General features: G+C 42.7%; 2 protein-coding genes and 1 long non-coding RNA gene across 11 annotated transcripts in view; 1 reads left to right on the top strand and 2 right to left on the bottom strand.

Moving 5' to 3' along the window:
• Positions 1–4,932, top strand: part of osa (trithorax group protein osa) — a 521,098-nt gene extending 516,166 nt beyond the window's left edge. For all 8 annotated transcript variants that reach the window (XM_070096962.1, XM_053791422.2, XM_053791420.2 and 5 more), the window contains 2 exons: positions 1,657–1,876; positions 2,086–4,932. In XM_070096962.1, coding sequence (XP_069953063.1) covers positions 1,657–1,876; positions 2,086–4,539 — 2,674 coding nt within the window. In that variant the 3' untranslated portion in view covers positions 4,540–4,932. The remainder of the gene's footprint in view (positions 1–1,656; positions 1,877–2,085) is intronic.
• Positions 4,933–31,712: 26,780 nt separating this feature from the next.
• LOC128698962 (uncharacterized) lies at positions 31,713–102,141 on the bottom strand. Its single transcript, XM_053791419.2, has 11 exons — positions 102,013–102,141; positions 101,521–101,613; positions 96,688–96,859; positions 91,641–91,835; positions 90,719–90,833; positions 69,883–69,952; positions 68,262–68,385; positions 67,501–67,627; positions 66,772–66,900; positions 64,949–65,100; positions 31,713–32,205 (listed from the first exon to the last, which is right to left on the bottom strand). The coding sequence occupies exons 2-11, from the start codon at positions 101,603–101,605 to the stop codon at positions 32,043–32,045; spliced, it is 1,332 nt and encodes a 443-aa protein (XP_053647394.1). The 5' UTR covers positions 101,606–101,613; positions 102,013–102,141; the 3' UTR covers positions 31,713–32,042.
• A 13,081-nt stretch (positions 102,142–115,222) lies between these two features.
• The window catches only part of LOC128698961 (uncharacterized), a 54,305-nt gene continuing 25,348 nt past the window's right edge, over positions 115,223–144,179 (bottom strand). For both annotated transcript variants that reach the window (XR_011393549.1, XR_008408527.2), the window contains 2 exons: positions 118,693–118,876; positions 115,223–118,523 (listed from right to left, as the gene is read on the bottom strand). This is a non-coding gene — a long non-coding RNA (uncharacterized lncRNA). The remainder of the gene's footprint in view (positions 118,524–118,692; positions 118,877–144,179) is intronic.

The raw sequence follows: 144,179 nt of genomic DNA, 5'->3' as shown, positions 1-144,179 counted from the left end.
ACAGGAGTGACACTGGTCTATAGTTGCTGATTTATGCTCTGCTCCTCTTTTTGTGAACCAGGGCTGCATTTGCCACTTTCCACAGAGAAGGCCATTTACACTGTTCTAAACAGTGCTGATGTGAGTTAGCACGACTCGAAATCGTAATGACACGATTGCAAACAAACCATACCACGGGTGGGGTTAGAACCCGCGATCAGAGAGTCTCAAAACTTCATCATGGCCACGCTAGCTGGGGATTCGTCTATAAAAACTTGCATTTGTTGTCACAGTGATGCCTGTGCTAACCTTTATGGTGTATAAATATACCTAGTTGTATGAATCTCATTGTGGCTAGCTGGCCCAGTGGCTAATGCGACGGTCTGGAGTTTTGAGACTCTCTGATAGCAGGTTCTAACCCCGCCTGTGGTATGGTTTATGTGAGTTAGAGGTGATGCTAGCTTGTTTGCACATGTACTCAGCAATCTTGGGCTCACCTTATCTGGACCCACAGCCTTTTCTTGGTACAGGTCCTGTCTATGATATTGCAATCCATCCAGCCCTCTTTCTGCTGTTTCTTGTTCATTACTTTGTCATAGAATTCCAAAAGGTTGGTAAGCCCTCGCTGGTTGTTGTTTATGAAGCCTTCTCTCTCCAGGTGCTCTACCACTCTCCTGACTATCTTCATTACCTAGCGTGGTATACATGTCAGCAAAACTGGCCAATAGTTCAGTGCCTTTTACTCATCTTTCATAAATATAAGTACTACTTATTGTCTTACATTTACACTTGCACACCAACCTACCTACCTACCTACGTACTTCAGTATATGTACTATATGATTACAGGGTTCGAGTCTTGGCTCCTGGCCCCACCTCTCTGCTTGCTGCTTGCCAGATTCACTCCTAGCCTCTTGATCCCTATCATACATATTATTAAAACTATGTATGGAGTCTGCCTCCACTTCTTCATTGAGGTCATTCCACTTCATGTGCACCCTAAGACTGAAGAAATACTTACTGACATCCCTGTGACTTAGCTGTGTCCCTTGTACCTGTTTCCTGCCTCTCAAACAGCCTGTCCATGTCTGCCCTATCAATATCTCTTAGTATTTTGTATGTTGTCATGTGTGTGCGTGTGCAGTAAGCTTTCCATACAACAGACCAAGTTTGATTCATTGATATTAGTAGTGTGTGCGCCTGGCAGGCTCTCTGAACGGACCATGTCTGTTGCATTGGGCATTTTGAAACAACGAGTTTGTTTGATCAAAGGACACCTCCCTTCTATCAGTACATTATACCAAGGTTTCACTGTACTGTATATTGAAATAATAGAAAAGAAAGAATCTTGTTAAATTAATATGGTACAGCTTGACTCGTGATAGATCAAAAGCTTAAAATTAGCTTGCCTGTTATGTTGTTTCAGATTCAGGGTCATTAGGATATTTGATATTATTGCACTGGGTTGTGGGAAAAAGTTAGGACAACACTGCTCTAAGGCACATTTACATACTCATTTTCATCTATAAAGGAGTATTGCACAATCTCCAAATAACAGTCTCCGAACATGCTGTTACACGTAATCAAATCAGTATCCTAATTTTGTTGCTTTAATCTTAGGTATACTATATAGGTTGTCAGTGCAATGTCAAATATAACCTGTGTCACATATTTCCAGGTGTGGTTTAGCAGCAGAAGTAACGTGGGCCCTAGATGTATTAAATATACTGCTCTTTGATGATCAAACGGTCGTTTACTTTGGCCTGCATCATATGCCAGGTCTACTCGAAGCACTAATTGAGCATCTAAGACGTGGTCTCATCAATATGTTCGATATTTGCTCAGAACTTGAGTTAGGTCGGGATGATGAAGCCACTGGAGCTAACAAGAGGGTCAAGGTATGGCAGTGTTTATAACATTACATTTTGTATATATTGAATATGTATTCTGTTAAGTGATTAAATGCTAATTTATGTTCAATTATTGTCCTTTGTAAAGAGCCTCTCAAAATATTGTTAATCACCTTGAAATGTGGCTCACTCTGTTTATATTGTTTCTTTGAGATATGATAGTTAATACTAATCTTCATGTGGTGTTGGGTTTTCAGGCAGAACAGCATGATGACACTGATAGACCATGGTATCTCCGGCCTCCGCCATCGCCTACCCTCGAGTTGGACCTAGGAAAATTAGAAGAGGATGATCCTAATAACAAAGAAGAGGTTTTAAAAGGGTCAGAAGATTTTACTCTTGTCACTAAAACTGGCAAGATTGTGAAATTTGTTAAAAGAGATGGAGAGCTGTTTATGAGGGAGGGAATTCGGGAGTGGGATAAGTGGGAGGGATTCAGTTCTGGAGTTGATACGTGGTCTGTAGGTGGAGGTGAGTGTACAGCCCACATAATCTGTAATATGCAGAGCTCTGTACCTCCCCTGCTGTTTACACGGTTACTACCGGGAAAGGACGGAAAAATTACTGAAGTTAAAGTAGAGGAAGTGAAGGAAATCAAAGAGGAAATAATAGAAGAAAAAAAGGTGGAAGTGGTGCAAATAAAAGAGGAACCAGTTAAGGACAAAGTAATTGACTTATTGGCTGAAATGCAGGAAAAAAAGGTGGAAAAGATGGAAGACCTTATTTCTAGGGAAAAGTGTGACAACTCCAAAGATAATGAGTCAACAGACAAACTTTTTAGTCAAAGGGTGAATAGAGTAAATAATTCAAGGAAGAGTAAACTAGATGAAATATTTAAGAAATTAAAGAAGGAACCTATTGAAGATAACAGTGACAATAAGAAAAGTGTAAAAGAGGTTTGTGTTTTGAAAAAAGAAACTGAAGTGCACCAAGACTTTAGTAGTGTGGTAGTGAAACAGGAACCAACTAGTGATAAGGTACCTGAGGTAAAACAAGAGGAAGTATCTCTCAATAAGCAGGACACTAAAGAAAAGTTAGAAAGGCGAGAAAGCAATGGGTCTAGAAGGGAGAGTGGTGGGTTTAAGAGACCGCATGAAGATCTAGAAGAGGAGTCATGGAGTCCAGATGAAGCATCGCTAAGCACAACAACGGAAGGTCAAGACTGGCTAGCTCGTAGGGTCATGTGTGTTGGTACAGTAATCAGGAACCTATCCTTCATTCCAGGAAATGAAGACATAATGAGTAAGTCTGCATCTTTGCTAGCCTTACTGGGCAAGACAATCTTGTTGCACCATGAACATCCTCAACGCACTCCTTCCACAGCACATTATGACCGTGATGAGGAAGCAGACTTGAGTGATTGGTGCAGCTCTCTCGCTCCTGATACACATTGGTGGTGGCCCTATCTTCATCATGTTCATGAGAATACATTGGTCACTTTAGCAAATATGGCAGGCAACCTTGACTTGTCTGTTTACCCTGAAGAGATCTCACGACCCCTGTTAAATGGCCTTCTACACTGGGCAACGTGTCCTGCTTCATATGGGCAAGATCCATTCCCAGGTGGTGGAAGTTCTATACAATCAGCGTTATCACCTCAGCGTCTTGCTCTGGAGGCTCTGGTTAAGCTTTGTGTGCTTGATCAGAATACAGACTTGGTTTTGGCAACACCTCCATTTACTCGTTTGGATAACCTGTGTGGCCAGCTGACTCGCTTTATGTGTCGTGGGGAAGATCAAGTGTTACGAGAGTTCTCTATAAACCTCCTTCATTACTTCTCTGCAGCAGATTCAGGTGTTGCCAGAGTCATAGCCATGCAAAATGGATGTGTTTCTCTTCTTGTTGCTTTCATTGAAGAAGCAGAAGCAGCAGCAATGAATGTAGCAAATGTTCAAGGTGTTAGTGCTCTAAAAGAAAACCCAGAACTAATGGGAACAAGTTTAGATATGGTGCGACGGTCAGCTAACACTTTGGTACACCTCTCACGAGTACCGGCCAATGCTCATGTGTTATCCAATACTGAGAACAGACTATTAACTTTGGTCATGAGCCAGATATTGGACACTTATGTTGCATCTCAATTGTCACAGGTGTTATTTAATGTAGCCCAGGTGCAAGTTGACCTTTCCCAATATTCACCTTGCCCCTCCCCACCATCCTCACCACCTACTACAGCACAAGCTTCTGAGTCAACTAAAACTCCAGATGCCCCCATGGATGTGAAGTCACCATCAGATGTACCCAACATTCAATCTGCCTCAGTTGCCACAGCCATCAGCTTGGCAGTTAATCATGACTCAACATCCAACGAGTACGATAAACCTAATTCATCCCCTAATCCTGCTTCTGCCATGGCTACCGCTTCAACCCCTTTCTCACTTCCCACCACAACCACCACTGTAACCCCTTCCCCGGTCCCTGCTGCTGCACCAAGCCTAGGTAAAGTTCCCACACCTAATTTAACCCCTGCACCAATCACAGCAAATACTCCTATATTTACCCCACAATTAACCCTGTCAGTTAAGCCAACAAATACCCCTACAATTGCCCCCACCCAAACCACAAACTCTGAGTCAACCTCAATGTGCGAGTCCTTGGCGGCAACTACTCCAGTCCCCATGGAAGCACCAGCAGCCAATCCCTCGTCTTAGTAGCGGGTGGGTAAACCCAGTGAGCGTGTAGGCCTCTCTCAGCCATGTGTGGTACAAACTGTGTGGTGGGGGGTGACACTATGCCCCCCTAGGGTCCCCCCTGGTCCCAGGGCCCCCTAGTGTCTCAGCTGGGCCCTTGCAAGGACCACCTCAGTGATATTGAGTCCTACCAGGCATTAGGACTCTCAGTGTTGTGTACAGTAATTAAAGTAAGATGATGTGTGTCCTGCTGTAAGCAGTGTCTGTGAATTATTCTAAAGTGCGAGTGTAGCCAGCAAACAAGTCTGTGAAAGTCTGTGTATTTGTACTTTTCAATGTACAGAAGTCTGTACTCATCTCAGCTGTATTTCTTGGATTTAAAGAAAGTTGTAGAAAGAAAAGTATTCAGAGAAACAGTCTTTCCTTATCCTGTTTCTTTATCTTATGAATTTGTTTAAAGATCTTTAGTAATGTGAAGAGATTGGGTGTGTATGTGTGTGTGTGGTTATTGATGTTATATGTTGCTCTTCAAAGTTGTCCTCATTTAATTTTGAATACCTGAAAAAATGAGTTTGATTATGGTGTCATTAAACATATTTACTAAATGTTGTGTGAAGATTTTTCATAATGATTTTTTTATATATTTATTGAATTTACCATATGCAATATATACATATTTAGCTAAATGTTCAGTAATTTATCAGCACCTCAGCCAAGTCTGAATATATTCAGTAGGCTTACAGTGTAGTATATTAAAGTGGAGGAAAGTGGTTATAGAAATTATACTCTGATTTGAAGGATGAAAATAAGGATGACCTTTTTTTTTTTCTCTCTCTCAAAATTTTAATGTCAGTATGTAAACCAGATGAGACTATTGCTCCAAACATAGACAGCTAGTTTCAGTAGTTTCTATTTTGTGAATTTTTGTGGCAACTCGATATAATGAATGCACAGCCGGATTACCTTGAAAGATAACTGCGACTCTGAATATCTTCCCAGATATAAGTAGATCACATCACACCTGAATTAGATTTTTCCTACTCCAAGCATGGGGAAACCATACCACATGCTCAGACTAGATTATTATTATAATCAAAAAGAAGCGCTAAGCCACAAGGGCTATACAGCATGCTCAGACTAGAGTTTTTCAGTTTTCTGAGCATTGGGGAATTACACTGCATATCCATACCAGATATTTTTCCCACCTTGTAAGTTTGGGGATGGGAATCATATTACACACCTAAACTAGGTCTTCATACTTCCCAAGTTTCTTAAATTCCAACACAATAAGAATGGATCAATTAAGTTTTGATTATATCTCTTGATACTGTATCCAGCATAGATCAGTTGTACTTATGCTTGATCCTTATTAGTGTATGGTAGTGTACTTTCTAATAGAACATTTTCTGTACGTTCATAAACCTTTGGTTCTTTTTTATTCATTGCTCAGTAAATTTATGTTCATTATAGATACTTATGACAATCATATTTTCTGCAGTCTTGAAAGATTCCAGCGTTAATGTGCACTGTACTCTTTGGCCGAATCCAAATATAAGTTTGAGGCCTGGTTATCATTGTTGTATTACCATTAAATTTTATTACATTTTTATGGTGGTTTGCCAAGGCAGTGTGTGCGCTTTGTTAAAAACAGGAATGACCTTTACAGGCAAGAAAGCAAGGTGCCAGGAGGTATAGATCTGATGTTTAATAATTTACCAATAATAATTTTAGTCTCCAGAAATATCGTTTACCTTTTGTCATAGTCTATATTTTTAATAATTTTGCAAGTTAAACATGAAAATTTAGTGCCAACATCTTTATTAATTGTTAATTATATCACATGCAAGCAGCAGCACAGAGTATTTGAAATGTTGTGTGGATGGACTAGCTACATGTATTAGATTTTGGCATCATTGGCAACTAGATTCTTTTTTTACACTGATAGTTTTTACATGTACTTTGTTTCTTATGGAATGCAATAGCACATTTCCTTATGTCCTACTTTCCCTCATTATTGTTTAGTATATACCATACTGATAATGACTATTTTAATGCATAGTTAATAGTCATAAGAATTTGTTGCACTTTTGTGAAACAAATCTTCAGAATCATATAAATGCTTATTCATTGCTGTTAAGTCTTTGGGTACTTGTAATGTTGTAGAGACATAAAAATGCAATCACCAGGAAATGTTTATTGGAATCAAGTCAGTCCTGGGACCTTGGTCATTCCAAGAACCTTATAGTGATCAAGATCCCAGGACTGAAACAATTCCAGTAAATATTTCTTAGTGATTGCATTGTGTGTCTTTATTCACTACTTGTCGGTATTATATACCCTTGTATCCATACTTGGAATGTGAAATTAGTCAACTACTTCTTGTGATATGCAGCAAGTACAGGATGAACCAGAATTAGGGTAAAAAAGAAACATCTTGTAAGTGAAAGAAAATTTAGTTTTTCTTTTTTTTTTTTTTTTTTTTTTTTCTTTTTGAGACAATTTAGATGGCCCATTGTCTATAGTGACTGGAAGTAATAATAACATGTATTGTTAAAGATGTTGCAGCTTCTAATTTAGTACTTAAGGTGGTGTGTTCTAACATGTGCATACAAGAACCAAATTATACACATTCTCTTTAGTTTTCATTGTTACAATTTTGGTTTTGCGTATGTTGTATTTTTGTTTTTTGGGGAGAAAACAACATACAAAAGTTTAGGAAATTATAGTTATATATATACAATGTTTATACATACATGTATATGTATGTTTATATATGGGACGAAATATCTGGCAGTGCAGTGTATCGGCAAACCCAGACATAGTTAACTCTTTCTCTGTCCTGACTCCGGAAATTAATATGGCTCTCAGTGTACACTTCTTTTTTAAGTTACTTTTTCTTCTGAAATGGTAGACAGTCTATTTCTGAAGGTAATGACAAAAAGTAGAAAATTCGATGAAAACCTTAATCGGGTCACACAGGCACAAAGTTAGCAGTCTGGGCGCAATTTATGTGCCAATTCCAATTCTCCCTTCGACCAAATTCTTAATTATTTCACAAGAAACCACCCATTCAACTATCAGAACTACCCTATAAATTTATTATTATTATAATCAAAAAGAAGCGCTAAGCCACAAGGGCTATACAGCACTACCCTATAAAGCATGCTAGACACTTCAGGCACTAAGACAACATTTTCTCTCTTCATTATTCATGTCCTTAGGCCTCCTTTATGACCCTTGTAGGTTTAGCACTTCATTTTATATTATAATAATAGGCCTCTCCTATTATTACACTTGCCTTAGTTTGAATTCATCGCACAAAAATCAAAGATTTACCTTATTTCTCCTCTTCAAGGGGGGCTCCTTGGCGTGGTGAAGAGGCTCTTGGTCTGAGGAATTAGACCTATCGGTCTTCTTCCTCAGACCGAACCTAATTACCCCCCAATCTCCCCTCCCCTATCCCATCCTCCCCATCCTCCCCTTTTTCCTTTCCTCCTCCTCCTCCCCACTCCTCCCTTTTGCCCTTCCTCTTTTTGTCCTTTGGGATTTCTCCCACAGGCACGCTAGTTCCTAGGTAGAGGAAAGGACACCGGGGTCGATCCCATTCCGTTGAGGTTTCTTGGCGGTGGCGTAGTTTGCCGTGGAATCTGGATTGCCTAGGGATGTCCCGATCCCTCTCCGGTATCCCGGAGTAGCTTTGGGTGTCTTTTGGGCGACGGGTGTATCTCTGGAAGCCACCTTTCGGATTCCGGGGGTGGTGGCTGAAGGAGGTATGCTTTGTGGCGGATATCCGGCCGCCCTCTCTTTTGTCCACCGAGGTAGCTCGGCAGATGTGAGGTTGCTATCCCAGATTGCTGGTTTACTGGCATGAAGGGTAGGGTATGGCACGGGTTCCATGCTGCATCTGCGCTACTAGCGGTGTCGAGTCCTCTTGGGCGCGGAGGGAGATTTCTGGCCCTTTCATTCCTCCTAGGAACTATCCCTCCCCGGTCCCCCCTTTTTTTTTCTTTTTTTTATTTTTATTTTCTTTTCTTCTTTCTTTTTTTTTCTTAAAAACAAAAAGAAAGAAGTAACCTAACCATGGCAGCCCTAGTCCATGAACCTGGTACCCCCGGGCCCCTTCTTGATACCGCACCCCGTTCTGACCCCGCCTCGTCTTTGGACCACTCTTCAGACATTCCTCATGCCTCTGTACCTATTGCCGGTGCTGTTTCCTCACCTGCTTCAGGTACTGAGGCCTCGACTGACTCCTTCGATTTACCAGACCTTCGCTCTCCTCTGACTATGCTTCCGGCCTCTCCCTCTACGGTGCGGCAATTTTCAAATCGCCGACCCGTTCCACGTCGGACCAACTCTGGTCCCACGCCTAAACGTCAACGACAATTACCTGCTGATGATACTTCTCCACCTTCACTTTCTCGTTCTTCTCAGAAAAGATCGACACGTCCTTCACTACCTTTCCACGCTCAGTTTCAGACTGAACAGTGGACTAAATTCTTCACTTTACGACCAACTTCCTCTACTGCCTATCTTTCTGACCATAGTATTGGCAAGGCACTCCTACGCCATGTTGGTAAAGATATTTCTTTTCATGCTCTTAAGAGCGGTACGCGCATCATTACCGTACAGAATGCTACCCAGGCTCGTGAGCTCTCTCGTCTTTCCCATATAGATACTGTTCCTGTCACCCTTGAAAAACATCATTCCCTCAATTCTTGTAGTGGTACCGTTATTCTGCCCCATACCATAGTTCAACAAAATTTCCAGACATGTGGCACCGACATTCTAGAACAGCTGGAACTCCAAGATCTCCCAATCCTCAAGGTAGACACTTACGTTCTTCCTGCCCGTGGGCGGAGACGATACCCTAGCAATGTGGCTCGTTTAACTTTTGACAGCCGAGAACTCCCATCCTCAGTTTATATAGCAGGACATCGGTTACAAGTTCGAAAGGTGATCCCTACACCACAACAGTGTAGAAATTGCTGGCGATTTGGCCATCCAGCGAAATATTGCAGATCTATCGCCGAATGCCCAGTCTGTGGTGCCGATGACCATTCTAATACGTCTTGCAATCGATCTCCCTCTTGCCTTAACTGTCATGAGGCTCACCCTTCGTACTCTCGCCGTTGTCAGGTCTATTTAAACGAGCGGGAAATCCGTTACCTCAAAGAGACAGAAGGTCTCCCTTATGCCATGGCAATTTCTCATCTCCGCCTCCAAGGGAGACTCCCACGTGTTTCTTATTCCCGTGTTTCAAAACGTCCCCCCACTTCTGGTATCCCATCTTCTACACCCACCTCTGTGGTTACCTCTCCCATAATCACTCCTGTATCTAATCCTTTTGCTGTCCTCGGCTCAGACGTCCCTACTTCAACGCCTCAGTCTAATCTCGCTTCTTCGAGTTCTCTCTTACAAGCCTCAGTATCGACGAGACCTCGTACGACACCTCTTCCCAATCGTCCCTCTACTTCTCAAAAGTCAAAAAAAGGTCCGGTAACACCTCCTACCCATCTTCCACCTCCTCATTTTACCCTCCCTGTCTCTGTCCCTAGTTCTTCCCCTCTCACTGGCTCAGTTACAAGTGCAGAGGTTCACCCTCCTCCTCGTAAAGTACCTTCCTCCCCTGTTCCCTCCCAAGTTTCTTCCTCTTCTGCTACCTCCCAGGTTCCTGTCTCTTCTGTCCCCTGCCACGCTTCTCCAGTTCCCTCCACCCTTTCGCCCCCCCCTACCTTGGTACAGTCCAATACAGTTCCAATCTTTACTCATCCTCCCCCTACCATTCCCAATATTGTCTCCCATACAACATCTCTGAATTCTGAAACACTTGAAGCAATCTCTGAATATATTGCAGAGACCAAACCATCAATGGACACTGATCCACCTTCCGCTCTTTCTCTCTCCTCTGCTCCATCTGCGCAACTCCTTTCTTCACAGCGCACCGTTCCTTCGCTGCTTGAACATTTTCCACTGCCTCCGCATGTGGACTTTTCTAACCCTCCTAGTCCGTAGGAACCCTTACCTGCGGATTTCAAGTATCTTTATCATTGCCATTCATGGCCTTTTTACAGTGGAATATACGTGGCCTCAGGGGTAATCGGGGTGAGCTTCAGATGTTACTCTCCCAGTTTGCCCCTGTTGGTGTTTGCTTACAGGAACCAAAATTACACTCTGCTGTTATTTCTCACATCTCAGGCTATAATTTATTGTATTCTTCAGATCCTTTTCCTGATGGGACCTTTAATGAAAGTGCCCTTCTTCTCCGCACTGATATTCCGTACCATCAGCTATTTGTTCATACTTCGCTGCATTACACAGCAGCCCGTATCCACTTACATAGGTGGTATACGCTCTGTTCTTTATATCTCTCTCCTTCTCGGGCATTATCTATTCCGGATTTTGCCTTCCTTGTTTCGTCATTACCGCCACCAATTCTGTTACTTGGTGATTTTAATGCCCACCATTTCCTCTGGGGATGGTCTCACTGTGATTCCCGTGGAATTCAGTTAGAGGCTTTTCTTGCCACCCACCCCCTCCATGTTTTAAATACAGGTACTCACACCCATTTTGATCCTCGGACTCATACTCTCTCTTGCATCGATCTCTCAGTTTGCTCTTCCTCCGCCGCATTAGACTTTACTTGGTCTGTTCTCCCGGACTTACATGACAGTGATCATTTCCCAATCATTCTTACTTCCCCTTCATATTCGCCACCTCTTCGCACCCCACGCTGGCAATTTAATCGGGCAAATTGGAACCTTTACTCACACCTGACTGTTTTTAAAGAGGTTCCTTCTTCGTCCTCCATCGATGAGCTTTTACACCTCTTCTCATCCTCCGTTTTCACCGCAGCTTCTCATTCTATACCCCAAACTTCGAGCAGGCATTCTCAGAAATGCGTGCCTTGGTGGTCTCCTGCTTGTGCTCGTGCAGTACGTTTGAAACGCGCTGCATGGGGCAGGTACCGGTACAATAGAACCACAGAGCGACTCCTTGATTTTAAACAGAAGCGTGCGATCGCTCGCCGTGTCATCCGTGACGCTAAACGCACTTGCTGGCGAGATTATGTCTCCACCATCACCTCTGCTTCCTCTATGAGTGCAGTCTGGAAAAAAGTACGAAAACTGAGTGGTAAATATTCTCCTGACCCGGCTCCTGTTCTGCGGGTTGCCGGTGTTGATATAGCAAACCCACTAGATGTTGCCAATGAAATTGGCAATCATCTGGTCCGTATTTCTCAGGGACTCCATCTATGCCCCTCATTTCTTTCCTCAAAGTCTGCCAGAGAGTTAGCACCCTTGGACTTTTCTTCTCTCAGAGAAGAACAGTATAATGTGCCTTTTACACTTCAAGAACTGGAGGCAACACTCTCAGCTTGTCGATCATCGGCAGCTGGGCCCGACGACATTCATATTCGTATGCTACAACATTTACATCAGTCAGCCCTTGCAGTCCTATTACGCCTTTACAATCTTATTTGGTCACAAGGAGTTCTTCCACAGCTGTGGAAATCCACCATTGTTCTCCCTTTCCGCAAACCAGGCACTACGGGACATGAAACCTCCCACTATCGTCCCATTGCTCTTACCAGTGCAGTTTGCAAAGTAATGGAACGTCTAGTAAATAGACGTTTAGTGTGGTATTTAGAGACACACAACAGTCTCTCCACTCGTCAATATGGCTTTCGTAAGGGACGTTCTACCATAGACCCCTTACTGCGCTTGGATACGTATGTTCGTAATGCCTTTGCGAATAACCACTCAGTTATTGCCATATTTTTTGATCTTGAGAAGGCATATGACACAACTTGGAGGTATAATATTTTAGCCCAAGCCCACTCCTTAGGCCTTCGAGGCAATCTACCATCCTTCCTTAAGAACTTTTTAACTGACAGGCATTTCCGTGTTCGGGTTAATAATGTGCTCTCCCCGGACTTTATCCAAGCTGAAGGTGTCCCCCAGGGATGTGTTCTGAGCACAACACTTTTTCTCCTTGCTATTAATGATTTGGCCTCTAGTCTTCCATCAAATATTTGGTCATCACTCTATGTTGATGACTTCGCTATTGCCTGTGCAGGCGCTGACTGTCACCTCCTTACAGTTTCTCTCCAGCATGCAGTCGACCGTGTTTCCAATTGGGCCACCACACATGGGTTTAAATTTTCCAGCACTAAAACCCACCAAATCACTTTCACTAGACGCTCTGTCATCTCTGATCATCCTTTGTACCTCTATGGCTCACGTATCCCTGAACGTGATACAGTCAAGTTTCTGGGCCTCCTCTTTGATCGTAGGTTATCCTGGAAACCTCACATTACCTCTCTGAAGGCAACTTGTCACAGCCGGCTGAACCTTCTTAAAACCCTTGCTCATCTTTCGTGGGGAGCTGATCGTCGAACCCTCCTTCACCTACATTCCACCCTTATTTTATCGAAACTTGATTATGGTGACCAGATCTATTCAGCGGCATCTCCTGCTACTCTCTCTAGCCTTAACCCCATTCATCACCAAGGATTACGTTTATGCCTTGGTGCTTTTCGCTCTTCCCCTGTCGAAAGCCTCTATGCAGAAGCGAACGTTCCATCCTTATCCGATCGCCGTGATGCCCATTGCCTGCGCTACTATGTACGCTCTCATGATCTCCGCAATCCTTCCATTTATAGAATGGTCACTGATATTAGTAGACATTCTTTATTTGTTCGCCGCCCCTGCTTACTCCGTCCCTTCTCTCTTCGCCTTCATTCGCTCTTGTCTTCTCTTCAACTACCACCTTTCTATGTACATGTAGCATCACACTTTTCCCTACCCCCCTGGGAAGTTCCAGCTGTTCGAGTCTGTTCTTTCTCCCTCCCTTGCTCGAAAGCCCAACTGTCTACGGTCGCTTCCCGCTCTCTTTTTCTTGACCACTTTCACTCTCATTCTCATGCCATTGCTGTGTACACAGATGGCTCTAAGTCTTCTGACGGCGTAGGATTCGCAGCAGTGTTTCCGGACAGCGTCGTACAAGGGCATTTACTATCTTCAGCTAGTATTTTTACTGCTGAATTATATGCCATCCTTACAGCACTTATCCGTATTGCATCTATGCCTGTGTCATCATTTGTGGTTGTCTCAGACTCCCTTAGTGCTTTACAGGCTATACAAAAATTTGATACACCTCACCCCTTAGTCCTCCGTATCCAACTTTGGCTACGCCGCATCTTTACTAAGCATAAAGATATTGTTTTTTGTTGGGTCCCTGGTCATGTTGACGTACAGGGCAATGAACAGGCAGACACTGCTGCGCGGTCAGCAGTACATGACCTACCAGTTTCTTATAGAGGTATTCCATGTACGGACTATTTTGCTGTAATATCTTCCCACCTTCACACCCGTTGGCAACAACGTTGGTCTACTATGCTCGGCAACAAACTTCAGTCTATTAAACCGAGTATAGGTTACTGGCCGTCTTATCACCAGTGTCGAGGTTGGGAGACTACTCTCTCCCGTCTTCGCATTGGCCATACTCGTCTTACTCATGGATATCTCATGGAGAGGCGTCTTGCTCCTCTCTGTGAGAATTGCCAAGCTCCATTATCAGTCAGCCACATTCTGTTGGACTGCCCACTTTATCAACGAGCACGCAGAATTTACCTCTGTCGTCGTCTTCGCCCCGCTGCTCTCTCTTTACCTTCCCTTCTCGCTGATGGACCCACCTTTCATCCGGACTCTCTCATTGACTTTTTGACAACGACTGACTTACTCCACAAATTTTGATACGTTCAGCCCTTTCTACTTGTATCTCTTGCTACCCTCTACCCCCGTACTATCCCCTGCCCCGCTGTTTTCTGTAACCTGCTGATCATCCCCCCTCCCTTCTGCCATCCAATTCCCTTGCTTCCTTCCCTACCCTGCAGCGCTGTATAGCCCTTGTGGCTTAGCGCTTCTTTTTGATTATAATAATAATTACCTTATTTCTTGGAATGATTTGTCATGGTGTATGGCATCCCAGTAATTGAATCAGACTTGCAAAACAGACCTGTGGATGCAGGGGGGAGGGAGCAAACATAATATTTCCACTACTTTAAGCCCAGTTTCAAGCTACTTTTGGTCCTGAAACTACCTAGATTATTATAATCAAAGAAATTGCTAAACCCACAAGGGTCATACAGTGCTGTAAACTGCCTAGAATTATCTTTATTTCAATACTATCTCTATATCTTCCATCATGTCTAGGCTAAAATTTACTACTCTCACTATCTGAGGGAGTTCTGCTCAAAACGTAGATCTACATGATGGCCACAAAGGGATTAAAATCAACATTTTTTTTACATGATGTGTGAGGATGGGATGAATCGTCAGTCCACTATTGAAGAAAGGCCTTCCCACAAGCTCTTCCTCTCCTCTGAATTAAAAAAAAATTTTAAGCACTAAAACCATGTGGGTCATTCAGCAGAAATGTTGAAAGCTTGATCCTCCATCTGCCGAGTGCAAGACAGACGTGCTTCTTGTACTCGCCTACTGGGAAGTGTATGTTTGATAACATAGTATTAATGATTATAATAAAACAGTAGTGTAGGTTGCTCCTTCCTTCCATTTGCTGGAGCACTTGAAGATAGATAAAATTCTCATGTATGCACAGACTTGTCTTTGACAAGTCTGCAATAACAAATAAAATGCATGCAAAGGGAATAACTAGAAAATTGGCCAGATGAATTTTAATTTTCTAACGGATTTGACTCAAAGTGTAATAGTTAAAGTAAAAATCAGAGGTTGCCACAGTGAAAAACTGCTCCTCAGGGCATAACTCATGCTCCAGTTTTTTTTTCCTCATTCTCATATCTGACATAGCACAAGAAAGCAGCACTGTATTATCCATTACGGACAATACTAAAATTTCTGAGTGGCATCCACTGAGGGCTCGGCAAATTTATAAACTATGTCTTTCAGTGGCTCATAGGAAACAATGTCATGTTCAGTAAATTAAAAATTAGAATGAAGTGTAAAACACTCGAAACACACTAGAGTGTAGAATGAATATAAGGGACTCGAGCAATTATTTCAAAAGGTCTTAACACTCAAGGATCACTATTACAATTGCAATGATCCTTGTGGGTTTAGCACTTAGTTTTTATTATAATTACAGTTGCAAGAAAAAAAATAAGCCAGGTATTCAGAACCTTCAAAACAAGATGCCAAACTAGTGAGGATACTTTTTTTTTTTTTTTTTAAGTTGCTTGCTATGTCTTGATTGGAAATTGCAGGTTTGGAGTATGTACAGAGATCTTCACTACCTGTATAAATTTAGTTAAGCACCTAAATTATTTGGAAGGCCTGAACTCCCTTGACCATAGGTAAGAAAAATGCATTATAATTTATACCTGGAAAATTCTGGAGCAAGTGGACCCAAATCTATACCAAAATTACTCTGTATGAGAGCAGTGGATGTAAGGGACCCAGCAATTTTTAACACTCGTACATAAGTCAAATTAGTAACAAATACCTAGCTTATTAACCCTTTAAAAAGGGAACTTTATTAACTCTTAGTTAATTCCTTGTGGTAACATGATACCCAAAGCATTTATTTTAAAAGAATGTTTTGCTCACATGGGCTTTATCTTGTGAGCAAAATAGTTTCTTTTAAAAGTTTTACCTTTAAAGAGTGTCTGTCTTATTATAAAAAAAAAAATTTGATTACTGATCAGGTGAGCTGTGGTGCCAGTGTTGGACTGCATGCAGAAACAGCCTAATTGCTTAGGCCATCAAAGAGGCCTGGTCTGAAACCAGGCTGTGGGGGAGGTTAATCCTATGGGTTTAGCACTCCCCCTTGATTATAATAATAATGTGGGGGGAGGTGTCCCCTGGGATTACAGGTAACTGGCTGGTATGGTATTTGGGAATTATTTTATTTCAGCATGGCATTCAAAGAAAATATTAAACTTCAATGATTATGGCCCAGGAATTAAAAAAAAAAAATCCTCTTATGAAACAGTCTGCAAAATACTGTACTTGTTTTGAAAACAAGATACATTTCTGACTAGGGGCTTGGCTGGTCACTTAAAATGCAACCCACATGTACATATACCCATTACTTGCAATTCTAGGTTCAGTGAAAACTCACACACTAATTCCATCTGTACTACATGCCATTGCCTCCTTTGTACAGGCTGACACTGGCAAATTGCTTGGTTTTTGTACAACCTCTTAGAACTAAATAGTGAAAGAAATACCTTGGGGTAGGAGTCTTCCATGTACCACCAGGTTAAGTAAGGTAAGGTTCGTCAGGAAACAGGACAAGTGTTTTCCGACGCTGGTCTTGATGATAACCTGCCATTGGAGTTTTTGGTCATCTGACCGAGGCCTTCCAGTGGCTTACCGATCCATGTACCACCAAGTCCCAGGTGGTCCAAGACTTAACATAATATTAGCAAATATTAAGCATGGCATCAGAACAAAGATAGAAATTTTCAGGAAGTTGAATATCATCTTGCTACAAGAGCTTGCAGGCAGCTAGCACAAACAGCCTGGTTGACTAGGTAGTCAGGCTGGGCAGTGGGGATACGAGAACCCTTGAAAAATGACTGTGTAAGGTTCTGTGAACCACTAAGAATAGTAAAAAAATTTATTACACTAGTAATTCTGCAATCTCATTTTGCCAATTAAGTACTTGTCACCTGTGTCCCATTGTTAACTATGCAGTATACTGCACAATTAACACTAATGTACATTATAGTGATGAAGGCAGCGAGCACCATGGTTCATGGAATCTTCCACAGAAAGTAGATTTTCAAACATCAAAATCTCAAGTCTTTCATGAAATGTAAACAATCACTCCAAGAATCCTACAACCAGCACCCAGTTCAACACTGGAGGCAGTTATATATCAAAGTGGGATACTCAAAAAATGCAGCATAGGAAGCTTATAAGAAGTTTTCTAGGCAATTTGCAAAAAAAAAAAAAAAAAGTTGCTAGGAAGATTCATCAGTGAGGATGTGAGCAGAGGCAAAGCGTGTATCCTAAGTTAGAAACTGGCTTAAACACTCTCCAAGCTAGAAATATCCTGCTAATTACACACAAAAATTGGATGTAACCTAATGAGCAACTTTGTGGAGCTCGCTTGTCAAGCTTTAGAGATAACTGCTCCAGTCTGTTGGTTCACCAAACAGTTGTTTAGATATAGTTACTCCATCATTATCTGGGTATAAGCTATTGCACACCATAAGTATCACTGTCAGGATGTGATAACACCTACCTCTATACACAAGGGTGTTAAGACTAAGGGATGGACATCAATGCAAAATATGAAGCTCTACAAAATATGTTCAGTGTCACAACAATTTATTCCAAAATAGGGAACAGACCTAACAAAAATGAATGGTTTGACAAAGTGCTGAAGAGTGATTTAAAAAATGGAACCAAATGTAGAAAATGTGTGAACCCATGACTTCAGAGAGATTTAAACAAGCTAAAAATTATTATACATTGGTCAGGAAGGAAAAAGAAATAAACTTTGAAAATAGAATAGTTAACAAGGAAATGTCTGTGATACTATATATAAAATTTCAGTGTGTTTTTACAGAAAAGAATGAAATTAAGACACTGCAACATCTGGGTATCTGGAATTTGTATTGATAAAGCCACTGGATGGTGAAACGTCTACAATAAAGATCCTCTTCAAGGGGGGCTCCTTGGCGTGGTGAAGAGGCTCTTGGTCTGAGGAATTAGACCTGTCGGTCTTCTTCCTCAGACCGAACCTAATTACCCCCCAATCTCCCCTCCCCTATCCCATCCTCCCCTTTTTCCTTTCCTCCTCCTCCTCCCCACCCCTCCCTTTTGCCCTTCCTCTTTTCGGCCTTTGGGATTTCTCCCACAGGCACGCTAGTTCCTAGGTAGGGGAAAGGATACCGGGGTCCATCCCATTCCGTTGAGGTTCTTGGCAGTGGCGTAGTTTGCCGTGGAATCTGGATCGCCTGGGGATGTCCCGATCCCTCTCCGGTATCCCGGAGTAGCTTTGGGTGTCTTTCGGGCGACGGGTGTATCTCTGGAAGCCACCTTTCGGATTCTGGGGGTGGTGGCCGAAGGAGGTATGGTTTGTGGCGGATATCCGGCCACCCTCTCTTTTGTCCACCGAGGTAACTCGGCAGATGTGAGGTTGCTATCCCGGATTGTTAGTTTACTAGCATGATGGGTAGGGTATGGCACGGGTTCCATGCTGCATCTGCGCTACTTGCGGTGCTGAGGTCCTCTTGGGTGCGGAGGGAGATTTCTGGCCCTTTCATTCCTCCTAGGAACTATCCCTCCCCGGTCCCCCTTTTTTTTTTATTCTTTTTTTTTTCTTAAAAACAAAAAGAAAGAAGTAACCTAACCATGGCAGCCCTAGTCCATGAACCTCCTACCCCCGGGCCCCTTCTTGATACCGCACCCCGTTCTGACCCCGCCTCGTCTTTGGACCACTCTTCAGACACTCATGCCTCTGTACCTCTTGCCGGTGCTGTTTCCTCACCCGCTTCAGGTACTGAGGCCTCGACTGACTCCTTCGATTTATCGGACCTTCGCTCTCCTCTGACTATGCTTCCGGCCTCTCCCTCTACGGTGCGGCAATTTTCAAATCGCCGACCCGTTCCACGTCGGACCAACTCTGGTCCCACGCCTAAACGCCAACGACAATTACCTGCTGATGATACTTCTCCACCTTCTCGTTCTTCTCAGAAACGATCGACATGTCCTTCACTACCTTTCCACGCTCAGTTTCAGACTGAACAATGGACTAAATTCTTCACTTTACGACCGACTTCCTCTACTGCCTATCTTTCTGACCACAGTATTGGCAAGGCACTCCTACGCCATGTTGGTAAAGATATTTCTTTTCATGCTCTTAAGAGCGGTACGCGCATCATCACCGTACAGAATGCTACCCAGGCTCATGAGCTCTCTCGTCTTTCCCATATCGATACTGTTCCTGTCACTCTTGAAAAACATCATTCCCTCAATTCTTGTAGTGGTACCGTCATTCTGCCCCATACCATAGTTCAACAAAATTTCCAGACATGTGGTACTGACATTCTTGAACAGCTGGAACTCCAAGATCTCCCAATCCTCAAGGTAGACACTTAACGTTCTTCCTGCCCGCGGGCGGAGACGATACCCTAGCAATGTGGCTCGTTTAACTTTTGACAGCCAAGAACTCCCATCCTCAGTTTATATAGCAGGACATCGGTTACAAGTCCGAAAGGTGATCCCTATACCGCAACAGTGTAGAAATTGCTGGCGATTTGGCCATCCAGCGAAATATTGCAGATCTATCGCCGAATGCCCAGTCTGTGGTGCCGATGACCATTCTCATACGTCTTGCAATCGATCTCCCTCTTGCCTTAACTGTCATGAGGCTCACCCTTCGTACTCTCGCCGTTGTCAAGTCTATTTAAGCAAGCGGGAAATCCGTTACCTCAAAGAGACAGAAGGTCTCCCTTATGCCATGGCAGTTTCTCATTTCCGCCTCCAAGGGAGACTCCCACGTGTTTCTTATTCCCGTGTTTCAAAACGTCCCCCCACTTCTGGTATCCCATCTACACCCACCTCTGTGGTTACCTCTCCCATAGTCACTCCTGTATCTAATCCTTTTGCTGTCCTCGGCTCAGACGTCCCTACTTCAACGCCTCAGTCTGATCTCGCTTCTTCGTGTTCTCTCTCACAAGCCTCAGTAACGACGAGATATCGTATGACACCTCCTCCCAATCGTCCCTCTACTTCTCAAAAGTCAAAAAAAGGTCCGTTAACACCTCCTACCCATCTTCCACCTCCTCATTTTACCCTCCCTGTCTCTGTCCCTGGTTCTCCCCCTCTCACTGGCTCTGTTACAAGTGTAGAGGTTCACCCTCCTCGTACTGTACCTTCCTCCCCTGTTCCCTCCTAGGTTTCTTCCTCTTCTGCCACCTCCCAGGTTTCTGCCTCTTCTATCCCCTTCCACGCTTCTCCAGTTCCCTCCACCCTTTTGCCCCCCCCTACCTTGGTACATTCCAATACAGTTCCAATCTTTATTCATCCTCCCCCTACCATTTCCAATATTGTCTCCCATACGACGTCTCTGAATTCCAAAACACTTGAAGCAATCTCTGAATATATTGCAGAGACCAAACCATCAATGGACACTGATCCACCCTCTGTTCCTTCTCTCTCCTCTCCTCCATCTGCGCAACTCCTTTCTTCACAGCGCACCGTTCCTTCGCTGCTTGAACGTTTTCCACTACCTCCGCATGTGGACTTTTCTAACCCCTCTAGTCCGTAGGAACCCTTACCTGTGGATTTCAAGTATCTTTATCATTGCCAATCATGGCCTATTTACAGTGGAATATACGCGGCCTCAGGGGTAATCGGAGTGAGCTTCAGATGTTACTCTCCCAGTTTGCCCCTGTTGGTGTTTGCTTACAGGAACCAAAATTACACTCTGCTGTTATCTCTCCCATCTCAGGCTATAATTTATTGTATTCTTCAGATCCTTTTCCTGATAGGACCTTTAATGAAAGTGCCCTTCTTCTACGCACTGATATTCCGTACCATCAGCTATTTGTTCATACTTCGCTGCATTACACAGCAGCCCGTATCCACTTGCATAGGTGGTATACGCTCCGTTCTTTATATCTCTCTCCTTCTCGGGCATTATCTATTCCGGATATTGCCTTTCTTGTTTCATCATTACCGCCACCGATTCTGTTACTTGCTGATTTTAATGCCCACCATTTCCTCTGGGGGTGGTCTCACTGTGATTCCCGTGGAATTCAGTTAGAGGCTTTTCTTGCCACCCACCCCCTCCATGTTTTAAATACAGGTACGCACACCCATTTTGATCCTCGGACTCATACTCTCTCTTGCATCGATCTCTCAGTCTGCTCTTCCTCCATCGCATTAGACTTCACTTGGTCTGTTCTCCCGGACTTACATGACAGCGATCATTTCCCAATCATTCTTACTTCCCCTTCATATTCACCACTTCTTCGCATCCCACGCTGGCAATTTGATCGGGCAAATTGAAACCTTTACTCACACCTCTTCTCGTCCTCAGTTTTAACCGCAGCTTCTCATTCTATACCCCAAACTTCGGGCAGGCATTCTCAGAAATGTGTGCTTTGGTGGTCTCCTGCTTGTGCTCGTGCAGTACGTTTGAAACGCGCTGCATGGGGCAGGTACCGGTACAATAGAACCACAGAGAGACTCCTTGATTTTAAACAGAAGCATGCGATCGCTCGCCGTGTCATCCGTGACGCTAAACGCACTTGCTGGCGAGATTATGTCTCCACCATCACCTCTGCTTCCTCTATGAGTGCAGTCTGGAAAAAAGTACGAAAACTGAGTGGTAAATATTTTCCTGACCCGGCTCCTGTTCTGCGGGTTGCCGGTGTTGATATAGCAAACCCACTAGATGTTGCCAATGAAATTGGCAATCATCTGGTCCGTATTTCTCAGGGACTCCATCTATGCCCCTCATTTCTTTCCTCAAAGTCTGCCAGAGAGTTAGCACCCTTGGACTTTTCTTCTCTCAGAGAAGAACAGTATAATGTGCCTTTTACACTTCAAGAACTGGAGGCAACACTCTCAGCTTGCCGATCATCGGCAGCTGGGCCCGACGACATTCATATTCGTATGCGACAACATTTACATCAGTCAGCCCTTGCAGTCCTATTACGCCTTTACAATCTTATTTGGTCACAAGGAGTTCTTCCACGGCTGTGGAAATCCGCCATTGTTCTCCCTATCCGCAAACCAGGCACTACGGGACATGAAACCTCCCACTATCGTCCTATTGCTCTTACCAGTGCAGTTTGCAAAGTAATGGAACGCCTAGTAAATAGACGTTTAGTGTGGTATTTAGAGACACATAACAGTCTCTCCACTCGTCAATATGGCTTTCGTAAGGGACGTTCTACCATAGACCCCTTACTACGCTTGGATATGTATGTTCGTAATGCCTTTGCGAATAACCACTCAGTTATTGCCATATTTTTTGACCTTGAGAAGGCATATGACACAACTTGGAGGTATAATATTTTAGCCCAAGCCCACTCCTTAGGCCTTCGAGGCAATCTACCATCCTTCCTTAAGAACTTTTTAACTGACAGGCATTTCCGTGTTCAGGTTAATAATGTGCTCTCCCCGGACTTTATCCAAGCTGAAGGTGTCCCCCAGGGATGTGTTCTGAGCACAACACTTTTTCTCCTTGCTATTAATGATTTGGCCTCTAGTCTTCCATCAAATATTTGGTCATCACTATGTTGATGACTTCGCTATTGCCTGTGCAGGCGCTGACTGTCACCTCATTACAGTTTCTCTCCAACATGCAGTCGACCGTGTTTCCAATTGGGCCACCACACGTGGGTTTAAATTTTCCAGCACTAAAACCCACCAAATTACTTTCACTAGACGCTCTGTCATCTCTGATCATCCTTTGTACCTCTATGGCTCCCGTATCCCTGAACGTGATACAGTAAAGTTTCTGGGCCTCCTCTTTGATCGTAGGTTATCCTGGAAACCTCACATTACCTCTCTGAAGGCAACTTGTCACAGCCGGCTGAACCTTCTTAAAACCCTTGCTCATCTTTCATGGGGAGCTGATCGTCGAACCCTCCTCCGCCTACATTCCACCCTTATTTTAACGAAACTTGATTATGGTGACCAGATCTATTCAGCGGCATCTCCTGCTACTCTCTCTAGCCTTAACCCCGTTCATCACCAAGGATTACGTTTATGCCTTGGTGCTTTTCGCTCTTCCCCTGTCGAGAGCCTCTATACAGAAGTGAACGTTCCATCCTTATCCGATCGCCGTGATGCCCATTGCCTGCGCTACTATGTACGCTCTCATGATCTCCGCAATCCTTCCATTTATAGAATGGTCACCGATATTAGTAGACATTCTTTATTTGTTCGCCGCCCCTGTTTACTCCGTCCCTTCTCTCTTCGCCTTCATTCGCTCTTGTCTTCTCTTCAACTACCACCTTTCTATGTACATGTAGCATCTCACTTTTCCCTACCCCCCTGGGAAGTTCCAGCTGTTCGAGTCTGTTCTTTCTCCCTCCCTTGCTCGAAAGCCTAACTGTCTACGGTCGCTTCCCGCTCTCTTTTTCTTGACCACTTTCACTCTCATTCTCATGCCATTGCCGTGTACACAGATGGCTCTAAGTCTTCTGACGGCGTAGGATTCACAGCAGTGTTTCCGGACAGCGTCGTACAAGGGCATTTAATATCTTCGGCTAGTATTTTTACTGCTGAATTGTATGCCATCATTACAGCACTTATCCGTATTGCATCTATGCCTGTGTCATCATTTGTGGTTGCCTCAGACTCTCTTAGTGCTTTACAGGCTATACAAAAATTTGATACACCTCACCCCTTAGTCCTCCGTATCCAACTTTGGCTACGCCGCATCTTTACCAAGCATAAAGATATTGTTTTTTGTTGGGTCCCTGGTCATGTTGACGTACAGGGCAATGAACAGGCAGACACTGCTGCGCGGTGAGCAGTACATGACCTACCAGTTTCTTATAGAGGTATTCCATTTACGGACTATTTTGCTGCAATATCTTCCCACCTTCACACCCATTGGCAACAACGTTGGTCTACTATGCTCGGCAACAAACTTCAATCTATTAAACCGAGTATAGGTTACTGGCCGTCTTCTTATCACCAGTGTCGAGGTTGGGAGACTACTCTCTCCCGTCTTCGCATTGGCCATACTCGTCTTACTCATGGATATCTCATGGAGAGGCGTCCTGCTCCTCTCTGAGAATTGCCAAGCTCCATTATCAGTCAGCCACATTCTGTTGGACTGCCCACTTTATCAACGAGCACGCAGAATTTACCTCTGTCGTCGTCTTCGCTCTGCTACTCTCTCTCTACCTTCCCTTCTCGCTGATGGACCCACCTTTCATCCGGACTCTCTCATTGACTTTTTGACAACAACTGACTTACTTCACAAATTCTGATACCTTCAGCCCTTTCTACTTCAATCTCTTGCTACCCTCTACCCCCGTACTATCCCCTGCCCCGCTGTTTTCTGTAACCTGCTGATCATCCCCCCTCCCTTCTGCCATCTAATACCCTCGCTTCCTTCCCTACCCTGCAGCGCTGTATAGCCCTTGTGGCTTAGCACTTCTTTTTGATAATAATAATAATACAATAAAGATACCCAGATGTTGCACATATGTCTTAATTTCATCTTGTCGGTATTATATACCATTCTTACACACAGAAAAGAATGCCTAAAATGTAAAGATGTTAGAACACTGAGGGTGGCAGCAATTGGACCATACCAGACAAGACAGTATCATGTGCTGAAGGAATGTGCTGACAAGAATTAAAAAGCTATATCAATATTTTTACAGATGCAAAATCCTGTACAACCAATAAAAAATAACCATCTCTGCATGAAGACCTAAACAAGACAAAGCAAGATGCGTAAGATATGGACAATGGAATTTAATGTAGATAAATACTATGTAATAAAAAGGGCAAGAGTGAAAACAGGCCTCGTATAGAATTAAAACCATTAAGCAGTAAACACATCAAGCAAAGAATGGGACCTACAAGTCACAGTTAACAAAGATTGTCACTCGCAAACATAATACAGTATGGATTAACTTTAGTGTGATGCTGGCATATTTTAAAATAGTATTAACAGTGAAAGCTATCCACATCATGTCAGAACAAAAATTAGAATATACATCAGTTGTATATTGTCAGCATCTAACAAACATTTAAACTAGAAAAAATATCTAAAAACTAGCAATTAAATTGCTCCCAGATCTAAGAGTTATAAAGAAGGCTAAAAGCACTAGTAATGCCATAATCACATTTATAGTTATAAAAGGATACAAAAGAACTGACAGAAAATATCTTAGTTACATGAAGCCATATTTATAACCTAAGGAAGATGAATTGCCAAAACTACACTGTGAAGTTTTTCTCTGTAGGTGGCAGCTCAATGGAATGATCTAGAAAGGGAGGTAGTAATGCACCTTAAAAATTACTTAAAGATTGAGTAAATACTGAAGATGGACTACCTTTGCTCTGCTCCTGTAGTTACTGGCAGTTAATCATAAAAATGATGTGTTAATACTGTGCATCTTGCCCAGTAAGTCTTTTTATCCTAGTTCAGTGATGGAAGAGTATGGACTATGCTTGCTTACACCAACAAACACGAGGAATATGATTACGATGTATAGAATACAGAGGAATTGACAATGTGAATAGAAGCAGATCTTGACGATTGCCCATGTGCACCCATATGTAAATGAACCCCCATGAGGTTGCAGTCTGTATTGCAGCACACCACATAGAGCACCTGTAGCATCACGATACCTGTATGCAGTAGTGGCTGAGTGGGTTATACCAACGATCACGGCAGACCTAACATATTAAATATTGACATTCACGACAGACTTAGCAAGATGTTATATATTATATCGACGGACATACCATGATGTTCAGTTTGCAGACTCTGGTCAGACATAACCGAAACATCATGAAACCCCTGGCATAAGGAGCAATCCTGCGCTTTTGTATAACATTGTTGTTTAAGGCTGTGCACAATACACTCGACTAAATAACGATTGAGTTTGTACAGCCCATAATTTGACTTATATATGGCATTCCTATCATGTTTCAAGTGGGAGGACTCTGTTACATTTCTTGCCATGATGGAACCGTTGGGTACAATTATCTGGGTGACTGCAAGAGCATTTAACACCTGGCCTGTCCTGATTGAGTACTGGTGTTGGGATAATCTGGTTTCCAGAGGTTTACCTGTCTGACCAATGTATGAGAGTGGGCAAAGTGTGCATGGGACATTGTAGACACCACCCAAATTATTAGGCAGTTTTTAATCAATCTGTTTCACTGTCTCAGTGGTTTTGAAAGTCAAATTTATATTGAGTTTTTTAGTGCCTCATGCAGACAGACCAAATTGTCGTTGTATGGCAAGACCAATACATTTTTCCTGTCAGGCATTTCCCTAGGTTCAGTCCTGTAGAAAGTCTTCCTAGCAGACAGTAGGGCCTTCTCGACGAAATCCCTGGGATATCTCAGTTTTGTGGCTATGTTAAATCTCTTGTCGATTTCATCTAAATACTCAGGACTGCAGATATGGAAAGCTCTCAGGAACATTACCTGGAGTATACCTGTAGAGAGCTTCAGGGGAAATGCCCTTTCAGTGCGGTCTGTGACTAGGCCTCATGGTGGACCAGGGCCTGATCAACCAGGCTGTTACTGCTAGCTGCACGCAGTCCAATGTACGACCCACAGCCCGGCTGGTCAGGTACTGAATTTAGGTGCTTGTTCAGTGCCTGCTTGAAGACAGCCAGCGGTCTATTGGTAATCCCCTTTATGTGTGCTGGGAGGAAGTTGAACAGTCTTGGGCCCCTCACACTTACTGTGTTGTCTCTTATCTTGCTAGTGGCACCTCTGCTTTTCATTGGGGGGACGTTGCATCGTCTGCCGAGTCTTTTGCTTTCGTAGGAAGCGAGTTTCGTGTGCAAGTTTGGTACAAATGCCTAGGATTTTCCAAGTGTATATAATCATGCATCTCTCCCGCCTGCATTCTAGGGAGGACAGGTTTAGGAACTAAGCTTTCCAAGTAATTGAGGTGCTTTATCGCAGTTGTGTGTGCTGTGAAGGCTTTCTGTACATTTTCTAAGTCAGCAATTTCACCTGCCTTGAAAGGTGCTGTTAATGTGCAGCAATATTCCAGCCTAGATAGAACAAGCTACCTGAAGAGTATCACCATGGGCTTGGCATCCCTGGTTTTGAAGGTTCTCATTATCCATCCTGTCACTTTTGTAGATGTGATTGATACAATGTTATGGTCCTTGAAGTTGAGATCCTCTGACATGATCACTCCCAGGTCTTTGACATGAGTTTTTTTGCTCTATTGTTTGGTTGGAATTTGTTTTATACTCCGATGAAATTTTAATTTCCTCACGTTTTCCATATCGGAGTAATTGAAATTTCTCGTCATTGAACTTCATATTGTTTTCTGCAGCCCATTTAAAGATCTGGTTGATGTCTGCCCGGAGTCTTTCAGTGTCTTCAATGGAGGATACTGTCATGCAAATTCGGGTGTCATCTACAAAGGAAGACATGGCACTATGGCTTATATCCCTGTCTATGCCCGATATCAAATAGGTTTGTGTCTACCAAATTCTCATTCTCTCTCTCTTAAAAAAAATATTTCTTCGACTCTCAGTCTGGTTAGCGGCTCGCTAAAAAACGAGTCATATTGGGACTTCGAGTAGCTCACTCATTTCCTTGCTGTCATCTGTGTAGGACCCATCCCGTTTAAGTAAAGGCCCAATATTGGATGTTGTTCTCGACTTTGATTTGGCATAAGAAAAGAAATACTTTGGGTTCCTTTCAATTTCATTTATGGCTTTTAGTTCTTCTCACATTTCTTGACTCCTGTAAGATTCCTTTAGCTTTAGTTCGATCCATATTTCATTGTCCAAGTGATCCTTTATGTGGGTCTCTGTGAAAACCTCGAACATTGCATTTGACTCTAAGCAGTCCACGGATGAAAGGTATTTTGTTGTTCGTTGCTGGCTTTAGACCCTGTATATTTGCTAAGATAAATATCGTCAGATTGGTGGTATTGGGGGAATGGGAGGGATTTTTTCCTGGCACTATTATCTGTTGCGCTGGAGTGGAGGCCATCGACTGATTCCACTCCAGAAATGATTGGAGTTGGTGTACGATTTCTGTCGTTTCCTGCCAGCTCTTTTCCCTTCCTGGCGCTGAAAACCTCTTTCTCTGGAGTGGTTGTGGCTACCCAGGTTGTCCCATGGTCTGGATGCTCTGTGTCTTCTTGTACCCTTTAGGTGGTGTGCCTGACAATATAAGTTATAGTACTGTCCTTCCTGAACTGAAGAGTGACATTTCAGGGTGGAAAAGCTTGCAGGAAGTGAGGTAGCATTTTCCTGTTTTCATATGGGCACGGCATTTCCTGGGGTGGTCAAAATTACACGAGCCATCTGTTTTTCCAGATACTCCATGCCTGCAGATACAAGTGCATAGAATTTGCATAGGCCTGGACTCTGTTTGCCTTGGTTTTATGTGACTGTATTCCCTACTAGTGCGTGTTTTCCTGTCTCATTTCTGTCTTCAGCACTAGTGCTAACAGTGAAGCCTTCATCAGTTATTTTTGGTAATTTATCTTCACTATTTTTTTGGGCATCCCCTTGTGTATTGCTAATTTGTAACATTCATTTTTGCATGCCCTTGTCCTTGTCTATACCTGTTTCCCCACTAGAGCTCCTGTCCCCCTCTAGGCCACCATCATTTATTTCTCTATTCTTACATTTACTGTCTACCAAGACAGCATTTGTACCAGGGGTGATAACACCATCTGGTCCAGGTTTTTTGTTTTCTCCTCTTTTATAGAATTCTGTCATGTTTTTTATGAAGGCCATTTTGATGTTATCTTTTAATACCAATGTGGTTTTATTCTATACTTCGGTCTCATTTGGGCATAACCAAAAACACTTCCCTGGTTAAATATCTCTTGTAGATGATTCCTGAATATCTGCACAAGGTGCGTGTGTCCATTTCCCACAAATTGCATGTAATCCATGCAGTAGCCCGTTTGTTTGTTTGATCGCAGACTACACAGATTTCATGATGTAATTTTATTGGTAGTTTTATTGTATATTCTACTAATAGCTTCCTTAAAGTGGAGATCTATTTATATTGTATCTATTTTATTTGTATGTGTATGTGTTTGGGGCAATCTTACTGCTCTAGTAGTTATTGTTTGGGTGTTTGAAAAGGCCACCTAAAACCCAGTCAGTTTATGAATCCGGTCAGAGGATACCCTAGTTTTTTTTTTTTTTTTACAATGAATCTGTTTGGGTGTTAAGGGTGCCTAGAAACTGTTTTGAATGTGATCATTGGCTCGCTTATTTACAAGATGAATCCGGATAAAATCCAGTCAATGGATCACTTATTTTAATGAATCTGGTCGGGGATTTTTGGGATAGCTCATTAAAGGACCACTGAAATAATATTTAACAGATACAAAAAAAATCTAACTTGCATGTTGGAGATACCAGTGCTGGCAGCTCCTACTATGACAAACGACCGGTGACCTCTGGCATCCTTTTTTACCATCTGAAGTTTTGGGCACTTACAGATCACTGTATTTAACTTTTCTAGGCTTTTTTTCTACCTGCACCACAACAAATGCTATTTTATCACTATTGTTGACTGGTGAAGATTACTGGAGGAATATTTGCTTTTCGTTGTGTATATTGTGACCGCTGCAAACTACAAGATTTATGTATATACACAAGCTGCATACAACTTGTATTTCAAAAGGAAGAAATTTCTAATGTTGGTCACTGCAACACTGGCGAAAGATTTCTGGGGTGTCAGGGCCTTAAGCCATCCAACAACAACAAAATACATTTTATCAGTGGACTTCTAGAGGAGTCTAATGCAATGTTTGCAGCCTTCACAGAGACCCACACAAAAGATCACTTTTACAGTGAAATATGGATAAGTGGGTACAACCTTTTTAGATGCAACAGAATGAACAGGAAACAAGGGGGGGTTGGCTTGTATGTCAAAGAGTCGCTCATCTGCATGGAGTTGCTGAACACCACAAATGATGTAGTTGAAGTTCTATCAATAAAGATCAAGAACCAAAACCTAGTCATTGTGGTTGTATATAAGCCACCAGATGTAGCCTCACAACAGTTCAAGGAACAGCTACTGAAAATTGATTACTGTCTGGCAAACCTTCCAGCTCCATCCCCAAACATCTTGCTGCTTGGTGATTTCAACCTAAGGCATACAAAATGGAAGAATGTAGCAAATAATGTTATAGCTGAAACAATCCCTGGAGGTAGCGCAGATGAAAGGTCACACACATACGAGCTACCAAGTCTCTGGGATAAACACACCTTAAGCCAGCAGATAGTGGAGCCAACAAGACTAGAAAACACGCTTGACCTTATCTTCACAAATAATAAGGATCTGTATTGGAACAATACTCTTCTCCAGACTGAGGGACTGACCACCTCAAAACTTCAAGGGTGATGGACTGATTACATCGTCTTCAAGGATCTTCTGCTTTATCAACTTTTCTGTACTCTACTGAAAAAGCCTACTGTGTAGGCGAAACGTTTCGAAATAAAGATACCTAACTGTTGCATATGTGTCTTACCTAACAACCATCAGTGTACTGCAACGGCACGAGAACGAGATCCGAAGTGGTTAAGGAAGAGGAAGCGAGAAGCTACTGTAGGTATTTGGGCTTTCGTGCAAGGTAATGGGAAGAAGAGACTTATCACGGGTAGATAAAAGGCGAGAATGAAGGGGTTGAGGGAGAAACAAAACAGGCAATGTACCACTTGCGCAAATATACGGGCAGCGCCGCAGTAAGGAATATCATAGCTCACACACAGTGCGCACTCTATACTTTTTTCGAAGAGACATGATTGCAATAAAACAGCCTTGTGGGACTTTATGACCCGTACGGGTTTGGCGCATATTGTGAATATAATGATAATCGTGGCTATCTTGCTATCACTGTGGGGTCCGAATCGGACCGAAACGTCGTCGTAAGCTCCTCTCTTCTATATGCGGGCTATTTGTGTATAGCTCTAGTGGTTCATCATATATTATAGACCGGCCTCTCAGTGTGCAGAATTCGCCTTCAACATCTTGAACACCATAACGCACTTAAGATAAGATAAGATTTCGTTCGGATTTTTAACCCCGGAGGGTTAGCCACCCAGGATAACCCAAGAAAGTCAGTGCGTCATCGAGGACTGTCTAACTTATTTCCATTGGGGTCCTTAATCTTGTCCCCCAGGATGCGACCCACACCAGTCGACTAACACCCAGGTACCTATTTGCTGCTAGGTGAACAGGACAACAGGTGTAAGGAAACGTGTCGAAATGTTTCCACCCGCCGGGAATCGAACCCGGGCCCTCCGTGTGTGAAGCGGGAGCTTTAGCCACCAGGCCACCCACAACCTCCTTCCTCGCTGAAATCCATGTTTTACTTTTTTTAACTGAAGCAAACCTATGGCACCAAGTAAACATTGAGTGCACAGCCTCGCCATCCCACACCTCCATCACCCCTACCTTGATTAGCCAGTCTTATTAGTGTTGTACGTCACCCATACCTATTTACCTTGGTAAAGGAAATATTTAATATATTAACAAAATTAGTGCATTTTCATTGTAGTTTAATTTAAACTGCTCTGGATATTTTAACATTTTATAGGTGAATAAAAATCAGCTTTTTTTTTTAACAATTCGCAACCGCTAAAATTTAAAATAAAAACTGGACAAACTTTTGGACCATTTTGAATTCAGTGACAATGATTTAGGACTGACCAAAATGCTGTTCAATTTTCATTTCCAATTCGCGAGTTTTAAGTTTTACTGACGATATTTGGGATGACTTTCTAAGATAGAACAAGATGCTTGGTGCCACATAATAGCAATTAAAACAACAGTTTTCAGGACGTCTTTGTAGCTACGTCTCTACTGCATGACTCAAGGCCAGGGCGTTTCATTAAGCGCTTCCTGGAGGTACTCTTTGCCCGTTGTCTCCAAGATGTTGGCCACGTCTTCGTGTATGAGGTTGGTCACCACGTCTGCGAGGGGCTCCAAGACATAACCCAACACACCCAGGCCTTCGATATTCACATCAATCTTCCTGCAAAGATATTCATGATGCGTAGTAGGTTTGTATATGTGAGAAACAATGGTGTAATTGGTTATTATCAAGACTAAAGATGGCTAGACTGCACTAAACTCAAGTTTTTTCCCACTTATCCAACGAGTCGGAATTTGCCCCGGAATTTTACCTAACTTTCCTTGGATCGAACCTAATTGCCCCCCATTTCCCCCCCCCCTTCCCGAGTTACCCGCAGATGGAACAGTTTGAAAAGATGTCGAAACGTCGATTGTGTTTTTAAAGAAAAACATCTATACAAGTAAACATGGATTTACAGACATTTCGAATCTGTAGGTCACTCAGCACAGCCATAGAAAATATACAGCATCATAATAATAAGGATAAAATTAACAAAGGCACCTAGCATAAATACTATCATACCAAGCTGAAATAACCATCATCAGTTAAGACCTATTAAATTGTTAAAATGCTCTCCTAAAAGTTCCGCGAGATACCTAGAGGCAGCTCAGTAATTATAAAAATCATGATTAAGACAAAGATCAAAGTCGTGGGCATACTTCTTAAAATATTCTCCAGTCACTGGCACATCACAAGATACACTGAAGGGGAACAGAAGCACCTGCGAACAGGTGGCTATAGGTGAGGTGTGCGAGCTTGGGGTATATAACGGGAAGATTATTTTTTTGTCGCAGTTACTAAACATTACCAAAATAACAGAGCCTGTGGAAGTAAACCAAAATGTAGATGTTATTTGCACGGATTCTACAAAAGAATTTGACACGTGACCCTAGAGTGATGTACGGATTGGTCCCTCACTTCATGGACTAACAGAAACAGTAAGGAATTATATATTCAGATTTCTGACAGAACAGTGGTAGACAAGTCATCTCTGGGGAGTAATATATACAATATGTCAAGGCACGGTCCTAGCACCTTATTCTCACAGCAGACATATATATGTCATGCCGAATATGTAAAACTTGTGATTTTTACTTAAATAGCAACGCAATTCTTGCCGAACAAGGTAAGCAAAAAATTGTATATATAATAACTTCGCAAAAATAATACTGAGTCTAAAGAAAAATATATTTGTGTTTTTTTATTAAATTATTGTAAACTTACCTAAAATATATTTATTTGGATTAGGCTAAATTAAATTGAGCTTGTTATAATAAGGTTAGGCAAGTTTCCTAAGGTTCGTTTGGTACAAAATTATTAATTTTTACATTAACATAAATAAAAAATATCTAAATGTATAAGAGAAAATTTTAGAAATTACAATTTTAAACCATACCCCCGGCCGGGATTGAACCCGCGGTCATAGAGTCTCAAAACTCAAGTTCTTGCTAATTTACCAATTTTACCTATTCGGACGACAAACATCAGCTACAGTTTCAACTCTATCTGATGTTTATCGTGCAAACGAAAATGACGAAATGGTCAATGGTGACAAATTTTAGTTGTTTAGGTATGGGAGGAATGAAGACTTAAAAAAAGAGCAGTGAACACAGAACACTGGCTGATAATATCGGAGGACAAATAGGTAAACTTAATGCCAGATGTAATTTAGCAAAAACAGTAAAGCTAATAAAATGAATAATGAGAATTCAAAACAAAAATATCACTAGTGATTGTACTTTCACGTCTAGAATATTGATTGCATTTATAACTCCACTAAGTCAGGGCATCAACCGAAGAAAACGGTCATGACAGTCTCCCAACCAAACTATTGCACACAACCATACAATATCGTGCTTAGCACTGTCTGGGATCCTCTTCCACTACAGGATATGTATAACAGTCACGAGCAAAATTTTTCATACTTGAACCCATAATACCTAATATATCAATAACCACCACTTAGAAAAAAAATAGTCTGTCTTCCATAGGACAAGACATCTCTTTTCCCTACAATATTATTATTATTATTATTATTATTATTATTATAATCAAAGGGGAAGCGCTAAACCCGGAGGATTATACAGCGCCTGGCGGGGGGATGTGTAAGTAAGTTTATTCAGGTATACACAAATACAGTTACATAGAATTATCATACACAGCAGCATATGTGTAGAGAACCTAGGATAACCCAAAAAAAGTCAGACAGAGTGACTTATTTCCATTGGGGTGGAAGACATTCAGGCTTAATTCGGGGAACTGGAGCACAGATCCAATTCCCTAAATCAAGAGCCCCTCACCAACATCAAGGAACCTTCCTTGAGGGGTTTCCCTACAATAAAAGAGAGATGTGGATCACGTGCGACACCGACCAGGCTGAAAAAAACATCGCCACCACGTCTTGGAAACATTGTAGATGAAATAGTCTGACTTCACTCTCAACACATGAAACTGTTGTTGTCCCGCTTTAGATAGTACAAGAGACTTTTAGAATGTGTTCAGTACATCCACAAACATTCTACTACTAATGTAAAACATGTTTCCAGCCCGAGGTTAAATAAGATACCCCATCAATATAGCCAAATTAATACAATTGCCTTGTACTTCCAAACCCGTCTACATAGCAGGCCATCACTGAGAATTTAAAACTAACACCTTAACAATACTACGTATTGGTGCTATGGACACCTGGCAGACTACTGCCAATAACCAAGTACGAGTCTGCGGAGACACTGGCCATAACTTTCCTCTTGCGATCGCTCATCATCATATCTAAACTGCAGTGAAACGTGTACAGTTTTTCTCCAGAGCAACCCGACCTCCTCAACCTCTAAAACACCTCTTAACATCCTTGTATACAATCCTTAAGTCCTTGTTATACTTAAAATTCTCCTACATTTCCATTCTCTGACATTGGCACCACATCCCAGATCTCAGGTCCCAGCCGACTGGCACCACTGTCTCACCATCCCTACACTTCTTTCTCAGATGACTTCCCCGGGCTCGGGTCCATTCTATATCTAAGACTGTCACATATATGCATGCGTCCCTCACACTTTTCTTCCCTTTCTAAACAGTCAGATTTATTCTTAAAAACTTCTACCTCCCCCGATACACCAAAAATCTTATCTCGTTCTTAACCACCAATGTACCTATTCAATGCTGTGTACTTCACAATGTACCCTTACTAGCTCGATCGTTAGCGCACTCAAGCTCTCACACTCAGGCCCGGAGTTTGAATCTCCTCCGGTACGGCTGGAAAACATTAGGGACTTGTTTTCCTAAGCCATCCGCTGTCCTTGTTTACCCATCAGTAAAATGGGTACCTGGGTGTTAGTCGACTGGTGTGGGTCGCATCCTGGGACAAAACTGACCTAATTTGCCTGAAATGCTCAGCATAACAAGAGGCTTTCTGTATAGTAGTATGTCATTGATTTCAGCTAGGACTGTATACCTATTACTATCCCATCGTCTTCAGTTTATTTGAGCCAATGAGATAATTGAGACCACAACAACATACCTAGAAGAGAAGTGTCAAGAAATAGATCTTGAAGTTAACCCAAGACGAGGAAAATCCATTGAACAGTTACTTAAAAATTTAAGTGTTCAAATGTATTGTACAGCTTCGACTCCATTAAAAAAAAAAAAACTCCATTCTCCGAGTACTTACTAACTACATATTTAAAAACGCATTTCTAATGACAATGAACTGCCGCACAAATTTCTTGTTACCACTGTGCCTTTACCATCTCGTGTCAATTTCAATGACTAGTTCATAGCTACCTCTTACTTTTCCATACCACTGTATTACATATACTACCAATACAATAAGATCACAGTAAACAGGTGATATAAAAATATGCAAAACAACCACTGTGAAAGAATAGTGAAATTCCAATTCCATAGTTTCTTGATAATGAGAGAAGTCACGAAAGCGCTTGGAATTTCACTATTCTTTTACAGTGGTTGTTTTGCATATACTACCAATATTACAATGGAATATCAAGATACACAGGAGGAACCAAGGAGAGTTAATTGTCCATTTCCCGTTTTTTTTCCTGTATGTACGAGTGTGTAAGAAACAACCATGTAATAAAGTCGGACTTCCCACTCTAGGTATGTTTTATTGAAGATTTTTCGATCCTTGTCCTAAAGAATTCTACAATGAAAATTCACTTCTGGTGCGCAATATCTCGCATCCTTAACTGTCGTTCATTCCCCCCCCCCCCCCACATCACGACAAAGCATAAGTGGTACACCATCTGACTCTCTCCTTCACACCCCGTCTTATGTATCTGACTTGCAAAGCTTAATATTCTTATCTAAACCATTTCTCTTATTAGGAGATTTTAAATCTGCTCTGGGAAGGGTCTCACTGCAACTCTGAGATCAACTAGTCTTGTCTCACTTTTCCATCTCTATATAACCAATGGAGACCTTACGAGTATACATATCGATCCTTTTAGCTGCAGACTTCTAGCTGCTCATCTTCTATAAGATTAGAATTCGACTGGATCGATATAAATGATCCTCACGACAGTGATCATATCCCATTTCTCACTGCCTCTCATACACCAGTTTCCCTCGCCGATCCCAAAGGGAGTTTCAACATGCAGATTGGACACTGTACAAAACAGTGTTCTCCCTGCTTACCCTAACTGGTACAGAAGTTACTAAATCATCTTTCCAAGTCTATCAGCAGCTACGCTCCCCATCCCCCCGAGCCTTGAGTGAACATTACGAGAAATGCGTCCCCTGGTGGTCCCCAGACTGCGATCCCGCAATTAATTTCCAACTACAACCGCACATACCTGACAAAAACATTTTAAGACAATGGTGAAACAAGTAGCTAATAAACTAGTATATACAGAAGGGAGTCAGGTGAAAAGCTGTGAGAGGGTAGAAGTAGCAGTTGTACAGCTGAGGTAGGTCGGGTTTTTGAAGGACCTGTCGTCAGTGGAGTAACATTGAAGTGTTCCCTGGTGCAGACCTGGTGTTGATGACCGGTGTCATCAACACCAGGCTGGGTAGTAAGCTGTTTGCCGAAACTTTGGAGATGCTCTAGAACCTATGTCGGGGAACCGGGGTAAATTACCCCAGATGGGGTAAAACTGAAAATCTCGGATGTAATGGAAGCTTAATAAACAAATAAAATTGCACAAAAACTTGTTTGTTTTACATTTTATTATTTGGTTAATTTTGCGTCTTATTTTTGAAGTTGCTTTATCGCGTATAATACATACTTCTCAGCCTGTATGATTGTATTCTCTATACAAATGGATACAATAAACTATTTTGAATTTCAGTGGCCTTGCGTTTTCCGGATTTTATGGACTTTCAGGTCTAGTGGGTAATTTCGCAGTACACAAATTTGCTTTGGGGGTAATACCTAAAATGTTTGCCGACCTCTGCTCTAGGAACCGGATTTCTGTGGAAAGGTGGTGGTTGCTGCTTTCATGGCGGCCTCTAGACACCGTCGACGGTGTAGATAATTTTCACAATTAATTAGTCAAGCTTCTCCGAAATCCATGAGGTGGTCCTGCTTGCTTCTGTACTTCACACGTACTTTTGCGGGGGTGGGGGGGTATCGCAGTTACACATTTTTATGTCCTGGTAGGCAACGCTTTCGCCTCTCACACAGCAGTCGTGGTTCGATCCCCGGCAAGGGTAGAAACACTGGGTGTGTTCCCTTACACCTATTATCCCCATTGTCTGGGTATTAGCGTGGGGTGTTACCAAGCACCATGGCTTGTTGTAGTGTTTTAGAATCTCAGGTTAAAGTGTTAAAGAAGGAGGCTCTACTTCTTCAGGAGGAAAATAGGAGACTGAAGCTTCGCCTAGATGAGTTTGGGAGTGAGTGTGAGATACACAAATAACCCGCACATAAAAGAGAGAAGCTTACGACGACGTTTCGGTCCGCGTGCTCTCTCTGCGGCTCTACCACAGGATCTCTGTAACCTTCTCTCTACCATTGCCTTTGACACTGCTCGCCTGAATACACAAATTCATTCTTCCAAACTACAGAATAAACTTCAACGTCTCATCTCAGCTAGCCCTTGGTCTAAATTCTCCCTCACTGTTACTAACTTGTCTTCTGTCTCACTCTCTCAGTATGAGCTTGAACTTCTTGGTTTGGGCCTTTCCTTTGTCACTTCGCCTACCCCTCGCGCTGGTATTGCCCCGATTAGCTCTTTTGATTCCTTTCGTCAATCTCGCTCCCGTAATCTTCCTGACTTGTCCACTTTTCGTGGCACTCTCCTTCCTGCTCTTGTTAGTCTGTTTTCTAAGAATCACCACCTTCCACGCCGTTACCAACTTGCCCTTTCTTCTCTTAAATCCAACACTAACATTGTCATACTATCTTCTGACAAAGGTAATTCGTTTCCAACCCTCTCGATCGCATCAAGAGAACTTTCAACAAAAAACTAAGGACTCTCTCCGACCTCTGTCCTCCTGACTTTGACTTTGACCTTGTTCAACGGTTTAGTGTCATCTGTCCCTCTTCCCTATTTCTATGGCCTTCCCAAAACTCATAAACCTGATATTCCTCTCCGTCCTATCATATCCTCTAGAGCAGTGGTTCCCAAACTGGGGGTAAATTACCCCCTAGGGGTAATTTAACCATTTTTGGGGGGTAATGGAGGGGTAACAGAAAAAAAGTTATGAATTCTGAAAATCAAGAAAACAATGCGGTACCCGGTATGAGGATTATTGTTAACTTTGTCTTAGTATATAAAGTTGTAAAGTAAACCTATTATAAGTAAGTAATAAAGTTAAACCAAATAACAATAAACATCAAAAACTAATATACAGTATTAGAAAAGAAGAAATATATAGCTAAGTGTGTGGAAACCCAAAAGTATTTTGACAAGTATGCTTCAGGACAAAAGTCACTCAGTAGCCCAGATCGACCTGTCCAGTACGCGTCACTCACTTCCTGAGGCTGCCTCTATTTCACACTGTCAGTTTATCTGTGAGCATCAGCCGAGGTAGACATAAGCTGGTATGAAGCCAAGAATTCCTAAACTAGCTTCAAGTATGCAACTCCATCCATCCCACTGATGTTCTTGACATCTTTGGTAATAGTCATTAGAGATGCACAATGTTCAAATACAATAAATAAAAGAAAATCTCAAGTGTTTTAATTTAGCCATATATATCAATAACAACAACATTTTGTGAAAGGGGTAACATGCTTTATGTGGCATGTTAAATTGGGTAACAAGCTGAAAAAGTTTGGGAACCACTGCTCTAGAGGTTCTGTCTCTTATTCTCTTGCTTCTTGGCTGGCCAAAATCCTCACTCCCTTTCTTGGTACTTTTTCTCCTGCCCACCTCAGTCACTCAAGACTTCACTGAACGGGTTCACTCTCTCCCAACCTGTAAGATGCTTAGTCTTGACGTTGAGTCCCTCTTCACCAATGTCCCTCTTGATGATGTCCTTGATTTCCTTAGAGAGAAGACCCATGAAGGGTTTCTTCATCTCCCTATAACTACTTATGTCTTTCTTGATCTTATCCGCCTGTGTGTGGACTATAACTCCTTTTCCTTCCAAGGGAAATATTATTCTCAAACCTTCGGTGTCGCTATGGGCTCTCCTCTCTCTCCTGTCCTTGCTAATCTTTACATGGAATACTTCGAGACTGTTCTTCTTCCTACCCTCGATGTGCAACCTTCACTCTGGCTCCGCTATGTGGATGACATTTTTGCTCTGTGGCCTCATGACTCCAGTCTCTTCCAACCTTTTCTTGAAGCTCTTAATAATCTTGCCCCTTCCATTAAGTTTAAAGCTGAATGGGAATCTAATTCCTTGCTTCCTTTCCTTGATGTCCATGTCCACCGCTCAGATACAGGTTTTTCTTTTTCCGTTTACCGAAAACCTATGCACAGTGGCATGTACATTCACTACTTTTCCTATCATGCTTCCCCTGCCAAGAAAAGTGTTATCTCCCTCATTCTCCGTGCCCTCCGCATCTGTGATCCTCAGTTCCTTCCAGCAGAAATTTCCACTCTTCATAATTCGTTTTCCCGTCTTGGCTACCCTTCCCATTTCATAGACTCTGCCCTCTCATGTGCCAGTTTATGTTTAATATGTTTATTATGCACCCCATACCCATCCTGTGGGCGGTAGTCAAAAGATTACAGAGATACATAATTGGTCCAGGGACTGGACTCCAAAGTTTTGATAGCTGAGCAAGTTACAGAGGTAATGAACTCACAATTTACAAAGGTAATGAACTCCAGGTAGGTCTAGTCACAATCATGACAAATTACAAAGGTATTTACAGATTACAGAGGTACGTAATGGGTCCAGGGACTGGGCCCCCAAAGTTTTGATAGCTGAACTAGGTACAAAGGTAATGAACTCACAAGTTACAAAGGTAATGGATCCTGTAAGAATGGTTACTTACGTTTATACATGGCAACAATCATGAACAAATTATAGTGTAATGAGCAATTCACACTTCCACACCCGGTCACAACTGTAATGAGTTATTGGTGCAAATATTGATTGTTGAGTCACACACACACATACACACACACACACACACACACACACACACACACACACACACACACACACACACACACACACACACACAAACTCATACGCACACACATTCATACACACACACAGCGGTAGGCCTGAAGAAGTGACGTCACGACAAGTTGTGTGCCATTATACATATAAAGTGAAGTGTATATAATGTGAAGTGTATACTATCATCAGTGAAGAGTGAAATCGCGTGAGGAAGCGGAATGTATGAGAATATATGGTTATAATCATCACGGGTGAAGGATCTCCAAAATAGGGATTTAAGGCCTACGACGACGACTTCGTCATCAGCAGCTGGCAACTGTCACCGCAAGTTTATTCGCCTATTTGTGGTTTGCATGTTGACGGCCCTGGCTGGCCTTGCATACTGTTTGATACTGGTCACTCACTCCTGCAAGCTATTACCAGAATTAGAATAGAAATAGCATAGACATAGAGAATATAGTGTTGACGAGTGTGAGAAGGTAGGTGGGACAAGCTTTTAAGGGCAACATTGTAAGACGGTGCTAGGGTCAGGTCCCAGGAGGGTTGTGTAAGGTCACAAGAAGTTGCAGCCAGTCATTACACCGCACAAGACTCACACACACACACACACACACACACACACACACGCAGTGTTACTACCGGTAGTTATTAGCAGTAAGAATACTTAGGAAGCTAGGAAGTCCTCTCTCAATGTGAACAAGGAAAATGATAACCAGCAACAATTAATACGTAGATCCAGAAAGGGTAATAAGTGGAGAGAGTAGGTAATTGGGAAAGATAAATGAGACTAAATTTGTGCCTACACGACGGATCTTTCAACCACACAACCTACCCCCCCTAACCCTCCCTCCCTCACACACAAGCGCACACACACACACACACCCTCCACCTGACACAAACACTTGACACAAACACGTACCCCCCCTCCCCTAACCACCTCTCCCCCTTCCCTAACCACCTCATCTTAGCCACCTACCCCTCCCCCAAACCACCTAACCCCTCCCCAAAACGTCTAACCCCCCCAACTACCTCCCTCCCTCCCTCCAATAACCATCCTCCCCCTCCCCCATAACCATCCATCCCCTCTCTCCCCCAAACCATCTAACCCCCTCCCCCAACTATCTCTACCCCTCCAATAACCATCCTCCCCCTCCCCCACAACCATCCATCCCCTCTCCTAACCATCTATTACCCTCCCCCTAACCAGGATGAGGACAAGGGGCTCCAAGGACGAATCTGGGAGGGAGGAATGGGAGACAGAGCTCAAAAAAAGGGAGGAAGACTGGGGAAGGAGACTAGACGAGCTGGAAAGGAAGATGGAAGAGAGGTTAGCAGCAGAATGCAGAAGGTGGAAGCAACAGGGCACAGCAGCAGAAATCAAGATAGAGAGATTAGAAGAGGAGCCGAGACATCTGAAACAGCACAGAGACAAAGATATTACAGAAGTAGCATCGGCAATGGCTACATCAAACACAGACAACAGGTCTGAAGGAAGCATGGAAACTAAACTGTATGCAGAGGTCCTGTCAAACCCACATGGGGCCAAAACAAAGACAGGGAGCACACTAGGCCAGAATGAGAGGTTGGAAGACATTGAAGGAACTAGGACATGTGCAAGGACCTTACCAGATACCTGTGGGGGCCAGGAGCAGGTGAGCAGGAAGGATAAACCAAGAAGCATACGGGCCATAACTAGGGAAGGGACTGAAGGAAGGAACACTCCACGGGAAGGAACTAAAACACATCAGAGGATGCAATGGGAGTCACAGTGGGAGGTGGAAAGGGAAAGATCCGTGTTTGTCTATGGGCTAGACGAAGCTAAAGGGGAAACTTATGATGAAAGAAAGCAGGAGGAGAAAAAAGCGATTGAAGATATCATGAAGGTGATAGGCGAGGGGGACATGCTAAACGCAATTTCTTCTCTCCCAAACTCTCAACTCCTGGGAACTCTTCTATCCTCTGCCTTCCCTACATTTCCGGTCTTTCTAATCTCAACATCAAGCTTACCTTCCGCCAGACTAACACTCTTCGCACTAATCTCGTTCATACCTCTCCTCCCTCTACAGATGTTCCTGGTGTCTACTCTATTTCTTGCTCCTCCTGCCCTCTTCAATACTTCGGAGAAACTGGTCGATCTCTTTCTGACAGACTTAGGGAGCACAAAAATAGTGTTAGGCTTGCCGACACTAACAATGCTCTTTTCTGTCACGTCAGAGATCATAGCCACCCTATTGACTGGTCTTCTGCTAAAACTGTCTTCCCTACTTCCAACTCGAACAGTCGCCGTCTAGTTGAATCCTCTCTAATACACAACTTTCCTTGTATGAACCTTAGCCCTGGCTTCGTCTCTGTAGATGCCTTCCTCTCCCACTACATTGTAAAATGCTCCAAACTTCAGAACACCCGTGACTTAATCTGACTCCTCATTTTTTTTCTTTTTCTTTTTCTTTTTCTTTTTCTTTTTCTTCTTCTCCCTCTTCCCCTTCCCTCTTTCCTTTTCTCCTCTGGGTTGTCTTTCTCTCTTCTGTCTCGTGTTTCTGTTCCTTCTTCATTTATTTCACCACTTCCCCTTTCACGCACCTCTGTGTGCTTGCTCTCCCTCAGTGGGCACCTAGCTCTCTTGCAGTGCTCCCCTTCCTTTGTATTTACTGGCTCGTCCTCCTTATTTCCCACTTCTACCACTACTACTACCTCTTCTACTACTACTACTACAGGTTGGATATTATGATGTTAGGTAATAGGAACAAGCCCATTATCTGTCTTAGTGCTGGTGGAAATGACATTGGGAAGGGCAGGAGACAGGAGCTACTGGATAAGTACAGGTCAGCCATAGAAGTAGTCAGGTCTAAGGGAGGGATCCCTATCATATGTAGCATCTTGCCTAGAAGGGGAGTGGGCAATGAATGGATGTCTAGGGCAATTGGTATAAATTGCTGGCTAGACAGGTACTGCAAGGAACTTGCAATCCCATTCATTGATAATTGGGACAAATTCTATGGCAAATATGACATGTATGCAATGGATGGGGTTCATCTCTCGGGCTGGAGTGGTTGCATTAGCCAATTCGATTGAGGGGGTAATTGTTGACTTGTACAGGATAGATTATTGAGGTATGGGTGTTTGTGGGAAACAATCAGGCTGCAGCATTGTTGTTGGAAACAGCAGATATTACCGGGATACCTCAGGGATATGTTTAAAAGACAATATTCAAAATAAAGTTCCTAATAAAGGCAAAGCAACTGATCAACAAAGATAGTAGAGGGCAACGAGTGACTAGCTCCCTTAAGGTTTACTATACAAATAGTAGGAGTAAGAAATAAGATAGACGAGCTAAGATTACTCGCAAGTGCAGGTAATATAGATATTATTGCTATAACAGAGACCTGGTTCAACTTGAAGGATAGAGAAATGCCTTCTGAATGCAACATACAGGGTTATAAACTAATCCATACTGACAGGATCACCAGGAAGGGTAGTGGAGTGGCGATGTATGTCGGAGATAATTTAAATTGTTGCGTTAGACACGATATAAGAATAGAAACATCGGACACAATCTGTTTGGCTGCAGTTTCTCGAGGGGTATGAAAAATTAATTTTGGGTGTGATATATAGGCCCCCAAACCTTGATAGGGAGTGCAGTAAGCTGCTATGGGACGAAATTCATAAGGTGTCTAGATATGAAAATGCGTTAATGGGAGATTTTAACTTTAGACAAACTGATTGGAACAATTTGACAGGAAATCTTGAGTCTAGTGACTTTCTTGATACAGTTCAGGATTGCTTTTTAAAACAGTTTGTGACAGAACCAACTAAAGGAAACAATCTGCTTGACTTGGTTCTTGCCAACATAGATTCACTAATTAATAATCTTGAGGTTAATGATGAGCTTGGGGAAAGTGATCACAAATTACTTAGTTTCAATATATTATGGAATTACCCAGTAAACTGCAATCAAGTCTGTCCCAGACTTTGGATTGGCTGATTTCATGGGACTGAAAAATTACCTGGGTGGGCTAAATTGGGATGATCTGACTATGGATCAGGTAGCTGGTGTTGGTTGCCAATATGACGTTTTTCAGAGCATAGTTCTAGCTGCTCAGTCAACTTTTGTTCCGAGTAGGGAAATTTAGATCTAACAAAAATGATCCCAAATGGATGAACAATAAATTAAAACATCTCATTAGTCAAAAGAGAGGCATATATAGACGTATCAAAAGAGGGGATGGGCAGTTAAGAAATATATTCAATTAGAGAAATAAAAGAAAAAGAATAAGAAAAGCAAAAAGGGATTATGAGGCTAAGGTCACAAGGGATTCGAAGACTAACCCAAAAGAGTTCTTTCACGTATACAGAAGTAAGATTAGAGACAAGACTGGCCCACTTAAGAGTAACTCAGGTCAGATCACTGACAGTGATAGGGATATGCGTGAAATTTTCAATTCTTACTTCCTCTCAGTTTTTACTCAGGAAGATACTAGCAAAATTCCAGTAATAATAGATTATGTAGAACAGGACGATAATAAACTACGCACGACTGCGGTAACTAGTGACATGGTCCTCAGACAAAGAGAAATTAAAACCTAACAAATCCCCAGGCTCTGATGAGCTGTTTGCAAGGGTGTTAAAGGAATGTAAAGAGGAACTTAGCATACCTTTGGCTAATCTTTTCAACATGTCACTAAAAACTGGCATAGTGCCTGATAAGTGGAAAATGGCAAATGTAATACCTATTTACAAGGCAGGTGACAGGTCCTTAGCTTCGAACTATAGACCAATAAGCCTTACCTCCATAGTGGGAAAATTTATGGTATCAACAATTGCAGAGGCAATTCGTAGCCATCTTGATAGGCATAAATTGATAAATGAATCTCAACATGATTTTACTAAGGGGCGTTCCTGCCTTACGAATTTACTAACTTTTTTGGCTAGGGTGTTTGAGGAGGTAGATCATGGTAATGAATATGATATTGTGTCTATGGACTTCAGTAAGGGTTTCGATAGAGTACCACATCAGAGACTTTTGAGGAAACTTGAGGCACACGGAATAGGAGGAAAAAAATTTCCTGGGTAGAGGCGTGGTTGACAAATAGGCAGCAAAGAGTTTGGATAAATGGGGAGAAATCAGAATGGGGACACGTCACAAGCGGTGTTCCACAGGGGTCAGTGTTGGGCCCCTTGTTGTTCACAATTTACATAAACGATGTAGATGAGGGAATAAATAGCGACATAAGCAAATTTGCTGATGACACCAAAATAGGCCGTCCAATTCATTCTATTGAGGACATTAGTGCACTCCAGAATTATTTGAATAGACTGATGCAGTGGTCGGAGAAGTGGCAGATGCAGTTTAATATAGGCAAATGCAAAGTGCTACATGTTGGACAGGACAATAACCATGCCACTTATAAACTGAATAGTGTAGATCTTAATACTACTGATTGCAAAAAGGATTTAGGAGTTCTGGTTAGCAGTAATCTGAAACCAAGACAACAGTGCATAGGTGTTAGCAATAAAGATAACAGAATCCTTGGCTTCATATCAAGAAGTATAAATAATAGAAGTTCTCAGGTTGTTCAACTCTATATATCCTTGGTTAGGCCTCATTTAGATTATGCTGCACAGTTCTGGTCACCGTATTACAGAATGGATATAAATACACTGGAAAACGTACAGAGGATGATGACAAAGTTGATTTCATGTATCAGAAATCTTCCCCATGAGGATAGACTGAGGGCCCTGAATCTGCACTCTAGAAAGGCTTAGAATTATGGGGGATATGATTGAGGTGTATAAATGGAAAACAGGAATAAATAAAGGGGATGTAAATAGCGTGCTGAAGATATCCAGCCAAGACAGAACTCGCAGCAATGGTTTCAAGTTGGAAAAGTTCAGATTCAGGAAGTACATAGGAAAGCGCTGGTTTGGTAAGAGAGTTGTGGATGAGTGGAACAAACTCCAGAGTACCGTCATAGAAGCTAAGACCTTGTGTAGCTTTAAAAATAGGTTGGATAAATACACGAGTTAGTGTGGGTGGGTGTGAGTTGGACCTGACTAGCTTGGGCTACCAGGTCTGGTGCCGTGCTCCTTCCTTAATGACCTGACTAGGTGGTCATTGCCCTAGGCCGAGGGGCGGCATGGACCTGCTTCGCATGGGTCAGTAGGCCTGTTGCAGTGTTCCTTCTTTCTTATGTTATTCTGTTCTTCTTAAATAAGACAGTCCTCGATGACGCACTGCCTCTCTTGTGTTACTGAGTGGCTAACCCTCCGGGGTTAAAAGCCCAAACAAAATCGTATTACTTTTTGCAAGGCATGATGTAAGCTCCTTTACAGGTGAGTGTGTTGTCAGTTTGCTCTTAGAAATAATCCTATCACGACGCCCCTTTTAGTTTATTATCGTGGCGGGAGTAATAATGAAGCTACTCATTCTTATAAACAAGTTTTCTGTCCATTTCACATAAAAGTATCTCTGCCAGTGTGGAGTAACACGTCTAGGAATAGTAGATGGTTCTTCCAAGTGTAAATTTTATGGTAGCATAACCAGGTGACTGTCGGGGATGGCTGGCAAAATAAGATTGATTTCAAGATTCTATACATGCAAATTAGCTAGGACTGCGCCTTTGAGCGAGTCCATGGCAAGACCAAACTGATGCAAATACGTTTGTCTCTCGAAATGCAAGCAACTGTAACGTACACAGAGCCCTATCAGGTCAACAAAAATCTTTTTATAGCACGTTGATCCATATCGTGTGTGACACAGGTCAGTGGCTTGATCAACAAGAACACGTGTATTGTTTCGTGACGTCGAAATGTGCGAGTTTCTAGTCTTTTATAGTTTTTTTTAGGCAATTTGGGTCATCTGAATGTTTAACGTGCCTGGCTGTTTGTAGCAGCTATACAGATGTTATACGCTATTGATGCTGTTCAAACTGGGCCACCTCGCATGGTTTTAAGTGTTTTTTTTTTATATAACAAAATTGAATAATTACGCGGGGTCCTATTATTCCCTAACTCCACTCATACTGATATGGTTCCGTTACCCTGAACAACATATGATCAGATTTATCTACCTTCTCTTCAATCGTCCAATATCCTGAGGTCCGAACCTCACTAAGTGCGTCATATACCTGGCTGAACCTCAAACTTTAGCCAGTTTTACTTGGGGAGCTGATAGACCCTTCTTTGTCTACATTCAGCTCCTGTGCTACCTAAGCTAGACTACACAAACCTCCCCAATATTCTAAGCGTGATCCCATTCAACATTTTCTGCTTAGGTTTGGGGGGCTTCAGCCCCCGAAATTCCGTCCCCCCCCCCCAAAAAAAAAAAAGGTGGTTTCAAAACAAGTCTTCTAGCCCCTTTTTTTCAACCAAACAGCCACCTTAAAGGCCCTTCCTAATATAGAAATTCTGGCGCCGCCCCCGTGTCTAGGGACATTTCGATCTTTCCAGGTTGACAGCTTCCGTACAAAGAAACATTTGTTATTGAAAGATCGACATGATGTCCTCGTCTCCGTTATTTAGTCAGCTTCCATGACCTTTACGGTCATTCCACCTACAAAACAATCAGACTATAACAAGACTAGTTTTAATCATCGCCTTCTTTATTACGCCTCTAACCTTCGCATTCAAGCTCCAGCAACATTATTTTACCTCATCTTTACGTTCACCCCCCCCCCCCCCGTCTTACTTTTCATTCCCTCCTCGGAAGATTTCACCGATTCCTATTGCATCTTCCTGTCATTCTCTAAGGTTCACGTGAACTATAACCTTGTGTTCATTCGTTCTTGAACATTGTCACATTCTCATGCTATGGCTGTATGCAAGGATTGTTCAAAATCCCATCATATAAGTGAATAATTTAAATAAAGATCAGGAGCTTTTTTTTTTTGTCCCATTTATTTAGAAGAGGCATATGACAGGGTGAATAGTGGAGCACTGGCAGATGCTGCAAGTGTATAAAATAGGCTACAGATTATTAAAAGCAGTCGAGTGTTTTTATGTTGATGTAGTAGAGGGAAGAATTTCCCTGTGAAAGTAGGCTTTAAATAAGGATGTATTCGTCTCTCGACCACTGGAAAGAGAGGACGCTTCTCGAGTCTCCCTACACGCCACCTGGTGGTGACTGCTTGACTTAGGCACCAACATGGCGGATCGTATCAGCCGGAGAGTGAATACTGCCTGTATTGAATTAGTTCGAGGAACGTTAAGCAGTGCGACAATCCATGTACTGTTATCGGCCATAATTACGGGATACCGAACGATGAATTGTACGGTGTTGCCCTTAATGGAATGACAAGGGTTTTTGTGAAGTTTACAAGAGCCGGCTTTTACACCAGGATTGTGGATGAATTTCAGGAAAGGAAGATGAGTGTGAACTCAACAGTAGAGGTGTGTCTACATGATGTTTCAAAATATTACACGTGGGTAAAGGTACGTAATGTACCCTTTGAGGCAACGTCGTATGGCATTCAGGAAGCCTTCAGCAATTATGGAACTGTTCATACGGATAGTATGGGGGTGTGGAGGGATGGGCCATTTGAAGGGCTGCCCGAGGGGTCCTGCACCCTCAAGATGTCATTGAGGCGGCCAATACCCTCTTATGTTACGCTGACAGGCTATAGGACCCAGGTATTTGTCCACTATGTGGGGCAGAGGAAAACTTGCCGATTATGTGATTCTTACGAGTATATGGCGGCGCAGTGTCCTCGAAGGCAAGCCCCTAGGATGGCGTTATCATGGATGGTGGAACAGCAACCGTGCAACGTGGATGTGGAGTTGGGGGTTGCGGATGGACAGAAGACGAATCTCTGGAGTGAGGAGGTGGACAAGGTGGAAGAGGTGATGGGGACATGTGTTACCCTCCCGGAGGTGACAGGGGAGAGGCCCCAATCGCCTGAGGGAAGGGTGGACGTGGAAGAGTCTACCCAGGAGAGGAAATTGGCAGCAGTGCTGCAGGAGTTCTTGGACGAGCCGGAGGCCGGGGAGGACGGACCCGAGAAGTTAAGCGAGGTGCAGCTGATGGATGAGCAGCAGGGACAGGTGGAGGGTTTGCGGAATGACAGAGGACAGGGAAGTGGTGGTGGAAGTCCATCAGGAGGACTCGCAGGAGGTAGATGTGTGTGAGTGAGAGCTCACGCAAACGGACTGCGGGTGCCTTGGACCTCGATGAGGTTTTAACACCTGGGCAGAGACCTGGGAAGAAGTCATGGGTAGCTGTGGGGGAGAAGGCAAGCAGGGGAGGGGGTGTACCGGGGAAGCTCAGTGGGGGAGGGCAAGGAGGGGTTGGTGGACAGGTTAGGAAAAATGATAAAAATGGTACAGGTACTATGAAAGGTGAATTGAGTAAGACACAGCGGCATAGGGGTAAGCCGCCTTTTCTGTGAAGTTCAAGTGTGTCACAATAAATGTAAATGGTCTTAAATCTGAGGTAAAAAGGGTTTGGTTAGAATGGTTTTTACGAAGGTTTGATGTAGATGTATGTTTTTTGCACGAGCATAATCATAGGTTAGGGTGTGAATTACGTTTGCGGGGTTATAACCTATTTGTCAGTAATGCTTTGCAATTAAAAGGAAGGGTGGCAGTGGCTGTAAAGGAGACCAGCCCATTGCGTGTCATGGGTTGGGAGGAGGGGGGAGGGTTGTAAGGGTAGATGGGCACTGGGGGGTGGGGAGAGTGTTTCATTGGTGTTTATATGCCGGCAGGCAACAATGTTAGAGTGAAAGTTGATTTTGTTCGTGATGTTTTGATGTATTATTTGCGGGGTTTACCTTCCATAACTGTACTTGGGGGTGATTGGAACTGTGTGATTAGGTATGGGGATGTGTCGCCGAGGGGGGCGGGATGTGTCTTGGGTGCTCTACGGGATGTGTTAAGGGATGTAGGAGTTGTAGATGTGATGGGGAGGGGGGAGTATGGGGTGGAGCACACGTTCATTCCTGGGAATTATGAGGCGAGGTTAGATAGGATATATGTGATGCAGGGGATTGGTGTGGAGAGGGTGAGGGCTTTCGATGTCGGTTTTTCGGATCACAGGGCGGTGATAGCTGATCTGCTGGTGGATGGTATAGTACGCATATATGCTGGGTATTGGAAATTGAATGTGAGGCTTCTGCAGGATGGGGATGACGGCTCTTCCTTTGAGGAATGGTGGAGACATTTCTGGGATGGTAGGGATGGTGAGATGGATTTGCTTGACTGGTGGGAGATGCGGGCTAAGACAAGAATCGCAGAGTTTTTCAGGATACGTGGAAGGGAACAGGCACAGTGGAGATATGGTTTGCAAAACTACCTGGAGGGACAGCTGAATGCTGTTTACGACGGGGGGGGGGTAAGGAAGGTATGCGAGGGGATGTGGATGGTTTAAGGAGTAGGATTGAAGAGTTACATAATGAAAGGTTTAACGCCATTAGAGTTAGGGCAGGGTTAGAGGTGGTGTTAAAGGGTGATCGACGATGAGGTTATGTCCTGAGAAAATTTAGGGAAAGGCAGATAGTGACTACCATAGCGCATCTAGTGGTCGCTGATGGGGGGAGGGGGGGTTATGTGGTGGGTCAAGGCCTTACCGATACGGATGACATTAGCGTTTATGCTGATTATTGGTTTAGGGAGAAATGGAGGAGGAACAAGGAAGTTGCCAGTGAGGAGGTATTTGGGGTTATGCAGAGTATTGGGACAACAGGAACAGGAAATGCTGAGGGTAGTATTAGTGAGGAGGAGGTGGGGGAGGCGGTTTACGGGATGAGTCAGGGTAAGACGCCGGGCACTGATGGAATACCGAATGATTTTTATAGAGTTTATTGGGAATGCATTAGGTATGGTTTAGTGGAGGTCTTGAATTATATGTGGAGCAGTGGGAGGATGGGGAAGACACAGAAAACCGGGATCGTTGTGTTGGTGCCGAAGAAGAAGGAAGGGAAAGTACTGAGTGATTATAGAGCGATATCCTTAATGTGTGCAGATTATAAAATTTATGCTAAAATTCTGGGCAATAGACTGAAGAAGGTTCTAGGATCAGTGATACATGGGGGACAGTTTGGCATCCCGGGAAGAAGTATGAGGGATGGGCATAGTCACATAAGGGATTTTATTGAGAGCTGCACCGGAGGGGGAATACTCGGTTTAGATTGGGCTAGTGCGTATGATTGTATGAATAGGGATTTTATAAAAGTTTGTTTGGAAAAGTTGGGTTGGGGGGGAGGGTGGTGAGATGGGTGCAAACTTTGTATGAGGGAGCGGTTATTAGGGTACAGGTTAATGGTAAGTTGGGGGACCCAGTACTGATGGAGAGAGGTTTGAGGCAGGGTTGTCCACTCTCTCAGTTATTGTTTGCCTGCGTACAGAATCCATTTTATGGGCTAGTGGATGAGGTGATGAATGGACAGGGGATAATGGGGGGTGGGCAGGGGGGTATTGTTGGGTATGTAGATGATACTACAGTTCTGGTAATGCATGAGGAAGATCTAAGGAAAGTTGGTGGAGTCATTCAGATATTTGGGGATGCTACGGGTATGAGAGTTAATTTAATGAAGTCGAGACTATTAGAGGTGGGGGATTGGATAGGCGGGAGCTTGGGGGAGGGGTTGGGATGGTCAGTAGTGGACAGAATTAGGGTTTGTGGAGTATGGTACATGGCGGAAGTGCAGGATAGTAGGAAGATAAATTCGGAATTAGTTACGAGCAGGGTTTTGGGTAGGCTTGGAGGCTTAAGGGCTAGGGACGTAACATTACAGCAGAGAGTTTTAGTGGTCAACTCTCTGGTTTACAGTAAGGTGTGGGGAGTGGCTGAGGTGTTCCCTTTAAGAGCACAGGATATTGCAGAAATCCAGAGGAAGGTTCTAAGGTATGTGTGGGGGTTTGGGAGGACATGGTTGAGCAAGGACGTGGTGATGACGGATGTGAGACGTGGGGGTCTTGGCCTGATGGCATTGGGTCATAGAGTAATGGCTTTATATATTAAACAAAGATATATCCGGACTGGGGGGAACCGGGGAGTCAGGGTAGGTAGGGTAATGGAGGATGCACAAAGATGGTGGTGTGGAAGGGATTTGAGGTATTTTGAAGACATGTTGAGGGTTTTATTGAATGTAGAACAGGTGTCCAAATTAAAGGTCAAACGGATGGTGGGTGCTGTGGTGGGTACGGGTGTCTTACAGGGGCTTGCTGTATATCCAACATGACTGGACGAGCATATGGAGGAAGTTTGGCTTGCTTAGAATACCAGCGGGGGTACGGGAGTTAGTATATCGTTTTCTAATGGGAATTTTAGCCTCTAGGGATGTGTTGTGTAAAATGGGTCTTGTAAGAGAGGACTCATGCTTGCACTGTGGGGACACCGAAACGGCTTTTCATGCGGTATTTTTTTGTCCCTCTTTGGAGGGTGTGAGGTTATGGATGGTGAGCGTTATCAGACTTTTTTTTTTTTTTTGGGGGGGGGGGGAAATGGCCATTCCTAAGGGCTTTAATGTTGGATGTAACTGGGGTGCCGGGTGATGTGGGTAGGGCTTTAATGTATGTCATGACGGATTATTTACATGTATCTTGGGGGATGAGGGAGGTTCGGGGAGAGTTGAGAATAAAAGCGTTAGCAGCGAGATTTTATAGAACGATGTGTAGGAATAGGCAAGTCTATGGGGGGCGGTGGGTAATTAGCTTTTCGGAGGGTTACCGGAATCTCACTGTGGGGGGCCTCCTCCTCATGAACCCAGGGGGCGGGCAAAGGGTTGGTCTCCTACCGGGGGATGCATGAGGGTAGGTTGGTTTAAGCTCCTTTGTTGTGTGGATGGTGGGAGGGCTATGAATGGAGTGGGAAGGAGATACTTGATGAATTTGGAAACCTATGGTTATGTTCACTGCATACAGGATAATCTTTAAACCATGATAACTAAATCTTGGGATCTCGGGTTTAGCGCAGAATGATCTTAATTTTGCACCCAAGTTAAACTTAATCGTTGTTCAACTTATGTTTGTGAGGTGCTGTGACCCTGCATAGTTGCTTTGTGGTAGAAAATTTCTGCTTTTCGGTATAAAAGTTAGTGGTTGGTTAATAGCAGGAATCCGGTGTTAACTACAGTTTTGGGTTGCATTTAACCCAGGTACATTTCATTGCTGTCAACAAAATTTGAATTGTTACTTAGGTTCGCTGTGTTTATTCATGAATTCATGATCTTTGTAGCGTCAGGCTTCGTCAATTTTATTATCACATAAATGGCATCTTTCTCTAGTGTACCTAACCATGTATGTGTGCGCGTTGTAATGACATATGAATATTATGATGAATTTTTTTTTATATTTTATTTAAAAAACACAATACACATATACATATATGCTATTCATACGTCACATAACCAAAGACATGTTAACCATTAAATACTATAAAACAAATCAAATCCACGTACTTAAATAACACTATAGCTGAAGCCATATTACCACCAGCTACACATCCAACAACATGTCCTACAAAACTCCTCCTCTTACAATAATTAATAAAGCCAGTGCAGACAAAAATTATTTACATGCACCGTTCTAAGAAATACCTTAAGGATCCTAACAATTAGGGTTATACCCTCACCTCATTAAACCCTCATGAGTATTTACCAAAAGTTGGTAATGCAAAAACAAAACAAATCACAAAAATATAAAAGTACATAGGCAAACAAATATGGACATTACATTGCTATACACACCTGTATAAGCGGAAGGATATACACCCACAATTTTTAATATCAATAATAATAAAGCATCAACCATGAACTTCAAACTGTCATTACATTGCATAACATGGAGTTTACTCGTAAAATATAAGAGAATACATTACATGCTGGCTCCGTTTAGAAAATAGCTTATATAAGTATTAAATATAATCCCAGACTAGAATTATCATATTGAAACATTCCTCTACAACTAACTAAATCCTGGCTTAAGATCAAACTTGCATAAAATTCTATCCCTATCTGACACACAAATTAAACATCCTTGACATTGTAAATTCACTACATGAATGTGTGAAAAGTATTACAAACTTCTTCTATATAGGAGTACAATTTGAAAGGAAATTACTTTTTTATCATGAAAGTGTTTAAAACTACAAATAAACAAACATCATCCTATACTAACGTACTCTTGACGTACAGTGTTTCCTTGCTTTATTTTAATTTTTTAACACATCTCATATCAATAAAGAGGCAGTACTGGCAGTACCATTTTTGTACATGTTTAGTACTGCCTGACATAAAACACCATAACAGCTGCGTAAGCCACCTATCCTTGACAATGAGTGCAATAATATCCCCAAACCAAAAAATGTAATTGTATGACGTTCCAGGTGTTATTGAATGAAACCATGGTACTGAACGCAAATCCAAATAAACCTCAGGAACATAACCAGTTCACGAATGTACGCACTCACTAGCTCACTCTCTCATCACCTTCCACACTACTTGCACAACCTTACACCGCCCCCCTCACATTAAAGGAGACCCGTCCCTTGCCCCCCCCCCCCCTGTTCCCTGAGAAGTTGTGCTACAGTGAGATTACGATAACCTACCGAAAAACTTGATTCCCATCTTCCCCCATATATTAATCTATTCCTACACCTTGTCCTAAAGAACCTTGCTGCTAACACTTTTATCCTCAACTGCCCTGTAATCTGCCTCATACCCCAAGAAACGTGCAAATAATCTGCCATAACATACATCAAAGCCCTCCCCACGTCACTTTCAACCCCACTAACATCCATCGACAAAGACCTTAGAAAAGACCAACTCCCCCCCCCCCCCAACAACCTAATAACCCCCGCCATCCAGACTCTCACCATGCCCAAAGATGAACAAAAATATACCACATGATAGGCAGTTTCCTCCTCCCCACAGAATAAACATGTTGCCTCTCTCACCAACCCCATCTTATGCAACATGTGCTTAGATGCAACCACACCCATGAGAAAACGGTATACCATCTCCCTAACCCGTGCTGGTATCCTAATCTTCCTGAACTCCCCCCATATGACCCTCCAGTTATACATGGGGTATACTGCGACCCCCTGCAATACACCCCTTCCCCACACCACACCCACCACCGTGTTTACCTTCAAACTTTTAACCTGCCCCACTGTCAACATGAATCTTATTACATCTTCACACTTTCTCAAATCCCTACCACACCACCAGTTTCTAGCATCCCTCATCACCCTATCCACCCTAACACCCCTCTCCCCCCCCCACTCTTAGATACCTCTGCTTGATATATATTGCCATTACCCTAGGCCCTAAGGCCAACAATCCTAGACCCCCCCGTTTCACCTCCGTCATGACCACATCCTTGGACAACCAGGCCCTCCCAAACCCCCACACAAACCTCAACACCCTCCTCTGTATTTCCTGTATATCCTGCACCCTCAAAGGGAACACCTCCGCCACACCCCAGACCTTACTATACACCACCGAGTTAATTACCAACGCCCTCTGCTGTAACGCCACTTCACTGACCCTCAAACCTTTTAACTTACCTATAACCCTATTCGTGACTGTTTCTGAGTTAAGCCTCATACATTCCTGCAACTGCTTCATATACCATATCCCACACACCCTAATTCTGTCACAAATCATCCATCCCATCTCCTCCCCCAATCTCCCCCCAACCCATGTTCCTACTTCCAATAACCTAGACTTTGCTAAATTAACTGCCATTCCTGAAAGCTTCCCAAAACTCCTTATCACCTCACCCACCCTTCTTAAAGCCTCCCCACTCGTAACTAACACAGTTGTGTCATCTACATAACCTACTATTCCCCCCAGTCTTCCCCCCCCTACCCCCTGCAATTCTGCCTCCACAGCCTCAAAGAAAGGATGTTGCACACATGCAAAGAGCAACTGCGACAGCGGGCAACCCTGCCTTAATCCCTGTTCCATCATCACCTCCCCCCCCAGCTTACCATTAACCTGCACCCTCATGACAGCCCCCTCATACAGAGTGCGCACCCACCTCACTACCCCCCCTCCAAAACCCAATTTCTCCAAACAACCCCACAAAAAGTCCCTCTTCACAGTCATAGGCCTGAGCCCAATCCAATCCAAGGACGCCCCCTCCCTGGCAGTTCTCTATAAAATCCCTTATCACACTGTGGCCATTCTTCATAGTCCGTCCCGGTATCCCATACTGCCCCTCATGTACTCTACTCCCAATTACCTTCTTTAATCTGTTACCCAATACCTTCGCAAAAATTTTGTAATCCGTACACATTAACGACAACGGACGATAATCTCCCAAACCCTTCTCCTCTCCCCCCTTCTTTGGCACCAAAACAACAACCCCAGTTCTCTGTGTTTTCGCCATTCTACCACTTTTCATCATATAATTCAAAACCGCCACTGGAGTTTACCTGGAGTTTACCTGGAGAGAGTTCCGGGGGTCAACGCCCCCGCGGCCCGGTCTGAGACCAGGCCTCCTGGTGGATCAGAGCCTGATCAACCAGGCTGTTGCTGCTGGCTGCACGCAAACCAACATACGAGCCACAGCCCGGCTGATCCGGAACTGACTTTAGGTGCTTGTCAAGTGCCAGCTTGAAGACTGCCAGGGGTCTGTTGGTAATCCCCCTTATGTGTGCTGGGAGGCAGTTGAACAGTCTCGGGCCCCTGACACTTATTGTATGGTCTCTTAACGTGCTAGTGACACCCCTGCTTTTCATTGGGGGGATGGTGCATCGTCTGCCAAGTCTTTTGCTTTCGTAGTGGGTGATTTTCGTGTGCAAGTTCGGTACTAGTCCCTCTAGGATTTTCCAGGTGTATATAATCATGTATCTCTCCCTCCTGCGTTCCAGGGAATACAGGTTTAGGAACCTCAAGCGCTCCCAATAATTGAGGTGTTTTATCTCCGTTATGCGCGCCGTGAAAGTTCTCTGTACATTTTCTAGGTCGGCAATTTCACCTGCCTTGAAAGGTGCTGTTAGTGTGCAGCAATATTCCAGCCTAGATAGAACAAGTGACCTGAAGAGTGTCATCATGGGCTTGGCCTCCCTAGTTTTGAAGGTTCTCATTATCCATCCTGTCATTTTTCTAGCAGATGCGATTGATACAATGTTATGGTCCTTGAAGGTGAGATCCTCCGACATGATCACTCCCAGGTCTTTGACGTTGGTGTTTCGCTCTATTTTGTGGCCAGAATTTGTTTTGTACTCTGATGAAGATTTAATTTCCTCATGTTTACCATATCTGAGTAATTGAAATTTCTCATCGTTGAACTTCATATTGTTTTCTGCAGCCCACTGAAAGATTTGGTTGATGTCTGCCTGGAGCTTTGCAGTGTCTGCAATGGAAGACACTGTCATGCAGATTCGGGTGTCATCTGCAAAGGAAGACACGGTGCTGTGGCTGACATCCTTGTCTATGTCGGATATAAGGATGAGGAACAAGATGGGAGCGAGTACTGTCCCTTGTGGAACAGAGCTTTTCACCGTAGCTGCCTCGGACTTTACTCTGTTGACGACTACTCTCTGTGTTCTGTTAGTGAGGAAATTATAGATCCATCGACCGACTTTTCCTGTTATTCCTTTAGCACGCATTTTGTGCGCTATTACGCCATGGTCACACTTGTCGAAGGCTTTTGCAAAGTCTGTATATATTACATCTGCATTCTTTTTGTCTTCTAGTGCATTTAGGACCTTGTCGTAGTGGTCCAATAGTTGAGACAGACAGGAGCGACCTGTTCTAAACCCATGTTGCCCTGGGTTGTGTAACTGATGGGTTTCTAGATGCGTGGTGATCTTGCTTCTTAGGACCCTTTCAAAGATTTTTATGATATGGGATGTTAGTGCTATTGGTCTGTAGTTCTTTGCTGTTGCTTTACTGCCCCCTTTGTGGAGTGGGGCTATGTCTGTTGTTTTTAGTAACTGTGGGACGACCCCCGTGTCCATGCTCCCTCTCCATAGGATGGAAAAGGCTCGTGATAGGGGCTTCTTGCAGTTCTTGATGAACACAGAGTTCCACGAGTCTGGCCCTGGGGCAGAGTGCATGGGCATGTCATTTATCGCCTGTTCGAAGTCATTTGGCGTCAGGATAACATCGGATAGGCTTGTGTTAATCAAATTTTGTGGCTCTCTCATAAAAAATTCATTTTGATCTTCGACTCTCAGTCTGGTTAGCGGCTTGCTAAAAACTGAGTCATATTGGGACTTGAGTAGCTCACTCATTTCCTTGCTGTCATCTGTGTAGGACCCATCTTGTTTAAGTAGGGGCCCAATACTGGACGTTGTTCTCGACTTTGATTTGGCATAGGAGAAGAAATACTTTGGGTTTCTTTCGATTTCATTTATGGCTTTTAGTTCTTCCCGCGATTCCTGACTCCTAAAGGATTCTTTTAGCTTAAGTTCGATGCTTGCTATTTCTCTGACCAGTGTCTCCCTACGCATTTCAGATATATTGACCTCTTTTAGCCGCTCTGTTATTCTTTTCCGTCGCCTGTAAAGGGAGCGCCTGTCTCTTTCTGTTTTACATCTACTCCTCCTTTTTCTTAGAGGAATAAGCCTTGTGCATACATCGAGTGCTACCGAGTTAATCTGTTCTAGGCATAAGTTGGGGTCTGTGTTGCTTAGTATATCTTCCCAGCTTATATCGGTTAGGACTTGGTTTACTTGGTCCCACTTTATGTTTTTGTTATTGAAGTTGAATTTGGTGAATGCTCCCTCGTGACTAATCTCATTATGTCGGTCTGGGGCTCCGCGCATACATGACTGAACCTCAATTATGTTGTGATCTGAGTATATTGTTTTTGATATGGTGATATTTCTTATCAGATCATCATTGTTAGTGAAGATGAGGTCTAGTGTATTCTCCAGTCTAGTAGGCTCCATTATTTGCTGGTTTAAATTGAATTTTGTGCAGAGATTTAAAAGCTCGCGTGAGTGAGTTTTCATCAGAGCTGCCTCCTGGTGTTATTACTGCAACAATATTATTTGCTATATTCCTCCATTTTAGGTGCCTTAAGTTGAAATCCCCCAGGAGCAAGATGTTGGGTGCAGGAGCTGGAAGGTTTTCCAGACAGTGGTCAATTTTTAACAGCTGTTCCTGGAATTGCTGGGATGTTGCATCCGGAGGCTTGTAGACTATCACAATGACTAGGTTTTGGTTCTCGACCTTTACTGCTAAAACTTCCACTACATCATTTGAGGCATTTAGCAGTTCTGTGCAAACAAGTGACTCTGCAATGTACAGGCCAACCCCCCCCTTTTGCCTGTTCACTCTGTCACATCTGTATAGGTTGTAACCTGGGATCCATATTTCGTTGTCCAAGTGATCCTTTATGTGGGTCTCAGTGAAAGCCGCGAACATTGCCTTTGCCTCTGCAAACAGTCCACGGATGAAAGGTATTTTGTTGTTTGTTGCTGGCTTTAGACCCTGTATATTTGCAAAGAAGAATGTTATCGGACTGGTGGTATTGTTGGTACTGGGCACTCCCTGAGATCCTCCCAATGTGCTCTGTAAAAATCATTAGATAACCCATCTATTCCCGGTGCCTTCCCCTGACTCAACCCATTCACCACCTCCCCCACCTCTGCCCCCGTAATGCCTCCCTCCAACAAAACCCAATCCCCCTGCCCCACACCCTGCTGAACCCCTATAGCTCTAAATGATTCTAACCCAACCACCCCTCCCCTTCTCTTCCATTTCTCCGTAAACCAAAAATCAGCATACCTACTGATAAACTCTGTGTCAGAGAGACCCTGTCCCTGCACATAACCCTCCCCTCCCTCCACGACAATATGTGCCACCGTATTCCTCAACTGTCTGTCTTTGAATTTTCGGAGTACATACCCGGTTGGTCTATCACCCTTTAGTACATCCTCCAATCCTGCCCTAACCCTGAGTGCATCAAAACGTTCATTATGCATCTCCACTAAACGACTTCTAAGTTCCCCCATAACTCCTCCCACACCCTCCCTACCCCCCCATAACAATCATTCAACTGGCCCTCTAAATAATTCTGCAATCCAAACCTCCATCGTGCCCGTTCCCTGCCCCTCTTCTTAAAAAATCCCGCAATCTGCACCTTTGCCTGCAACTCCCACCAATCTAGCAAATCCACCTCCTCATCCCTAGCCTCCCAAAACCCTTTCCACCATGTCTGAAAGGACCAACCTTGATCTTCCTCCTGTAAAAGCCTCACATTTAATTTCCAGTAACTCTGAAAGATTCTCGGAATGCCATCCACCCGAAGGTCAGCCAACACTGCTCTGTGGTCAGATAAACCCACGTCTACTGTTCTAACCCTCTCCACTCCTATCCCCTGCCTCACATAAATCCTATCCAACCTTGCCTCATAACTCCCCTGTACATAGGTGTGCTCGACCTGAAACCCCCCCCTGCCGACCACATCTACAACCCCGACATCACGCAATGCATCCCGTAAGACACCCAACACGCACCCCGCCCCCCTAGGTATGACGTCTGCATGCCTAATCACACAATTCCAATCACCTCCAATTATCGCAATAGCAGGTAAACCCCTGAGATAGTATAACAATACATCCCGAACAAAGTCTGTTTTTATCCGCACGTTACCAATCGCTGGCATATAAACTCCCACAAAACATACCCTGCTCTCCCCCCACCACCCATCCACCCGAACAACCCTCCCCCCTCCCCCCTCCTCCCACCCCATGACTCGCAATGGACTGGTCTCCTTTACTAAAACAGCCACTCCTCCCTTTAAAAGCATTGCCATGCTTACAAACAACTTATAGCCTCTCAATCGCAACTCACTACCTGACTTATGGTTATGCTCCTGTAAGAAACAAACATCCACGTCATACCTTTTGAGGAACCACTCCAACCATACCCTTTTTACTTCAGTCTTTAGGCCATTAGCATTTAACGTTAAACACCTGAATGGTCAAGGAAAGGCGGCTTACCTCTGTGCCGCTGTGGCTTGCTTACACTCCCCTTCAAGCTGCTCACACTTTCCTTATTACATTTTTTAATAAGACCCCCTACCCCCCCTTGTCTCTCCCCCCCCGATTTTTCCTGTACTCCCCCCCCTGTAGGGGATTTGCGAACCACCTCTGCCCATGCCTTCTTACCTGGTCTTTGCCCAGGCGTTAAAACGTCATCTAATTCAGTCAACCCCACTGGCCGCTTCCTAGAGCTGCCTCCCACAGCCATCTCTTCCTCAGGTACATCCTCCCTGTGCACCTCTGCCACAACAAGTGTATCCTTTCTATTATTCCCTGCTACTTCCGTCTTCTCTCTCTGCCCTTGCAATTGCTGCTTTTCACTGGTCCGTCCACCCATGTCCTCTCCAACCAAAGCCTCCTCCAAGAATTCCTGGAGCACTGACTCCAAGGACACCTCCTGTGTCGACTCCACCACTTCCGCCACCACCACAGGCGTTGGAGTAGGATCTCCATCCTCCACCGGGAGAGTGACACACGTCCCCATCTGTTCACCCTCCTTCTCCACCTCCTCACTCCATAGAGGAGTCCCAGACTTCGCCGCCTCCACCACACTCGCTTGCTGGACCTCCTCTACCGGGGCTGACACCCCTGGGGCAACTCTGCGTGCACATTGCGCCGCTATATGGTCATAAGAGCCACAAAGACGACACGTTCTCCTCTGCCCCACATACGAGACATATACCTGATTTCTGGTACCCGTCAACATGACATACGAAGGTATAGGCGTCTTCAAGGTCATCTTGATGTTGTATGACCCTTCCGGGAGGCCCTCATATGGTCCATCCCGCCATACCCCTCCTCTAGCTTCATGAATGACTCCATATTTTCTAAAAACTTCCACTATACTAAACTTAGTTGCCTCAAAGGGTACATTCCTCACTCGTACCCACGTGTAGTAAGTAGACACGTCATGCATGCATACATCCAACGTCGAGTTGAGGCACATTCGGCGTTCCTGATACTCCTCCACCACACTGCTGTAGTAACTAGTCCTCAGGAACTTCACAAAAACTCGTCTCATCCCATTAAGAGCCACACCATACAGCTCCTCATTAGGGATTCCATATAAATCCCTAATAATCGCAGGAAGAAGGACGTTCGTCGAATCAGGGCTCAGAGAACCCTTCAACAGCTCAATGCAGACTGTATTAATTCTCCTGCCGGTGTACTCCGCCATGTCTGAACAGTGAAAATGCGCAGTAACCAGGTGTAGTAGGAGCTACTGCGCAGTGCGTCCGCACGGCCCAACAGCGATGCGAACAATGATGAATGATGAATTGTGAGGTATTGGTTAGGAGTGAGCAATTTTATTGTGCAATGTCCATAATGGGGATTGAGTAAGATTCGTCAACCGGTTTTGTTCTTTAGTGTTATTGCGGAAAAAATAAGGACGGAACACGTATGAACCTGTATGTCAATATTTTAATTATATGACTATTGTATGTGCATGATGAATTTTTATTCCCATGATAATGTTCAGTATTATATCATTGTATTCTGTACTGGTATTGATGTCCTACCTGGGACCCAAGGCCATGTACACTTGCTGACATATTAATGTATATTGTTTTTGATGGACGTACAGTATAACCCTGTGTAACCCTGTAATTAGGATAGGTGGTGAGAGATAAAAGGAAAAAGGGGGGGAGGTAGCATGCGCCTGCACGAAGTTGTAAGTGCGGCGAGTCTCTCGGCAATGAGATTATAATTATATGAAGGATTAGGAGCTAATTAATTAATTTTTATTTTATCTTTTAGACTGTTTTAAAAAAAAATTTTAGAGTTTTTTTGTTAGTCATGCGGATGTTGTAGCACTTATATATGTCTTCATATTTTGTGATTTGAGTCACTCGTGTATGATATACAAGTATATTGTATACTGAGGGGTTATAAATACAAAATACAAAAATTCGGGGATGAATAGCTACAGAATGTTTTGGTGTATTAAATGCTAATATTACAATATAAATTGAGAGGCCAAAGCATTAGTGCACATAGAAAGTTTTGTATATACAGTCATATGAGTTAAGGGCACGTAAGTAGGGTAGGATAGTAGTAATTTTTGATGTATGGTATTTGTTAATTATAAGGAATTTTTGTTTTCTTTGTAAATGTTTCATGTTTTGTGATCACGTCAATTGTGTGATATACATGTCTACTGTATCCTGTGTTTTTAAATAAAATATAAAAAAAAAAATAGGCTACAGATTATTAAAAGCAGTCGAGTGTTTTTATGTTGATGTAGTAGAGGGAAGAATTTCCCGGTGAAAGTAGGCTTTAAATAAGTATGTGATGTCACCATGTTTAGCATTTACAGATGGAGTTGTAATAGGATGTTGGGAAAAGTTATGGTTTAAAAGACGAATATAATACAAAGTGGGAGTTAGTTTCAATTGCTTTTTGCCTATGACTTTTGTGAGAGATTCTGAAGAGAAGCTGTAAAGGTTGGTAGACGAAATTAAAAGTAAACATAGGAAACAAGAAGATAATGAGCAACAACAAAATAGGCAATAAAATATTGAATATCAAACTGGAGGAAGGTAGTAAGGAGGAAGTAAAGGTTTAGATATTTGTGAGTGGACTTGGTAGCATATGGGTCTATGAAAGACTGGGTGAACTAGAAATGAGAGGAAAAACGTATGTGGTGCATTGAGGCATCTATGGAGACCAAGAACTTTATCCATGATAGAAAAGAAAAAATAATGTACCAAAGTATAGGGGAACCAACACTATTGTATGGTTGTGAGGCATGGATTTTGAATGTTTCAACGAGGAGACTGGAGGCAGTAGAAATGTTATGTTTGGGAGCATGTGTGGTGTGTATACTATGCAGAGAATTCTCAGCCTTGAAATTAGGTGTTGGGTTACCATAAGTATTACTGAAAGGGGTAGATGAGGGGTTGAGGTGGTTAGGACCTAGAAAGGATGAAGCATAATAGGATGACTAGGAGGGTAAAATGATCTTAGAGGAAAGGCGGGGCAGTCGTCGTCCCAGCAAGAAATAGATGGATATCGGGAGTGGGAGAACGTGTTAGATGGGAGTGGAGGAAAGTGCTTTTTATGAACTGACATGGTGTATGAGTACTTTTATCAAAGAGTACGTATGGTTCATTTGTCATCTGTCAACGTCCTCACTGAATGCTCCCCCCCCCCGATAGTGCCACCAACAGATTTTATGGTTTATTAAACGAAACTAGATTACTGAGCCGAATTTAATCATATCACACGTCGCACACCTTCACCTGTTGGTTCCCTCGCCGTCACACCTCTGGCGTCAGGCGCTACATGACCCGTGCGAGTTCAACGCTTTTTTATTACTTTAATAAAAATGACAACTAATAAAACAGTTGGAGTAACAGCAGCCGCTGCTACAAAAAATCTTACCCAAATTCTGTAATGATGAATTGGTCAATATCGGCTGTGTTGGTGTAGAGATCGTACCGAGCCACGAGGTACAGTGCCACCCGCTCCACGTTGGCACTGATCTGCACTCCAGACACCTCACTCGTCGCCTTCACCACCGCGTCGTACTCCATCTGCACCAGGGACGGATACTTAGTGGATGCGTTAAGTGTGTAAAATGAGACTTTAGGACTGCTTTTGTTTATATAACGCCTCTTCTGATATTCAGTAATATGTGATGAGGTGAATGGCCCCCACGGATTTAAGACTTTTGTACTAATTACTATTAATTTGATAGGGAAATTTGTTAAGGCAAAAATTAAAGAACAATGTTAATGAACACGTTATCAATTATGAATGGAAATACTATAAGTACAAGAAACTCAAGATCTAACAACGTCGTTAGCAGATGTAACATTCGAGTGAACACGACCTGAGTTACACCAGGTCTTTGGTACTCCTAGAAGTTGGTTTAAAAAGACACGTAAGCAAACACTATGACATTTATTAGAAAACGTTTCGGTCCTGGGACCTTGATCTCTTATGTCATAGTGTTTGCTTACGTGTCTTTCTAAACCAACTTGTCGGTATTTATTACCAAGGTTTATACCACTCCTAGAAGTGAAAACTTATCAACATAGACGGGGGGGGATGGGGGGGGTGAAAGGTATTCAGGCTTAATTCAGGGAACTGGAACACAGATCCAATTCCCTAGATCAAGAGCCCCTCACCAGCGTCAAGGAACCTCCCTTGAGGGGCCATTTATATACAGTACTTGGACGTGTCCTTGGTAGTAAGTACAATCCCTTATTTTAACTTTTAATCTCTGTTCAATAAAGGAGAGGTGCCCTTATGCTGAAGACATTGCCTTACTCTACCACACATCACACCTGATCATCTTGCAATCCCCAGCTGCTGTATGACCCCTACGGGTTCAGAGCTTACCAATACAATAATTTTCTTCCTTTTCACTGTAAATATTATAATTAAAACTAAACGCTAAACCCACCAGGGTCACACAGCTCTCCTCACTGTAAATAATGACGCAGCTATTTTAATTTTAAAGAGAAAGTCATAAGTTCTCAGCCCATGATTGACTTCACAAGAATAATCTTTGTAAAACCTTGTTAGCCCATACGGATTTAGCTGTATTTTTTATAATAAGAGTCATCAGCACAATTAAGAGTCCGTCTTCTGGTCGTTAGGTACAAGTATGAACATCCAGGAATCATTATAGCTCTGTAACTTATCAACGGGGAAATTATTGGACCTACTGACGTGTTTACCCAAAAATTTATAGTTCAAACCTGTTAAGCCTAACTAAAAATCCTAACTATAAAAATAGAAACCGTCACAGTACTGCCGTAAGATCTGCTACGACCAAGTGAACTACCGCCCAGGGGGAAAAAAATAGACCCGCACTCTGGGGCAATCATCAAAAACTGTACAGCCAAGAGCTGCCTCTAGAGGATGTAAAACTACCACCAGGACAAACCTCTTGGGACTATAAACTGCCGCCGGGGATTAAAATATTATCACAAGATTTAGTTTAAAATCAACACTTACTACCAGGGACTATAAACTACTATTAATGTAATTAAATGAAATTAACACCAATAATCAATATCCAGTGGCCAGATGTTTGAACATAATACACGTCTTAAGGTTTCCCCCTGAACAGTCTTAATTACAAGCACCATCACTCGGTTATGTAGCTACAAGCCATCCTACACATTCTTCACGCTACTAAACTCCACTATTAACCTCTGCTCACTCGTCCATCCACCACTTCCCCGTACACTAACCTGGAGGTTCTCGACAGCAACGTTGGCGTAGAGGAAGACCCAGTCTGCAACTTTGTCGATCGTGGCTAAGCCGTCTCTGTGCATAGTAGAGAGACCTGACAGCTGCCCACCATACAGCGCTGCCGTCCCCTGTGACACAACCAAACACTCAACTCTCCTCCATGATGCTATAATGAATTATTCTATAGAATATTTTCGTTTTATCTTCACTCTAGCATACAAAGAGTACATGTTACATTGGATTATTGCTAAATAATTTGTTTCATAGAAATTTTGCTGCATGCGAACCAGCGCACTAGTCATTAAACACAGACTATCATTATCCCTCCTATCATTTTTCATGACTAATGCAAAATTTTTGTGCGTATAATCATCACCAATCATCAGTCATCATCAGCGTCATCATGAAATAAATTATTTAACCAAAATGATGATAATTAGTTATAATAATAATAACCAAGGCACTGTAATATATGAGTGTAGCTGTTTAAGGAGCTCCTCCTTGGACAGCTACACTCATCCTGTGAGTAACAACAATACATTTTAACCCAAATAAGTTACAAGGAATTGATGTCAACTCCAAATACACGTATAACTGCCTTTGCTATTAAGAGTCTGCGTACCTACTTGAATAAATACTTTCAGAAAATCCCATTAACTAATTGCAGCAAATCCGTCACCCCTACACGGCTGTAGTGTTTTACTGAATACAAATACATAAATAAATACCAGCCCAAAGTTGAGTGTAGCGTTGGGCACTGGACCGGGATCCATGCCACTGGAGACGATGTGGGAGTCGACACTTTCCATCACTAGATCCACGAACCCGTTACCATTACCTATATCCTTCTCTTTTCTAGAGATTGCGGCGTGTCATGTCAAACACAGAGCAGAGCAGAGCACGCGAACAGGATACGGCAGGACGGGTCAGTTCGTGCGCATGAAGCAGCAGGGTATATCAAGCCAGTTAGAAAAAATGGGAAGAGAAGGTCAGGGGGCGGAGGGACGGGATAGAGCAGGGATAATTAAAGGAAAATCAATTCAGTTTAGGTATTGTCAATAAGAATGAACCAAAGTATGATAAAGTCAATTCACCTACGGTAATAAGGACGACTTCGTTATTCTTCAAAGTTGAGGCTAATTATATATCAGAATAACAACAACGGACATAAAAGCTGTTTGATTCGTTATGCTTACTTAGGTAAATGTAACATCCCATGCTCGTGGCTCAAGCAGTAGCGCCTTCGGCTAATAACTGAGACACCGGCATACGATCCCGGCACAATGGGAAACTTTGGGCATAATTCCTTACACCTGTTGCCTCTGTTCACCTAGCAGTAATTAGGTACCTGGGTATTAAATGACTGTTGTGGGTTGCATTCCATGGAGGGTGTTAGTGTACCTTAGACAGGGCTGGGTTTTCAAATGAGTTGAGGTAGAGCAACAACTCTTCTCCTGCAAATTTAACTGTGTAAATAGGAAAAACTTACGTCTGGGTCAGAGTAATGATGTCAGATATGGATATATTCTTGAGAATGTCGTTGATGCCGTTCTCCAAGGCGCTGGTAAGGATGGGGTCGATCACACCCCAGACTGCATCAAAAACGACAGGCGCTGGAAGGGAAAGAGTTAGTGATCAGGGAAAGGAAGATGGGAAGTAAGAAGAAGTAGAGAACGTACAAGTGTTTAACGAAAACTGATAACATAAACTCTTTTGATCTTGGCCAAGAATAATGAACTACTTCACGAGGGCTACAGTGTCTTTCTGGACAGATGAGATCAGAATGATAAAGCGAAGATTTTTCCGTACTCTTCATCCTGTCACTGTCGGCATGAAACTTAAAAAATAAAACATAATTCAATGATAAACTGTGCATAGAAATTTAAGAGAAAAGAAACGTTTTAAACATAAAGTTAATATTCCTGCTACTACTTGCACTATTCCTAATATTATTGTTAATACACTCATTTAATATTAACACTGTCACCCCTTAGAACTATTATTGCTACAATCACTATTAATTCACTATGTCATACCTAGTATTAAAACTATGCATAGAGCCTGCCTTCCCTACCTCTCTGTCCGATGTTACTCCACACTCTGACTACCATGAAGCTGACGAAGCACTTTTTGACATCAGTGTGATTCATCTGTGTTTTTAATTTTCAACTGTACTCTGTAATATTCGTTACCCGTCTCAAGAAGTCTATCCCTCTCCACGCCATCAAGTCCTCTAAGTATTTTGTATCTCGTTATTATATCTCCCATGTTTTTTTCAACTTTCTAATGTCGTCAGTTTCAGTTCCCTAGGCCTTCCCTCATAAGTTGTGTACTGGGTCGTGAATAAGTCTTTGATGACGTTCCCAAAAGCTACATCGTTTGTGTGTGTGTGTGTGTGTGTGTGTGTGTGTGTGTGTGTGTGTGTGTGTGTGTGTGTGTGTGTGTGTGTGTGTGTGTATCTCAGTAACACTGGAAGGCAATATGGCAACAAGAAATTAAAATACATATAAAAAAATAGCTACATCATTTTTAAAATGAACCTATTATCTGACAAATTCATATATTTTTGTAACTAATAAAAATTTCGATGACCACACAACAGAAAACAGAACATTTCTAGAGCAATAATGTACAGACATAGCTACACTCTAGTCTCCTTATACCACTCTAGCGATAACAATGACAAGTGCCACAGCATCTGGCAGGAAAACCATGAGAGAAAGAGAAGCTGTACTCGGTGCCAGGAACTGTGGATTGTTATTTACATGAAGCTGAGTTATCAACACAAGGAGGCATGCAGGTTCGATCCTCCACCCGCTAATTAGGCTACCTAACCGTACTTACCAACCCTGCTGAGCAGCTAGACATAAAATGGACATTTGACACAACTTTCATGGCGATGAAGACTCACCTGCCGTAGCCGAGTGGTGATTCTCGCGGCTCTCCCAGTCTGGGAGCTCATGGATTCAATCCCCGGAAGAACCCAACTTTCATTGTGTCGTAAAATTACTCGCTTAAAAATAATCCTATAATAGTTATACAAAAAAATCATTATAATTGGATTGTAAAAATTATTTAAAATATTTTATATTTAAAATCTCAATACTTACCGATCTCGTCAATGAGGCCGTTGATGAGGTCAGACATGTCTCCGCACCCCAGGATACACTCCATCACCAGCTGCCACACAACCACATGAGTTAGAATCACAGTTTGATAACTATATTATGCTCACCCTGCCCAGCCTGCGAATGATAGTCACCCTATTCCCTTCATGTGGGTGGGAAGTCATCCCTTCTTCATAATTTGGGCGGTAATCACCCGCAAACTCATCATGGCCGTCGTGTGTTTGGTATATTCATCATACGGGGAGTGGTCAAAAGGTTACAGAAACCAGTAATGTGTCTAGGGACTCGGTTTCAGTAGAATGTTAACTAAACTAATGAAATCGTTATAACACGATTGCAAACATACTACAGTAAGAATAATTCAGTCATAAACATTATAGTGAAGCATATTCAATATATTACAGAGGTTCACTGGCCCAGGAGACTCGGCAAAAGTGACCTGCTGGTTAAAAGAAGTTACAGTGGCTGTGAGTTATATACGATGAGCGAAGTTGCTATATTTGGTTACCATAATTTTCAAAGGGGTGGACTGGTAAGCCAGCGGAAGGCCTCGGTCAGATGACTAAAAGCTCCAGCTGTAGGTCATAATATAACTGAGACCTGTTGTCAGGAAACACTTATCCTGTTTCCTGACAAACCTAACTTAACCTGCTGTGTTTGGCAGAATTTTTGACAGAAGTGATTATGAAATAAATACTTAGACATTAGTTGAACGTTGATGATGGTGTTGTCTTTCAATCCATGGAATAATTTTTCGATTTCAGACACATAATAACTTTATTCCCGGTTCTAAAGACAACGTTTATATTTCTCTACGAATACTTGTTTTGTTGGTACCAACACCTATGGATATTAGCCATTTCGCCGCTTGACCTGCGCAGAGTGCAGACGTGTGACTACTGCCCTCTGCTGGCCATTGGAGGAGACATATTTTCACAACATGGCGCAGTCTGTGAGAAGGCGTTTGCACACGGTGTGCATTGAATTATTGCGTGGTGCAATAACGCCTCAGTCTGCACAAGTGCTTTTACCGCAAATTATCCGTGACACCTATGGTGTTGCGGATCAAGAACTGTATGGTGTGGCACTAAATGGTGCCTATCGTATTTTCGTCAAGCTGAGTTCAGCTGGAGTGTATGAACGGCTGGTTGACAAGTACCAGGACAGGAGCGTGGATGTTAATTCAGCGATACGTGTTCGCCTAATCGACGTGTCTAAGCATTACACATGGGTGAAAATCCGAAATGTGCCATTTGAGGCGGACGAGAATGATCTGCGGTATGTATTTGAACAGTATGGACCTGTACACCTGGCTATGGCTGGTAAATGGACGGATGGGGCGTATGCCGGTTTGCCGGATGGTACGTTCACGATCAAGATGGAGTTGAGGCATGCCATCCCGTCTTACGTCATACTGGACGCATTTAGGACACAGGTAATGGTGTACTACGCTGGGCAGCAGAAGACGTGTAGGTTATGTGGTGCATATGACCATATGGCGGCCCAGTGTGGGAGATGGCAGCGGAGAAAGGACCTAGGTAGTGAGATGGTGAAAGAGCCAGAACCAGAGGTGGGTCATGCTGATGAGGCACCTGTACATAGAAGTGGCACTTCCTGGAGTGAGGAAGTGGAGCGTGAGCTGCCACTGGTGGGTACCAGCCCATCACTGTCACAGTTGGTGGGAAGTGAGGCATCTGCCATGGAGAACGGGAAGACTGTGCAGATTGGTGACGTGCGGGTAGAGGAAGGCCTACTGGTGAACGTGCAGGAAAAATCCTTTGAGAGGCAGGTTGCTGAGGATAACTTGAGTATGGTGAGGAGTAATGTTCAGATTGAAGATGAGCAACTTGGAAGATTGGCGAACATGGCAGATGACTCGCCAGGAGTGGTGGAAGTGATTGAGGTGACTGCTGAGATTCACAGGGAGGCATCCAGTGAGTTGGAAATGGATGCAGAGTGTGTCAACCGTAAGAGGGCGGCGACATATTCTGACTCTGATGATGTTTTGACCCCGGCACAGAGACCGGGGAAAAAGCCATGGGTTGATGTGGTGCGTGAGAGCACTAAAGGTACGCCTGGTCAGGTGTTGGATAAGGGGAAGCCACCAGTGGGCAGTGGAGAGAAAAGTGGACGAAGCAGACACACTGAAAGCGTGTCAGTGAAAGGTGAAAAGGGGCAGAGGGTGAAATCACATAAGTAGGTTTCCGGTGCATGACAGTGAATATTAATGGATTGTGTGCGAGTGAGAAGCGTCTGTGGGTAAAGGGATTTTTAAGACGTTATGCTATAGACATTGTTTTTGTGCAGGAACATAATTTCAAGCTGGGAAAGGAATTGGAGGTGGATGGGTACAGAGTGTTTGTGATGTATTCGGAGCGAATGAAGGGAGGGGTGGGAATCCTGATCCGAGAGACGAGCCCGTTTGTTGTTCTTAGGAGTGAAGGGGGGGGGGGTCGTGTGTTAAGAATAGATGGGTGGTGGAGAGGTGAGCGGATGGCAGTCATTTGTGTGTATGTGCCGGCTGAGAATGATGTAAGGGTAAAGAATGAATTTGTGAATAACGTATTGGTATATTATTTGCGGTCATTACCGTCAGTGACAATAGTTGGTGGCGACTGGAACTGTGTGGTGCGCAGGAAGGATGTGGAACCGAGAGGGGCAGGGTGTTTTTTGGCAGGTTTAGGGGATCTATTGAGAGGTGTGGGATTGAGGGATATAGTTGATGGAGGGGATTGCGAGATAGAGCACACTTTTCATAGAAAGGGATATGCTGCACGATTAGATAGGTTGTATGTGACAAGGGGAGTGAGGGTGACGCGGGTGCAGACGGTGAATGTCGTTTATTCAGATCATAGGGCGGTTTATGCTGATTTAAATTGGGACGGTTTGCCTAAGAGATATTTGGGGTACTGGAAGCTGAATGTACGACTACTGGGTGAGGGGGTGGAGGGAGGGGATTTTGAAAGTTTGTGGGAGGACTTATGGGGTGGGGGTAAGAGTGCAAGCGATTTATTGGGGTGGTGGGATGGGGTTGCAAAGACGAGGATCAGGCAATACTATGTGCGAAGGGGAAAGAATGAGGCATGGATGACATTTGGGCTTCAACAGTATTTAGAGGGGCGGTTGCAGGGTTGTTATCAGAGGGGTGCTGTGACAGGTGTGTATCCAATGGAGGAAATTGAAGCATTAAAGTGGCAGATAAGGGATATGCACAATGAGAGATTTGATGAGGCGAGGGTGCAAGGTGGGTTAGAGGAGGCGATTTGGGGTGACAGGCCGTCAGCCTGTGTGTTACGGGGTCAGCGGAGACGCAGGTTGGCAATGGAAATTGATAAGCTGGTAGTACACGAGGACTTAGGTGGGTATACGAAGGGTCAGGAGTTGAGAACTACTGAGGGTATGAGTGGTTTTATGGATAGTTGGTTTGGAAAATATTTGAGGAGTGTAGGAGTGAACGGTGAGGATTTAGAGAGATTGGGAGAGAATGTATCTTGTGTGCTGAGTGGAAGTGATCGTATGGCATTGGGTGGGGATATTGAAGAGGGGGAGGTATGGAGAGCTTTGGAGAATATGGCGAGAGGTAAAGCGCCAGGTATAGATGGGTTACCTTGTGAATTCTATGTGAAGAATTGGAGTGTGTTGAAGGATTTTTTAGTGAACCTGATGAATGTGATGAAAAGTGAGGGGAGGATGGGCGAGTTGCAGCGTACTGCAGTAGTAGTATTGATTCCAAAAGGGGAAGGCCCTACTACAGTGCAGAACTACAGGGCGTTGTCGTTGTTATGTGCTGATTATAAGATATTCGCAAAAATCTTGGGGAACAGGCTGAAGTGCGTGATAGATAGAGTTGTTGCGAGAGGTCAGTATGGGGTGCCTGGAAGGACGATGTATGAGGGACATGGAATAATAAAAGATTTTGTGGAAAGTATGGAGGGGGAGAATGAAAGGGGGGGAGGTGTCTTAGCATTGGATTGGCAGGCTGCGTATGATTGCGTAGAACGAAAGGCACTGTGGCATATCTTACGGAGGCAGGGTTTTGGGGAAGAGATGGTACGTTGGATTGAGACTTTGTATAATAGGGTAGGTGTACGTGTGCAGGTGAATGGGAAATTGGGTGAGTGGGTTTCAATGGGTAGAGGCATAAGGCAGGGTTGTCCTCTGTCTCAACTGTTGTTTGCTTGTATACAGGACCCTTTTTATAGGGCTGTGGGGCGATGTTTAGGGGTGGTACGTGGTGTGGAGAATGGTGGGATGGGAATAATAGGGTATGTGGATGATACAACAATTCTAATGAGCAGGGAGGAAAGTTTACATGAGGTGGAGGATGTAATTGGTGGTTTTGAAGGTGTTACAGGTTTAAAAGTGAATGTGGAGAAATCGAAATTATTGGTCTTAGGGAATTGGGTAGGGAGGGCGCGATGGGAAACAGCTGTGCGTTGGTGTGTGGTGGATAGACTAAAGGTGTGTGGGATAATTTATATGGGGAATGCCGGGGAGGCACGGATGCTTAATTCTGGGAGGGCAGTGGATAGGTTGGTGGGTAGGTTAAATGTTTTGAGACCCTTGCATTTGACGATACATCAACGTGTAATAGTGGTGAATGTGATGTTATATAGTATGGTCTGGCATGTGGCAGCAGTATATCCGTTGGCAGGACCGGACATAACTAGAATGCTAAAAAAGGTTTTTCGATATATATGGGGTTCTGGGTGTGATTGGTTGGGTAGAAGTGTTGTTATGCTACCGGTCGACAAAGGTGGATTGGGTTTAATAGATATAAGATTAAGGGTTAAGTGTATATATTTGAAGAGGGGGTTTATCCGAGTGGACGGTCGTGTGGGGAAGGGTGTGCAAGCATTATATGAGGAGGCACGAAGGTGGTGGGTAGGATCAGAGATGAGAGAGTGTGAGGATGTGCTGCGAGCTTTATTGTATGTTAGAGATCCGTCTAGGATACGGGTAGGTGTTCTGGAGCGTGCTGTAGGGGTGAGGGTGATTGCAAATGTTGAGGGCATATACCCAATGTATGCATGGGGAGACATTTGGGTAAGGTTGCGGTTGGTGCGCATAAGACCAAGAGTGAGAGAGGTAATGTTTCGTTTCCTTCATGGAATATTGCCGTCTGGTGTGGTGCTTCGGGAGAGAGGGTTGATGGTGGAGGACGTATGTAGGGTGTGTGGGGATAGGGAGACAGCTTTTCATGTAGTATATTTTTGTAAAAATTTGGAGTGTATACGGGAGTGGATGGGTGGGATTTTGAGGAGGGTGGGTGGGGGAGGGATATCGGTATTAAGGGCATTGAGTTTAGATGTGGGAGGTGTGGAAGAGTCTGTGCAGCGTGCTTTGGTGTACATCATAACTGATTTTGTTTTCGTATCATGGGCCATGAGGGGTAATGGGGATTGGATGGTGCGAAAGAAGGTATTGGCTGCAACAATGTACAAAACACTTAGTCGTAATAGGGGGATATATGGAAGTAGATGGGAAAGGGTTTTTCCTGAAGGATATCGAAGTATGAATGTCAGAGGTTTGTTGGCGGAGTAAGGGAAAGAAAAAAAAAAAAAAAAAAAAAAAAAAAAAAAAAAAAAAAAAAAAAAACAGGGGGGGCGCTGTGTTTGGATTTTCAGGGGTTGCATCGGGCTCGTCTCAGAATTTGGGAATGTATGAAGAGTTCCGTGATATGGTGTGAAATGGCAGCGTAGTTGTGGAGTGTGTTTTAAGTAAGTTTGTGGTGGTTTGTAAGGGAAAAGTTAAGATTTTTATGATATGGAAATGAGCAATATTTGTGTGCATGTGAAAAGTATACGGTCATACTCAGAATGGTATACTGATGTATGTTATGGATCAGTTAAATTTGGCATATGTTGTGATGTATTATCAGGATTGGTGGTTGTATTAAGCAACGGACATGAGGGCGTGATAAATATGTCTGTGTACCAAATGTACTGCTAATAATGAGATAATGTAATGTGTGTGATTTTTATCATACATAAAGTGTATATAGCAGTATGTAAGAGAATTTCATGTACTCAGTATGGGTTGTATATTGGTATTCGGTGAAGTTCAATGAATATTATTGACGAGTGATGGGTATATAAGGATGTGTTGATGTACAATGTGTTAAGTAGGGTTAGGATGGTGAGGCAAGAACTGCTGCCGTCTGTAGAATAAGAATATAGTCTTGTTTAAGTTAATGTTTAATAGTAATGACTATGTATATTTCATTATATAGTAGAAGAAGTTTGTTACTTAAAACTGGAAATTATATTTGAAAAATATTACTAAATATACGTGATTGTGTAAGTTCGCTTGTGGTGATGAATGTAGTGTATGGAAGTGAGGTGGGATGAATGTAGTGTATGGTAGTGAGGTGGGACGAATGTAGTGTATGGAAGTGAGGTGGGATGAATCTTTTGTTATATTGTACTGTGTTTAGTTTTTCTGTGGTGAGGTGTGGAGATTATTTTCAAACCTTTATTTGTTTCGTAATTATTGAGGTGTTACGTATTATGTATTTGATATGAAGTTTAATATACAACAATAATAAGTGTGTAAAGAATTTTTGGATAATTGAGAATGTCTTCGTACATACAGTTTTATGTAAAATGTCAATACCTGTGACATTTTTTGGGTTATATTGCATATTGTGTTTATGGCTGCAATTTTGGATGTAATAAACCCACCTGTATATGAAGCTGTGGGCTGTCTTTAGTTTAGTTCTTATAAGTTTAGTGCTACGGTAGGGAATGTGGAGTTTTCTTTTGTTATATATAATGGATACGTTTCATTGATTACATTGTCTACATGTATAACTATGTATTGCGTTTTTCAATAAAATATAAAAAAAATTCCCTTCATGTGGGTGGGAAGTCATCCCTTCTTCATAATTTGGGCGATAATCACCCGCAAACTCATCATGGCCGTCGTGTGTTTGGTATATTCATCATACGGGGAGTGGTCAAAAGGTTACAGAAACCAGTAATGTGTCTAGGGACTCGGTTTCAGTAGAATGTTAACTAAACTAATGAAATCGTTATAACACGATTGCAAACATACTACAGTAAGAATAATTCAGTCATAAACATTATAGTGAAGCATATTCAATATATTACAGAGGTTCACTGGCCCAGGAGACTCGGCAAAAGTGACCTGCTGGTTAAAAGAAGTTACAGTGGCTGTGAGTTATATACGATGAGCGAAGTTGCTATATTTGGTTACCATAATTTTCAAAGGGGTGGACTGGTAAGCCAGCGGAAGGCCTCGGTCAGATGACTAAAAGCTCCAGCTGTAGGTCATAATATAACTGAGACCTGTTGTCAGGAAACACTTATCCTGTTTCCTGACAAACCTAACTTAACCTGCTGTGTTTGGCAGAATTTTTGACAGAAGTGATTATGAAATAAATACTTAGACATTAGTTGAACGTTGATGATGGTGTTGTCTTTCAATCCATGGAATAATTTTTCGATTTCAGACACATAATAACTTTATTCCCGGTTCTAAAGACAACGTTTATATTTCTCTACGAATACTTGTTTTGTTGGTACCAACACCTATGGATATTAGTAGGCTAGCCTGAACCAGGAGTTTGATGATTTTATTGGGTTCTAAGCGATTTGCGCCTCCCCCAGCACGATAGAATGATAGATGAATTAACTGGTGCCGCTTTCATTTTGTAATATTATATTGTTAGTATAGAGTTCAAAGCTTGAGATCAACTTCCTCTATGCCAACTTATTAGACCAAAAGTGTTCTATAATTTTATCTCCAGAGCTTAAATCATCTTGTCTGGTAGCAAGGTAGTTGAACATACTGCTGAAAATTTAATGGTTGCCATACTTAGCATAGACTGCGTATCTGATTCATTTGCAGATTATATGACCTATTTTGAGGAAGCAGTCACCTGAAGAAGAATTAGGCACATGTGCAACATCTGGGTAACTTTATTGTAGACGTTTCGCCATCCAGTGACTTGATCAATACAAATTCAAGGATATTGGAAGACAGTAGAAGTACATAGAAAAGATACCCAGATGTTGCATGTGTCTAACTCTTTATCTTGCCGGTAATGAATACCAGACATTTGCAACCCGTCAGACACTGCAACTTCATGGAAAGCTCTCATCCTTTGAAAATAAAATTCAGAGATGTGTGAATAGATTAATATTTCTTAAGCAAATTAATGTCTTGGAGGGTATTTCTTTCAATGACTCTGTCTCTAATATTAGAAATATTACACTTTTTCATCATGCAAAATTTATTGGTGGTTCATGAACTACCTAGGGTTATTATCACTGATTCTTTATGCATTTTTTTTCAAACTAATCTTTGAAGTGATAAGTTATTCGGAGAATCATGAGGAGGACGAGATGAAGATAAGTGTTTCTGAGACAAGTGTATTGAGATGAGTGCTCCTGAGACACGTGTAAGTGAGATGAGTGTTCCTGAGACAAGTGTAAGTGAGATGAGTGTTCCTGAGACACGTGTAAGTAAGATGAGTGTTCCTGAGACACGTGTAAGTGAGATGAGTGTTCCTGAGACAAGTGTAAGTAAGATGAGTGTTCCTGAGACAAGTGTAAGTGAGATGAGTGTTCCTGAGACAAGTGTAAGTGAGATGAGTGTTCCTCAGACAAGTGTAAGTAAGATGAGTGCTCCTGAGACAAGTGTAAGTAAGATGAGTGTTCCTGAGACAAGTGTAAGTGAGATGAGTGTTCCTCAGACAAGTGTAAGTAAGATGAGTGTTCCTCAGACAAGTGTAAGTAAGATGAGTGTTCCTGAGACAAGTGTAAGTGAGATGAGTGTTCCTCAGACAAGTGTAAGTAAGATGAGTGTTCCTCAGACAAGTGTAAGTAAGATGAGTGTTCCTCAGACAAGTGTAAGTGAGATGAGTGTTCCTCAGACAAGTGTAAGTGAGATGAGTGTTTCTGAGACAAGTGTAAGTGAGATGAGTGTTCCTGAGACAAGTGTAAGTGAGATGAGTGTTCCTGAGACACGTGTAAGTAAGATGAGTGTTCCTCAGACAAGTGTAAGTAAGATGAGTGTTCCTCAGACAAGTGTAAGTGAGATGAGTGTTCCTCAGACAAGTGTAAGTAAGATGAGTGTTCCTCAGACAAGTGTAAGTGAGATGAGTGTTCCTCAGACAAGTGTAAGTAAGATGAGTGTTCCTCAGACAAGTGTAAGTGAGATGAGTGTTCCTCAGACAAGTGTAAGTGAGATGAGTGTTCCTCAGACAAGTGTAAGTAAGATGAGTGTTCCTCAGACAAGTGTAAGTGAGATGAGTGTTCCTCAGACAAGTGTAAGTGAGATGAGTGTTCCTGAGACAAGTGTAAGTGAGATGAGTGTTCCTGAGACAAGTGTAAGTGAGATGAGTGTTCCTCAGACAAGTGTAAGTGAGATGAGTGTTCCTCAGACAAGTGTAAGTGAGATGAGTGTTCCTGAGACAAGTGTAAGTGAGATGAGTGTTCCTCAGACAAGTGTAAGTGAGATGAGTGTTCCTGAGACAAGTGTAAGTGAGATGAGTGTTCCTCAGACAAGTGTAAGTGAGATGAGTGTTCCTGAGACACGTGTAAGTAAGATGAGTGTTCCTGAGACAAGTGTACGTGAGATGAGTGTTCCTGAGACAAGTGTAAGTGAGATGAGTGTTCCTCAGACAAGTGTAAGTGAGATGAGTGTTTCTGAGACAAGTGTAAGTGAGATGAGTGTTCCTGAGACAAGTGTAAGTGAGATGAGTGTTCCTGAGACACGTGTAAGTAAGATGAGTGTTCCTGAGACAAGTGTAAGTGAGATGAGTGTTCCTGAGACAAGTGTAAGTGAGATGAGTGTTCCTGAGACAAGTGTAAGTGAGATGAGTGTTCCTCAGACAAGTGTAAGTGAGATGAGTGTTCCTCAGACAAGTGTAAGTGAGATGAGTGTTCCTGAGACAAGTGTAAGTGAGATGAGTGTTCCTGAGACAAGTGTAAGTGAGATGAGTGTTCCTCAGACAAGTGTAAGTGAGATGAGTGTTCCTCAGACAAGTGTAAGTGAGATGAGTGTTCCTCAGACAAGTGTAAGTGAGATGAGTGTTCCTCAGACAAGTGTAAGTGAGATGAGTGTTCCTGAGACAAGTGTAAGTGAGATGAGTGTTCCTCAGACAAGTGTAAGTGAGATGAGTGTTCCTCAGACAAGTGTAAGTGAGATGAGTGTTCCTCAGACAAGTGTAAGTGAGATGAGTGTTCCTGAGACAAGTGTAAGTGAGATGAGTGTTCCTCAGACAAGTGTAAGTGAGATGAGTGTTCCTGAGACAAGTGTAAGTGAGATGAGTGTTCCTCAGACAAGTGTAAGTGAGATGAGTGTTCCTCAGACAAGTGTAAGTGAGATGAGTGTTCCTGAGACAAGTGTAAGTGAGATGAGTGTTCCTCAGACAAGTGTAAGTGAGATGAGTGTTCCTGAGACAAGTGTAAGTGAGATGAGTGTTCCTCAGACAAGTGTAAGTAAGATGAGTGTTCCTCAGACAAGTGTAAGTGAGATGAGTGTTCCTGAGACAAGTGTAAGTGAGATGAGTGTTCCTCAGACAAGTGTAAGTAAGATGAGTGTTCCTGAGACAAGTGTAAGTGAGATGAGTGTTCCTCAGACAAGTGTAAGTAAGATGAGTGTTCCTGAGACAAGTGTAAGTAAGATGAGTGTTCCTCAGACAAGTGTAAGTAAGATGAGTGTTCCTGAGACAAGTGTAAGTGAGATGAGTGTTCCTCAGACAAGTGTAAGTAAGATGAGTGTTCCTCAGACAAGTGTAAGTAAGATGAGTGTTCCTCAGACAAGTGTAAGTGAGATGAGTGTTCCTCAGACAAGTGTAAGTGAGATGAGTGTTCCTCAGACAAGTGTAAGTGAGATGAGTGTTCCTCAGACAAGTGTAAGTAAGATGAGTGTTCCTGAGACAAGTGTAAGTAAGATGAGTGTTCCTCAGACAAGTGTAAGTGAGATGAGTGTTCCTCAGACAAGTGTAAGTGAGATGAGTGTTCCTCAGACAAGTGTAAGTAAGATGAGTGTTCCTCAGACAAGTGTAAGTGAGATGAGTGTTCCTCAGACAAGTGTAAGTAAGATGAGTGTTCCTGAGACAAGTGTAAGTAAGATGAGTGTTCCTCAGACAAGTGTAAGTGAGATGAGTGTTCCTCAGACAAGTGTAAGTGAGATGAGTGTTCCTCAGACAAGTGTAAGTAAGATGAGTGTTCCTCAGACAAGTGTAAGTGAGATGAGTGTTCCTCAGACAAGTGTAAGTAAGATGAGTGTTCCTCAGACAAGTGTAAGTGAGATGAGTGTTCCTCAGACAAGTGTAAGTGAGATAAGTGTTCCTCAGACAAGTGTAAGTGAGATGAGTGTTCCTCAGACAAGTGTAAGTGAGGTGAGTGTTCCTCAGACAAGTGTAAGTGAGGTGAGTGTTCCTGAGACAAGTGTAAGTGAAAATATGATTATATAAGGTGAGAATGGGATTAAAAAGAGAGAGATATACTCTTATAAATAAGGTATGAGCCTATTAGCTTATTTAGCTTATCTTTAAGGATATATAAAAGCATATAAAAGTTTTAATCTTTTAAGGATTGGTGTGATTCCAATGTGTATATTTGAGTTGAGGAAGATGGAGTATAGATTAATTACTAAGGTCAGGAACTAAAAAATATGAGAATTAATGGTAAAGAAGGAGGGGGGGGGTTCTTAGAAAGATTCTTTGCAGATAAAAGATAAAAATGCTTTTAAATATTAAAAGATTTTAGAAAAGGGGGGGATCTAAAGAAGCATTTTCAATTCACTGGACAGGTGGGGTTTGAACCCATGGCAGACGAGTCCTAAAATTCACTGGCCAGTGTGCATGCCCAGTTGGTTTATAACAAAAGTGAGGCCTCCGTTTGTATTACGCGCCATATACTGGTGCTGACATCTATAGCCTACCAAGCTCAGCTGGCACCATGCTCACTCTGCCTCACTCTGGCAGCCAACGTCACTCAGTCAACAACTCTACTGTCATTCTCTCACGGGCATGGCTCTCTGGGCCTGGGCCTGGCTGGGCGGCCATAACACACTGCCTGTGTACAAGAACCCAAATAAAGTAAGAAGCCTCCAATAATGACTTATCATTCATTCCCACTACCAGATCAACATGCAGTCGTTTATGATAAATGGTGGAAAAGGTGGTCGAAGCAAGAAGCATCTGTCTTTCTTCGAGTTGTCCTGAAGTCGTGTCTGCAAGTTTCATCAGGCAGACACAGGATCAGGATCCAGGTGAAAATTTGTTGAATTTTCCTCGAGAAATTTTCATGGCTTCACCTGGGTCTTTACAGTGTCCCACGTTGTTTTTCAGTCATGTGTCCGGCATCATCTGTGCGTTTCTGCTTTTGTTTTCAGCTCAGCACGGCTATTTCAGGAAGGCAGAAGTGAGTTTGTGTGGTGCTCTGCATCCAATGCGATAGATTCTCCATGTGTTTGTGGGTAGGAGAGGAGGAAGCGGATTTAGTTCCTTCCTCACCATACGCCACTTACCACCTCAAGCCACTACCACCACCACCATTCAATGTTACATACACCCTCTCTGCTGTCTCTCTGTGAATTCAGTGTGAATTCTTGCCAGAGCTGTGTATCCGAGTGCCCGAGGTCACTTGAAGCCATGTGGATCCCGCAGCCATGTGGATCTACAAGCCATGTGGAGTGAGCCACGTGGGTTACCAAGCCGGATGTCCAAAGCCACATGCTCTTGTCTCTGTCCGACATCACCTCGAGACATTACCCAGGACATCTGTCCACTGTCACCCAGGATGCCTGACTGACGTCACCCAGGACGTTTGCCTGATGTCACTCCAGGACTTTGCCTGATGTCACCTCGCAACATCACCGTGCTGCCTGACGCTACCTTGAGACGCCACCGCTGCCTGACGTCACCTTGCAAGCCACCCCGGATGTCACCCTGCACGTCTGCTCGACGTCACCCCAGGATGTCTGCCTGACGTCACCTTGGACGTCTGCCCTGATGTCACCCCATGGCATCCCTCACGATGTCATGCCTGACATCACTACATCAACAGTGTTATAGTTTCACAGTGGGCAATTTGTATTCAGTATTGTCGAGAAGTATTGAGAGAAGATATGTCATGTGTTAATTTCTCTCAGTCAGTGTTTCATTACTAGTGTTCTTACATGTTCGTGAATGTCTTAAGTGTCGAATTTTGCAAAGAACAACATTTGCTAGTGCAAGCCATGTTGCAACCACATGTGCAGCGCGGGTGTGTGCAGTTTTACATGTGTCCCCTGATGAAGTTATCTGAGCCCAGATATGTGTGTAGACCACAGTGTGGTCTGAGCCCAGACCATTGGTAGTACCCTCGTGTTACATGTCACGGCATTTGACAACTGACACTAGTCAGTCCAGGCATCAGATTACGAGCGTCTGAGCCCCCATGTACAGAAAGCTCTTATGCTCACTGTTCGTAGATGCCATGCCTGAGTCGTACCTGCTATGGCTCCCCATTGAGACTCGCCACTTCCTGACCATCAGAGTGCAGTTATGTGTAGAAAACCAGTCTGAGGACGCTTAGACTAACCTCTGCTATGACTCCAACTCTGTCGAGAGGATGACATAGTCAAGCCATAGTAGCCCTGTTGGCAGGCAACTGTCTGCCTTGTGTCATGGCTTCAGTGAGCAGCCTGCACAAAGTACGATGTCACTCTGACTGCTAGCCCGCTCACTTCACTTACAGTGTAAGCTGCTACAGCTCCTAGGACCTAGATGCACGTGAGTCATCCCTGCCACGACTCACTCTCGCCAACACCACTAAGTTGTGGTATGTGTTCCCGGCAGTGACTGCCCAGCGACAGTAGCAGTCAAGAAATGTCCTAGTAAGTCGCTTGCCAGAAGAAGTCCTGCCCAGTTGCCAAGTACTGATGACACCTCACACAAGAGCACCAGCAGGTTGTGCTCCAGGTTGAATGAACACTGCAGCAACTACTACGATGACTGCTTCACCATTTCAGACAAGGCTGTACCCTGATACGCCATAGCTCAGCAGCAGCGATGTCTCCCAATGTAATGTGCTGCAGGTATCTGTCCAAATGCAGGAAGGTGTGCAGTGACGCCCACTGCCTTGGACCACGATGTTTAGCACCCCTCCTTTTTTATCTTCCCTTCCTATAGGAAGTTTTTTTTTGTTCATGTCCAAATATATATATACATATCTTTTTATTCTGTGTTCTGTGCCCTGTTCCTGAGAAAGAGAAACCGAGACTTTTCTAGTCATTCAAGTTCGAGGACGAGCATGGGTAGGTAGCCTAGCAATGTATGCCCAGTTGGGTTTATATCACACGTGAGGCCGCCTTTTGTATTACACGCCATATACTGGTTCTGACATCTATAGGCCTACCAAGCTGAGCCTGCCCTATGCTCACTTTGCCTCACTTGGGCAGCCGACATCACTCAGTCAACAACTCTACTTCATCACTCTCTCAAGGGCATGACCCTCCAGACCTGGGCACCCATAACACACTGCCTGTGTAGAAGAACCAATATAAAGCAAAGACGTCCTCCAAAGCCTTATCATTGATCCCCGGTTTGCACACCCATTTTAACTGTAATAAGTGCACTAACCTTTCATGTTATTCCAACTTCGTGAAGCATTTTCAAGTTGTCGTCAGGAAACCGAACAAAAATGAAACTACATATTTTTCATCTCACGTGATACCTATATATATATATATATATATATATATATATATATATATATATATATATATATATATATATATATATATATATATATATATATATATATATATATATATAATGGCGTATCAGGGTATGGTCTTGTCTGAAATGGTGAAGCAGTCATCGTAGTAGTTGCTGCAGTGTTCACTCAACCTGGAGCACAACCTGCTGGTGCTCTTGTGTGAGGTGTCATCAGTACTTGGCAACTGGGCAGGACTTCTTCTGGCAAGCGACTTACTAGGACATTTCTTGACTGCTACTGTCGCTGGGCAGTCACTGCCGGGAACACATACCACAACTTAGTGGTGTTGGCGAGAGTGAGTCGTGGCAGGGATGACTCACGTGCATCATCTAGGAGCTGTAGCAGCTTACTCTGTAAGTGGAATGAGCGGGCTAGCAGTCAGAGTGACATCGTACTTTGTGCAGGCTGCTCACTGAAGCCATGACACAAGGCAGACAGTTGCCTGCCAACAGGGCTACTATGGCTTGACGATGTCATCCTCTCGACAGAGTTGGAGTCATAACAGAGGTTAGTCTAAGCGTCCTCAGACTGGTTTTCTACACATAACTGCACTCTGATGGTCAGGAAGTGTTGAGTCTCAATGGGGAGCCATAGCAGGTACGACTCAGGCATGGCATCTACGAACAGTGAGCGTAAGAGCTTTCTGTACATGGGGGCTCAGACGCTCGTAATCTGATGCCTGGACTGACTAGTGTCAGTTGTCAAATGCCGTGACATGTAACACGAGGGTGCTTGCTACCAATGGTCTGGGCTCAGACCACACTGTGGTCTACACACATATCTGGGCTCAGACAACTTCATCAGGGGACGCACGTAAAACTGCACACACCCGCGCTGCACATGTGGTTGCAACATGGCTTGCACTAGCAAATGTTGTTCTTTGCAAAATTCGACACTTAAGACATTTCTCAGTAGTAGTACCAGTTCCTAGTAACCAGTTACCAGTAACCAGTGTACCAGTAGATGACTCACTACCAACCGTCTGTGTGAATCATTGACTGTATTCATATTGCTGCTGACCATAGCAGGATTTCAAACACCCCTCACCCTGTATGTGAGTCAGTCGTAGTAGGCAGCAGAGAGAGACAGGTCGGCTGTTGGCGCTTTCCATACTTCCCGTTATATATTATACGTACTACCAGCCTACGTGAGTATTTTTACCCATCCACGTATCGAAAACCCACATGACACATTCACAAACATGTAAGAACACTAATAATGGAACACGTGCTGAATAGGCAAAATTTGCGATTTTAGCTTAAGTAGCAATGCTCTTCTTGCCGAACAAGGCAAGCGAAAATTTGGGTATGCAATAATTTCGCAAAAAATCATTCTGAACATAACTAAAAGTATATTTCATTGTGTTTGTTTATTTATTAATTATTGTAAACTTATCTAAAATATATTTAGCTGGATTAGGCTCAATTAAATTGTGCTTGTTATAATAAGGTGAAGTAAGTTTTCGATGGTTCTTTTGGTACAAAATTATTAATTTTTACATTAACATAAATAAAAAATATATATCTTTAAGCGTATAAGAGAAAATTTTAGAAATGATTTAATTTTAAATGAGTTCTTGCTAATTGATCAATTTTACCTATTCGGCACGACACACATGCACATGTGCACACACACACACACACACACACAGAATAGGAACTGAAAACTCTGAAACAGCCTAGAGACCTAAAGAGCACTGTTGGCGTGACATCAGAAACTGCTACCTCTGTCACAAACAAGGGGATGAAGAGGTGAAACTGTATGCAGAGGCCCTGTCAGACCATCGTGGAGCCCAAGAAAAGAACGAGGACCACATCAGGAACAATCAAGGGGACTGTAGACAATGAAAGAGCTAAGCTATAAGTAGAGGCCTTAAAAGACCACAGCTGTGCCCAGGGAAAGCTGAGAAGGGAAAATGACAGACCACTGGGGCCAGGGACAACAGATAGTGAAGAGAATGAAGTAAGGACAGCTGCAATGGAGGCAACTAAATCAAATCAGGGGATACATAGGGATATGCAGCAGGAGAATGAAAGGGAGAGATCAGTCTTTGTTAATGGGCTCCAGGAAGTTGAAGGGGAAACTTACGAAGCAAGAAGACAAGGGGAAAAAAAGCGACTGAAAGCATCATGAAAACAATAGAAGATGACATGACCCACCTGGCAAATTTTCTGAGAATAGGGGGGTTTGCAAGAGGAAGAAACCAGCCAGTCAAAGTGATTTTCAAGAGAGAATTGGCTCGAAGCAGGATTCTGCAGGAGGAAGCATGACTAAGGGACATGTCAACATACCAGAGGGTGTATCTCGACTGCAACAGAACACAAGAAGAAAGGCAGAAACTGAAAGAGAGGGTATAAAGATGTAAGGAGGAAAGAGAGGCAAAGATGGAGATGTACAGGAGAACCCAGACTCAGGAAGAAGGTCAAATATAACCTCCCTCACAACCACCTACAGAAGCCCTCCAACCAGGACAACCCCAATGCAATCAAACATTCTAACCCAAAACACACATGACATACCCAATGCCCCCACCCACCTCATTACAAACTCCACCTTCACAGCAACTGCCCATAGGACCTCATCAGGGCTCTCACTTCCCCAACCCCAATGTAACCCCCCCAAGACCACAGTTTTAGAAAAGAAGTTGAGGGTTTGGTATACAAATGCAGATGGAATAAACAAATGTGAGGAGTGACATGAAATAATCAAGGAGACATCCCCAGACATAATAGCACTCACAGAAATGAAACTCACCAAGATAACAGATGCAATCTTTCCACCCAGATATCAAATCCTGAGGAAAGATAGAAGGAGCAGAAGGGGAGGAGAACTTGCACTGCTCATTAAAAACTGGTGGGGAATTGAGGAAATGGAAGGAATACATGTAATGGGGGAAAGAGACTACATAGTAGGGGGCCATAAGGTGGTAATTGCAGTGATGTACAACCCACCACAGAACTGCAGGAGGCCAAGAGTCTTAAGAATATGAAGAAAGCAACAGAGCAATGGTAGACGCACTAGCCGAGGTGGCCAGAAAAGCTCATACAGGTAGAGCAAAGTTACTGGTTATAGGTGATTTTAATCACAATGAAACTGATTGGGAAAACCTGGAGCCCCATGGGGGTCCTGAAACATGGAGAGCCAAGATAATGGATGTGGTGCTGGAAAACATCATGCATCAACATGTTAGAGACAGGTAAGGATGTTAGAGAGAGGTAAGGATGATCCAGCAAGACAGGACCTAATATTCACCTTGAGTAGTTTAGACATCGAGGATATCATGTACGAAAGGCCCCTTAGAGCTAGTGATCATGTGGTTCTGTACTTTGAATACATAGTTGAGCTACAAGTGGAAAGGGTGGCAGGAATAGGATGGGAGAAGCAAAATTACAAAATGGGGGACTACACAGGCATGATGAACTTCCTGCAAGACATTCAGTTAGAAAGAGAATTGGCAGGAAAACAAGTAAAAGAAATGGACTATGTGACAATAAAATGCAAGGAGGCAGAGGAGAGGTTTGTTCCTAAGGGAAACAGAAATAATGGGAAGATCAGAACGAGTCCTTGGCTCACCCAAAAGTGTAGGGAGGCAAAAACTAAGTGCACTAGAGAATGGAAAAAGTACAGAAGACAAAGGACCCAGGAAAATAGATTAGCCGATGAGCCAGAAACGATTATGCACAGATAAGAAGGGAGGCTCAGGGGCAATAAGAAAATGACATAGAATCGAAAGTCTAGTCTGACCTGAAGTTGTTGTATAGCCACATTAGAAGGAAAACAACAGTCAAGGACCAGGTAATCCAGGAAGTCAGAATGGGGAGGTACACCAACAAGGGATACACCAACAAGTGCTGGATGAAATACACACAACGAGGAGGAGGTGAAGAAGCTGCTATGTGAACTTGATACCTCAAAGGTGGTGGGACCGGACATCTCTCCATGGGTCCCTAGAGAGGGAGCAGATATTTTGTGTGTGCCACTAACAACAATTTTCAACACATCCATTGAAACTGGTAACTACCTGAGGTATGGAAGATGGCAAATGTAGTCCCAATTTTTAAAAAAGGAGACAGATATGAGGCATTAAACTACAGACCTATGTCACTGACATGTATGGCATGCAAAGTCATGGAGAAGATTGTCAGGAGGAGAGTGATGGAGCACCTAGAAAGATACAGGCTTATAAACGACAACCAGGAAAATCATCACAAACCTACTGGAGTTTTATGACAAGGTAATGGAAGTAAGACACGAGAGAGAGAGAGAGAGAGAGAGAGAGAGAGAGAGAGAGAGAGAGAGAGAGAGAGAGAGAGAGAGAGAGAGAGAGAGAGAGAGAGTGAGAGGTGGATAAACTGCATTTTCTTGGACTGCAAGAAGGCCTTCGACACAGTTTCTCACAAGAGGTTAATGCAAAAGCTAGAGGATCAGGCACGCATAGTCTAGGTGGTCAAAGACTACAAACCTCACTCAATGAAAAAGATCTTGGGATGAGTATATTACCGAGCACATCTCCTGATGCACACATCCACCAGATAATTGCTGCAGCATATATGCCCCTGGCAAACCTAAGAATAGCGTTCCGATACCTCAGTAAGGAATCATTCAAGACTATGTACACCGTGTATGTCAGGGCCATACTGGAGTATGCAGCACCAGTTTGGAATCCACACCTGGTCAAGCACATCAAGAAATTACAGAAAGTGCAAAGGTTTGCAACAAAACCAGTCCCAGAGCTAAGGGGATTGTCCTTCGAAGAAAGGTTAAAGGAAATCGGCCTGACGACACAGGAGGGTTAGGGAAGACATCATAACGACATATAAAATACTGCTAGGAATTGACAAGGTAGACAAAGACAGGATGTTCCGGAGATGGGACACAGAAACAAGGGGTCACAATTGGAAGCTGAAGACTCAGATGAGTCAAAGGGATGTTAGGAATTATTTCCTCAGTGCTAAAGCTGACAGGAAACCTAGTAGGGATCAGTGAAGAGACGGGGGCCAGGAGCTATGAATCGACTCCTGCAACCACAAATAGGTGAGTACACACGAACACACACACACACACATTATATATATATATATATATATATATATATATATATATAAATATATATATATATATATATATATATATATCCCCTCTACCTGTAATTATCTTACATGATGGCAGGATTGCTGGTATTCTTTTTTCTGTCTCACAAACACGCGGGATAACAGACATATCTTGCTACTTCTACTTACACAGAGGTCACACTACACGTGTATATACACACGTATATATTTACACACCCATCTGGGTTTTCTTCTATTTTCTTAATAGTTTTTGTTCTTCATTTCCTTTTATCTCCATGGGGAAGTGGAAAAGAATTCTTTCTCCGTAAGTCATGCGCATTGGAAGAGGCGACTAAAATGCCGGTAGCAAGGGGCTAGTAACCCCTTCTCCTGTATAAATTACTAAATTTAAAAAGAAAAACTTTCTTTTTCTTTGGTCACCCTGCGTCGGTGGGATACGACCGGTGCGTTGAAAAAATATACCCTCTTTGTCCTTGCAATGTTTGTAAGGGCTTGACAAAGCTCCTGCAGAGCGAAACGTTGACACAATAAAATATCACATTTATCTAAGAGGAAGCCACTTCCCTCGAGGAAGGAGTGAGTGCCCTTGATGCTGGTGAAGGAATGACAGCTACCCCTCCCATTGCCCCTCATTTCCCAGGTGCTATATACCCCCTACAGGTTTATTGCTTCTCTATGATTATAATAACAATACTCAAGTAACTACTACGGATGTCTCCCACGAGGGAGGACCCCAAAATAACTGATAACAATCTCTCCGTTTTCTTACATCAAGCATCAGTACTCCTCAACATCTTCTCTAAAGAAATTTAACTGACTTGTGGTCTTCGAAGTTGAAGAGGAAGAACAGGTAATTATGGAAGTGAAGGGAAATAAAGTGAAGGTGAAAAAGACGACGGCAGAGGAAGGACGATAGGAAAAATGGGATGGAAGAGAAATACGACGCATGGAAAAGACATGCATAGAAGAGGAATGCTACAAACCGGAGAACAAAAGGGGACTTACCACTAGTCTATCAAAGTTAATGTCAAGGTGAAGGTCCTTGATGGAAGCGTGGTCGCTCAAGGGGTTGTAAGAGATCTTGGCCCCTCCCCCGACTGCCGCCTCGTACACGTCCAGACTGTATCCGCAATAAGAAGGTAAAGGTGGTTAGAATTATAAGCCAGAGGAAGGCCTCGGTCAGATGACCAAAAATTCCAGAGGCGGGTCATCATGTGACTAAGACCCTCGTCAGAAAATACTTGTCCTGTTTCCTGGCAAACCTTACCTAACCTAACCTGTATCCATCGGAGGATGGGAGGAAACAACGAGAGTATTTAGTGGAGGAGGGGTTGAGGGGTGAAGGTGAGTGATGGGATGGGGTGATGGATGAAGGTGAGAGGTAGAACAGGATGATGGGTGAAAGTGAGTGATGGGATAGGGTGATGGGATGGGATGATGGATGAAGATGAGAGGTAGAACGGGATGATAGGTGAAAGTGAGTGATGGGATGGGGAGATGGGTAAAAGTGGCTGGTAATATGGTGTAGGAGAGCAATTAGGTGTAAATAGTAGCATTTAAATTTAAAAGATAAACTGGAATAAGTTTGTAGACCGCCATCTTGAACAAAGAAAAGAGGGATTTTGATCCTTGATGTTGGAAAGTATGACCGCAATACCGACCGCATTGCAAAGTTCTATGCCACAGGAAAGAAAACAGAGAGACTTCGTGTAAGCCCAGCCATTCAGAGAAGAGAAAAGTAAAACAATGTTTTGACTGGCTGGGTCAAGTCGATGGCTCTCGTGGGCAGTTGAGGGAACACAATGTGTAATGACATGTGATGTTTATATATCTATATTCCTGGCATTCTTCTCGTGACGTCATCTTATCCTTCCCTCCCATGACGTCACCTGCTCTCCCATGACTTCAGTTGCCTTCTGGGTCTTACCTAAAATTCCCATTGCCGAAAACCGGGAAGAGGGAGAGAGCAAGACCGTCCACGTCATAATATCCGTCTATACGGAAGTCTTCTAAACGGATGTCAAGTTCCAGCTTCTCCGTGATGCCCAGAGTGAAGTTAAGCTGGCAGATGATGAACTCTGATATATGTCTGACCACAGTCTCGTTCAGCAACCCGTCCATCCTGTAAGAGATAGAGAGGTGAGGTGAGTGTGATGGGGATGATAATGGATGAAGAAATGTGAAGCTGACCAAAAAGTATTTATACTGAACACTATAACGAGAGGTTAGGTTAGGTAAGGTTCGTCAGGAAACAGGACAAGTGCTTCCTGACGCGGGTCTTAGATGATGACCCGCCGTTGGAGCTTCTAGTCATATAACCGAGGCCTTCCTCTGGCTTACCGGTCTGCCCCTTTAAAAATTATGGTCATAGCTATAACCATTAAGTACTTCAGGACAACTATAATGAGACATTACAACCATATATAACTACCATTACACCCAACAGCTTACACTACCAAGTGGCTACTAGAGTTCAAGCACTTTAAATGCAATGTAAAGAGCTGGAGAAGTAAGCCAGAAAATGGGAAACAACTTTCTCAGTCGAAGAGACTGAAGTAATTGTCACAACTTAAAATATAATAACATCAGTAGAACCTTTCAATGACAGTCTTGTTGATCGAGAAAATAATTTGCCTTGTTGAATTTGAGCTGCCTATGTCCTGCCCGTTCCTTATAGGAACTCGAAGAGATTATATAGAAACTTGAAGAGTTTCTTAAGGAACTATAGGAAGACGAAGAGTTTCTTTAAGAATTATAAGAACTCAAAAAGTTTCTTTAGGATCTACAGGAACTTCAAGAGTCGTTTAGGTATAGGAACCTGAAGAGTTCCTTTAGGAATTATAGGAACTTGAAGAGTTCCTTTAGGAATTATAGGAACTTGAAGAGTTCCTTTAGGAATTATAGGAACTTGAAGAGTTCCTTTAGGAATTATAGGAACTTGAAGAGTTCCTTTAGGAATTATAGGAACTTGAAGAGTTCCTTTAGGAATTATAGGAACTTGAAGAGTTCCTTTAGGAATTATAGGAACTTGAAGAGTTCCTTTAGGAATGAGAGGGCTGAGTGAGCTAGGTTTAGTGAGAAGGGTATAAGTACCTACCAGTAAGGTGGTTGTGGTGGAATGTTGAATATATGGACAAACTAAGAAGAACTTGAGGTTGCATATAAGTGAGAGATTTCCCTGAGAAGATATTTTTAGAGGAGTTAGAATAAATTATGGATACTCGCCATTATGAATGTAGTGCATTGGTTTGTTCTTTATAAAGATAGATTAAAAGGCTAGAAAAGTGGTGAAATATTGGCTAGGATTGTTAGTGCATCTAATTTATTATTTTGTAACGATGGCTAGAGTTTATGTGGAAAGAATGTTATAAATGTTTATTTTATATACAGCATAATGGAGTTTTTCTGTAACTGTCTATTCTTGCATTTATGATTGTGTGAAAACATATCAGTGAAAGATATGTACATGTTATATCACCCCATATTGTTTTTGCGTATGATTTTGAGTAAAAAGAGTATAATGCATCTATTTTTTTTAGTAACCCATTCATGTAAAAGCTGTTACCTAAATATACATGTAGAAGCATTAACCAACATACTCATCTCTGCGAGTGCATGACACTCACTTTATGTACTGTGATGCACTCTATAATGTGGCAGCCACAGGAAAGAACTTGCCATTGGAAATAAATGGTATAAAATACCGACACAATGGAAATATAAACACATATGCAGTATAATGTGATCCTTTATTGACTACGTTTCGCCCACACAGTGGGCTTTTTCAAGTCACAAACAGAACTGTTTGTGACTTGAAAAAGCCCACTGTGTTGGCGAAACGTAGTCAATAAAGGATCAGATTATACTGCATATGTGTTTATATTTCCAAGAACTTGCCATTGTTGTACAGTCTTTAACAATGTTCAGTTTTAGAAAATATAATTGCATTCCGCTGTCTCATTAATTATACTAATGAACAGGTGGTTCATATAATTCCCGTATCCTCCTTATCATCTCTCCTCCTTCTTCTCTTCCTCTTTTATCTTCATTATGAGACAAAAATACCTAAATAATACCTCTTAAAATTTATAAGAGAGAAATATACATAAAGCTCCAACTTCTTTATAGAAACATATGAACAGAATCTTTAAGCTATGACTCGAAGACCAAGAGCTGGAGACTGGGGGAGCTAGAAGCTATGATGCGTTTGACAAGTACTGAAGCTCATCTATAAAACTGGAAAGCTTCCCAGTCTGTGGACAGGAGCTAGAGTTTACTTGTGGGTTTCCTCCCCCACTTTTCGGGGTAAAGACGAGGGATCCCTGCTTCGTGGGGATCCTAAGAACTAGAGACTCCCCTTTATTCACGCCTCCTTCAGGTTACCAGCGCCCCTGCCTCAGGAGTTCCGTGCCCACTCCACTGATGGGCAGCGGGCAGTGGGTAGCACATTGGGAAAAGGACCGAGTGGGTACATGCCCGACAGGGATCATTCTACAGACATCCAAAATAGCGCCCAACAGACATGATATATAACCTCCCTGACAGCGTCACCCTGGGCTGGCCTGAAGGATACATCGTACAAGCAATATGTTTAACTTACCTGGAGTTTACCTGGAGAGAGTTCCGGGGGTCAACGCCCCCGCGGCCCGGTCTGTGACCAGGCCTCCTTAGGTCAGTGTCCCAGGATGCGACCCACACCAGTCGACTAATACCCAGGTACCCATTTTACTGATGGGGAACATAGACAACAGGTTGAAAGAAACACGTCCAATGTTTCTACTCTGGCTGGGAATCGAACCCAGGCCCTAGCCGTGTGAAGCGAGAGCGTTAACCACCAGGCCACCAGAACTTATGTTATCCCTCTACTCATGTCAGGCAAAAATAAAGAGGCTGACTCCATACATGATCTCAAATGCGAGAAAGTTAAGAGGGCTCATGAGATAACTCAAGTAAATATTTACAAATTGTTAATTATGCCATCACTAAGACACAGCACCACTACACATTACCACTACATATCACTCTACTGACTACCACCACCACACGACTATCACCACTATACCATGCCTCATGGCAAATCACCACCATACATATCACCACGACCAGACATTACTATATTACATACCACCATCACCACCACATCTCTACACACAACAATCACCGTATTCTACCAAATCACATCCCACTATCTACTACCACACTACACATCATGACAAACATCAGTCACTGTACACTAACACATTACATTCCAACTGGATGTGTTACTGTCCAGATTAGATTTTGCCACCGAAGTGGCTAGTTTATTGTGCATCCCATATCCATCCTGTGGACGGTAGCGCGAGAGCATGTGGATACACAAAAGGCCTAGGAACTAGGCCCCAAAGGGTTAACAGGAATACATATGGATTTATATCTACATATCTATAGTTCACTTATCTGTTACAAGCAAATTTAGGAAATTTGCTTAGTATATCTGGTATCTTATTTTCATTAATAAGATATCTTGACATGTCACATAGGTTATTATACTGTCTGTCTCTGTATTCCTCAATAAGTGGACAATTAAGCACATAGTGTTCAAGACAGTGACCATATGCCTGATCACATAATTTACATTTAGTTTGATCATCTGTGTGTCTCCCAAACTGCCAGAAGTACTTGTAACCAAGCCTAAGCCTGGCCACTACAACATCAGTCAGTCTGTTCACATTGCAAGTTGCTCCATAAACATACTTATCTACGTTCATGTTATCATAGTGGGTTATAGATCTACTCAGGCTTCTAACTGCATTCCTATAATAATCATCTTCATTATTTACTTCTCTCCTAATATTATTCCTAATGCTAGACACAGTTATACCAAAGTTATATTCTACGTTCTCCTTCTGGATACTCTTCTTGGCTAACATATCAACTTTATCATGAAGGAGTAATCCAATGTGTGATGGGATCCATAGCAATTGTACATTAATTCCTTTGTCCCTAATTTTTGAGTATCTATACCTGGCTTCCCCAATGAGCATGTTGTTGGAGTCATTATATGAGCCAAGAGCCTTCAATGATGACATAGAATCAGTAATGATGATAGAGTCAAGCTCAGTGTCATAGGTTAGCTTTAGCGCCATTAGGATTGCAAACAATTCAGTTTGCAGTGTAGACGCCCAGTTGTTAATTCTTATGCCTAACTCAACAAATTTATTATCGTTCTTAACTAGGGAGGTGGCAACAAGAGCAGATGCAGCCCTGCCAGAAGACTCCTGTTTAGATCCATCAGTGTATATAACTTGTGATAACTTATTACTACCAGCTAGGCGAAAAATTTCTTCTTGAGCAGTTGCTCTAACAAGAGATTTAAGGAAGGGATTACTAGCAATGAGCTTCTTGGGAGGGACTTGTAGGTATGTGATATTAAATGAACACATCTTCCATGGAGGGGTGAAATGCTCTTGTTGCCTACAGTGATACAGTTCATGCAGGTTATAAAACTTAATGCAATTGCACGTTTTCACAATCCATTTAGATCTGTGTGTATTTACCTCTAGACACTTGGTAAGATTCACTGTGACAGTGTCTGGTTCGTTACTGTCCAGATGTGAGGTAATTTATAGTAGATTGGACCACTATACACTACCATACCACGCACCTCTGTCACCACTACGATTACCAGATACGCCCACCCTACCCATTAGCAGCACTACAAACAACTACCATGCACATATACTAGCAACGCTACAAACAATTACCACACATATACACACACACTTCAACCAACGCCTCCCCATCCACCAACACTGCTATCATCCCCCAGAACCCCACTTAACACCACAGTACAACCACGACACCACAGCACCATCATACAACACCACCAATACCATACACAACCACACACGCCACGACCACGACCACACACACACACACACACACACACACACACACACACACACACACACACACCACATCACCACCCACCATACCTGAGACGCGGAACATCAATATGGAATGCTATATTAGGCAAGGGGCCCAGGGGGTCCAGAGGTGGTATCCCAAGCTCTGGGATGCCGTTGCTAAGGATGGGACGAACAGCTTCTACTGCCTTAACGATGAGAGCAGCAATTTCGTTGTTCCCGGGTGGGTCCTGGCATTCTTCTGTCACGCACACAAGACAAGGATTCAGTAACAGCTTATAAAAAAGAGGAACTGGCAAGATAACAGGTGATATTATAAGACAGGGTATAATGCAGCACATATATAAACTGATCCTCGTTTCGTAATGCCTATGGTGAGGCTGATGTGATAAATAGCACACGAAAGCTTTAAAGTACACTCGTCTATCAATGTTGACAAATACCATCAATTTATTCTCTATATATCTTTTCAGTCTGGGTGAAGAAAACCTAAGTCAGTTAATGCGACAAGGTTGAACGACAAGATAAAGTTGATGTGAAATCTGTGCTAATGTAATCAGTCAGCCAAAGTTGGCCCAGACAAGGCGACTCAGTAACAGTGATGCTCAGCCACTGTAGAATCCGGTAAGATATTTGTTGTTCCTACAGAAATGTTAGGAGAATTTTCGATCGGTTGGTGCCTTAGAGAATTTACGGGGGCAGGGTTAAATTTTGTTTTCTAATTATCTAATTTCAATGAATTTTTATTGTGATTTAAACAGCATTTCTCTATCTTTTGAAACAAAAGTTTCAAAAGATAGAGAAAAAAATAATAATGCACTATTTTATAGGGTACATTGCAAAAATCATAAAAAAATTGGTAAGAGGAACAATGTTCTAATTGACACCAGATGAAAGATAAAAGTCTAAATAGAAACATAATAGGCTTTCGAGCGAGATGCCAATAGATTGCATAATAAAAGAATGCGCCCCTCTGGTTGCTCGGCAAACATCGATGTGATAGTCCAGTTCGGTCCAGACGCTCTGCAGCATATCTGGCGTTATCATGAGAACTACTTCAGTGATCGAAATTTTCAGCTCCTCCAAGGTTGTAGGAGGTGGTTGTGGTACGTAAACTGTACTCTTCACGTATCCCCCAAAAAAGAAGTCACAAACAGTTAGGTCTGGTGACCTCTGCAAGTGGCCTGCGAGGTCACTGGACCTGTTTGTGACTTCTTTCTTTGGGGGTACGTGAAGAGCATAGTTTACGTACCACAACCACCTGCATCCCTGGAGGAGCTGAAAATTTCAATCACTGAAGCAGTTCACATGATAACACCGGATATGCTGCAGAGTGGATCAAACTTGACTAATGCATCGATGTTTGCCGAGCAACCAGAGGGGCGCACATTGAGTGCCTTTAATGCTACCCTATACCACATGAAATTGAATGAAACCTTCATCTGAAGATACTAACTGTGAAAGATTATTATAGTAAAGTTACATGTTATACCTATTTGAAATCAAGGAGTGTTTTTGTGGACACACTGTATATTGCAAATGTCTCGTTCTAAAACAATGCAAATTTGATAATGTGTAAAAAAAATCATGGCATTCTGTCAAACAGTTTTCGCAATATGATTTTTGAAAGGTTGATAAGGTATTCCTGAGAAAAAAGGAAATTCCATTTTCTGTAAAACGCTATGGTTACGGTGCGCCAGACTTCGGCGCACTGTACACCCCTAACACTTGAAGGCAACCCACATGCCACTCAGCAGCACTCACTCAGAGCACTAATATTGAGTCGACAGACATATCATGTAGTGTATCTGGAAAAAAAAATCATAAAAATCGTAATTTTTGGAGCAAAAAAAAAAAAAAAAACACGAATTGGCATCATGTCCTCTTGATGAAAGAAAGAACAAAAAATTAAATTTTTTGAAAAAGATACTTAGATATATGATAGAAACAAGCAGATTGCATTAATATGTTGCCAAAATTATGCACTATTTTTCGGTAAGAAAATATTTTTTTTCCAAAATTTCCCATTTTTTCCCTATCTAAGCCTCCCCCCTTACCTTTTTAAATACTTTTTTTTTACATTCAGTTGTTTTAAAGGTTGAGTGAGGCGAGGAAGATTATAAGACAGAGCTGAGTAATGAAAATGTGACCCAGATACTAGATCAAATACATTTACTTGTTAAAACTTAATTTAGGTAATTAAAGATGTTACAGTCAGATTCATCCTGGCCTGAGGCTATTGTCTTTCTTTTAATTTTCTTCAAACAATGAACTTCATGCGCTCTGTGTCAAGAGGGACCGACGAGGATGTGGGAAGTGTTCTTTACAGTTAGGTTAAGAATGAGGTCGTTAGAAGGAAAAGTCGGTGTGATTTACGTCTCAATGGATTGGACACTCAATCTGTGTTATATTTTTTTATTAACACATCGGCAGTTTCCCACCGAGGCCGGGTGACTCGACAAAGGAGAAACACTTTAATCATCATTCACTCCATTACTGTCTTGCCAAAGGCGTGCCTACACTATAGTTCAAAAACTGCAACATATCTCCACCCATCCTTCAGAGTGCAGGTAATGTACTTTCCACCTCCAGGACTCAAGTCCAGCTAACTAGTTTCCCTAAATCCCTTCATAAATATTACTTTGGTCATACTCCAACAGCACATCAAGTTATAAAAACAATTTACCGTCACTAGCTCCTATCTAACAAGCTCACGTACGCTTCCTGAGAGTCTAAACCCCTCACACAAAATTTCCTTTACCCCCTCCCTCCAACATTTCCTAGAACGACCCCTACCTTGCCTTCCTTCCACTACAGATTTATATGCACTCCAAGTTATTCTATTTTGTTTCATCCTCTCTAAATGTCCGAACCATCTCAGTAACCCCTCCTCAGTGCTCTGAATATTTTGGAAACCCTGCACCTCCTAATCTTCAAGCTGTGGATTCTCTGCATAATATTCACACCACACATTGCCCTCAGAAATGACATCTCCACTGCCTCCAGCCTTCTCCTTGTTGCAACATTCACCACCCATGCTTCACACCCATATAAGAGTGTTGGTATAGCTATACTCTCATACAGTCCCTTCTTTGCTTCCATGGATAAAGTTCTTTGTCCCCCACAGACTCCTCAGTGCACTATTCACCATTTTCCCCTCATTTCTGTGGTTCACCTCGTCTTTCATCTGCTGACAAATCCACTCCCAGATATCAGAACATATTCACTTCCTCCATACTCCCTCCATCTCGTCACCTTGCTCTTCTCTGTGTTTCCTTTCAATTTCCTTCTTTTACACACCCTCCCAAATTCGTCCACCAACCTCTCTAACTTCTCTTTAGAATCTCTCAAAAGCAGAGTTTCATCAGGAAAAAGCACACCTCTGTGTATTATACAATATTTTTTGGGTAGTCAAAACGTCAGCAGTTGCGACACTTCTGAGGCGTTTGTTTAGGTAACTTACAGCCAACCAATGATTTGCAGTGTTGACTAAGGGAAGCTCCAGTCAGAAAAAATGGACATAACTTTGAACTTTGGTGGCTGGTAAGCCCTTAAGTTTGAACTGTACATGAATATCTGAAGAACACTCTTGCATGTGAGAATGCTACAGTTCCACAATAGAAATTAAGGGTGAAGCATCTATCTGCTGTAATATCTGCCTGTAATGTGGAGCAACAGCAACCTTTTCAACCTGGACAATGTGTATCCCACTCTTCAGTGCATGGAAGGAGATATGTGGATCAACGGAGGCCAGGAGAGTTTGAGCAAATCAATGATCACTGAGGAACACATCAGGTATTAGGAGTTTGAGTATGAAAATCTTGTCCATGGATAGTGTCCAAAGACATTTTTAAGTGGAAGTGGAACCCACGTTGGGATATCTTCCTACAGCGTGGGTACTTCAAGACAGTTGGGTCATCAGTGGTATGTCAAAGGCGTTTGGCAGCTGGCCGGAGACAGCTCTGTTTAAGCGTAAACGATCCGTAAACCGTCATAGCGTAGTGGGAAATGCTGTGAAGGCATGGTCAAGGTACAGCAGTGGTCAGGGTTATCTGAGAGAAAATGCACAACACTAGTATCGGATTAAGCTTCTGGGTAATCGCTTCAAACCAATTTCTGGTTCCTAGAACAATCCGTGTCCGTGCTGGGTCAGTAAGGGTTGTCACAATCTAAACAGTCAGAAAAGTGGAGTCATCGTCACTGATATGAAGAGAGAAGTGGAAAATGTCCTTGATATAAATGAAATGAATTCACAAATTCACCTCGAGTAGCAGTCTCTACCGATGTGACAAACATTGTCGTTGTTCTTGGAAACAACCTTCTGCCTTACTTGATGTTCTACACCACAAAGGCATCTTCAGAAATAATTGAGCAAGAACTAGAACGAAGGCCATGAGTTGAGCACCTTCAGATGCCACACCCAGCTAGGTTGGTAGGCAGTGTCTAGTAATACTTCTACCATCTACCGCTGGATGGTCATCTGTTATTTCGCTGCTGGGTTACCCGACATGTCCTAAGATGGGCTCAGATTTAATTGGGTGGAGTGACACGTCCACCACACACTACCCTCGCAAGGAATGGTAGAAAAGGGCTGGATAGAGATCTATTTTCCTTTCCTCAATGAATGGAATTCTAAGAAAAGGAAAATGTCACCGCTGAGACAATAAAAAAATGGAGGAGTAGGGAATATTTGGACTCAGTATGAGTAATGGAAGGAGAGATTCAATTTATCGGATGAAGAAGTCTTCGCCAACAAGTGGGAGAGGGGACTCCAGGGATAGGGAAATTGTACAGGGATAGTGGACGGAAGGAGAGAGGAAGGTTCTCGGTGGTAGGTGATGTAAGGAGGTAGTTCTATTGTTAACAGCGTCGTCATTATCATTACTCTTAATTATTTCTTACCTAGTGCCTGAGCGCTGGAGACAGCAGGCAGCAGCAGTGCCATCATCACCGCCACCACCACCATTCCACTAATCAGCGACTTCATGACTGATACTGGGAAGAATCAAAATACAGGATCTGTGGTTAGTAGTACTGGGAAGAGCCAGGAGAAATGCAATTGGTTAGTGGTACTAAGAAGAACAGGGACGTTGGGTTAATGTGTACTTGTCCTGGGTAGAACCATGTGTGTGTGTATATGTACTCGCCTTTATTGGGTTGCAGGGGTCGAGTGTATGTATACTCACCTATATGTAGTTGCAGGGGTCAATTCAGTTCTAGGCCCCACCTCTTCGCTGTGTGTGTGTAAAGTATTAAAAATTCAACTAAAAAATAAACCTTAATCGTCATTAACTTAAAGAACATTATATCTACAATTTTAATAAAACACTTCACTTTCTAATGCTACCTTCTAAGAGCTACCTTTTTCCAATGGACACCTTGCTGGATCCTCACCTCAGTATGCGTGTGATCCTCAAGAAGTCCAGTGAGAGAATGAGACAAGTACAGAAGTGCTGCTTGGGAGGCAGCAACTGTCAAAACCATTCCTTATCTCTCTCTCTCTCTCTTTCTCTCTTTTACACAAGGGATTTACAAGGTTAGGTTAAGGGCTCTTACCTTTGTTTTCAAGCTAAGAACTGCTGCTGTATCAGCTCATTATAAAGCCTCGTACTCAATTGATTTAAAATATTGATTGCCACAGACGTTGCTTGTTGCTTTTTCTTCCTCTAACCTTTTTATTTTATTTTACTCATAACTCGAGAACGCCTCATCCAATCGGCTTCAAATTTTGTTTGCGTGTTGTGAGTGGAGACAGCCTCCACTGATAGGCTTCAGAATTTCAACAGTGGTGTTTCCAACTTAAAAGAAGGTTAGTGTAGTTAATGGTGTGTTGTTGACATTTTGCCATTTTTAAAATCGAAATGATACAGTACGAGGTGTTTAAAAATGACCTTTTTAAAATTCCTTGTATTATTTTACTATATTGCATTGTTGTTTTGATGCTGGTGAGGGGTCTTGATCCAAGGAACTGGGCTAATCTCTCCCTTGCTTGGATCAAATCTGAATGCTTCCCATTCCACAGGGTAATATGACCCATAATGATTTAACGCTTTTCTCTGATGAAAATGTAACAATTGTGAGCGGCACCAGTCTTCAATGGCTCAAGTATTGTGTAAAATGGATGGAATGTTTGATGGATTTAGGCTGTGTAGGCACAATTTTTGTTGGAGTCTGTGTAATAACTAGAGAACGCATCATCGGGTCGGCTTTAAACTTTAAGTGTTGATGTGTTGTCCTCAAGGTAAACAATCCCTTCATGTTAGGTTGTGTAAGTAATCTTGTGATAATTTTATTTATCAAATTAGTTTTTGCAAACAAAGTGGAGAATGTTTATTCTGTTCATAAATAAATAAATTTGTTTGACTTTGTTTATCTTAGGTTAAATGAACTTAATGTTTTTTTATGTCTATAACATCTGTCTGCACTCACCACCACGCGAAAAATTTGCATATTATGTACACTAAACTTCCATAGAGCCTACTGCATTATTTGTAACATTTCATACACACAGAGAAAGTGTGAGATTTATATCCACTGTGTATGTCACACACACACACACACACCTACACACACACACACACACCTACACACACACACACACACACACACCTACACACACACACACACACACCTACACACACACACACACACACACACACACACACACACACCTACACACACACACACACACACACACACACACACACACACACACACACACACACACACACACACACACACACACACACACACACACACACACCTACACACACACACACGCACACACACACACACACACACCTACACACACACACACACACACACACACACACACACACACACACACACACACACACAGAAGACAGAGTACAGGTACAGAGACAGAGAACTCAGGAAAATAAAGATATTAGCCGAAGAGCCAGAAATGAATATGCACAGATAAGAAGGGAGGCTCAGCGACAATATGAAAATGACATAGCATCGAAAGTCAAGACTGACCCGAAGCTGTTGTACAGCCACATCAGGAGGAAAACAACAGTCAAGGACCAGGTAATCAGACTGAGGAAGGGTGATGGGGAATTCACAAGAAACGACCGAGAGGTATGTCAGGAGCTCAACACGAGATTTAAAGAAGTATTTACAGTGGAAACCAGTAGGACTCCAGGAAATCAGAACAGGGGGGTACACCAGCAAGTGCTGGATGAGGTACATATAACCAAGGAGGAAGTGAAGAAGCTGCTATGCGAACTTGACACCTCAAAGGCGGTGGGACCAGACAACATCTCTCCGTGGGTCCTTAAAGAGGGAGCAGAGATATTGTGTGTGCCATTAACAAAGATCTTCAACACATCATTTGAAACTGGGCAACTCCCTGAGGTATGGAAGATGGCAAATGTAGTCCCAATTTTTAAAAAGGGAGACAGACATGAGGCACTAAACTACAGACCTGTATCACTAACGTGTATAGTATGCAAGGTCATGGAGAAGATAATCAGGAGGAGAGTGGTGGAGCACCTGGAAAGAAACAAGTGTATAATTGACAACCAGCATGGTTTCAGGGAAGGAAAATCCTGTGTCACAAACCTACTAGAGTTTTATGACAAGGTGACAGAAGTAAGACAAGAGAGAGAGGGATGGATCGACTGCATTTTTTTGGACTGCAAAAAGGCCTTCGACACAGTTCCTCACAAGAGGTTACTGAAAAAGCTAGAAGATCAGGCACACATAACAGGAAAGGCACTGCAATGGATCAGAGAATACCTGACAGGGAGGCAACAACGAGTCATGGTACGTGACGAGGTGTCAGAGTGGGCGCTTGTGACAAGCGGGGTTCCACAGGGGTCAGTCCTAGGACCTGTGCTGTTCTTGGTATATGTGAACGACATAACGGAAGGGATAGACTCAGAAGTGTCCTTGTTTGCAGATGATGTGAAGTTAATGAGAAGAATCAAATCGGATGAGGATCAGGCAGGACTACAAAGAGACCTGGACAGGCTACAAGCCTGGTCCAGAAACTGGCTCCTTGAGTTTAACCCTGCCAAATGCAAAGTCATGAAGATTGGGGAAGGGCAAAGAAGACCGCAGACACAATATAATTTAGATGGCCAAAGACTGCAAACCTCACTCAAGGAAAAAGATCTGGGGGTGAGTATAACACCGAGCATATCTCCTGAGGCGCACATAAATCAGATAACTGCTGCAGCATACGGGCGCCTGGCAAACCTACGGATAGCGTTCCGATACCTCAATAAGGAGTCGTTCAAGACACTGTATACCATTTACGTCAGGCCCATACTGGAGTATGCAGCACCAGTTTGGAATCCACACCTAGTCAAGCACGTCAAGAAATTAGAGAAAGTGCAAAGGTTTGCAACAAGACTAGTCCCAGAGCTACGGGGATTGTCGTACGAAGAAAGGTTGAGGGAAATCGGCCTGACGACACTGGAGGCCAGGAGGGTCAGGGGAGACATGATAACGACATATAAAATACTGCGCGGAATAGACACGGTGGACAAAGACAGGATGTTCCAGAGATGGGACACATACACAAGAGGTCACAATTGGAAGTTGAAGACTCAGATGAATCAAAGGGATGTTAGGAAGTATTTCTTCAGTCATAGAGTAGTCAAGTCGTGGAATAGTCTAGAAAGTGAAGTAGTGGAGGCGGGAACCATACATAGTTTTAAGGCGAGGTATGATAAAGCTCATGGAGCAGGGAGAGAGAGGACCTAGTAGCAATCAGTGAAGAGGCGGGGCCAGGAGCTATGACTCGACCCCTGCAACCACAAATAGGTGAGTACAAATAGGTGAGTACACACACACACACACACACACACCTACACACACACACACACAAAGGGAACAGGGGGGGGGGTGGAGGAGTGGCATTGCTGATCAAAAATCGCTGGAATTTTGATGAGCTGGATCAGGGAATACTTGTCAGGAAGACAGCAGCGAGTCATGGTACGTGGCGAGGTGTCAGAGTGGGCACCTGTGACCAGCGGGGTCCCACAGGGGTCAGTCCTAGGACCAGTGCTGTTTCTGGTATTTGTGAACGACATGACGGAAGGAATAGACTCTGAGGTGTCCCTGTTTGCAGATGACGTGAAGTTGATGAGAAGAATTCACTCAATCGAAGACCAGGCAGAACTACAAAGGGATCTGGACAGGCTGCAGACCTGGTCCAGCAATTGGCTCCTGGAGTTCAATCCCACCAAGTGCAAAGTCATGAAGATTGGGGAAGGGCAAAGAAGACCGCAGACGGAGTACAGTCTAGGGGGCCAGAGACTACAAACCTCACTCAAGGAAAAAGATCTTGGGGTGAGTATAACACCAGGCACATCTCCTGAAGCGCACATCAACCAAATAACTGCTGCAGCATATGGGCGCCTAGCAAACCTCAGAACAGCATTCCGACATCTTAATAAGGAATCGTTCAGGACCCTGTACACCGTGTACGTTAGGCCCATATTGGAGTATGCGGCACCAGTTTGGAACCCACACCTAGCCAAGCACGTAAAGAAACTAGAGAAAATGCAAAGGTTTGCAACAAGACTAGTCCCAGAGCTAAGAGGTATGTCCTACGAGGAGAGGTTAAGGGAAATCAACCTGACGACACTGGAGGAGAGGAGAGATAGGGGGGACATGATAACGACATACAAAATACTGAGAGGAATTGACAAGGTGGACAAAGACAGGATGTTCCAGAGATTGGACACAGTAACAAGGGGACACAGTTGGAAGTTGAAGACACAGATGAATCACAGTGATGTTAGGAAGGATTTCTTCAGCCACAGAGTAGTCAGTAAGTGGAATAGTTTGGGAAGCGATGTAGTGGAGGCAGGATCCATACATAGCTTTAATCAGAGGTATGATAAAGCTCACGGTTCAGGGAGAGTGACCTAGTAGCGATCAGTGAAGAGGCGGGCCCAGGAGCTCGGGATCGACCCCCGCAACCTCAATTAGGTGAGTACACACACACACACACACACACACACACACACACACACACACACACACACACACACACACACACACACACACACACACACACACACACACACACACACACACACACACACACACACATACAGGCACACACCTCATGCATCAACATGTTAGAGACACTACCAGAGAGAGAGGAGAGGATGAACCAGCAAGGCTGGACCTTGTATTCACCTTGAGTAGTTCGGACATCGAGGGTATCATGTATGAAAGGCCCCTGGGAGCTAGTGATCATGTGGTTCTGTGCTTCGACTACATAGTTGAGCTCCAAGTGGAGAGAGTAGCAGGAATAGGCTGGGAAAAACCAAACTACAAAAGGGGGAACTACTCAGGCATGAGGAACTTCCTTCAAGACATTCAGTGGGAGAGGGAACTGAAAGGAAAACCAGTACAAGAAATGATGGACTATGTCACAACAAAATGCAAGGAGGCAGAGGAGAGGTTTGTTCCCAAGGGAAACAGAAATAATGGGAAGAACAGAACGAGTCCTTGGTTCACCCAAAGGTGTAGGGAGGCAAAAACTAGGTGTACTAGAGAATTGAAAAGGTACAGAAGACAGAGAACTCAGGAAAATAAAGAAATCAGCCGAAGAGCCAGAAACGAATATGCACAGATAAGAAGGGAGGCTCAGAGACAATATGAAAATGACATAGCATCAAAAGTAAAGACTGACCCGAAGCTGTTGTACAGCCACATCAGGAGGGAAACAACAGTCAAGGACCAGGTAATCAGACTGAGGAAGGGTGATGGGAAATTCACAAGAAACGACCAAGAGGTATGTCAGGAGCTCAACACAAGATTTAAAGAGGTATTTACAGTAACAACCAGTAGGACTCCAGGAAATCAGAACAGGGGGGCACACCAGCAAGTGCTGGATGAGGTACATATAACCAAGGAGGAAGTGAAGAAGCTGCTATGCGAACTTGACACCTCAAAGGCGGTGGGACAAGACAACATCTCTCCATGGGTCCTTAAAGAGGGAGCAGAGATATTGTGTGAGCCATTAACAAAGATCTTCAACACATCATTTGAAACTGGGCAACTCCCTGAGGTATGGAAAATGGCAAATGTAGTCCCAATTTTTAAAAAGGGAGACAGACATGAGGCACTAAACTACAGACCTGTATCACTAACGTGTATAGTATGCAAGGTCATGGAGAAGATCATCAGGAGGAGGGTGGTGGGGCACCTGGAAAGAAACAAGTGTATAATTGACAACCAGCACGGTTTCAGGGAAGGAAAATCCTGTGTCACAAACCTACTAGAGTTTTATGACAAGGTGACAGAAGTAAGACAAGAGAGAGAGGGGTGGATCGACTGCATATTTTTGGACTGCAAGAAGGCCTTCGACACAGTTCCTCACAAGAGGTTACTGCAAAAGCTAGAGGATCAGGCACACATAACAGGAAAGGCACTGTAATGCATCAGAGAATATCTGACACGGAGGCAACAAAGAGTCATGGTACGCGACAAGGTGTCAGAGTGGGCGCCTGTGACAAGCAGGGTTCTACAGGGGTCAGTCCTAGGACCTGTGCTGTTCTTGGTATATGTGAACGACATAACGGAAGAGATAGACTCAGAAGTGTCCTTGTTTGCAGATGATGCGAAGTTAATGAGAAGAATCAAATCGGATGAGGATCAGGCAGGACCACAAAGAGACCTGGACAGGCTACAAGCCTGGTCCAGCAACTGGCTCCTTGATTTTAACCCTGCCAAATGCAAAGTCATGAAGATTGGGGAAGGGCAAAGAAGACCGCAGACACAGTATAGTTTAGATGGCCCAAGACTGCAAACCTCACTCAAGGAAAAAGATCTGGGGGTGAGTATAACACCGAGCATATCTCCTGAGGCGCACATCAATCAGATAGCTGCTGCAGCATACGGGCGCCTGGCAAACCTACGGATAGCGTTCCGATACCTCAGTAAGGATTCGTTTAAGACTCTGTATACCATTTACGTCAGGCCCATACTGGAGTATGCAGCACCAGTTTGGAATCCACACCTAGTCAAGCACGTCAAGAAATTAGAGAAAGTGCAAAGGTTTGCAACAAGGCTAGTCCCAGAGCTACGGGGATTGTCCTACGAAGAAAGGTTGAGGGAAATCGGCCTGACGACACTGGAGGACAGGAGGGTCAGGGGAGACATGATAACGACATATAAAATACTGCGCGGAATAGACAAGGTGGACAAAGACGGGATGTTCCAGAGAAGGGACACAGACACAAGAGGTCACAATTGGAAGTTGAAGACTCAGATGAATCAAAGGGATGTTAGGAAGTATTTCTTCAGTCATAGAGTAGTCAGGCCGTGGAATAGCATAGAAAATAACGTAGTGGAGGCGGGAACCATACATAGTTTTAAGGCGAGGTATGATAGAGCTCATGGGGCAGGGAGAGAGAGGACCTAGTAGCAATCAGCGAAGAGGCGGGGCCAGGAGCTGTGACTCGGCCCCTGCAACCACAAATAGGTGAGTCCAAATAGGTGAGTACACACACACACACACACACACACACACACACACACACACACACACACACACACACACACACACACACACACACACACACACACACACACACACACACACACACACACACACACACACACACACACACACACAGTCGTAGAACCAGAAACGAATATGCACAGATAAGAAGGGAGGCCCAAAGACAATATGAAAATGACATAGCAGCGAAAGCCAAATCTGACCCGAAACTGTTGTACAGCCACATCAGGAGGAAAACAACAGTCAAGGACCAGGTAATCAGGCTAAGGAAGGAAGGAGGAGAGACAACAAGAAATGACCGTGAAGTATGTGAGGAACTCAACAAGAGATTCAAAGAAGTGTTCACAGAGAAGACAGAAGGGGCTCCAGAAAGACGGAGAGGTGGGGCACACCACCATGTGCTGGACACAGTGCACACAACCGAGGAAGAAGTGAAGAGGCTTCTGAGTGAGCTAGATACCCCAAAGGCAATGGGGCCAGATAACATCTCCCCATGGGTATTGAGAGAGGGAGGAGAGGCACTATGTGTACCCCTAACAACAATATTCAATACATCTATCGAAACAGGGAGATTGCCTGAGGCATGGAAGACAGCAAATGTAGTCCCAGTCTTTAAAAAAGGAGACAGACATGAAGCATTAAACTACAGACCAGTGTCACTGACATGTATAGTATGCAAAATCATGGAGAAGATTATCAGGAGAAGAGTGGTGGAACACCTAGAAAGGAACGATCTCAACAACAGCAGCCAACATGGTTTCAGGGACGGGAAATCCTGTGTCACAAACCTACTGGAGTTCTATGACATGGTGACAGCAGTAAGACAAGAGAGAGAGGGGTGGGTGGATTGCATTTTCTTGGACTGCAAGAAGGCGTTTGACACAGTTCCACACAAGAGATTGGTGCAAAAACTGGAGGACCAAGCAGGGATAACAGGGAAGGCACTACAATGGATCAGGGAATACTTGACAGGAAGACAGCAGCGAGTCATGGTACGTGGCGAGGTGTCAGAGTGGGCACCTGTGACCAGCAGGGTCCCACAGGGGTCAGTCCTAGGACCAGTGCTGTTTCTGGTATTTGTGAACGACATGACGGAATGAATAGACTCTGAGGTGTCCCTGTTTGCAGATGACGTGAAGTTGATGAGAAGAATTCACTCGATCGAAGACCAGGCAGAACTACAAAGGGATCTGGACAGGCTGCAGACCTGGTCCAGCAATTGGCTCCTGGAGTTCAATCCCACCAAGTGCAAAGTCATGAAGATTGGGGAAGGGCAAAGAAGACCGCAGACGGAGTACAGTCTAGGGGGCCAGAGACTACAAACCTCACTCAAGGAAAAAGATCTTGGGGTGAGTATAACACCAGGCACATCTCCTGAAGCGCACATCAACCAAATAACTGCTGCAGCATATGGGCGCCTAGCAAACCTCAGAACAGCATTCCGACATCTTAATAAGGAATCATTCAGGACCCTGTACACCGTGTACGTTAGGCCCATATTGGAGTATGCGGCACCAGTTTGGAACCCACACCTAGCCAAGCACGTAAAGAAACTAGAGAAAGTGCAAAGGTTTGCAACAAGACTAGTCCCAGAGCTAAGAGGTATGTCCTACGAGGAGAGGTTAAGGGAAATCAACCTGACGACACTGGAGGAGAGGAGAGATAGGGGGGACATGATAACGACATACAAAATACTGAGAGGAATTGACAAGGTGGACAAAGACAGGATGTTCCAGAGATTGGACACAGTAACAAGGGGACACAGTTGGAAGCTGAAGACACAGATGAATCACAGGGATGTTAGGAAGTATTTCTTCAGCCACAGAGTAGTCAGTAAGTGGAATAGTTTGGGAAGTGATGTAGTGGAGGCAGGATCCATACATAGCTTTAAGCAGAGGTATGATAAAGCTCACGGCTCAGGGAGAGTGACCTAGTAGCGATCAGTGAAGAGGCCGGGCCAGGAGCTCGGACTCGACCCCCGCAACCTCAACTAGGTGAGTACACACACACACACACACACACACACACACACACACAGGATCAGGCAGGACTACAAAGAGACCTGGACAGGCTACAAGCCTGGTCCAGCAACTGGCTCCTTGAGTTTAACCCTGCCAAATGCAAAGTCATGAAGATTGGGGAAGGGCAAAGAAGACCACAGACACAATATAGTTTAGATGGCCAAAGACTGCAAACCTCACTCAAGGAAAAAGATCTGGGGGTGAGTATAACACCGAGCATATCTCCTGAGGCGCACATCAATCAGATAACTGCTGCAGCATACGGGCGCCTGGCAAACCTACGGATAGCGTTCCGATACCTCAGTAAGGATTCGTTCAAGACTCTGTATACCATTTACGTCAGGCCCATACTGGAGTATGCAGCACCAGTTTGGAATCCACACCTTGTCAAGCACGTCAAGAAATTAGAGAAAGTGCAAAGGTTTGCAACAAGACTAGTCCCAGAGCTACGGGGATTGTCCTACGAAGAAAGGTTGAGGGAAATCAGCCTGACGACACTGGAGGACAGGAGGGTTATATGATAACGACATATAAAATACTGCGCGGAATAGACAAGGTGGACAAAGACGGGATGTTCCATAGAAGGGACACAGACACAAGAGGTCACAACTGGAAGTTGAAGACTCAGATGAATCAAAGGGATGTTAGGAAGTATTTCTTCAGTCATAGAGTAGTCAGGCCGTGGAATAGCCTAGAAAGTGACGTAGTGTAGGCGGGAACCATACATAGTTTTAAGGCGAGGTATGATAAAGCTCATGGGGCAGGGAGAGAGAGGACCTAGTAGCAATCAGCGAAGAGGTGGGGCCAGGAGCTATGACTCGACCCCTGCAACCACAAATAGGTGAGTACAAATAGGTGAGTACACGCACACACACACACACACACACACACACACACACACACACACACACACACACACACATACACACATACACCCCAAACAGTTGTCAACTAATAAGTGTATCTCATGACATTATTCAAAAAGAACTATGCAGGTTAAACCCAACTAAGAGCACAGGCCCTGATAACATCCCGTCTAAGTTCCTAAAAGATGGTGCTTCTGAGCTGTCAATCCCTATTGCTCACATAATAAATTTGTCCATCACCACTAATACCGTACCAGAGGGGTTTAAGGAGGCCAGAGTTACTCCTATCTTCAAGAAAAATAGTAGGTCTGATGTAAGCAACTATAGGCCTGTTAGTATACTCAGTGTAATATCCAAAATTCTAGAGAGGGCGGTGTACTCTCAAGTAGTTAAGTATCTCAATGACAACAACATTCTCCGTAGCTATCAATCAGGCTATCAGGCTTTAGAAGATCTTACTCAACCGACACCTCCCTAATTAATCTGATGGATTACTTGAGAACTGAAATGCCAATGGGGAACCTCATAGGAATGGTAACCTTAGAATTGGAAAAGGTCTTCGATACTGTCACCCACAATATATTATGTAGAAACTTCAAGCAATCGGTATAGGTTCTGTAGACTGGTTTAAGTCCTACCTAAGCAACAGGAGACAAATTGCCAAAATCAACAAAACGGAATCAGAACCCCTGCCGATAGCATGTGGAGTTCCCCAAGGTAGTATTCTGGGCCCCTTATTATTCTTATGCTATGTTAATGACATGCCTATCAGTGTCAAGTCAAATTCCTACTGTATGCAGATGACGGTGCTCTGTTAGTGTCAGGTAAAGACCCACAAGATATAGCTAATGTTTTAACACTGGAACTGGAGTCCTGCAGCAAATGGTTAGTAGACAACAAACTATCGTTACACCTCGGGAAAACTGAAGCTATTCTCTTTGGCACGAAACATAAACTGAGAAGAGTAAATAATTTTAATGTCCTGTCTAATGGGGAGTCCATCACTTCAATTTCCTCAGTAAAATATCTGGGAATCCCCTTTGACCCATGCATGTCAGGAGAATTGATAGGGAACAGTGTAGTAAGGAAAGCGAAAGCCACACTGAAGTTCCTCTACAGACAAGCACAGTGTCTACCTACTGAGGCTCGCAGGACCCTATGTCTAGTGTCATATGGACTACGCTTGCTCTTCATGGTACTCTGCCTTGACAAAAAAACTGAAGGATAGACTGCAAATCACCCAGAACAAAACTGTAAGATTCATCCTGGACCTGGGTCCAAGAGAACACGTAGGCCAGGATGAATTACAGCAGTTGGATATGCTGAATGTTGAAGACAGAGTAAAACAACTAAAGTTAAATCATGTTTACAAAATTGCTCACAAACAGTGTCCAGAATATCTTGCTGTCAATTTTGTCAAGGTTGGGAACCAAAGCAATCATAGTACTAGGGGGAGAGAGCACAACTTTGTAGTACCTACAGTCATTGGCCAGGCTTCAAACACCTTTTATTGTACAGCAATAAAGGAATGGAACAGACTGCCTGCATATGTCAAAGCCAGTCATAGCATGAACCAGTTCAAGAAGAGTGCCAAAAGGTGTCTGATGAATGTAGCTACAGAAAGGGAGGGGAATGATTTTCTATTTTTTAGCTAACACACGTGTAAATTTTACCTTATTCCTAGTAATGACCCTCGTATTGTAGATAGTCTTAATGACCCTCGTGTAGTAGATAGTCTTTTTAGTATGATAATAAGATGTTATCTTCATTGTAGAATAATAAGAAAATATTATAACCTTTATATTATAATAATAAGGTAAAAGGACCCCAATGGAAATAAGTCACTCTGTCTGACTTATTGGGTTATCCCAGGTTCTCTACACATATGCTGCTATGTATGATAATTCTATGTAACTGTATTTGTGTATACCTGAATAAACTTACTTACTTACTTACAAACATACACATACGCAAAGACAAACACATACACAAACTCATACACAAACACATACACAAACAAACACAGGCACAATTAATTTAAAAGATGATTGCAAAGGGAAATTGTATTTCATTTCTTTAAGTCTTATCGGTCTTCTTTGGAAAGAAAAATTGGATTGATTTTGGCCTATGAAAGCCACAGGTTGATTTTTAATAAAAACATGAAAAAAAAAGAAAAAAAAAAGAAGGAACTGCGTCTCATGCGATAATTTCTGAGTGTCGCGCATCTGATTAACTTCAACTCTTCGATGATGATACCATGATAATACAACTTCTGAGCGGCTTCAAGGTTAATTTATGTGTGTATTTTAGGATAATGGTAGCTATTATACAAAAAATGGTTATAACCATAACCATAATTATAAAGGGATGGAGGGGTAAGCCAGCAGAAGGCCTCTGTCAGATGACCATAAGCTGCAGGTGTGGGTCAGGATCCTCGTCAGGAAACACTTGTCCTGTTTCCTGACATAATATCTACCTAGGATAATGGTGTCTTGGAAAGGTTTAAATCATATTTGGGGTGAGTCTTAATTTACTGTTTTTATTGAATATATTTGAACATTAGTTTTAATGCGATGATTTGTGGAATGCCTCTTTTGATTCCCTTTAAATCTTCATTGCTAATACCTAAAGCTGCATTGTCTTGGCTCCCACAGCGACCAAAATACATCTATGATCTCCTGTGTATTCATTTGTGATTTATGGCAGGGACAATGGCGGCAGTGTTTACACTCGAAGAAGGGACAATGGCGGCAGTGTTTACACTCGAAGGGACAATGGCGGCAGTGTTTACACTCGAAGAAGGGACAATGGCGGCAGTTGTGATGAATGGTTTGAAAAACCGACAAGTTGAAGATTGAGACACTTATGCAGCATATGGGAATCTTTATTCAGGAAACGTTTCGCCACACAGTGGCTTCATCAGTCCAATACAAAGAGGAAGGCGTAAGGAGTGGAGGAGAATGAGGTAATCAGTCCCTCAACCTGGAGTCGATGTGTTCAGTCCATCAATCTTGTAGAATGTGACATTCTACAAGATTGATGGACTGAACACATCGACTCCAGGTTGAGGGACTGATTACCTCATTCTCCTCCACTCCTTACGCCTTCCTCTTTGTATTGGACTGATGAAGCCACTGTGTGGCGAAACGTTTCCTGAATAAAGATTCCCATATGCTGCATAAGTGTCTCAATCTTCAATGGCGGCAGTGTTTACACTCGAAGAAGGGACAATGGCGGCAGTGTTTACACTCGAAGGGACAATGGCGGCAGTGTTTACACTCGAAGAAGGGACAATGGCGGCAGTGTTTACACTCGAAGAAGGGACAATGGCGGCAGTGTTTACACTCGAAGCATTAGAAGACTTACTTTAAAACTTGTCTTGTTTGCAAGACTTGTAAATTAATTTCTAGAGGTGAAAGTGAGTATCGTAGACTCACCGCCATGATCCAGCTGCTCTAGACTATTGGTCTGTGCCGCAGTCTCTATCTTCATAAAAATCAGGTGTTATGTTGGTTTTGATTATTGTACTTAGTATATTGTAAAGTTTGATTTTCTGATATACTCGCAATGATGAGGAGTTTCAACTAGAAACTGGCTGCTATTGTAGCCTGGCTGCTCTTGTAGTCTGGCTGCTCTTGTAGTCTGGCTGCTCTTGTAGCCTGGCTGCTATTGTAGCCTGGCTGCTCTTGTAGTCTGGCTACTCTTGTAGCCTGGCTGCTATTGTAGCCTGGCTGCTATTGTAGCCTGGCTACTCTTGTAGCCTGGCTGCTCTTGTAGCCTGGCTGCTCTTGTAGCCTGGCTGCTTTTGTAGTTTGGCTGCACTTGTAGGCTATCTGCTCTTGTAGTGTTTAGGGATCTTTGTTTTTGGCCGGGTCACCAAGAACAACAATCTTTGTTTACATTGTCTCCCTCAAGTGGTGTGCCTCAGAACCAACGGGACGAAGCTGTAGCAAAGCCAGAGGACCATGAAGCCGGCATTAACATTTTTTTTCTGATCCACTGTTTTGGAGATAATTATCTGTCTTTATAAATATAAGTGTTGTCCAGACCATCTGCCTATCTTCAGTTTAGGATCTTATAGGGTAGCATAGTAACTATCTGGACAATTCTGTCTGCCATCGAGTCTCCATAGTTGAGCTATCCTTGGTACTGAGTAGCTGACTGTGGCAAGACGTTACTTGATGATATTGTCCACCTCTTCATATCTTGGGCGCCTTCCTCTCAGCTAATGTTAATGAAGCCATGGTGGCTGAATTAGCCCACTGATGCAGTTCCGCAGATACAACTGTGTTCTAAATTGTTACTCCAATACCAATGGCCTAAGGGTTGAGAAACGTGCCAGAAGAATAATTAGGGAAAACTGATAGTAAATAATGAAAATGAAACAAGATTTATTTTCACAGCTAAGAACCAAGTCCTTTCCTTGAAAAAGTCTCAAGTTCTTTTGATATATTCTTCACAATTTGGCCAGCCTACTGGGACTGCTTGTCTCTTTTTAGGGTAAACTGAATTGGTTGGAGAGAATGCAGACATATTCCACTACCTTACGCCTTCGATGGGCTTAAGGACACGAATCCCAACAGGGATTTTGAAGCACTCCGTGAGAATCTAGAACTAATCTCTAATTACTACCACTATGCAACATTAGTTCACATCACATGGTCTCATATGTCAACAGAGGCGAGCTCCGATGACACTCAGTCCTCTACTTTCGATATGAGGTAGAAATCCTGCCATCACGACTTATCATAGCAGTGTAAATAATTTTCTTTTTACTGAGTGGACCGGAAAGCCAAGAGAAGGCTTCGTGCGTATGACCAAAACAAAGCTGCACTGGGTGGGTCATGGAATGATCAAGACTTGCGTCAGGAGACATTTTCAAATTTCTCCATACGTATAAAATTCCACTACTGCTACACCGGCAAATAACACAGACTTGAAAAGTTAAGTAAGTTTGAGGTGTGTGTTCAGCTCCATAACTTAGATCGATTACTCCTCCGTGTTCGACAAATCCCACCTTTTTTTCCTCTTTTCTATCCCCTCCCTTATCACCCTTCTCTCTCTCTCTCTCTCTCTCTTTCTTTCTCTCTCGCTACTTTATCATGGGAACCTCTGCAGCTGGTGGTGGACTCAGAATAAGTCACAGGTGCAGGGTCGCATTATCAAGGCCAGGAGGTCCCCTCAAGTTCACCCTTACTCATGTAATCACATCACCTTACGCATTAAGAGTACGCATTATGAATTTAGTATCAATGTGAAACGTTTTTAAAAACTTTATCTTCAAATATGCATGGGGAATTTATTACATAATTAACCAGGACAGGTTTTATTCACCTGTGAATGTCGACGAGGCGGCTGTGTCGTAGTGAGTCTTGATGTTACGGTGGGCGATGTTAGTGATGTTTATGGTCGGTAGCTTGATAATGCCTGTATTAACTTGTATGTACACACACATTGCTGTATACATTGTTGTACACACACTGTTGTACACACATTTTTGCACAATCATTGTTGTACACACATTGCTGCACTCACATAGCTGCACTCACATAATTGCACTCACATAGCTGCACTCACATAATTACACTCACATAGCAAACAATGAAGGTTTGCAACAAGACTAGTCCCTGAGCTAAGGGATATGTCCTACTAGGATAGATTAAGAGAACACAATCTGACAACATTGAAGGACAGGAAGAATAGGGAGGACATGATAACGACATAAAATACCGAGATGAATTGACAAGCTGAGCAAGGCCAGAATGTTTCAGAGATGGGACATAGGAACAAGGAACCACAATTGGAAGTTGAAAACTCAGATGAGACACAGGGATATCAGGAAGTATTTCTCCAGCACTAGAGTTGTCAGGAAGTGGAACAATCTGGAGAGTGATGTAGTGAAGGTAGGATACATGCATAGCTTTAAGAAGAGGTACGATAAGGCTCGTGGAGTAACGAGAGAGTAGAGCTAGTAAGGATCAACGAAGAGGCAGGGCCAGGAGCTATGAAACCACAAGTAGGTGACTACATACACACATACACAGGATCCATACATAGATTCAATAAGAGGTACGATAAGGCTCATGGAGTAAGGAGAGAGTGAACATAGTAACGACCATTGAAGAGGCAGGGCCAGGAGCTTCGAATCGACCCCTGTAACCACAAATAAGTGAGTACATGCATAGTTGCACATAGATGATCAGGAGTGACTTAAGAAACGTGTCAAGTCTCCTCGAGGAAGGTCCATTAAGAGACTACATGGATATTCATTTTCCTCTTTTCTCTTTTTTTCCTTCCTCTTACTTTTCGATTTTATTTCGCTTATAACTCGAGAACACCTCATCTAATCGCCTTCAAATTTTCAGCTCATGTGTACGGTAACGAGGACCAGATTCCTGGAACAACAGGAATGTTGACACGCCCTGTGACCAAAGTTGTTGAACGAATCGCCAGCGTCCTGGAATGGGTCCAGTAGCCTCCCAACCCCTCAGCAGCATGGCTTCAAACCTTGAAGAAAAAGGGTGAAATTCATTTGTGTAAGATGCAGATCTGACCATTTTATGTGTAAAATTGTCTGAAATTTTATGCCTGTTAAATTACGTGAAATAACTTTCAGTTTATCTCCTGAACGACTTCGATATTTAATGGCTGACACATCTTAGTGTCAGGATAGTACCTGTCTGGAGTCTGCCTGGAGGCTATTCCGCGGGGGGGTCAACGCCCCCACTGCCCAGTCCTTGACCAGGCCTCGCTGTTGATCAGGGTCCGATCAACCAGACTGTTACTGCTGGCCACACGTAGTCCAACGTACGAACCACAGCCGGGCAAATTTGGTGATGCAGTAAAATCGTAAAATGAACCTGGAATCATTAGAACCCGTATCAGAACTGGAGAATGACTTATCTGATCGACTTCAAACTTTCGCCACCGGCGTGGATTCGGAGAAGTGGCAGATGCAGTTTAATATAGACAAATGCAAAGTTCTAAATGTTGGACAGGACAATAACCATGCCACATATAAACTAAATAATGTAGATCTTAATATTACGGATTGCGAAAAAGATTTAGGAGTTCTGGTTAACAGTAATCTGAAACCAAGACAACAGTGCATAAGTGTTCGCAATAAAGCTAATAGAATCTTGGCTTCATATCAAGAAGCATAAATAATAGGAGTCCTCAGGTTGTTCTTCAACTCTATACATCCTTGGTTAGGCCTCAGTTAGATTATGCTGCACAGTTTTGGTCACCGTATTACAGAATGGATATAAATTCTCTGGAAAATGTACAAAGGAGGATGACAAAGTTGATCCCATGTATCAGTAACCTTCCCTATGAGGATAGACTGAGGTCCCTGAATCTGCACTCTCTAGAAAGACGTAGAATTAGGGGGGATAAGATTGAGGTGTATAAATGGAAGACAGGAATAAATAAAGGGGATGTAAATAGTGTGCTGAAAATATCTAGCCTAGACAGGACTCGCAGCAATGGTTTTAAGTTGGAAAAATTCAGATTCAGGAAGGATATAGGAAAGTACTGGTTTGGTAATAGAGTTGTGGATGAGTGGAACAAACTCCCGAGTACAGTTATAGAGGCCAGAACGTTGTGTAGCTTTAAAAATAGGTTGGATAAATACATGAGTGGATGTGGGTGGGTGTGAGTTAGACCTGATAGCTTGTGCTACCAGGTCGGTTGCCGTGTTCCTCCCTTAAGTCAATGTGACCTGACCTGACTAGGTTGGGTGCATTGGCTTAAGCCGGTAGGAGACTTGGACATGCCTCGCATGGGCCAGTAGGCCTTCTGCAGTGTTCCTTCGTTCTTATGTTCTTATACCCATAGTGTGGGTAGTAGTCACACCATACCCATAGTGTGGGTAGTAGTCACACCATACCCATGGTATGGGTGGTAGTCACACCATACCCATAGTGTGGGTAGTAGTCACACCATACCCATGATATGGGTAGTAGTCACACCATACCCATAGTGTGGGTAGTAGTCACACCATACCCATGATATGGGTAGTAGTCACACCATACTCATGGTGTGGGTAGTAGTCACACCATACCCATGGTATGGGTGGCAGTCACACCATACCCATAGTGTGGGTAGTAGTCACACCATACCCATGATATGGGTAGTAGTCACACCATACTCATGGTGTGGGTAGTAGTCACACCATACCCATGGTATGGGTAGTAGTCACACCATACCCATGGTGTGGGTAGTAGTCACACCATACCCATGGTATGGGTAGTAGTCACATCATACCCATGGTATGGGTAGTAGTCACACCATACCCATGGTGTGGGTAGTAGTCACACCATACCCATGGTATGGGTAGTAGTCACACCATACCCATGGTGTGGGTAGTAGTCACACCATACCCATGGTATGAGTAGTAGTCACACCATACCCATGGTGTGGGTGGTAGTCACACCATACCCATGGTGTGGGTAGTAGTCACACCATACCAATGGTATGGGTAGTAGTCACACCATACCCATGGAATGGGTAGTAGTCACACCATACCCATGGTATGGGTAGTAATCACACCATACCCATGGTGTGGGTAGTCACATCATACCCATGGTATGGGTAGTCACACCATACCCATGGTGTGGGTAGTAGTCACACCATACCCATAGTGTGGGTAGTAGTCACACCATACCCATGGTGTGAGTAGTAGTCACACCATACCCATGGGGTGGGTAGTAGTCACACCATACCCATGGTGCGGGTGGTAGTCAAAAAGATTACAGAGGTACATAATGGGTCCAGGGGCTGTACCTCAACATTACAGAGGTACATAATGGGTCCAGGGACTGTACCTTAACATTACAGAGGTACATAATGGGTCCAGGGACTGTACCTCAACATTACAGAGGTACATAATGGGTCCAGGGACTGTACCTCAACATTACAGAGGTACATAATGGGTCCAGGGACTGTACCTCAACATTACAGAGGTACATAATGGGTCCAGGGAATGTACCTCAACATTACAGAGGTACATAATGGGTCCAGGGACTGTACCTCAACATTACAGAGGTACATAATGGGTCCAGGGACTGTACCTCAACATTACAGAGGTACATAATGGGTCTTGATGACTGAACACGTTACAGTGACAATGACAGTGATAATTACCAAGTTATATTGGAAATGAACCAGTTACAGTGATAATTAACAAATTACAGTGAAAATTAACAAGTTACAGTGATAATGAGCAAGTTACAGTGATAACGAACAAGTTGCAGTGAAAATTAACAAGTTACAGTGATAATTAACAAGTTACAGTGATAATTAACAAGTTACAGTGATAATGAACAATTTCGAATGATAATTAACAAGTTACAGTGATAATGAACAAGTTACAGTGAAAATTAACAAGTTACAGTGATAATTAACAAGTTACAGTGATAATGAACAATTTAGAATGATAATTAACAAGTTACAGTGATAATGAACAAGTTACAGTGAAAATTAACAAGTTACAGTGATAATTAACAAATTACAGTGATAATGAACAATTTAGAATTATAAATAACAAGTTACAGTAATAATGAACAAGTTACAGTGAAAATTAACAAGTTACAGTGATAATTAACAAGTTACAGTGATAATGAGAAAGTTACAGTGATAATGAACAAGTTACAGTGATAATTAACAAGTTACAGTGATAATTAACAAATTACAGTGATAATTAACAAGTTACATTGGCAATGAACCAGTTACAGTGATAATTAACAAGTTACAGATATAATTAACAATTTACAGTGATAATGAGCAAGTTACAGTGATAATGAACAAGTTACAGTGGTAATTAACAAGTTACAGTGATAATTAACAAGTTACAGTGATAATTAACAAGTTACAGTGGTAATTAAAAAGTTACAGTGATAATTAACAAGTTACAGTGATAATTAACAAGCTACAGTGATAATTAACAAGTTACAGTGATAATTAACAAGTTACAGTGATAATTAACAAGTTACAGTGGTAATTAACAAGTTACAGTGATAATTAACAAGTTACAGTGATAATTAACAAGTTACAGTGATAATTAACAAGTTACAGTGATAATTAACAAGTTACAGTGATAATTAACAAGTTACAGTGGTAATTAACAAGTTACAGTGATAATTAACAAGTTACAGTGATAATTAACAAGTTACAGTGATAATTAACAAGTTACAGTGATAATTAACAAGTTACAGTGATAATTAACAAGTTACAGTGATAATTAACAATTTACAGTGATAATTAACAAGTTACAGTGATAATTAACAATTTACAGTGATAATTAACAAGTTACAGTGATAATTAACAAGTTACAGTGATAATTAACAAGCTACAGTGATAATTAACAAGTTACAGTGATAATTAACAAGTTACAGTGATAATTAACAAGTTACAGTGATAATTAACAAGTTACAGTGATAATTAACAAGTTACAGTGATAATTAACAAGTTACAGTGATAATTAACAAGTTACAGTGATAATTAACAAGTTACAGTGATAATTAACAAGTTACACTGATAATTAACAAGTTACAGTGATAATTAACAAGTTACAGTGATAAATAACAAGTTACAGTGATAATTAACAAGTTACAGTGGTAATTAACAAGTTACAGTGATAATTAACAAGTTACAGTGATAATTAACAAGCTACAGTGATAATTAACAAGTTACAGTGATAATTAACAAGTTACAGTGATAATTAACAAGTTACAGTGATAATTAACAAGTTACAGTGATAATTAACAAGTTACAGTGATAATTAACAATTTACAGTGATAATTAACAAGTTACAGTGATAATTAACAATTTACAGTGATAATTAACAAGTTACAGTGATAATTAACAAGTTACAGTGATAATTAACAAGCTACAGTGATAATTAACAAGTTACAGTGATAATTAACAAGTTACAGTGATAATTAACAAGTTACAGTGATAATTAACAAGTTACAGTGATAATTAACAAGTTACAGTGATAATTAACAAGTTACAGTGATAATTAACAAGTTACAGTGATAATTAACAAGTTACAGTGATAATTAACAAGTTACAGTGATAATTAACAAGTTACAGTGATAATCAACAAGTTACAGTGATAATTAACAAGTTACAGTAATAATTAACAAGTTATAGTGATAATCAACAAGTTACAGTGATAATTAACAAGCTACAGTGATAATTAACAAGTTACAGTGATAATTAACAAGTTACAGTCATAATTAACAAGTTACAGTGATAATTAACAAGTTACAGTGATAATTAACAAGTTACAGTAATAATTAACAAATTACAGTGATAATCAACAAGTTACAGTGATAATTAACAAGTTACAGTAATAATTAACAAGTTATAGTGATAATCAACAAGTTACAGTGATAATTAACAAGTTACAGTGATAATTAACAAGTTACTGTGATAATTAACAAGTTACAGTGATAATTAACAAGTTACAGTGATAATTAACAAGTTACAGTGATAATTAACAAGTTACAGTGATAATTAACAAGTTACAGTGATAATTAACAAGTTACAGTGGTGGTAATGCTACACTGGCAGCGTAGATCACAATTTGCCAGTTTGATTGAATGAATAATGATATTTATATACAAGAACTAAAGAATGCTTATTCCGATCGACTTCAACCTCCTATTATTGGTGGGATTTATTCAAACACAACTCGTCACTTTCAGCTGTGTAAATTTCAGTTTGCCAATTTTATTAGAAAATTGGTTTCCCATGTAATAGCTAGTGAATGCCTCTTCCGATAGGATTCAAACCCATAATACCGGTGTATGCTAATTACAAGTAATTTTTGTATTAATTTTGGGCCGTGTGACCCATAATTTGCCATAATTCTCTTTGCCATTTTTTTGATCAAAGATCCAAATCAAATATTTTTTCCTACAGTATTGTAGAGAATTTTGTACAAAAAAAGTTAAAGAGAATGTTGAAAAAAAAAATTCATACTTTGGTTGACTTTGTCACAAACTTTTGTATGTTACTCGAGAACGACCTATTCGATCGGCTTCAGATTTTCAACGGTTTTGTAATGTATCTTGGATAAGATTACCCGGACTATTTGCATGTGTGGGTGACCTATGTGTGGGTGACCTATGTGTGGGTGACCTATGTGTGGGTGACCTATGTGTGGGTGACCTATGTGTGGGTGACCTATGTGTGGGTGACCTATGTGTGGGTGACCTATGTGTGGGTGACCTATGTGTGGGTGACCTATGTGTGGGTGACCTACGTGTGGGTGACCTATGTGTGGGTGACCTATGTGTGGGTGACCTATGTGTGGGTGACCTATGTGTGGGTGACCTATGTGTGGGTGACCTACGTGTGGGTGACCTGTGTGTGGGTGACCTATGTGTGGGTGATCTATGAGTGGGTGACCTATGTGTGGGTGACCTATGTGTGGGTGACCTATGTGTGGGTGATCTATGTGTGGGTGACCTATGTGTGGGTGACCTATGTGTGGGTGACCTATGTGTGGGTGACCTACGTGTGGGTGACCTATGTGTGGGTGACCTATGTGTGGGTGATCTATGAGTGGGTGACCTATGTGTGGGTGACCTATGTGTGGGTGACCTATGTGTGGGTGATCTATGAGTGGGTGACCTATGTGTGGGTGACCTATGTGTGGGTGATCTATGAGTGGGTGACCTATGTGTGGGTGACCTATGTGTGGGTGACCTATGTGTGGGTGACCTATGTGTGGGTGATCTATGAGTGGGTGACCTATGTGTGGGTGACCTATGTGTGGGGGACCCATGTGTGGGTGATCTATGAGTGGGTGACCTATGTGTGGGTGACCTATGTGTGGGTGACCTATGTGTGGGTGATCTATGAGTGGGTGACCTATGTGTGGGTGACCTATGTGTGGGTGACCTATGTGTGGGTGACCTATGTGTGGGTGATCTATGAGTGGGTGACCTATGTTTGGGTGACCTATGTGTGGGTGATCTGTGTGTGGGTGACCTATGTGTGGGTGACCTATGAGTGGGTGACCTATGCGTGGGTGACCTATGTGTGGGTGACCTGTGCGTGGGTGACCTATGCGTGGGTGACCTGTGCGTGGGTGACCTGTGCGTGGGTGACCTATGTGTGGGTGACCTATGTGTGGGTGACCTGTGCGTGGGTTACCTGTGCGTGGGTGACCTATGTGTGGGTGACCTGTGTGTGTGGGTGACCTGTGCGTGGGTGACCTATGTGTGGGTGACCTGTGCGTGGGTGACCTGTGCATGGGTGACCTGTGCGTGGGTGACCTGTGCGTGGGTGACCTGTGCGTGGGTGACCTATGTGTGGGTGACCTGTGCGTGGGTGACCTGTGCGTGGGTGACCTAAAATTGGAAAAAATGAAATAGTTTTTCATGCAATGATCTCTGAGTGTCGCTTCTGATTTCCTTCAGTCCTTCCATGCTGATTACTCGATAATGCATCTTCTGAGCGACTTCAAACTTTATGTGCTTGTGTAATTTAGGATAATGGTCTCTACGGTTTCTTTGAAAGGTTTGAATTAGATAACGTAGTTGTACTCATTTAGTTGTACCCACATTCTGTACTCGCATATTTGTGCTTACCTACACGTGATTGTGGGAGTAGAAGCTCAGCCCCAGTGGAAATAAAGGACCCCAATGGAAATGAGTCACTCTGACTTTTTTTTGGGTTATCCTGGGTTCTCTACACATATGCTGCTATGTATGATAATCTGTGTAACTGTATTTGTGTATACCTGAATAATCTTACTGACCCCCTAGCTTTTAATTCGCCGTGATTGGGTTCTCACCCAAAGCTGTGTCTGGTGTCTACTTTCACCACTTCATGTACTTCATCATTCCACTTTTGAGCCACTCTGAGGTTGAGAATTTTCTTCTAACATTCCTTTAACACTTCCATCTTTAACTTGCTCCGTTGTTTCTTTGTTCCGTTTCTCGAATAGTCAGCGATGAACACACTCGTTAGCTGTGTCATACACAAAATTAGAATGGAAGGAGGCATCACTGTCATATATTATTTTGCCGTGGCGAAATGCTGATAATTAGCTGTATAAACAAATGGTGTTAACTGTTGGCTGAATGGGTACAAGTCCCATTTATTAATGGGACCACAACAATACCTACCCATGTGCAGAACCAGTCGCATGGGGGTGAATATCTTTAGCTCTAGATTTTGCACTCTCATGCGTCGTCAGGAGCTATGCAATGTTGCAAGACAGCGACAGATAGGAGGGGAAATTCTCTGAGACAAGGTACAAGGTACTAGTGGCAGCTCATGTCACAGTGAAAAAGAAGACTAGCTCCAAGCTCTTCACCAGCTCCTTGAAGCTGGTGAAGAGCTCCTTGGAGTCGGTCTTCACCAGCTTCTTGAAGCTGGTGAAGAGCTCCTTGGAGTCGGTCTTCACCAGCTTCTTGAAGCTGGTGAAGAGCTCCTGGAGTCGGTCTTCACCAGCTCCTTGAAGCTGGTGAAGAGCTCCTTGGAGTCGGTCTTCATCAGCTTCTTGAAGCTGGTGAAGAGCTCCTTGGAGTCGGTCTTCACCAGCTTCTTGAAGCTGGTGAAGAGCTCCTGGAGTCGGTCTTCACCAGCTCCTTGAAGCTGGCGAAGAGCTCCTTGGAGTCGGTCTTCACCAGCTCCTTGAAGCGCCCGCCTTGAAGGATTTTCCAGCTGTTGTTTATGATTGATATTCTCACGTATTTTCCATCTTATCTTCCGTGAACTTTCCTATTTTTCTTCTGTAGAATTATATAATACTTTTAACGTTAATTTTCTCTTCATGTAGTTCTGTAGTTGTTGGGAGATGGACTTTAATCTTTGTTACTGTAGCTTTTGCGGTATTTTTTTCTGAATTCTTCTCTTTTTGTGATATTTTTCAGAGCCCCTCTTGATATTTTGCAATATTTTTTCTGAGCCCCTTGACTTTTTTGCAATTTTTTTTCTAAGTTTTTCTTGAATTTTTTCAACATTTTTCTGGGTTCCTCTTCATTTTTTGCAGTATTTTTTATAAGTTCATCATGATCGTTGAAGCATTTCTTTTTTTTTGACCTCTTGATTTTTTTTGTACTTTTTTTTTCTGAGCTCTCGATTTTAACATATTGATTATATTCTGTTCTACTTTTTCATCCATTCTTTCTCTTGTATTTATGGTCATATACTTCATTGTCTTTTTGCACTTATAAAGCTAGCGTAAGTTACCTCAATTTCCAGCATGTGCTGGTGTAGTAAGGGCTACCTGGGTCTTTCCAGCATGTGCTGGTGTAGTAAGGGCTACCTGAGTCTTTCCAGCATGTGCTGGTGTAGTAAGGGCTACCTGGGTCTTTCCAGCATGTGCTGGTGTAGTAAGGGCTACCTGAGTCTTTCCAGCATGTGCTGGTGTAGTAAGGGCTACCTGAGTCTTTCCAGCATGTGTCCAGGCATAAGTATTGTCTCGCTGGACTAGTGGATGAATAGTACCATCTAACACAAGTTACAGACGTCAGTGACCATCCCTGTCACAGGTGATGGTGAGCCGCACTACACCTGGACCGGTGTCCAGGTATACACAGATGGTCACTACTTGATGGGACACCACAAGACTGGTGTCCTAGGACAGACAGACGATACCTGTAGATCACTCAACATTACCTAACCGGTGTCCAGAGACACACAGATGGAGGCCACCTGGCGCAACAACATCAGTTCCCACCACCTCTACCACATTTTCGTTATGTTGTGAATGCAGTGAAGGTCGTCAGCTGTGTAAATACATATAACAAAAACAGCTGTTGTTTTGTTTACAACAAATATACAAATTATTTAAGGAAAAAGATTGTGTATACATGTAGTTGTACTTTCTCAGTAGACTGATTACATTAATGAGATATAGTACAAATCAGATGATAAGACATACGTACAGCACCTGGGACACATGTACAGCACCTGGGACGCATGTACAGCACCTAGGAGACATGTACAGCACCTAGGGCACATGTACAGCACCTGGGACACATGTATATCACTTGAGATGCATGTACAGAACTTGAGACACATGTACAGCACCTGGGTCACATGTATACCCCTAGGACACATGTACAGCACCTGGGGCACATGTACAGCACCTGCGACACATGTACAGCACCTCGGACACATGTACAGCACCTGGGACACATGTACATCACCTCGGACACATGTACAGTACCTGGGACACATGTACGGCACCTGGAACACATGTACAGCACCTGGGACACATGTATGGCACTTGGGGCACATGCACAGCACCTGGGACACATGTACAGCACCCGGGACACATGTACAGCACCTGGGACACATGTACAGCGCCTGGGACACATGTACAGCACCTGGGACACATGTACAGAACCTAGGATACATGTACAGCACCTGTAACACATGTTCAGCACCTGGGACACATGTACAGTACCTGGGACACATGTTCAGCACCTGGGACACATGTACAGTACCTGGGACACATGTACAGTACCTGGGACACATGTTCAGCACTTGGGACACATGTACAGCACTTGGGACACATCTTCAGCTCCTGGGACACATGTACATCACTTGAGATGCATGTAGAGCACCTGGGACACATGTACAGCACCTGGGAAACATGTACAGCACTTTGGATGCGTGTACAGCACCTAGGACACATGTACAGCACCTGAAACATACGTACAGCACCTGGGACACATGTACGGCACCTGGGACACATGTACAGCACTTGGGACACCTGTACAGCACCTGGGACATATGTACAGCACCTGGGACTCATGTACGGCACCTGGGACACATGTACAGCACTTGGGACACCTGTACAGCACCTGGGACATATGTACAGCACCTGGGACACATGTACAGCACCTCGGACACATGTAGAGCACCTCGGACACATGTACATCACCTAGATCACATGTACAGCACCTCGGACACATGTAGAGCACCTCGGACACATGTACATCACCTAGGACACATGTACAGCACCTGGTACACATGTACAGCACCTGGCACACATGTACAGCATCTAGGACACATGTACAGCATCTGGGACACGTTTACTGCACCTGGGACATATTTACAGCACCTTGGACACATGTACAGCACCTGGGACACATGTACAGCACCTGGGACACGTTTACAGCACCTGGGACATATTTACAGCACCTTGGACACATGTATAGCACCTGGGACACATGTACAGCACCTGGGACACATTTACAGCACCTGGGACACATGTACAGCACCTGGGACACATGTACAGCACCTGGGACACATGTACAGCACCTGGGACACATGTATAGCACCTGGGACACATGTACAGCACTTGGGACACATGTACAGCACCTAGGACACATGTACAGCACCTGGGACACATTTACAGCATCTGGGACACATGTACAGCACCTGGGACACATGTACAGCACCTGGGACACATTTACAGCATCTGGGACACATGTACAGCCCCTAGGACACATGTACAGCACCTGGGACACATGTACAGCATCTGGGACACATGTACATCACCTGGGACACATGTACAGCACCTGGGACACATGTACAGCATCTGGGACACATGTACATCACCTGGGACACATGTACAGCACCTGGAACACATGTACAGCACCTGGGACACATGTACAGCACCTGGGACACATGTACAGCACCTGGAACACATGTACAGCACCTGGGACACATGTACAGTACCTGGGACACATGTACAGCACCTGGAACACATGTACAGCACCTGGGACACATGTACAGCACCTGGAACACATGTATAGCACCCGGGACACATGTACAGCACCTGGGACACATGTACAGCACCCGGGACACATGTACATCACCTGGGACACATGTACAGCGCCTGGGACACATATACAGCACCTGGGACACATGTACAGAACCTAGGATACATGTACAGCACCTGGAACACATGTACAGCACCTGGGACACATGTACAGCATCTGGGACACATGTACATCACCTGGGACACATGTACAGCACCTGGGACACATGTACAGCATCTGGGACACATGTACATCACCTGGGACACATGTACAGCACCTGGAACACATGTACAGCACCTGGGACACATGTACAGCACCTGGGACACATGTACAGCACCTGGAACACATGTACAGCACCTGGGACACATGTACAGTACCTGGGACACATGTACAGCACCTGGAACACATGTACAGCACCTGGGACACATGTACAGCACCTGGGACACATGTATAGCACCCGGGACACATGTACAGCACCTGGGACACATGTACAGCACCCGGGACACATGTACATCACCTGGGACACATGTACAGCGCCTGGGACACATATACAGCACCTGGGACACATGTACAGAACCTAGGATACATGTACAGCACCTGGAACACATGTACAGCACCTGGGACACATGTACAGTACCTGGGACACATGTTCAGCACCTGGGACACATGTACAGTACCTGGGACACATGTACAGTACCTGGTACACATGTTCAGCACTTGGGACACATGTACAGCACTTGAGACACATGTTCAGCTCCTGGGACACATATACATCACTTGTGATGCATGTACAGCACCTGGAACATACGTACAGCACCTGGGACTCATGTACAGCACCTGGGACACATGTACAGCACCTCGGACACATGTACAGTACCTCGGACACATTACATCACCTAGGACACATGTATAGCACCTGGTACACATGTACAGCACCTGGCACACATGTACAGCATCTAGGACACATGTACAGCATCTGGGACACATGTATAGCACCTCGGACACATGTAGAGCACCTGGGACACATTTACAGCACCTGGGACACATGTACAGCACCTGGGACACATTTACAGCACCTGGGACATATTTACAGCACCTGGGACACATGTACAGCACCTGGGACACATTTACAGCACCTGGGACACATGTACAGCACCTGGGACACATGTACAGCACCTGGGACACATTTACAGCATCTAGGACACATGTACAGCACCTGGGACACATGTATAGCACCTGGGACACATTTACAGCATCTAGGACACATGTACAGCACCTAGGACACATTTACAGCATCTGGGACACATGTACAGCACCTGGGACACATGTACAGCACCTAGGACACATGTACAGCACCTGGGACACATTTACAGCATCTGGGACACATGTACAGCACCTGGGACACATGTACAGCACCTGGGACACATGTACAGCACCTGGGACACATGTACAGCACCTGGGACACATGTACAGCACCTGGGACACATGTATAGCACCTGGGACACATGTACAGCACCTGGGACACATGTATAGCACCTGGGACACATGTACAGCACCTGGGACACATTTACAGCACCTGGGACACATGTACAGCACCTGGGACACATGTACAGCACCTGGGACACATGTATAGCACCTGGGACACATGTACAGCACCTGGGACACATGTACAGCACCTGGGTATTTTTATTGTGAAGACGCTTCGCTAACCAACGCCTTTTTTCAATTTAATACACAGGTGGAGACAGTGGAAGATGAGGTGAACAGTGTGTCAGTGTTCATGGATGTTCAGACTCTCGTGTTTCATCATTGTGAACTAGAGACAGAAGAACGGCGCTTTTTTTTTATGCACAGATCAGTTTTATAGACTAAGATTTGTTATCTTACCTCAGGTCATTTCGAAGCCCAGCCCTATCTATGGTATAGTAACCCCCCTCCCCTAGGGGAGGGGGGTTGGAACCCGAGCCGTAACTAGAAAATGACTGACCTGTTTGGCTTTAAACGTTTACCTCTGGTATGGTTTCCTGAACGCAATATTTACACTGCTATTGGGTGACATAAGACCCAATTTGCCAGTTTCAGTGAATATATTGTGACGTTCATTTATATCCAATAACTAAAGAATGCTTCTTGTAATCGGCTTCAAAATAGTAACGGAGATGTATTCTGTAAGACGGATGATATATAAGTTTAATTTGAGTTGCTGCAGCTTTGAAAAGTTAATGGAATTGTTAAAAGAGTTAGAATCGTTGGAATCGAATCATTTACTGGAGAATGTCCTTTCTGAGTGGATTCAAACTTTAATTGTTGATAGGCTAATACTAAAAAAAAAAAAAAAAAAAAAAAAAATGGTGTTCGCTTTGAGGTAATGAAGACTCTTGTTAGGACACTGTACCTGACGAACACACAGTGTAACGAACACAGTGTAACGAACACACAGTGTAACGAACACACAGTGTAACGAACACACAGTGTAACGAACACACAGTGTAACGAACACAGTGTACCGAACACAGTGTAACGAACACACAGTGTAACGAACACACAGTGTAACGAACACAGTGTACCGAACACAGTGTAACGAACACACAGTGTAACGAACACACAGTGTAACGAACACACAGTGTAACGAACACACAGTGTAACGAACACAGTGTACCGAACACAGTGTAACGAACACACAGTGTAACGAACACACAGTGTAACGAACACACAGTGTAACGAACACAGTGTACCGAACACAGTGTAACGAACACACAGTGTAACGAACACAGTGTACCGAACACAGTGTAACGAACACACAGTGTAACGAACACAGTGTACCGAACACAGTGTAACGAACACACAGTGTAACGAACACAGTGTACCGAACACAGTGTAACGAACACAGTGTACCGAACACACAGTGTAACGAACACACAGTGTAACGAACACACAGTGTAACGAACACACAGTGTAACGAACATACAGTGTAACGAACACAGTGTACCGAACACAGTGTAACGAACACAGTGTACCGAACACACAGTGTAACGAACACACAGTGTAACGAACACAGTGTAACGAACACACAGTGTAACGAACTCACAGTGTAACGAACACACAGTGTAACGAACACAGTGTAACGAACACACAGTGTAACGAACACACAGTGTAACGAACACACAGTGTAACGAACACACAGTGTAACAAACACACAGTGTAACGAACACAGTGTAACGAACACACAGTGTAACGAACACACAGTGTAACGAACACACAGTGTAACGAACACACAGTGTAACGAACACAGTGTACCGAACACAGTGTAACGAACACAGTGTACCGAACACACAGTGTAACGAACACACAGTGTAACGAACACAGTGTAACGAACACACAGTGTAACGAGCTCACAGTGTAACGAACACAGTGTACCGAACACACAGTGTAACGAACACAGTGTACCGAACACACAGTGTAACGAACACACAGTGTAACGAACACACAGTGTAACGAACACACAGTGCAACGAACACACAGTGTAACGAACACAGTGTACCGAACACACAGTGTAACGAACACAGTGTACCGAACACACAGTGTAACGAACACACAGAGTAACGAACACACAGTGTAACGAACACACAGTGTAACGAACACAGTGTAACGAACACACAGTGTAACGAACACACACTGTAACGAACACACGCTGTAACGAACACACAGTGTAACGAACACACAGTGTAACGAACACAGTGTACCGAACACACAGTGTAACGAACACACAGTGTAACGAACACACAGTGTAACGAACACAGTGTACCGAACACACACTGTAACGAACACACAGTGTAACGAACACACAGTGTAACGAACACAGTGTACCGAACACACACTGTAACGAACACACAGTGTAACGAACACACAGTGTAACGAACACAGTGTACCGAACACACACTGTAACGAACACACAGTGTAACGAACACACAGTGTAACGAACTCACAGTGTAACGAACACACAGTGTAACGAACACAGTGTACCGAACACACAGTGTAACGAACACAGTGTACCGAACACACAGTGTAACGAACACACAGTGTACCGAACACACAGTGTAACGAACACACAGTGTAACGAACACACAGTGTAACGAACACAGTGTAACGAACACACAATGTAACGAACACACAGTGTAACGAACACACAGTGTAACGAACACACAGTGTAACGAACACACAGTGTAACGGGCACACAGTGTAACGAACACAGTGTAACGAACACACAGTGTACCGAGCACACAGTGTAACGAACACAGTGTACCGAACACACAGTGTATCGAACACGCAGTGTAACGAACACACAGTGTAACGAGCACACAGTGTAACAAACACACAGTGTAACGAACACACAGTGTAACGAGCACAGAGTGTAACGAAAACATAGTGTAACGAACACACAGTGTAACGAACACAGTGTACCAAACACAGTGTAACGAACAGTGTAACGAACACACAGTGTACCGAACACAGTGTACCGAACACACAGTGTAACGAACACAGTGTACCGAACACACAGTGTAACGAACACACAGTGTAATGAACACACAGTGTACCGAACACACAGTGTAACGAACACAGTGTACCGAAAACACAGTGTAATGAACACACGGTGTGTGGAAAATACTGTATATATTTTCCAGAAATACAGTAGTTATATGTAAATAGATGGCCATACTGTGTTTAATAAAATTTATGTTATCGAAAACGGGAAGCTGCGCCTGAGCAGAATTACTCGCCATGTTTGAACGAGACAGTACCAACTGTTAATGAATATTGGGAAGAATTTTTCGTGCTCTAGAGGTTAAAATTGGGCTGACACCTCTCAAATAGGAGACGAAATTGTTGGATGTGCATTAATGCACAACTTGAGTGTCAGGCGACAGGACAGGACAACACCAGGAACCTCAGATAAGCTGGCTAATTTATGTTTAAATTCTGGCCAGTAAATTTTTCGTAAATGAAGGCAAAAGGAGGGGGGGGGGGTCCTGTACATGACACATTAAAATCCAGTCAAATTGGTAAGTGATATTAAGATATATTTTCCTTCTGTTATGTATGTGTATATATACAATCCTTTATTAATTTAATATACAGTCCACAAATTTTATATTTACCAGAATTCCTGGTGATACATATTTCATTTATAATTAATAGGTCCAGAGCAACTTGTGGGTATGACAGTTGTAGGTATCGAAGGGGGACATTTTTTGCGACCTAGGTGTCCCAAATTCCTACTTGTCTTACTGATAAATAATAATTATCTTTGTTCATTTACTGTTATGCACATAATGATACATTCAGATAAATGCAATTTTTCACATTTAATTTGCCCGTTGGTCCTTCTTGAACCCGAGGTAATTAGTGAAGTCATTAATTAGTTAATTACTTATTAATTATATGTGAAATGGCAGAAGGAGGTGGATGTTAAGTTCAAAAATTTACTTAATGTGTAGTGGATTATAATTTGTATAATATTAATTTGGATAAGTCAAGTCAAGTGTGGCTGAAGATTATATTGTGTATAATATTAATTTCGCTATGCCAAATTCTGGCAAGGATTTATATTTGTATAAAATTAATTTGATAAGACAATTCTGGCCAAGATTTATATCAGTGTATGTGTAATTGATAAGACAAGTGTGACTAAAGATTATATTGTGTATAATATTAATTTTGCTATGCCAAATTCTGGCAAGCATTTATGTTAATTTGTATAATATTAATTTTGATAAGCCGAGTCTGGCTAAAGGTTTGTATTAATGTACATTTGAAGTTTACATTATTTTCTTACATGTAATTGCAGAGCTCAAGTAGCTAGGATTTATTCAAAGGTAAGTTGCATCAGTGTTGTAAGTTGAAATCAGTGTTATTAAATTTAATTTAATACATTGCATCATGGCTGAAAATGAGGAAATTAATATAGAAGACAAACATATGGAATATAGAGCAAAGAAAGCATCACTGCAGGCTAGAAAGGGTCATGTAACCAAGGCATATAATAAATGTTTGGAATTAATGAATCAAGAAACTGTGAATACTGATGATTTAAAATTGTATTTAGATGCTTTGGGGAATAGATATGATTCATACAAATTATATTACAACAAATATGAAGGAGATTTATTAGTAAACTGTGTAGATGAGACTGAAGTAGATCTCATGATTAATCAGTATTATGAATTAGAAGAAAAGATTCTTGTAAAAGTCAGGCTTTGAATAAATTAAAATGTGTAAACCAGGCAGTTAATCAGTCTGCTCCAACAAATAAGATGTCTTTGCCAAAACTCCCAGAATTATGTTTACCTGTATTTAATCCTGGAGAAAATTGGGAGGAGTTTTTGTCAATTTTTAAAGCAGCTGTGCATGATAGGAGTGACCTAGTCTGTGTAACTAAATTATTTTACCTCAAAAGACAGGTAAGAGGAGATGCTCACATACTCATACAAGCCTTTCCCAATGTAGATGACTCTTACAAGGAAGCAGTTGACTTGTTGAAGGTCACTTATGGTAATATAGAACAAAGTAGGTTGAATCTAGTTAATATCATTGTTAGTTTAAAATCTCCAGATTAAACTTACAAAGGTTTACAGCAGTTTAGAGTTAAACTGGAGAGCACTCTCAAAACTTTAAGTAATAAATATAATCTGAAGGAATCAGACTGGTTATTGAGTGCCATAGTACAGAATAAATTAAACTATAAAACACTTGAATGGTTTTTCGAACAAATATCACACGGGTTATTTTGGTCTGGAGGAAATAAGACTAGGTCTACAAGAATTAGTTGTTCAGTTGCAGACCAGCCAACTAACTCATTTTAAAGATGCAACACATAATAACTCTGAGGTATCTGTCAAGTTTCACAAAGGGAAAAATTATCCCAATAATAATAATCAAAATTCATTTCCTAAAAAGAGTTGCATAGGTGCATATCAAGTAGCAGGAATCAGAAATAATGATTCTCCACAAGGTAAGAAGAATAAGTACCCTCCTAAGAGTAGCCCAGTTAATAAGAAACCAGTCAGAGAAAAGAGAGATTGTCTTTTCTGCAAGGGTACTCATTTTTCTAAGAATTGCAATGCATACAATTCATGGAATGATAAAGTTGAAAGATTGGAGGAACTTGACAGATGTATCAAGTGTTTAGGTAATCACAATGTAAAGGATTGTCATGCCAAATTAAACAAGTGTTATCAATGTCACAAAGGAAGACACCGTATAGTCATGTGTAAGGGTCTATATGATAATGTTGATAATAATGATAATGTTGACAATCCTGACACAACAGTAGCTAATGTAAAAATTGCTGCTAATGTTAATAATGATGGTTTTGCTGAAGTAGCCTTACTTGTGTTACAAGTAAAATTGATGATAAAAGGCATAAATAAAAAAATGTAAATGCATTATTGGACCAGGGATCCCAGCATACTTTCATAAAACGTAAATGTCTTGATGGTATGAAAGTACAGATGGGAGATCCCACAACTTTAAAATTATCTGATTTTCTCTCGGATAAAAGGTCTCAATTGTATGACACTGCTTATGTAACTGTCAGGTTGGGCAATGAGAAAAAACGTGTTAATGCAGTAATTGTAGATAGACTTCCAGAGAAAATATCTACAGTTGGGCTTAGTAAAGCTACTGAAAGACTCTCACATAATGTAAATTTAGCACCTTCTGGTGTAAGTGATGATTCTGTAGGCCCAATAAATATTTTGATAGGTAGTGACTATTATGCCTCCTTTGTAAAGGGTATAGTAAAGAAATGTGGTGTCACCCTTTTGAAGACTGCAGGAGGCCATGTAATGTATGGTAGGATTCCTCGTAATAATAATTCATGACTAGAGGAAACTACAAATACCATAACTGTGTGTCTTACTCATGAAATCGTGCCCCAGTATAATTCTTCCATAGAGGATGGTGTTGAGCCAGTGCATAAATTTGTTTGAATTAGACAGCATTGGAATAAATGCAAATGAAGAAAGTCCAGACGATTCTTTTACTCAAGAACAACACCTGAGAGATGTAAAATTTGAATCTGGACAATACTGGGTACGACTTCCGTGGAGACTGAACCATCCAGAATTGCCCACTAATTACAGAATGGCATATGGACAGTTAAAGGCTCAGCTCCGCGAACTGAGTAAGACACCAGAATTGTTAACTGCCTATAATGATATAATTGCTGAGCAGTTAATTAATAAATTTATAGAAGAGGTACCTCCTGAGCAAGCCAAAATTTATGGTCACTATTTGCCACATCACAGAGTGAAGAAGGATTCTAAGACCACTCCTTTGAGGATTGTGTTTAATTGTAGTGCCAGGAGTAACAAAAATGTACCTAGTTTAAATGACTGTCTGATGACAGGTCCGTCGTTGACGGAAAAATTAGGAGATATCTTATTAAATTTCAGGGTGAAGAATTATGCCTTTACGGCTGACATAAGTAAAGCTTTCCTAAGAGTGGGTTTACAAGAGGCTGACCGGGATTGTACCCGCTTCTTATGGGCTGAGAATCCTAGTGACCCACTTAGCCCTCTGAAAACCTTTCGCTTTAGGAGCATATTATTTGGTGCTACATCCAGTCCGTTCCTACTTCAAGCGACGATAAATGCACACCTTAAACGTATGGAAAGTCCACTGAGTAAAGTAATGAGCAAACAATTTTATGTGGACAATTTCCTGGGTGTGACGTCAACTAAAGAGGAACTGTTAATGACTTATGGAGAGGCTAATAAAATAATGCAAAGTGCAAATATGCCTCTAAGGGAATGGAATAGTAATTCGTCCAAATTAAAGGACAAAATAAGTAAAGATTACCCTGGAGATGAAGTGCCAAAATGTAGTAATGTATTGGGTTTAACCTGGGATACTGAGAGAGATTTGTTAATGTTAAAACCTAATAATTACAGTATGCCCAATAAATTAACTAAGAGTTTTGCTTGCTGAAGTTTCCAAATGTTTTGATCCACTAGGTTTAGTGTCACCCCTTACTATAAGAGGGAAATTATTAATACAGGAAGCATGGAAACTTAAATGTGCTTGGGATGAAATTCTACCTGAGGAATTCATTAACAGGTGGGATGAATTAATTGGTGATTATGAGAAAATTCCAATGTTGGAGTTCCCACGCCAAGTGGCCAATCCAAAATGGGAAAAATGTACTCCACATTTTTTGTGATGCTTCAAAATTGGCATATGGAGAAGTTGCTTACCTTCAATGTAATAGTGTTATTTCTCTTGTTATGTCTAAGGCTAAAGTGTCTCCAATTAAATCACGTACCTTACCTCAGTTGGAATTAACAGCCATTTATGTAGGTGTCAAATTAGCTAATTATATAAGAAATAAGTTGCAGGAGATAAATGTTAGCGACACTGTAATTTGGTCTGATAAAGAGGTATCCTTACAATGGATTCGTAATGGAAACAGTAAAATTGTGTACGTACAAAACAGAGTCGCTGAAATTAATCAGATGCAAGAGAAGTATAGTAGTTTGGGTCAGCTTATGTTAACATTTAATCATATACCTGGTGAGGAGAATCCAGCTGATTTCTTGTCTCGAGGTTTACCTTATGCTAAATTTGTAAATGCTGTATCATGGTTTAAAGGACCAAGCTAATTGGTTGCTCCTGTTGAAATTACTGTGACCACTGCTCCAATAGTTTGTCGTTCCTTAGCCATTGATATAAATAGGTATTCTTCTTTACCCAAACTAATCAATGTAACTAAGTTGGTGTTTAAATTTCTAAACAAGACGAATATATCATATAAGTTTTCACATCCTCTTGAATACTGGATAAAGAGGGTACAAGAAGAAATCTATGGAAATGAGATTAAATTGATGATGGGAAGAAAAATTGTCAAAGGTTCCATAATAGAGAAATTGGGGCTGTATTTAGAGAACAATGTAATTAGGTGCAGAGGTAGGTTAATGCTGAAATGCTGAATTGGGTGATTATGCTAAACTCCCTATCTTACTGCCCAAAACTCATCATCTAAAAAATTGAATTGTTCTAAATGCCCATAAAAATGTAATGCATGGTGGGGTACAAGATACCTTAAGTTGTATTAGGGAAACTTTCTGGATTCCACAAGGACGGCAAAGTGTAAAAACGGTGATTAAATCTTGTGTAATATGTCGCCGTGTGGATGCCAGATCCTATATGTACCCAGGTCCTTCACCATTGCCAAATGAGCAATTTGAGTCGTTTAGCAACGAACTCCGCCTGGCCGCAGTGTGGAAAATACTGTATATATTTTCCAGAAATACAGTAGTTATATGTAAATGGATGGCCATACTGTATTTAATAAAATTTATGTTATCTAAAACGGGAAGCTGCGCCTGCGCAGGACTCGCCATGTTTGAACGAGACAGTATCAACTGTTAGTGAATATTGGGAAGAATTTTTCGTGCTCTATAGGTTAAAATTGGGCTGACACCTCTCAAATAGGAGACGAAATTGTTGGATGTGCATTCCTGCATAACTTGAGTATCAGGCGACAGGACAGGACAACTCCAATAACCTCAGATAAGCTGTCTAATTTATGTTTAAATTCTGGCCAGTAAATTTTTCATAAATGTAGGCAAAAGGGGGGGGGGGGTCCTGTACATGACACATTAATCTCCAGTCAAATTGGTGAGTGATGTTAAGATATATTTTCCTTCTGTTATGTAAATGTGTATATATATAATTCTTTATTAATTTAATATACAGTCCACAAATTTATATATTTACCAGAATTCCTGGTGATACATATTTCATTTATAATTAATAGGTCCAGAGCAACTTGTGGATATGACAGTTGTAGGTATCGAAGGGGGACATTTTTTGCGACCTAGGTGTCCCAAATTCCTACTTGTCTTACTGATAAATAATAATTATCTTTGTTCATTTACTGTTATGTACATAATGATACATTCAGATAAATGCAATTTTCCACACAGTGTAACGAACACACAGTGCACCGAACACAGTGTAACGAACACACAGTGTAACGAACACACAGTGTAACGAACACACAGTGCACCGAACACACAGTGTAACGAACACACAGTGTACCGAACACACAATGTAACGAACACACAGTGTAACGAACACACAGTGTAACGAACACACAGTGTAACGAACACAGTGTACCGAACCAATGATCACATCTGTACTGAACTGACAACAAGTTCCACGAACAAACAGTCTCCTCAATATAAATCACAGTGCTACGTATATACATGTATCGATATTTTATGCTGTCTCTTACCCAGTATACGAAAATAAGAATACGTATTTACTCTCCTGGTGAGCAAAACGTCACCTAAATAAGTCCCCCATACATTGCTGATGTATTTTCTTTATACATTTCTCGGTACTAGTTACCTTGTGTTAATTTCATAATCTAGTATAGTTAAAAATGGAAAAGACTCTGGTTATGAGGGAAAAAAACACAGAAAAAACATTGAAAGTAAACTTACTATAAAATTTTCACTTTCTTATCATAAAAAACGTTAAAAAATCGGTGAAAAATCTGTAAACACTGCACCATTATAATTAATAATTCATCTACGAATATTTCGGATGAATTTATTAGACTTAACAAGAATATAGAAAGATAACAACCAACTAGGTAAATTTAGATACAGTGTAGAAATGTTCCTGTTGAACTTCCCGCTTACCTGGAGAGTATACCTGGAGAGTATACCTGGAGAGTATACCTGGAGATTATACCTGGAGGGTGTACCTGGAGAGTATACCTGGAGAGTATACCTGGAGAGTATACCTGGAGATTATACCTGGAGGGTGTACCTGGAGAGTATACCTGGAGAGTATACCTGGAGATTATACCTGGAGGGTGTACCTGGAGAGTATACCTGGAGATTATACCTGGAAGGTGTACCTGGAGAGTATACCTGGAGAGTACACCTGGAGATTATACCTGGAGGGTGCACCTAGAGAGTATACCTGGAGAGTACACCTGGAGATTATACCTGGAGGGTGTACCTGGAGAGCATACCTGGAGAGTATACCTGGAGGGTGCACCTAGAGAGTATACGTGGAGAGTATACCTGGAGAGTATACCTGGAGAGTATACCTGGAGGGTGTACATGGAGGGTGTACCTGGAGAGTATACCTGGAGGGTGTACCTGGAGAGCATACCTGGAGAGTATACCTGGAGAGTATACCTGGAGAGTATACCTGGAGGGTGTACCTGGAGAGTATACCTGGAGAGTATACCTGGAGAGTATACCTGGAGGGTGTACATGGAAGGTGTACCTGGAGAGTATACCTGGAGGGTGTACCTGGAGAGTATACCTGGAGAGTATACCTGGAGAGTATACCTGGAGGGTGTACCTGGAGAGTATACCTGAAGAGTATACCTGGAGGGTGTACATGGAAGGTGTACCTGGAGAGTATACCTGGAGGGTGTACCTGGAGAGTATACCTGGAGAGTATACCTGGAGAGTATACCTGGAGGGTGTACCTGGAGAGTATACCTGGAGGGTGTACCTGGAGAATATACCTGGAGAGTATACCTGGAGGGTGTACCTGGAGAGTATACCTGGAGGGTGTACCTGGAGAGTATACCTGCAGGGAGTACCTGGAGAGTATACCTGGAGGGTGCACCTGGAGAGTATACCTGGGGAGTGTACCAGGAGAGTATACCTGGAGAGTATACCTGGAAGGTGTACCTGGAGGATATATCTGGAAAGTATACCTGGAAAGTATACATGGAGAGCAAACCTGGAGAGTATGCCTGGAGAGTATACCTGGAGAGCATACTTGGAGAGTATGCCTGGAGAGTATACCTGGAGGGTATATCTGGAGAGTATACCTGGAAAGTATACCTGGAGAGTATACTTGGGGAGTAAACCTGGAGAGTATGCCTAGAGAGTGTACCTGGAGGGTATACCTGGAGAGTATACCTGGGGGGTATACCTGGAGAGTATACCTGGAGGGTATGCCTGGAGAGTATACCTGGAGAATATACCTGGATGGTGTTCCGGGGGCCAACGCCCCCGCGGCCCGATCCTTGACAAGGCTTGCAAGTACATTATATAAATATAATTATCTTTGCTTTAAGCATGCAGTTAGTATTGTTGGAAATAATAATCCAGTGGACAACAGTTGTCGTCTGAAGGTTTACTCTTCCCTCCTTCCCACAGAAAGAAAAACTTACGTCAAGTCATGTATATTCTGTGATAGTTAAGTACAGGGAATTCTTCACTTGCCTAACCCTTGGGCACGACCTACTTCGACACTGGACAAATGTGACACCACTTACGACTGCTGCACCTCTCCTGCCTGTAGTATATAAGCTACTTCTTTGCACATATGCTGTATACTTTTCAAGATTGATGGACTGATTACATCGACTCCAGGCTGAGGGACTGATTAACTCAGGCTTCTCCTGTTCTTCACCATTCTCCTTCGTATGGACGGATGAAGCCACTTTGTGGCGAAACGTTTCTTCATTAAAGATACCGAAGTGTTGCACATGTGTCTAATTTATCAATCTATTTTATATTGCCTAAATTTTGAATATTAAAATGGTATAGTATAATTAAATAGTATATTATACGCAAACTTTAGGAAGGTGAAGTTACTTTGCTAAATTAGGTTTGGTGCTAAACGTAATTACTGTCGACTTATTTATTTTTTTTTAATCACACTGGCCGATTCCTACCAAGGCAGGGTGGCCCGAAAAAGAAAAACTTTCATCATCATTCACTCCATCACTGTCTTTCCAGAAGGGTGCTTTACACTACAGTTTTTAAACTGCAACATTAACACCCCTCTTTCAGAGTGCAGGCACTGTACTTCCCATCTCCAGGACTCAAGTCCGGCCTGCCGGTTTCCATGAATCCCTTCATAAATGTTACTTTGCTCACACTCCAACAGCACGTCAAGTATTAAAAACCATTTGTCTCCATTCACTCCTATCAAACACGCTCACGCATGCCTGCTGGAAGTCCAAGCCCCTCGCACACAAAACCTCCTTTACCCCCTCCCTCCAACCTTTCCTAGGCCGACCCCTACCCCGCCTTTCTTCCGCTACAGACTGATACACTCTTGAAGTCATTCTGTTTCGTTCCATTCTCTCTACATGTCCGAACCACCTCAACAACCCTTCCTCAGCCCTCTGGACAACAGTTTTGGTAATCCCGCACCTCCTCCTAACTTCCAAACTTCGAATTCTCTGCATTATATTCACACCACACATTGCCCTCAGACATGACATCTCCACTGCCTCCAGCCTTCTCCTCGCTGCAACATTCATCACCCATGCTTCACACCCATATAAGAGCGTTGGTAAAACTATACTCTCATACAT

This window comes from Cherax quadricarinatus, chromosome 55 (genome assembly GCF_038502225.1).
Source record: "Cherax quadricarinatus isolate ZL_2023a chromosome 55, ASM3850222v1, whole genome shotgun sequence".
Taxonomy (NCBI): domain Eukaryota; kingdom Metazoa; phylum Arthropoda; class Malacostraca; order Decapoda; family Parastacidae; genus Cherax; species Cherax quadricarinatus.
This window is presented reverse-complemented; position numbering and strand designations above follow the sequence as displayed.

What these genes read in the sequence shown, in the direction of transcription:
- LOC128698962 (XM_053791419.2), bottom strand. Translation starts at nt 101,605, where the DNA reads ATGAAGTCGCTGATTAGTGGAATGGTGGTGGTGGCGGTGATGATGGCA. An exon ending in ATCATTACTCTGACCCAGAC is followed by an intron (nt 67,628 to 68,261) that starts GTAAGTTTTTCC and finishes CGCAATCTCTAG; the next exon opens with AAAAGAGAAGGATATAGGTA. An exon ending in TTGCTGTCGAGAACCTCCAG is followed by an intron (nt 65,101 to 66,771) that starts GTTAGTGTACGG and finishes TCCCTGGTGCAG; the next exon opens with ATGGAGTACGACGCGGTGGT.